This window comes from Rattus norvegicus, chromosome 20 (assembly GCF_021556685.1).
Source record: "Rattus norvegicus strain SHRSP/BbbUtx chromosome 20, alternate assembly SHRSP_T2T, whole genome shotgun sequence".
NCBI classification, from domain to species: Eukaryota; Metazoa; Chordata; class Mammalia; order Rodentia; family Muridae; genus Rattus; species Rattus norvegicus.
In genome coordinates, this window is record NC_141553.1 from 42,411,972 (window position 1) to 42,556,150 (window position 144,179).

Below are 144,179 nucleotides of genomic sequence, written 5' to 3' on the forward strand. Positions count from 1 at the left end.
AGCTCAGAATTGAATATCATGTTGTCACATTAACATAGAGAGTAATAATGAGAACTTTCCACTCAGCCTGGTACAGTATTTGCTGATAGAAAGGACATAGACCTAAACAGTGTCTCTATGATGCTTCTGCATCGTTGCTCTTTTGTTTTCTCAACTACTAATTTCCTGAAGCCTACATGTATAACTAATTTGTAGTAGTCCATTCATAGAAAATATACTACTGCACTTTGACCCCTTCTCTTTTTTTCTAGGTATTACTTGATAGCTACCTTCCCTTAAGATGAAAACAAACAAAAACAATAACAACAACAAAAACTGTGATCCAGTAGAAACCAATTTTTGTTAATTGGAAGAAGTCAGTGCTTTTTCACAAGTAAATTTAAATTGGTATGTGTCGACAAGTAGTTACTTACTTCGATGACTAACTTCTGAAGTATAAGCTTTATTATGTTTGGCTGTCATTTTAAATACAAAATACTGTCACTTCATGTCCAATTTGATGCATATTGGCAAATGCTTATGATTGTGTAATCACTACTACATTCAAAATAGAAAATACTAATTAATCACGATAATCTATCATGCCACTTTGTAATAACTTCAGCAAGAAAACTGTGCTATTAAAAGTTTCAAAAAGTTCATTAGTAATTTAAACCTAACTTTTCTTGAGTTATGAGTTATTTTCAGGCTATCCTAGAATATCGAATACCTAGTTAATTACTGGTGCTTAAATATATACCAAAATATTTTATATTTTATAATGAATCAATTCATTTATATAGCAATATATATGTATATATACATGTATATATATGTATATATATATATATATATATATATATATATATATATATATATATATATATATAGTATCTGGTCAATATTGAATACATTCCTGAACAATTTTTCCCTCTTGGGAATGAGTCATTTAATTATTTATATTTAAATAATTTTGTTTCCTCTACCTGTCAGACATATTTTAAGTACTAAGGCAATAAGGAATATCTTAAATTATCCATCAAAGTTGCAGCCAATGGGTTTTAAGAGTTGTTCAGAGTTTCCTCTCAAGGAGAAATAGTGAATGTTTAGAATACCAAGAATATAATCGCTTTTAAATGAAAATATCGGCGTGGAGCTATTCTTAACTTCTCACTGCTGCAGACATCATCAAGAATGTCAGAGTTATTAAATAGTCATCTCAATGTACTTACCTTTTCAAATTTATCTTTAATTTTTGCTCTAAAGAGCAGAACACCTATTTTTAATTCAACAAATAAGACTTCTTTAAAAAACACAGAAGTCTTTCAGTATTGGGTCAACTTACTGTACTTAGCTTTATTCAGTGTGTATAGCTTAATTACAGTTTTATTGTAATATGTGTTGTAGCCTGGTCTGACTGGTCATTTGTATTTTATGATACTTGACAGGGAAAACATTTTTTTGTGTGTGAATGTTCAACAACATTTTTCTCAATCTGTGCTTTTCTTCAAATTCTTTTCCCTAAGGATTAAAAACTACTTTTAGAGCATTTGTTAAATCAGCAAAGAGCTAGAAGTGTTGGATTTTCTTATACTCACTTTATCAGAAATGTCCATATTCTATCTATAGAGGATAGTTAAATGGTAGCAGGATTCTAGTTTAAAAATGTTTTCTCTTGTAATGCTTTAACTGCTGTTTCTTTATCCTGAACTCTGCTTTCCATGAGTATTTTATAAGCATTTACATTGTGTCCGTCCATTATAATAGTGACAATTGACATTTTCCTTTTTTTCTGGTATTTCTGTAACCTTATAAGATATAACTTGAATTTTGTTTACTGTGCTTGGGTAAATTGAAATTTCCAAACTATACACTTAAAACCTTTCAAAATTGTCAAATATATCTGAATTGATTGTTCAAAATACTTTTTGGTACCAAATTATTTTTCTAAAAATTAAAATTATTCATATGTCAGATGTGTTGATATAGTTGGTTTTACAGGAGACAAGAAAATTTTCTTCTTAATGCTCCCCTTTTTCAGTTTAGTAGAAGTGGATACAGACATTAGAAAAGTCTATGTGAAATCCAAGATATTTATATGGTAAAACTGTGAGAAAGCACAATCAGATCAGAAATACCTTACTTCTTTAGTAACACATCCACCTATACTAGAACATTAAGATTGTGTGACACATATAAAAATATTGACCATGATGAAGAAATATCTATATCTCTGTTGCCATGGTTTTCTTACTTAAGTGTATTATGTCATAATAGAGTGCCCAAATAATATAGCCACTACCTGTATATCCTTTTTCATATTTGCTTATCCATGGAATTCATGGCTATTTCTAGATTCTAACTATAATTAACTATTTATCAATGATTTAGGTGTTCATTAAGCTCTATTTTATACATTATTTTGTTTAAGTTGCTTTTTTATTACTATCCTAAAATCTTCTATAAGAGCAACTTAAAAGAAAGAGAGGGTTTATTTTGGCTTCCTGTTCTAGAGGGACACTATACAGTAGACATGGAAAATGTGCCTGCAGGCAGAAAGGACAAAGTGGCAGAAGCACATTGTGACCACAATCAGGATGTAAAGAGACAGCAGAAGTGGGGCCAAGCTTTAAAGCTGCAAGATCTCTCTGCAGTGACCTATATCTTCCAGGAGAGTCCATCTCTTAAAATTCCCACAAACTTTCTCCGAAACACTACCCCTGAGGTGTAAGTATTAACACATGATTGGAGGTAAGACAGTTTACATTAAAAGTGCAACATAATTGTCTTCTTTTGATAAGGTACCTTGTAGCCACAAATGCAACAGGACTGATTTTAAAATAAAATAATTACCACTCCTGGAACACCTGGTCTCTTTTCTAAAAGTAATAGATTTCTATTTTGACTTTACACCAAGAGTTAATAAAGATAGTCCATGAACTCAAGTTTTACCACAGGTATCTTTAGCATATTTTGATCTTTTGGCTCATAAATATTTTCTGAGTGGGCAGCAGGCATCATATCTTAATGTGTGAGAATTTTTGACTGTGGGACAGCAACCACACCCTATATTTCTATTAGAGGTGGGCTCTACAAGTTCCCTCTCCCCAGTGTAGGGCATTTCATCTAAGGTCCTGAGAGACTCTCACCATCCAGGTCTCTCGTACATTCTAGAGTGTTCTCCCACCTCTTCCCTCCCTCCCTAGGTTAGGGTTAGGGTTAGGGTTAGGGTTAGGGTTAGGGTTAGGGTTAGGGTTAGGGTTAGGGTTAGGGTTAGGGTTAGGGTTAGGGTTAGTTAGTTGCCTGTTTCTATTCTTTCTGCTGGCCCTCAAGGCTTCAGTCCTGTTTCCCCACCTAATACCTGATCATCTTCCCTTCTTCTACTCTCTTTCCTCTTTTACATCCAGGTTCTTCCCTCCCTCTCCCCTCCTGTGATTACTTTCTTCTCCCTCCTAACTGGGATTGAGACATCCTTACTTTGGCCCTTCCTCTTGCTAATCTTCTTGAGTTCTGTGGATTGTATCTTAGGCACATTCTGTACTCTTTTGGCTAATACCCACTTATTGGTGAGTACATACCATGAATGTCCTTTTGGGTCTGAGTTAACGCACTCAGGATGATTATTTTTTAGTTTCATCTATTTGTCTACAAAACTCATGAGGGATACAGAAAATGTGGTTCATTTTCAGTCCTTCTTAGAACGGGAAAGAAATACTCAAGGAAGGAAATACAGAGACAAAAAGTGCAGCAGAAACTGAAGAAAAGGCCATCTTATAGACTCCCCAACCTGGGGATCCACCCCATATACAGACACTAAACCCAGACATTATTGCGATGCCAAGAAGTACTTGCTGGCAGGAGCCTGATATAGCTGTCTCCTGAGAGACAGCTTTGCCAGAGCATAACAAAAAAAAGAGGCGAATGCTCACAGCCATCCATAGGACTGGCATGGGGTCCCCAATAGAGAAGTTAGAGAAAGAACTAAAAGAGTTGAAGGGGTTTGCAATGCATACGAAGAACCACAGTATCAATCAAGAAGAACTCTCAGAGCTCCCAGGGACGAAAAAAAACAACAAAAGAGTACACATGGATGGATCCATGGCTCCATTCACACATGTAGCAGAGGATGGCCTTTTTGGGCATCAGTGGGAGAAGAGGCCCTTGTTTCTGTGAATGCTTGATGCCCCCCTGTAAGGGAATGCCAGGGCAGGGAGGTGGGAGGGAGTGGGTGGGTGGGTGGGAAAGCACCCTCCTAGAAGCAGTGGCAGGGGGGATAGAATGGGGGGGTTCTGGAGAAGAAACCAGGAAAGGGATAACATTTGAAAAGTAAATAAAGAAAATATTCAATAAAAGGAAAAGAAGAACAAAAAGAAAGAACAAAAAGGAACATGGACATCATGATACTCTTTCTCTTTCCTTCCCTGTTTTTATTTCTTCCTCCTCTTCTTCCTTCTCCTTTTTCTCCTATCCCTCCTCCTCCTCTTCTTCATCCTCTTTTTTGTATCAAGTCATTACAAATAGCTCAAATAATTTCTCATAAAGATAGGAACAAAGTAAAGGGTTGTGTAATACTATATAATTTTGGAAATATAATCCTAGGAAAATGAGTGAGAAGAAAATTAGAGTATAAGAATGAATCAGGGTCCCTTTATAATTAGGCTATCACCTAGAATTATTTAAGTTTGTTTAATATTTTAGGCCACCTTATTTAAGGTTGAGACAAACTTTTGATAGACCATATAATGTCTACGTGTGATTGCACTTGTGGGCCATACATGTAAGGAGAGAATAGAGGATAAGCCCACTAAACTTCTATCTACAGGATCCTGTACCATTGTGCATTTTTTCCTATATAAGGTATTAAACTTTTGCATATGAAATTTCCTTAAATGAGTTTGTATGGCATCTCAGGTGTTTCTATCATTAAAAATTCTCTAAGTAGAGGAGACAGAGGTCCACTTTGGCATTAGATAGGGCCCCTTTAGGTACTGTCTGTGAGTTCTGTTGGAGCCCATATTGTAGTTTTTTTGACCAATACTGAAAAGATGAAGTGTAAAATAAGAAATGTCCTCTTTTAACAGTGAGGTATAAATAACTTACTCACAGAAAAAGTGGAGTAGGGGTGGACAGAAAAACCAAAATATCAGGGAGTTTGCTGTTGAATTGTGCCTTCTGGAACCAATCAGAAGATTCACCCATAAAGTGTTAACAACATGACTGCATAAACATAAGTTGAGCAAGGACACCAATACAGGAAAAGCAGGAATGAGAAAGAAAGGTAGTCCTTCCAAGGAAAGAGCACACAATTGCTTGTCCAGTGCCTAATGGTAAACCCAGGCAATATACATACAACTACCATTACAAAGATAGTGAGGATCTATAAGAAATATCATATGTGAATATACAAACAAATACAATTATGCATTCAATAACAATTATTGAAGAAAGACAGCTTGCAAGTCCACTAACAATGGAGGAGTGTTCCTCTTTCTCCACATCCTCACCAGCATCTTTTGACATCTGAGTTTCTGATCTTAGTCATTCTGACTGGTATGAGGTGAAATCTTGGGGTTGTTTTGATTTGCATTTCCCTGATGACTAAAGATGTTGAATATTTCTTTAGGTGCTTCTCAGCCATTTGATATTCCTCAGCTGAGCATTCTTTGCCTACCTCTGTACTTGCATTTTTAATGGGATTCATGGATTCTCTGGGATCTACATTCTTGAATTCTTTGTATATATTGGATATTAGCCATCTATCAGATGCACAATTGCTAAAGGTCTTTTCCCAATCTGTTGGTTGCTGGTTTGTCCTAAGGACAGTGTCCTTTGCCTTATAGAATCTTTGCAGTTTCATGAGGTCCCATTTGTCGATTCTTGTTCTTAGAGCATAAGCCATTGGTGTTTTGTTCAGGAAATGTTCCCTAGTGCCCATGTGTTCCAGGTTCTTCCCTATTTTTTCTTCTATTATTTTCAGTGTATCTGGTTTTATGTGGAGGTTTTGATCCACTTGGAGTTAAGCTATGTGGGGAGTGATAAAAACAGATCGATTTGCATTCTTCTACATGCTGACCTTCAGTTGAACTTGCACCACTTGTTGAAAATGCTATCTTTTTTCCATTGGGTGATTTTTAGCTCCTTTGTCAAAGATCAAGTGACCATAGGCGTGTGGGTTCATTTCTGGGTCTTCAATTCTATTCCACTGGTCTATCTGTCTGTCTCTGTACCAATACCATACAGTTTTTATCACTATTGCTCTGTACTACAGCTTGAGGTCAGGGTTGGTGATTCCTCCAGTTCTTTTACTGTTAAGGATAGTTTTCTCTATCCTGGGCTTTTTGATATTCCAAATGAATTTGCCAACTGTTCTTTCCAACTCTATGAAAAATTGAGTTGGAATTTTGGTGGGGATTACCTTGAATACAGATTGCTGTTGGCAAAATGGCCATTTTTCCTATATTAATCCTGCCAATCCTTGAGCATCGGAGGTCTTTCCATCTTCTGAGATCTTCAGTTTCTTTCTTCAGAGACTTGAAGTCCTTGTCCTACAGATCTTTTACTTGCTTGGTTAGAGTCACGCCGAGTTATTTTATATTATTAGTGAATATTGTCAATGGTGTCGTTTCTCCAATTTTTTTCACCCTGTTCATCGATTGAGTAAAGGAAAGCTACTGATTTTTTGAAGCAATTTAGTATCTAGCCATTTTTCTGAAGTTGTTTACCAAGTTTAGGGGTTCCCTGGTGGAACTTTCGGGGTCCCTTAAGTATATTATCATATCATCTGCAAATAGTGATATTTTGACTTCTTCATTTCCAGTTTGTATCCTTTGATCTCCATTTGCTGTCTAATTTTATAAGCTATTATCTCAAGTACTATTTTGAATAAATAGGGAGAGAGAGGGCAGCCTTGTGTAGTCCTGATTTTTATGGGATTGCTCTCCGTTTACTTTGATGTCGGATTAGATTTAGTTTAGATTTAGTTTGTTGCTGTATATTGCTTTTACTACGTTTAGGTATAGGCCTTGAATTCCTGATCTTTCCATGACTTTTATTATGAAGGATTGTTGACTTCTGTCAAATACTTACTCAGCATCTAAGATGATCATGTGTATTTTTTCTTTGAGTTTCTTTATATGGTAGATTACATTGATGAGTTTCTGTATATTAAATGATCCCTGCATCACTGGAAGGAAGCAAACTTGATCATGTTGGATAGCCATTTTGATGTGTTATTGGATTCAGTTTGCGAGAATTTTATTGAGTATTTTTGCATCAATATTCCTATGGGTAATTGGTCTGAAGTTCTCTTCTTGGTTGGGTCTTTGTGTGCTTTAGGTATAAGCATAATTAATAGAGGAAATTGGGTAGTGTTCCATTTGTCTCTATTTTATGGAATACTTTTGGCAGTATTGGTATGAGGTCTTCTATGAAGGTCTGATAGAATCCTCCAGATTTTCAACTTTTGTTGAGGCTTTGTAGTAGGATCTGATGAGTTTTGGGATTTTCTCTGTTTCTGTTGTTATGTCTCACTTTTAATTTTTGATTTTGTTAATTTGGATACACTCTTTGTGCCCTCTGATTAGTCTGACTAAGGGTTTATCTGTCTTGCTGATTTTCTCAAAGAACCATCTCCTGGTTTTATTGATTCTTCACATAGTACTTTTTGTTTCTACTTGATTTTAGACCTAAGTTTGATTATTTCCTGCCATTCACTCCTCTTTGGTGTATTTGCTTCTTTTTTATTTTAGAATGTTTAGGTGGGCTTTCAAGCACCTAGTGAATATTCCCATCCAGTTCCTTTGTTAGACACACAGAGCTATGAGTTTTCCTCTTAGCACTGCTTTCATTGTGTCCCATAAGTTTGGGTGTGTTGTGCCTTCATTTACATTAAATTCTAAAAAAATCTTTAATTTCTTTCTTTATTTTCTTCTTTACAAAGTAATCATTCCGTGGAACATTGTTCAGCTTCCATGTGTGTGTGGACTTTCTGCCTGAGTCCATGATGATCCGTTCGATGAATGGGATTATTCAATCTTCTTGTATCTGTTGAGACCTGTTTTGTGACTGATTATATGGCCAGTTTTGGAGAAGGTACAATGAGGTGATGAGAAGAAGATATATTCTTTTGTTTTAGGATGAAGTGTTTTATAGATATCTGTTAAATCCACTTCATTGATAACTTCTGTTAGTTTCTTTGTGTCTCTGTTTAGTTTCTGTTTCCATGATCTGCTCATTGTTGAGAGTAGGGTGTTGAGGTCTACCACTATTATTGTGTGAGGTGCAATGGGTGCTTTGAGCTTTAGTAAGGTTTCTTTAATGAACGTAGTTATTCTTGCACTTGGAGCATGGATATTCAGGATTAAGAGTCCATTTTAGTGGATTGTTCCTTTGATGAAAATGAAGTGTCCTTCCTTATATTTTTGATAACTTTTGGTTGAAAGTCGATTTTATCTGATTTATAATTGCTAATCCAGCTTGTTCCTTGGGGCGATTGCTTGGAAAATTGTTTTCCAGCCTTTTACTCTAAGGTAGTGTCTGTCTTTGTCACCACAGTATGTTTCTTGTATGCAGGAAAATGCTGGGTCCTCTTTCCATATCCAGTATGTTAGTTTATGTGTTTTGATTGGGGAATTGATTTCATTCATGTTAAGAAATTTTGAGGAGTAGTGATTGTTGTTCATTGTTGTTTTTGTTTATAGAGGTGGAATTATGTTTGCATGGCTGTCTTTTTTTTTATGTTAGCTGCAAGGAGATTACTTTCTTGCTTTTTCTAGGATGTAGTTTCCCTCTTGTATTGTAGATGTCCATCTATTATCCTTTGTAGAGCTGCATTTGTGAAAATATATTTTGTAAATTTGTTTTTGTCATTGAATATCTTGGTTTGTACATCTATGTTAACTGAGAGTTTTGTTGGATGTAGTAGCCTGGGCTGGCATTTCTCTTCTCTTAGGGTCTGAATGACATCTGCCCAGAATCTTCTGGCTTTCATAGTCTCTGGTAAGAAATCTGGAGTAATTCTGATAGGTCTGCCTTTATATGCTATTTGACTTTTTTTCCCTTACTGCTTTTAATATTCTTTCTTTGTTTTGTGTGTTTGCTGTTCTGACTATTATGTGACCTGTGGAATTTCTTTTCTGTTCCAATCTATTGGAGTTCTGTAGGCTTCTTGTATATTTATGGGCATCTCTTCCTTTAGGTTAGGAAAGTTTACTTCTATAATTTTGTTGAAGATATTTACTGGCCCTGAAGTTGGGAATCTTTGCTCTCTTCTATACTTATTATCCTTAGGTTTGATCTTCTCATTGTGTCCTCGATTTCCTGGATGCTTTGGGTTAGGAGTTTTTTTTTTTACCATTTTACATTTTCTTTGATGGTTGTGTTAATGTTTTCTATGGTATCTTCTGCCCCTGAGATTCTCTCTTCTGTCCCTTGTATTCTCTTAATAATGCTTGTATCTATGACTCCTGATTCTTTCTTAGATTTTCTATCTCCAGGGTTGTCTCCTTTTATGAATTCTTTATTGTTTCTATTTCCATTTTTTAGATCCCAGATGATTTTCTCAATTCCTTCACCTTTGTGGTTGTGTTTTGCTGTAATTCTTTAAGGGATTTTTGTGTTTCCTCCTTAATGGCTCACACTTGTTTACCTGTGTTGTCCTGTATTTCTTTAAAGGAGTTATTTATGTCCTTCTTAAAGTCCTCTATCCTCATCATGAGATGTGTTCTTTTAAATCCAAACTTTGCTTTTCAGGTGTGTTGGGATATTCATTATTTTCTTTGATGGAAGAACTGAATTCTGATGATGCCAAGTAGTCTTGGTTTCTGTTGCTTAAGTTCCTGCCCTTATCTTTTGCCATCTGTTTATCTCTGCTGTTAGCTGTTCCTGCTATCTCTGACAGTGGTTTGACCCTCCCGTACACCTGTGTGTCAGCACTCATGGAGACATGCTTTCTCCAAGCAGGTTATGGGTACAGAGAGCTTTGTCACGGGATCGGTTCTGGGCATTCTGTCCCTGACTGTTCCTAGGTTCCTATGTCCAGAGGGCTTCAGGTGGTTCCTCTTGGGCCAGGAACTAGAACACAAGTATTGGTCTTCCCTGTTTTCTCATGATTGTCTAGACTTCTGAGAGTCCTGCTCTCTCCCCATTGGGTATTGGTACAGAGGGCAGTGTGACCGTTCATGTCCGGGTATAGGCGGAAATTGAAAGCTATTTATTTATTTTTATACTCCATATTTTATTCACCTCCAAGTACACCCTCTCCCTGGACAGTTCCAAATCGGATACAGTCCCTGTCCTGTCCACTGTGTTCCCACAAGAATGTTCCCACCTCACCAGACCTCTGAACTTCTAGGGACTTCCAGTCTCTTGAAGGTTTGGTGCATCTTCTCTGACTGAACCCAGATCTAATCTGGTAGTCCTTTGCTGTACATGTCTTGAAGGCCTCACTGCAGATGGTATATGCTTACTGGTTGGTGATCCAGTATCTCAGAGATCAGGGTCCAGGTTTATTGAGACTGCTGGACCTCATACGGGTTTGCTTTCCTACTCAGCTTCCTCCAGTTATTCCCTTATTCAACCAGAGGGGTCAGCAGCTTTTGCTCATTGGCTGGGTGCACATAACTGCATCTGACTCTCTCAGTTGCTTGTTGGATCTTTTGGAGAGCAGTTATGATTGGTCCTTTTTGTGAATGCCCCATGGCCTCAGTAATGGTGTCAGGTGTTGGGGCCTCCCCTTGAGCTGGATCCCCCTTTGGGCCTGTCTCTAGACCTTCTTTTCCTCAGGCTCTCTCCATTTCCATCCCTGCATTTATTTCTGATAGGAAGAATTATGGGTCAGAGCTTTGACTGTGGGGTAGCAAGCCCTTCCTCACTTGATGTCCTGTCTTTCTATTGGAGATGGGCTCAACAAGTTCCCTCTCCCCACTGTAGGGCATTTCATCTAGGGTCCTTCCCTTTGAGTCCTGACAGTCTTTCAACTCTCAGGCCTCTGGTAAAATCTGCAGGGTCTCCCCATCTTCTACCTCTCAAGGTTGCCTGTTTCCATTCTTTCTGCTGGCGCTCATGGCTTCAGTCCTTTCCCTCCACCCAATACCAGATCATGTCCCCCTCTCTACCTATCCCTATCCCCTTTCCTTTTCCTGTTCCTCCCCTTGTGGATGCTTTCTTCTCCCTCCCATGTTAGACTGAGGCATCGTCACTTAGGCCCTTCAGCTTTTTGATCCTTTGAGTTCTATGAACTGTATCTTGGGTATTCTGTACTTTTTTTGCTGATAGCCACTTATCAGTGAGAACATACTGTACATGTCCTTTTGGATCCTCACTCAGTATAATATTTTCGGGTTCCATTCGTTTCCCTGAAAAACTTAGGATGACTTTGTTCTTAATAGCTGAGTAGTATTCCATTGTGTAAATGAGCCACATTTTCTGTATTCATTCCACTGTTGAAGGGCATCTGGGTTCTTTCCAGGTTCTGGCTATTGCAAATAAGGCTGCTATGAACATAATGGAACACGTGCCCCTGTGGCATGGTGGAGCATGTTTTGGGTATGTTCCCAAGAGTGGTATTGCTGTGTCTTTAGGTAGGTCTATTTCCAATTCCTGAGGGACCACTAAATTGATTTCCAGAGTTGTTGTGCCAGTTTGCAACCCACCAGCAATGAAGGAGTGTTCCTCTTTCTTCACATCCTTGCCAATATTTGTTGTCACCTGAAGTTTTGATCTTATCCATTCTCAGTGATGTAAGGTGAATCTCAGAGTCATTTTGATTTGTATTTCTCTGATCACTAAGAACTTTGAGAATTTCTTTATGTGCTTCTCAACCAATCCAGCTTCCTGCTTTCTTAACAGTCTGTCTTTTCCAGTCTGTTCTCAGAATATGCTCTCTAATCCAGGCAGCATTTCCTTTAATTGTTCTTAAGACCTCCATCATCTTTCCCAGGAACTCTTCCTGCTGTTTCCCTCCCTGCACAACAGCTCTTACTATTTTCTCCCTCTCCTGTTGTCCAGGTAAGACATCATACTCTACTGCCTTGTTTTTAATAATACCATCATAAAAATATCTGACTTAGAATGTGATTTCTAGTCAATGAAATACAGACATCTATAAAACTCAAATGAGTTTTTAAAAGGAAAATTAATTTCCTGTTCAGTCCTGCACACTGTGGTGTGTAACTTCACAAAGCTATAGCTTTTTGAGTAAAACTCCCTTATTCTGGACATCCTGAGTTCCCCATTTTCATCCCTAGCATTTTATGGAAAAGGATGGTTCTCAAACTGTAATTAATTTTTTTGCCCTCATGTAGAATTAGAAAAGTTAATATTTACTTTGACTGAAATTCTGAATTTTATAATAAACCATCTGCTTCTAGTTTTAAGTATCTTCTTTTGAACTTATTTAGGTGCATGTGGCTCTGTGTGCATATGTTCCATTTGTGTGACCATGGATACAAAGGCCAAAAAAGGGTACTGGATTCCTTGGAGCTGGAATTTCCATTAGTTGTGATGTGACCCATAAAGCTGTGACCTCAACTCAGAAATATCCCTAACCATTGAGATAGCTACCACTCTAGCCTCACAGTCACACTTTCAAATACATCATGACCTCTGTAATTTTACTACACACGCACGCACACACACATACACACACACACACACACACACACACACACACACACACACACACACACACGTCATATAACCACTATCTCTAATATATCATTATACCATTACTCTACTGGTTTATAGTACCTAACTTAAAATATAAATATTTTAATGTTTTAGGATTTATTAAATTGTTTGTCTGGGTGGGACTATGTCCACAGAAATCAGTATCCTAGGAAGCCAGAGGTATCAGATCCCTCATGAAATCAGAGTGACAGGTACTTGTGAGCCACCTGTTGTGGGCTGGGTATTGATCTCTGACCCTCAGCAAGAGCAGTGTACACTTGTATGCATTGAACCATCTTTGAACACATCCCTGCATCTCTCAGTTTTATAAGACATGTCCTTCTATCAGCCTTTGTAATTTGAGACCATTACTCCGCTACTGAATTGTTTTCAACAACTGTTATAAAAATATAAATTTAAATTTATTGTTATAGTTTCTGTTAAATATATCTTTTTTCATTTTGTTACTGAGATTAAGTCCTAACACATTTGACATATGATAAAGTTCAGACAATATTTTAAGTATCTGACTCAAAAGTAGGTTTAATCCAGGAGAAGAGTGACATTGATAAATTTCCTCCATTGCGTAAAGCAGAAATCTAGTGCTGGAATGTTAGATCAGAGGGTAAGCACACTTGTTGCACTTGTAGAAGAACTAGGTTCCATTCACTGTACCCAAATGACAGCTCATAGCCATCTGCAACTCTTGTCGCAGAGGATCTGACACTCTGTTTCAACTGATAGGTTCCATAAATGCTTGTGGTATACACCACACACACACACACACACACACACACACACACACACACACACACACACGCACACACACACACACTCACACTGGCAAAGCACTCTGTCAAATCATATATATATATATACATATATATATATATATATGGAATGGGATTTTTTTCCTACCACATCAATAGTTGTTGCTATGACTAATAAATGTCAGGTTTCCTATGTGAGAATAAGCAGTGATAAACAGACAATGTATGACATGAAGTAAAGGCAACAGCAGTGGTGGTACTGCTGTAGAAAACTGCATTAAAAAGTCCTGCAGGTGACCATGGTGACAGAAAATAAAGAGGTTATTCGCATAGCTTGAGGATCTGCTGTTAGAATAAAAATTCTTATTTTCACTTGTGAGCCTAGCCTTTAAAGGCTGAGCCATCTCTCCAGCCCTTGGCCCTGCCAAGGCTGGTCCTCCAGTGAAAGGGATTGTTGAGGGGAGGGTGGTAATGGGAGTGGGGAGGATGGGGAGGGGAATACCCATATAGAAGGGGAGGGGGAGGGGTTGGGGGATGTTGGCCTGGAAACCAGAAAAGGGAATAGCATTTGAAATGTAAATAAGAAATACCCAATTTAATAAAGATGGAGAAAAAATTTAAAAAATCTTATATTCTCAAAGCAATTTTATCTAAATTCATTTTTTTAAATATCTTAAGAATCACCTTATGGATATTCTCAGTATAAAATTCATGTTTGGTTTGTTTCCTTTGTTTTTATTTTAGCTTAGTCATTTGGATTTAAGACACCTCATATTATTGATATACAAGGTTCTAAATTATAAAGCACAATACTAGTTAATGTCTTATTTCCTGTCATGGAAAAGAAATTTCTTTGAATTTTGATATATCTTAGCTTCCAACTTGAATGTACAAAGCATTGTAAGGATATTTTATTTATTTACTTTGCCACTGACATTGATATAGAACCATGAGTACATTCAGAAAAGTCCAAGTAAAAGACATAAATGGGTTTCCTAATGATTAAAGCATTCATTATAAAGCTGGCTCTCTAGGAAAGAGAGAGAAAGAGAAAATTACACTTAAGCCTTCATACTTCCCAGAAACAAAGATCCTAAATCATGTTGCCTTGGCTTGACAGCAAATGCCAATATTGTTCAGAAGATGAGTTTGCTGAGGCGATAATAAATCTCTTTCCTTTAAGTAAAAACACTGTCCTTCATATAGTACTAGAAAACAAACACATATGTCCCCACACCCTTGCAGTAACCTGTGCTCAGGTCTGATGGAAACCACTGCTTGTAAATATTTTTAGAGGCTATCACTGAGCACGAACACAGAGTGTTCAATGTCTGCACATGTTCCTTTGAAGTTTGCAAAAATTAGGGCTCCCTTTCTGCCTACTTCATATGGCACAGACAAGAGGGATTAAGCTGCTCTTGGTGGGTGGTCTCTGTCTGTAAACATCCAGGAAGAAGCTCTTGTACACATGTTCCCTACACCCTGTCATCACTCATACTCAAATCAGAAGAAGGCTGTGCCAATTTTCCTGAATCAGATTCAGGAAAAGCTTTGCCTTTCTCATGGCTTCAGTCATTGGCATTCTTGACATCCCTGTGACCATGTCAACAGTACACATTCCCTCAGGACTTGATTTGTGCTTTGCATCAAACTATATTAAATACTACATATTTTTTGCATCTATGAGTTACTACTGGAAAGTTGCTTATTGTTTCTGGCCAGACTGATCGAAGAGTTATTGCTTTTGCTCATTTTGTGGTATTATAGCTTAATGTGGAACAGAATCTCTTTCAGTTTAAAATCTAGTTGGCTGTTCTGAGTGAGGCATCTGTTAAGTTAGGTGTCAGAAGTCACCATCTAAGTCTCCCTAAGATATGTTTACAGTTTTCCTTCTTCAGTTTTGAGAGGATCAACATTAGTGCAGACTTGAGAGCAGGACACTGCCCTTCACCAACTGCCGAATGACATTAGATTTTAAGTATGTTTCTTTTTAATTCAATGAGTCTTTATTAGTGACTTGAATCTATTCTATCTACAGAAGAGGATAATGGATGTTCAAGGACTACTCAGAGAACTACCAGAGTTGACACCAAACAATATTCGTTTTGGACCTAACAACCACAGTAACTAGAGTGCTGCTTTGTCCTTGTAGAACAAGGGAAGTTAGCTTGCAAGAGAAGGTTTAATGTGTGACCTACACACTAGTTCTCGTCTTCAGCTATAAAAAAAAGTCAAAATACCTGCCAGACGTTTTACCATATGCCAGTAATCACTGAGATTTCATTTTAAGTATTTTTTCTTGAATAACACTTGACAATCAGTTTTCTTCCCTTTTCACACATATCATATTACACTGAAACGAAGATGCTTGAGATGTATTCTTTATATTTAAAAGTCTTGCAGCCTTAGAAACTTGTTTACAATACAAATCACAAGAAATCAGTTATCATCTGTTTGTGCCAGGTACTCTGCCTGGAATTATCTACATGAAGCTTAATAAAAGGGTAGTGTATATAATCAGTAGACAATCTAATTACCTTTCTGTGAGTATGCTATTATTAACACCCTTAAGGCTAAAGATGACACCAAGTTTTGTAGGTAACCTTCACCATTATCACCTGCCCTTTAATTCATTAAATATGGAAAGGCTCTAGAATCATGTTATAGATATGTTATGTATATCTTCTGCATGGATACAGCTGAAATATGATAGAGCTAATTGTATAATTAATGTTTCATAAATGAACCAGAACAAATTAATTTTATAATAAGATATTAATTTTTAAGTTAATGGTCACATCTTATATTGAGAGTTACTGCTTTGTTTTTTCCTTCTCTTTTTATCCATTCAACTCTTTCTATGAAACTTCCTCAGAACTACTCCTTCACAAACCCCTAGCTTTTGAAATTATAATATGTAAATATATAAATGCAACAAGCTGAACCAATTTAGTGTTGTTCTTACATCTAGGTTTTGGGTTATGGAAGGGCTTTTGAATGAAGGGCTTTTGAATGATGTTCCTCTCTGTAATGGGAAAATCTATGCATAGTATTTTTTAGTTCTCTCAAAAGCGTTGAATTTAGATCTTAAATTTGGACTTTGACCTTGTTTTTTAAATAATGGAAACAAGAATAAAGCACACTGGTTTTGGTTAAACACTTTCTTTTATTTACCAAGGTTCTAAGAAATAGTACTCCTGTAACCCTAAATGTGATTAGGCAGGTTTTAATATATGTTTCCATTGACTTATGGACTGATATCTCTAATTTATTTAAATGGTACTTAGCATCCTTAGAGTAGTAGCTTCTTATTGTCCACAGAAAATACATCTAAAGGAACCCTAATGCTTTTCTGCCACCATAAAGAACAGTGGTTCCTATACAAATTACATTTTCTTGGTTTGTTTGTTGCTACTATTTTAAAAGATTTTATAGAATATATTTTCCCATTCCGAAATTCTCCCACATGCTTTTCTCTTCTGCAACCAATCAATTACATCCTTTCTCTCTTTCTTCCCCTCTCTCACTCTCCCTCCCCCATCTTCCCCTTCTCAAAACTCATCTCAAACAATGCAGCATAAAGATAAAAAATACTAAAGCACACAAAAAGCACAGAGATTTAACACATATAATATGATGAATATCTACATATCATGGGTGATATTGAAATAAAGTAGAGTCAAATGGAGAGTTCCAGATACATGAACACACACACAATCCTGATAACTCAGTGGGTTTCAAAACTGCCACCATCAACAAAATTGAAATGAAAATCATAATATAAATATATAGTGATTTTTACCTAAGATCTAGTGGTTTGTAAAAGTGTTCTCTATAAAACCTCTCCCGGTTTAAATAATATATCTAAAGTATTCCTACTTTATTGAACTATAACCTGTCAAGCATAAACACTTGAAAAATTATTGAGGACATGGGCTGGATGATGGCTCAAAGGTTAAGAGCTCTTCCAGAGGTCCTGAGTTTAATTCTCAGCAACCACATGGTAGCTCATAACAACGTATAATGAGATCTGGTGCCCTCTTTTGGCCTGCAATCATATATTGAGGTAGAATGATGCACACATAATAAATAAATCTTTAAAACATATTCAGAATTGAAGTCTCTCATTATTATTGTGGGGTTCAATATGTGTTTTGAGCTTTAGTAAAGTTTCTTTTATAAATGTGGATGCCCTTGCGTTTGGGACATTGATGTTCAGAAATGAAGCTTTCTCTTGGTGGATTTTCCCTCTGATGAATATGAAGTGTCCTTGCTCATCACACTTGATAACTTTTGGTTGAAAGTTTATTTTATTGGATTTTAGAATGGCAACTCCAGCTTTTTTCTTGGAACCATTTCCTTGGAAGACCTTTTTCCATCTTTTCCCCCTGAGATAGTGTTTGCCTTTGTTATTGAGGTGTGTTTCATGTATGCAGCAAAATGCAGGATCTTGTTTGCATATTGTTACTTTATGTCTTTTTATAGATGTGTTGAGTCCATTGATATGGAGAGATATTAAAGACATGACTTTTGGTTCCTGTTATGTTTGCTTTTGTAGATAGGTTTATGGGCTTGTGGTTCTCTCTTTTTGGCTTTGTTCTGAGATCCTTAATATCTTGTCTTTTCTTTGGTGTAAGTATATTCCTTGCATTGAAGTTTTCCTTCCAGGATCCTCTGTAGGGCTGGATTGGTAAATACGTACTGCTTGAATTTGGGTTTGTCCTGGAATGTTCTGGTTTCTCCATCTATGTTGATTGAGAATTTTGCTGGGTATAGTAATCTGGGCTGTCATTTATGTTCTCTTAGAATTTGCAGGACCTCTGAGCAGGCTCTTCTGGCTTTCATAGCACTGCATGTTCTCACTAATCAGTGGATATTAGCCAAAAAGAAAAACGAAAAGTAAAGAATTGCCAAGATTAGTCCACAGGACTCAAAAAGGTCAACAAGCTGAAGGACCCAAGTGAGAATGCCTCAGTCCCAGTTGGGAGGGAGAAGAAAGCAACCACAAGGGGAGAGGGAGGGAAGAAAAGGAAAGGGAAAGAGAATGGGGCGGGCTGAGGGGGAACATGATCTAATATTGAGTGGGGGGAAAGAATTGAAGGCCTGAGGGCCAGCAGAAAGAAAGAAGACTGGCAACCTTGGGAGGAAGGAGGTTGGGAGGACCCTCTAGAAGGTACATGAGACCTGGGAAATGAGAGATTCTCAGGGCTCAAAGGGGCTGGGAACCCTAGATGAAATGCCCTACAGTGGGGAGAGGGAGCTTGTTGAGCCCACCTCCAGCAGAAAGACAGGGAATCAAAGTGAGGGTTGCTACCACACGGTCAAAACTCTGACCCATAAATCCTCCTGTCTGAAAGAAATGCAGGAATGGAAATGGAGAAGAGCCTGAGGAAAAGCAGATCTAATGACAGGCCCAAAGCAGGATCCAGCTCAAAGGGAGGCCCCAAGACCTTGCACCATCACTGAGGCTATGGGGCATTCCCAAAAAGCGACCTATCATGACTGCCCTGCAAAAGAGCTAATGAACAGCTGAAATAGTCAGATGCAGATATGTGCATCCAACCAATGAGCAAAAGCTGGTAAACCCTCTGGCTGAATTAGGGAAAGGCTGAAGGAAGCTGATGAAGTGGGCAACCCTGTATGAGGACCAGCAGTCTCAATTAACCTGGCCCCGTGCGTTCTCTCAAACACTGGACCACCAACCAGGCAAAATACACCAGCTGACATGAGGCCCCCAACAAATATACAGCAGAGGACTGCCAGGACTCGGTTCAGTCACAGAAAATGCACCTAGCCCTCAAGAGAGTGGAGGCCCTAGGAAGTTTAGAGGTCTGGTGGGGTAGGTGGGATGGGGACATCCTTATGGAGATGAGGGGTGGGACAGGAGAGGAGGTATGGGATGTGGAACAATCAGAAGGTGGACTTGGAGGGGAATAAAATTTGGAGTGTAAAAATACAGAGGTGGACACCCACAGCCAACCATTGAACTGAGAGCAGGGTCCACACTGGAGGAGTTAGAGAAAGAACTGAAGGAGCACATGGGGTTTGCCACCCCAGGAGAACAATACCAACCAACCAGAGCTCCCAGGGAATAAACTATCATCCAAAGAGTACACATGGATAGACCCATGGCTCCAGCTACATATGTAGCAGAGGATGGCCTTGTTGGGCACCGATGGGAGAAGTCCTTGGTCCTGCGAAGGCTGGATGCCGTGGTATAGGGTAATGTCAGGGCGGGAGGCGGAAGGGGTAGGTGGATGGGTGAGGAACACCTTCATAGAAAAGGGGGAGGGAGGATGGGATAGGTTTATGAACAGGAAAGCGGGAAAGAGGTAACATTTGAAATGTAAATTTAAAAAAATCCAATAAAAAGAGTAAAAATATGGAGGGTAAAAATAAATAAATGAAACTTTAAAAGTCAATTAAAAATATTCAGAATTGACACTTCCCCAAGGTCATATGTCTCAATTAAATATATCGTTGGGTTACATGCAGTCTAAGTTTTTGAAATGAAAAACAAATACCCAGATGATCTCATACACACACACACACACACACACCACAGACACACACACACACACCACAGACACACACACACACACACACACGCAGACACACACACACACACACACAGATTTATTTCTAAGGACAGTAAAAAGCAAAAGCGTGGCGAAACAAACAAACAAAAGAAAAAGACATGTTTATGGGAAAGATACTTATAGGAGGAGGAATGATAGGCTAAGAAGGAGACTTTATGTGGCAAGCATCTCTCACTTAATGTACTTAATGCACTTATTAATGTAGATTGATTTAGCTGATAACTGATAAATTTGTATACACTTGCTATTCTCATAAACAAAATCAATAAAAGCTATTTTTAAATGTTAATTCTTACCAGAAGAAAAATTTCACCAAAACATGTAAGTTTTATATGCAAAGATTGAATTATATCGTGACTATGCAATGTATCTTATATTGAGAACTGTGATGAAACTTACCAATATAAAAATATATTCATATTCATCTTCTGGTAATAAACCCACAGTTTACTTATTTATTTAGGAACACGTTGCTGGTAAAGATTTCCTGAATCTCTTGATTAAAATGAAGGTTTCATCTAAGAATTTCATTGTTATTGTCCAATTATTTCAAGGCTGGGAGATACTAAACTACGAGGGTTTATAGAGTATTTTGCAAAGTACCCATAAAAGTATATTAAGAATACATTTTGGGGTTGGGGATTTAGCTCAGTGGCAGAGCGCTTGCCTAGGAGGCGCAAGGCCCTGGGTTCGGTCCCCAGCTCCGAAAAAAAAAAAAAAAGAACCAAAAAAAAAAAAAAAGAATGCATTTTAATTCTAATCACGAGAATACTGCAGTTAAAATATTTGGGGTAAACAAATTCTCTGATAGTCTGAATTAGCTTTAAATGTAACAGAATTCCAGAAGTTAGCCTTCCTTTTACAGTTGATTCTTGGGAGGACTACTATTGCTGAACTATGCTAAGAAATGTGCCACCATTGTAGCTAAAATCATGGAGGGAGATCAACATCCTTAGTGCCTTTCTGTGTTCCCCAAATTACCCTTTAAGAATTATCTGTTGGATATTTTACTCTTAATGCTGTAATGCATGTAAATTTTATTCACTCTGTTTTATAGACAGACCCACTCATTCATTCAGCAGATATGGGAATGCACATTATATGCCTCTATTATAAGAAATTAAAAATTAAAAATGTTATAAACATTAAACTTATATAACTATATTTGCTCAGTTGTCAAAATGTTTAAGTAAAACTCTTAGACAAAGATTACTTTTTTCACAGTTTCAGAACATATTAACTTAATACAAAAATAATACAAAAATTATTGACATAATGAAGAGACTGAAGATAAATGTTTATGGTTTAATAAGTGTTGGTATAGGTTACAAAAAACACACACATTACACAAAGTATTAATATTTTAATACTTTACTTTTTATAGTAGCAGCACAAAAATAAATCTCTCTACTTACATCTTGGCCAATTAGGACTCACAGAAAATATCTGGATGTTTGCTATTCAACTTTGTGCTATGTTTACAAATTCTGGGACACCAGCTATATGACTCCTGGGCATATACCCAAATGATGCTCCAAAATATTACAAGGACACATGCTCCATTAAGTTTATAAGTCCATAGCACCCTTATTTGTAATAGCCAGAAGCTGGAAAGAATTCAGATGTCCTTCAACAAAGGAATGGATACAGAAAATGTGGTACATCTACACAATGGAGTACTACTCAGCTATCAAAAACAATGACTTGATGAACTTCTTAGGAAATGGATGGAACTAGGAAATGTCATCTTATGCGAGGTAACCCAATCTCACACACACACACACACACACACACACACACACACACACACACACCACCACCACCACCACCAAAAACATTAACTGACAAGTAGATATTAGCCCACAAGCTGGGATTACCCAAGGTACAAACAACAGGCCACATGAAACTCAAGAAGGACAACCAAAGTTCAAAGGCTTCAGTCATTCTTAAAAGGGGAAATGAAAATATTCATAGGAGGAAATATGGAGACAAAGTTTGGAACAGAGACTGAAGGAATGACCATTCAGATCCTGCCCCACCTGGGGATCCAACCCATATATATACAACCACCAACCTAGACAATATTGATGAAACCAAGAAGTGCAAGCTGCCAGGAGCCTGATATAGCTGTCTCCTGAGAGGCTCAGCCAGAGCCTGACAAATACAGAGGTGAATGATAACAGCAAACCATTGAACTGAGAACAGGGTCCACATTGGAGGAGTTAAAGAAAGGATTGAAGGAGCTGAAGGGGCTTGCAACCCCATAAGAAGAACAATACCAACCAACCAGAGCTCCCAGGGACTAAACCACTACCCAAAGACTACACATGGACAGACCCCATGGCTCCAGCTGCATATGTAGCAGAGGATGGCCTTGTTGGGCACTAATGAGAGAATAAGCCCTTGTTCCTGCCAAGGCTGGACCCTTCAGTGTAGGGGAATATCAGAGGGATTGGAAGGGGGGTGGTTGGTGAAGGGGAACACCCTCATAGAAGGGAAAGGGGGATGGGATAGGGGGTTCACGGACAAGAAACAGGGAAAGGGAATAACATTTGTAATGTAAATTTAAAGTATCCAATTAAAAACAAACTGCAAACAAACAAACAAACAAACAAACAAAAAACAATAACAAATAACCCTGGGCTTGACCATGGGCTTTAACACTGTTCTCAGTGATGCAAAGGTCCTTCCACAAGGCCATACTTTCTAAGGGATGCACATTTTCCTGAAATAGCATCACCAACTGGGAGTCCGTCTTAAAGACATGAGTCTATGCTAGATATACATGTTCCAACCATAGGACCCAGACAACCTTGCTCTTACATGGTTTTCCCTAGTTCTTTGACCTTAAGATAATTTAAATAAACTTATTTTCCTTGAAATGAGACTTGTTATTAATTAAATGTGTGCACATTTTGTATTTGATATATTATATGGTTGCTTTCACAAGTGCTAAATTATCAGTCATTTCCTGGATGAACACATACTCTTATGTGTGTAAAAAATTTTAATATTATTTAAAAATTTTAAATAATTTTAATATTATTATGTAATACTTAAATCATTTGAATAAGACCAAGATATCTTACACACACACGCACACAATATATATATATATACATATATATATATTTCTACATGTGTATACATACAGTAACTTGAGTAAAGGGCTAAAATGCAAATTCCGAATGATCAGCTAGAAAACACACTCAGATTGATTTCTCAGTCACATGAAAGAATTAAGGCAAATATGACTTTGGCTTTATGGTGGCTTGTGGTTAGAAGTGAAAGCATCTTTCTTGTTGTTGCTATGACTTTCATTATTATTCTCCAACATGTCTGTTTCAGTATAGGAGAAGGAAGATGAGTGAAGAGCAACTAAAAAAACTCAGGTAGATGGACTACAAACTTTCACATCGCACTTGCTTGTCCAATTCATCAGCTAAATATTTAGTCATTTGGCATTTTCTTACAAGCAAGGATGATGAGGAAAGACTATTTTGATTAGCTTTGGTTTTTAAGAAAAGGTCTTACTGTGTATTCCTGCTGCCCTTGCTCATGGTGATCCTTACATCCCTAATTTCTGCAGATTAAGATTATGGAGAGGTGCTATTATGCCTAGCTTTAGAGAAGGGTCTTGACTTGGAGAGATTGCTCAGTGGTTGAGAAAATTTGCTGCTTTTCTAGATGACCAGAGTTAAATTCCTAATGCCCCAAATTGGGCGGATCTCATGCTCTTGTAGCTCTACCTCCAGAGATCCAATGCTTGTTCTGATATAAGCTCACCTGCATGATCAAGTGTGTGCAACACATGCATTCAGGTTTGTATACACAGACGACGACGACGACGACAACGACGACGACGACGACGACGACGATGATGGAGGAAACGTCTTAATTTTTAATTTTTGAAAACTAAAGAGATGTATCAAAGTGCTGTCTTCACATGTTACTTTAAAATTATCAGAAAAGAAAAGTATTTGTGTATATCTCATCCTAGACCAGTTACTTTATGACAGTTGGACAAACATACTTTTAGTGCTGAAAGAAAAGACTGAAAAGCCACCTAACTAACGATGCTCAATTACAAAACCGAAAATTACATTTGAATAAAGACTTTAGAATGGGAGGCTAAGGAATTCATTTTTATGAAACTTACATTTTAAATGTACTTTTTCTAGGATTAATTTGGGACCTTGTAATAATTCTTAATGTCTTCAAAATGAAGAATATGTGGTTTACATAAGAACACAAGTAATAATGGTCAACATATACTGGCAGTTTCCACGGATGAAAAATCCCTGGACATGTTTTATCACATTTGATGCTCATGAGGATAGCGTTAATTAAACACTTAATTCTTTGTACAGAGAAGACCCTCACCAATAGAGAAATCAAGTACGGGGTTGGGGATTTAGCTCAGTGGTAGAGTGTTTGCCTAGCAAGCGCAAGGCCCTGGGTTCGGTCCCCAGCTCCGGAAAAAAAAAAAAAAGAGAGAGAAATCAAATACATTGTTTGCATTCATGGGGACAAAAGAATGCTAAAACAGAAGTTGGACAGGAAAGATAAGCTTTGAAGTCCTGATTCCTGAAGACACAGGATGTATTCTAACATTCTATAATTCATTATCCCAGAAGGGGGTCAGCCTGCCTACAGTGCTCATTTAACTGTTTCCCCATATGTGCTCCAGTGGGTCCCATCTGGGTATTCTGACTTCTATTTGTTTCTTTCTAATCACATTTTCCATGTCGCCTTCTAGGATTGCTAGGGCAACTCCTTAAATACTGTTGGTCAGTCTCTAACTCTGAACTCTAAAGAAGGCCTCAGAAGCCATGTCTTCATCTCTGCCTCTTAACTGCATTTTTTTTCCTCCATGAAACACACTGTTTACAACCTGAAAACTTCACCTACTCAAACCTCAGCAAACATTTAGGCCAGAACCCTCGTGTTTGGCTTCTGACTCCCTCATATTCTTTCACTTGGCATTGCTATCATGCTGGCCACTGCTTTCCTGAACTATGACATGGTCCCACCACTCCAGGGTCTCTGCCCTTCTTTTGGCTTCTACGTTAAATACTTCTCCCACATCAACTAATTCATCCCTCCTTTCCTCAAGTGTGTGATGTGCAAACCGAGCTCTGTTCCTGGAATTACTAAAAAGTTTACCGAAATTTCAGAACCTCTTACACTTTCCCCAGATTTCTAAAAGTAATCTACATTAGGAAAACAAAAAACAAAGAACAAACAACAAAGATATGAATGACTAAAATACAAGCTGAAACTTAAAGAGGTAAATTCTCAAAACAGCCTGTATTGTGACGGCTTACAGGGAACCCATCTTTATATACAGATTTTTCTGAGATGAGGGTAGATCCTATAATAGCAAGGATATTAACTGTTGTTATACTGCCTCATTATCAATTACTGATAGCGCATCGTTTCCAGAATAGATCCTCAGAAAAGAATTACTGAACATCCCATCCCTATTTTATATATAATAAAAAAATTTATTAATTCAAACTTTCAGAATAGGCTAGGGAATATTACCCATATATAGGGAGAAATTTGGTAAATATCTTTTCCTTCAAGAAACAATATAATGCAACTGCTGCAACATATTAAAAGTGTGTAATATTTATACTCTTCCAAAGTCTACATAAAATGTCCATGCAAACTCTGACCATGCTAAAGTTTTCAGTTCACAAAGTTACACAATACATATGCGGTGGTTAGATGATTCTTATAAATGGGCCCCGACTTGTGCACTAAAAGCAAATGGTCTTTTAGATTTTGATGTTTCTCTGTGGTGTAGATATCAACCACTCTTCCTTTGGCCACATGATGGAAGATAAACTACTTTTATGTACATGTATTCGCATGTACGTAAGAGATTTATGCCAGTGTTTGGACGACTAATGTCCTACAAATGAAGACTAGCAGTTTAATATATCGAAGGTGTGCCATCTAAAACTTGTGTTGGCGTTTCTTCTTTTAGTAGCTAGTAATTTTTGGACAAATAAGCCAACATAAGCCTTTCACAAAGCCACATGTTGTCTTTGATTTTGCTATAGACAAATGTGTTGAGAATTTAAAAAACAAATATTTCATACTTATGTTCCAGTTGACTTGGTGTCTCAGTTTCTAACCATTCCCCTAGAAGAGTCATTTGAATCCTGACACTACCTGCTTCGCTAAAGCATAGCTGTCACTGTGCTTTTAAAGCTCAGGAATGAGAAGTCCTCAGGTTAGTGAGTGGAGCTGGTTACACACTGCAGTACACTGTTCCCAATGCTCTCATAGGCTACCTCCAGCTGACAGACCACTCAGTTCACCCAGGATGCAATGATGGTTCTTTTGAGAGAATCTAGGAGAGAGAGAAAATGAGTTTCTCATGATTGTAGCCTGGATATCAGCACCTATGATATCAGTGGAAGTAATGCACAGTTCTGGGTTCCTTACTGTTACATAAATTTGCTTCTCTTTCAAAACTGTTACCATATTTATGTCTGTTTTATGTAAAGGCAAAGTGAAATTGTCACCTACAATGGCTTTCACTGTGACCTCTAAGTTTTTACTTCCCAGAATATATAATGCATGTTTTATAAATAAAGTTAGGATTTCTCAGCTCTCCTATAGTTTGTTGTTTGTTTCATGATGTCATTTTACTCCCGCAAGCAGATGTCTTAATACTGCATTTGCAAGAAGCAAATATCATTTATTGTCATCCTTCGTTGATTGTATAATTTTTTTATTTACTTCAGCAATCCCCTCAAAAGCATTTAAATAAATGGTGTCTATTTCTGGGTGTTTACGTGACTACATTTGGAATTTACAAAAACCCCCAATACTGCTGTGTATAACTGTGAGGGATGTTTGTTTAATTGAATCATCTGAAATGAGAATATCTACTTCTAATCTGGGTCTTTGAGGTCAGAAGTTATTTTTAATCCATAAGTTTTGAGATGGGAAGACTCACCTAAGTCTGGGCAACTCATTCTGATTGAAACCTACATAAAGGATGTAGAAATGGAAAAAGAAAGGCTCTTTCTCTTGTCTGCTTACTCCTCCCCTACTGCATTCATTTCTTTACTGCATGGTCATTCTTTTACTAGATCACACCCTTCTCAGGATTCCATAAGTATCCTGTAGGCATTTGAAACATCATGAACTGAAAATTTCTGGACTTTCTGTATATAGGTAGCTATGTTTTGGATTAGCTGGAATATGGTCTGTAGGTAATATAATTAATACATAATAAAAACATTGTTATATAAGTATATAATGTGATATTAATATATGTATATCTACATATATATTTGTAGTATTTTATGTGTATATAAATATGCATATGTGTATACATGTGTATATACATATGTATATATTATTACTATCTCATATAATATCTAATCATATCTGATAACACATGTAGGTATATACATACATGCATACATACATACATACATGATAGACAGACAAGAGAACATCTCATATTTAAGGAATACCTAATACAAACTCACACACAAACACGCACACACACACACACACACACACACACACACACCCACAAAGAGAGAGAGAAATTAATTCTATAAATACTGTTACTTTAGAAATCTCTGATTACTTAAACTAATGATTTATCTGCAATTTCTAGGGGTTAACAACAGAGTGAATGTTATACATTATAATATTAAATTTAATGTTTCCATGCTTTGCCAATGCCACTTGTTGGTTTCCTTCACTGTGGCCTTTTAGGTCTTTCATTGTTCTGTGGTATATTTCATTTTTATGGCTTAGAATTAAGGTAATAAGGCTGATTCTAACACCATGCAGACTCATTTTGCTAAAATGAAGGGATTGCTATTTTGTTTGACATGTGTTCCTGCAACACAGAGATGATTTTAAGGACCTTCTGGTTCTTTCCAGGCGATAGGATGTGGAACCACAAGTCATGTTCAACCACTATGGTGAGTCACTTCAATCACTGGAGCACATCTATTGGACCATTCCTCTCTAGAAGACCTAAAATAAGATCTGTATTTTACTAGAAAATAGAAACATTCAATCTTACAAACAGGACATCCAAGAACGCATTACTTTAGGAGCAATGCCGTGCTCAGGTGTAATAAAATTGATGAGTCCATATAATAAAATTTATGGAAGCCGAGTGAATTCAATTTATTTGAATATGCTCAGTTATGTTTTTGTTTATTCCCATAGCAGATGTTTAATTTACAAACCAGGCAATTACGATGGCTCTTCCAAACAAATAAGAGCAGATTAGTCAAACGTTCACATCAATTTTTATGTTTATCATTAGTTTTATGAGGTGTCATGAATATTCAGTGGTAAGAAAAAAACTATCATTATGGTACCTGCAAAACCTCAAAATGATGGTTTGCATCTCTAAATGTTCTTTCTCCCTTTCTGATAAAGCTATTAATGTGTGTTGTCTCTTATTATGAGCTGAGCTTGTGGACTGCAATGGGGAAAGCACTCATTTTCTCTAGAGAGCTTGTGCATTCTAATCCAGTCACTGAGCTATTTCTGTAGCAGTATGTGACAGTGTATTGAAGATCATATTTTGATTTTCAGTGTGAAGATGAGAGCAGTTTTATGCATTTTGGAAAATTGCCATGCGGAGTTTTCCTTTGGTTTTATAAAATATTAATTTTACCGGAAAAAATGGTTTGTCATACATATTTTACTGCGATTTATCAGTTTTCTCTTCTTTGAAATACATTTTGCTATCCCAAAGGAAACTTTTACTTCCCCAAATAACAGACTTGCTGTGACTCATAATTGTGAACCTGTAGATAGGAAGTCTTAATATGAGGCCATTTATGAGGGAGGACGTCGCACAGCAGTCTTATTTTTCTTGTCTGTGCGTTAGCTGTCAGGATAAAAAGGCTGCAGTCCCATTATGAATCAGTGAAACTGCAGGACATTGTCCATAAACAAGAAAGACCTGTTTCCAACCTGGCTACTTTTCAATAGATTGTACATTGCCAGCTCTGTCCTAAAAGCAGTGAAAATGTCTTCAATATCCTAACCACATTCCCTCATGCATTTCCTCCATACACTCTAATGGCAGGTTTCTTGTCATTAATCAACTTTCAGACTGAAGAGATAGCTGGCAGACCAGTGTGTTTAAATAGCTATAGAGAGAATAACCCCAACAGAGTTATTTTCCATGTAAGTCATACTAAAACTTGAGGAGAGGCAACCTGATCTAAACCATGTTTCTGTTGTGAAAGTACTTTGGACTGGAACATTACATTTCTGTGGTGTTTTTTTCTCCCTAGCACACTTTTTGCAAAATAACTCAAATTATCTGTTTCGTTGATATTTGTTACAACATGAATCTCCCAAGAGCATTAACTTCAAAATAATTTATATGACTTTAGGGTGTCAAAACATATACCAATTCAATATACAGTAACCTTTTGTTATAGAATTTCTAAAATTGGCAGTTACTTTAAGTTCAAGATTTAACCCAAATTTACATTTCATACTATTTCTTTCTCTTGGCCAGTTTTTAGTTTGCATACATTTTTATTGAATCTGTTTGAAAATTAATCAATTTGTATCAATTTATTGGGAGACACTACATTTTTTACATAATATTTTCCTTTTAGAATCGACTTTACGTATAGTAATATCAATCTTACAGTGAGGGGTACAGAGAACAAAGACAAACATACTACTACAGTAAGGATATTCTAAGACAGTCCTCCATCTCACCTTACTATGCAGAAGTAAAACCAACTCTGATGAAGAAAAAGAAGACAAACAGGAAGATGGATGTATAGTGGGGCTGATAGATTATCAAATATAGAATTGCTGGTAACCAATTTCTGTTCGGAATCCTACAGACAAAAATAAGGCATATTAATACATTTTGGAAGATTTTACAAAAATATGAATGATCAACTGGAATTGACATTGAGCCTCAAAAGTGAAAGCTGGGAAGATTCTGGTAGCTTTCCACAGCATGTTTTTTATCAATAAATGTGTTTTATTGATAAAACACATTTCGTGTAAACTATAATACAGTATTCTTCAATCACTAAGTACAGAACAAGCAATGATTTCTTTTTATCCCTTTCCCCCTCCCTTTTCCCTTTTTTCCAGGTGAATGCTTTTTTTATTGGATATTTTTTCTTTACATTTCAAATATTATCCCCTTTCCTGGTTTCCCATTCAAAAACCCCTATACCATACCCCCTTCCCCTTCTTCTATGAGGGTGTTCACTCACCTCTTCCCACTCCCCTTCTTTACATTCCCCTAAACTGGAGGATCCAGCCTTGGCAGGACCAAAGGCTTCTTCTTCCATTAGTGCCCAACGAGGACAACCTCTGCTACATGTGCAGCTGGAGCCATAGGTCCCTCCATGTGTACTCTTTGGATGGTGGCTTAGTCCCTGGCAGCTCTGGTTGGTTGATATTGTTCTTCTTATGGGGATGCAAACCCCTTCAGCTCCTTCAATCTTTTCTTTAACTCCTCCAATGTGGATCCTGTTCTCAGTTCAGTGGTTGGTTGTGAACATTCGACTCCTTATGTGTCATGATCTGGCATGATCTGGCAGAGCCTCTCAGAAGACAGCTATATCCATGGGCATGGGAGATGTTTCCATCTTCTGAAATCTTCTTCAGTTTCTTTCTTCAGACACTTGAAGGTCTTGTCATATAGATCTTTAACTTGCTTGATTAGAGTCACACCAAGGTATTTTATATTATTTTGACTATTTTGAAGGGTGTTATTTCCCTAACTTTTCTAGTCCCTGATTTTAGTGGGATTCCTTCAAGTTTCTCTTCATTTAGCTTGATGTTGGCTACTGGTTTGCTTTATATTGATTTTATTATGTTTAGATATGGGGCATGAATTTCAGATCTGTCCAAGACTTTTAACATGAAGAGGTGTTGAATTGTTTCAAATGCTTTCTCAGGATCTAATGAGATGATCATGTGTTCTTTTGTGCTTTGAGCTTGGTTACATAGTGGATTGCATTGGGGTTGTCCATAGATTGAAAAATCCATTTATCACTGGGATGAAGCCTACTTGATCATGATGGATGATCTTTTTGATGTGTTCTTGCATTCAGTTTGCAAGAATTTTATTGAGTATTTATGCATCGATATTCATTAGAGAAATTGGTCTGAAGATTTCTTTCTTTGTTGAGTCTTTCTGTGGATTAGGTAGAAGCATAATTGTATCTTCATAGAAGGAGTTGGGAAATGTTTCTTCTGATTCTATTTTGTGGAATAGTTTGGACAGTATTGGTATTAGGTAATCTATGAAGGTCTGATGCAATTCAGCACTAAACCCATTTGGTCCTGGGCTTTTTGTGGTTGGGAGAATTTTAATAACTGCTTCTATTTCTTTAGGAGTTATGGAAATATATAGATGAGTTTTCTTATCCTGATTTAACTGTGGTACCTGGTATCTGGCTAGAAAATTGTCCATTTCATCAAGATTTTCCAGTTTTATGGAATATACGCTTTTGTAGTAAAATCTGATGATTCTTTGAATTTCCTCAACTTCTGTTGTTTTTGTCTCTCTTTGTTGTTACTACTCTCTCTGTCCCCTCTAGTTACTCTGGCTAAGGGTGTATCTATCCTGTTGCATTTCTCAAAGAACCAGCTCCTGGTTTTGTTGATTCTTTGTATAGTCCCTTTTGTTTCAGGGTTGATTTCAGTCCTGAGTTTGCTTATTTCCTGATATCTACTCCTCTTAGGTGTATTTGCTTCTTTTTGTTCTAGAACTTTCAGGTGTGCTGTCAAGCTGCTAATGTTTGCTCTCTCCAGTTTCTTTTGGGAGGCACTCAGAGCTACGAGTTTCCCTCTTAACACTGCTTTCATTGTGTCCCATAAGATTGGCTATATCATGCCTTCATTTTCATTAAATTCTAAAATGTCTTTAATTTCTATCCTTATTTCATCCTTAACCAAGTTATCTTTGAGTAGAATATTGTTGAACTTCCATGTGTATGTGGGCTTTCTGTCATTTTTGTTGTTATTGAAGACAAGCCTTAATCGGTGATGATCTGCTAGCATGCATGGGATTATTTCAATATTCTTATATCTGTTGAGGCCTCTTATATAACTCGTTATAGGGTTAATTTTGGAGAAAGTGCCATGAGGTGCTTAGAAGAAGATATACTCTTTTGTTTTAGGGTGAAATGTTCTATAAATATCTGTTAAATTAATTTGGTTCATGACTGCTATTAGTTTATTTATGTCTCTGTTTAATTTCTGTTTCCATGATCTGTCCACTGATGATAATGGAGTGTTGAGATCTCACAGTATTATTTTGTGAGGTGCAATGTGTGCTTTGAACTTTAGTAAGGTTTCTTTTATGGATGTTGGCATCTTTGCATTTGAAGCATAGATGTTCAGGATTGAGAGTTCATCTTGGTGGATTTGTCTTTGATGTGTATGAAGTGTCCTTCCTTATCTTTTTGTATAACTTTTGGATGAAAGTTCATTTTATTCAAAATTAGAGTGCCTATGCCAGCTTGTTCTTGGGACCACTTACTTGAAAAAAATTTTTTTCCTGCCTTTTACTCTGAGGTAGTGTCTGTCTTTGTCACTGAGGTTTGTTTCTTGTATGCAGCAAAATGTTGGGTCCTCTTTACGTATCTAGTCTTTTAGTCTCTGTCTTTTTATTGGGGAATTGAGTCCCCTGATGTTAAGAGATATTAAAGAATAGTGATTGCTGTTGCCTTTTATTTCTTTTGGTAGAAATAGAATTATGTTTATGTGGCTCTCTTCTTCTGGGCTCATTGCAAGAAAATTACTTTCTTGCTTTTGCTTGGTTTAGTTTTCCTCATGTTGAGTTTTCCACCTATTATCCTTTACAAGGCTGAATTTGTGGAAACATTGTGTAAATTGGATTTTGTCATGGAATATTTTGGTATCTCCATTATTTTTTTTTTTTTGGTTCTTTTTTTCGGAGCTGGGGACCGAACCCAGGGCCTTGCGCTTCCTAGGTAAGCACTCTACCACTGAGCTAAATCCCCAGCCCCTGTATCTCCATTATTTTTAATTGAGAATTTTGCTAGCTATTGTAGCCTGAACTGGCATTTATGTTTTCTTGGGGCCTGAATAACATCTGCCCAGTGTCTTCTGGCTTTCATAGGCTTTGGTGAGAAATTTGGCATAATTCTGGTAGGTCTGCCTTTCTATGCTACTTGACCTTTTCCCCTTACTGCTTTTAATATTCTTTCTTTGTTTCATGCATTTGGTGTTTTGACTCTTATGAGCCATGAGGAATTTCTTTTCTGGTTTCATCTATTTGGAGTTCTGTAGGCTTCTTGTGTGTTTATGGGCATCTCTTTCGTCAGTTTAGGAAAGTTTTTTGCTATAATTTTGTTGAAGATATTTACTGACCCTTCAAATTGGAAGTCTTCTCTCTCTTCTATACCAATTATCCTTAGGTTTGATCTTTCATTTTTTCCTGGATATCCTGAATGTTTTGGGCTAGGAGTTTTTTGTGTTTTACATTTTCTTTGATGTCTGTGTCAATTTTTTTCTGTGGTATCTATTGCCCCTGAGATTCTCTCTTGTGCTCTGTTCTTGATGCTTGTGTCTATGACTCTTGATCTCTTTCCTAGATTTTCTATCTCCAGGGTTGTCTCACTTTGTGATTTCTTTATTGCTTTTCTTCCCACTTTAAAATCCTGGATTGTTTTGTTCAATTTCTTCACCTGTTTTGCTGTGTTTTCCTGTAATTCTTTAAGGGATTTTTGTGCTTCCTCTCTAAGAGCTTCTATTTGTTTAACCTGCATTGTCCTGAATTTCTTTAAGGGAGTTATTTATGTCCTTCTTAAAGTCCTCTATCATCATCATGAGATGGGTTTTTAAATCCAAATATGGCTTTCTGGTGTGTTAGGATATCCAGAATTTGCTTTGGTGGGAAAACCGGACTCTAATGATTCCATGTAGACTTGATTTCTGTTGACTTGGTTCCTGAGCTTGCTTTTTGCCATCTGGTTATATATGGTATTAGCTTGTCTTGCAGTCTCTGGAAGTGGCTTGACCCTCCTGTAAGCCTGTGCATCAGCACTCCTGGAGACCAACTTTCTCCCAGTGGGATCTAGTTGCAGAGAGCTTTGGCACAGGGTCTGCTCTGTCACATGCAGAAACCGGAAGGGTCATGTCCCAGACTGCTCCTGGGTTCCTGTGTCCTGAGGTGTCCAGACAGGTTCCTCTTGGGCTAGGAATGTGGGCAGATGTAAGGGTTTCCCCTGTGTCCTCAGGATTGTCCACACATCTGCGATTCTCACTCTCTTTCCAGGGGACTTGGGTACAGAGTTGCTCTTTTATTTTTGTGACAGACTCTCCAATCATTAAATTCTGTTACAGATTCCAAAATGTGTGTGAATGTGACTGTGTGTGTGTATTACAGAATCTTAAGGAATGATTCTTCTATTAACAATTATTTTATTGCTGTAAATGAATCATAAGAGAGCTGTTTTCTCTTATTTGTCAGCACTCTGTAACATGCACCTTAGTGTATGACACTAAAACATTTAGGCAACTGAAGTCAAAGAACTATAGTACTTTTGTTGTTTCTATTCCAGGAGTGGATTACAATAGAGTGCTTGTGTAATAGGCTGTTTCACACTCCCCTGTATCCCAATCCTGATTGATTGCTTCTCAACACAGTCATTCTAATAAGATTCTTTTTTTATCACTTTTAATGTTTATTTTATTTATTTACATTTCAAATGTTGCCCCTTCCCAGTTTTCCATCCACAAGCCCTCTATCCCCTCCTGTCTCTCCCTGCCACTATGAGGGTGCTCCCCCACCTGCCTACCCACTTCTACCTCAGGGCCCTAGCATTTTCCTACTCTGCATCATCTAGTTTACACATGACCAAGGAACTCCCCTTCTGGTGATGCCTGATAAGGCAATCCTCTGTTACATATCCAGCTGGAGTCATGTGACCACCCATTTGTACTCTTTGGTTGGTAGTTTCATCCCTGGGAACATTGGGGGTTATTGTTGGTTGATATTGTTGTTCTTCCTGTGGGGTTGCATACCCTTTCAGCACCTATATTCCTTGACCTAAGGTCTCTATTGGGGTCTTTCACTCAGTCAGATGTTTAGCTGCATACATCTGCATCTTTTTGGTCAGGCTCCAAGGGCCTCTCCGGGTACAGCTATCACAGGCTTCTATCAGAAAGCACTTGCTGGCGTCAGCCATAATGTCTGGGTTTGGTGTGTGCAGATGGGATGGATCCCTACTTGGAGGAATCTCTGGATGACCTTTTTTTCAGTCTCTGCTCCACTCTTTGTCTCTGAATTTCCTTTTGACAGGAAGAATTCTGGATTAATATTTTTGTGGGTAGATGGCCTCATCCCTCAACTAGGAATGGTATTATCCACTTGATATGGTCTCTACAGGTTCTATCTCCCCTTTGTTGGGTATTTCAGCTAATGTCCTCCCTTTTGGGTCCTGGGAACCTCTTGGGTCCCTGGCATCTGGGACTTTCTAGTGACTTCCCCTATTTCCTCTTCTCTCACTGTTACACTGTTACTTGCAAATTCATGACCCTCTGTACTTCTCCCCCACATTCTTCCTTATCTGAAATCCCCCTTTCCCTTCCCCCTCCTCTCCCACCCAGATCCCTCCCTCCCTCTACTTACCTGAGATTATTTTCTTCCCCCTTCTGAGTAGGACTATAGCATCCACAACTTGGAGCGATCTTCTTTCTTCTTGGGTTTCATATGGTCCGTGAACTGTATTGTCGGTATTCTGCACTTCTTTTTGGCTAATACCTATTTATTAGTGAGTACATATGATGTGTGTTCTTTTCTGACTGTCTGGGTTACCTCACTCAGGATGCTTTTTTCTAGTTCTATCCATTTGCCTGTGAATATTATGAAGTCATTGCTTTTAATAGTTGAGTAGTACTCTATTGTGTAAATACACCACATTTTTTATATCCATTCCTCTGTCAAGGGGCATCTGGGTTGTTTCCAGCTTCTGGCTGTTATAAATAAGGCTGTTATGAACATAATGGAGTATGAGTCTTTGTTATATGTTGGAGCATTATTTGGGTATATGCCCAGGAGTGGCATAGCTGGGTCCTCAGGTCCATTCTCAACAATAAAAGAAAACTGGGGAAATGATCATCTCTGACCTCAAGCTATATTACAGAGCAATGGTGATAAAAACCACATGGTATTGATACAGAGACAGGCAGGTAGATCAGTGGAATAAAATTGAAGACTCAGAAATGAACCCATATACTTTTGGTTACTTGAACTTTGACAGGGGAGTCGAAACCAACCAGTGGGGGGGGGGGAGGAATCATTTTTAACAAATGGTGCTAGTTCAACTGGTGTTCAGCATGTAGGAGGATGCAAATTGATCCATTCTTATTTCCTTGTACAAACCTCAAGTACAAGTAGAATCAAGGACCTACACACAAAACCAGATATCTTGAATCTATTGGAGAAAGTGAGAAAGAAGTCCATTGCCACAGGGGAACATATCCAGAACAGAACACCAATCATTTATGCTCTAAGAGCAACAATTGATAAATGGGACTGCATAAAATTGAAAAGCTTTTGTAAGGTGAAAGACACTGTCAATAAGACAAAATGGCAATCCACAGGTTGGGAATAGATGTTTAGCAACCCTCGATCCGAGAGAGGGCAAATATCCAAAACATACAACAAACTCTAAAAGGTAGACTCCAGAGAACCAAATAACCAATATTTAAAATTCGGTGCGCAGCTAAACAGAAAATTCTCAACTGAGGAACCTCCAATGGCTGAGAAGCATTTAATAAATGTTCAACATTCTTAGTCATCAGGGAAATGCAAATCAAAACAACACTGAGATTCCACCTCACACCAGTAGGAATAGGTAAGATCAGAAACTCAGGTGACAACAGATGCTGGCAAGGATGTGGAGAAAGAGGAACACCCCTCCATTGTTGGTGAGATTTCAAACTGATGCAACTACTCTGGAAATCAGTCTGGCAGTTCCTCAGAAAATTGGAAATACTTCTAATGGGATTCTTAAAGACTTCCTTCCAGGAGAGTAGCTGCATGATACAAATAGAGCTATGTATTTATTGAACTATTAGTTATAAATACTTAAATATAAGTAGAAATAAAAGAATAAAACATACAGTCTGGGTACATACCTTCTTTAATAGCAATTCAAATAAGACAAACAGAAGTAAATTGCTAAAATAAAAGCATACATACCAAATAAGGGCCCAAGTCAACAGAGCAACATTGTAAATGATTTTCAATAAATGGTCAAATTGATGTAGTACCAGGCATTATAGACAGCTTCTACCAGGACATCACTTCAAATTAATACTTTTTTTTTTATTAACTTGAGTATTTCTTATATACATTTCAAGTGTTATTCCCTTTCCCGGTTTCCGGGCAAACATCCCCCTCCCCCCTCCCCTTCCTTATGGGTGCTCCCCTCCCAACCCTCCCCCCATTGCCGCCCTCCCCCCATAGTCTAGTTCACTGGGGGTTCAGTCTTAGCAGGACCCAGGGCTTCCCCTTCCACTGGTGCTCTTAGTAGGATATTCATTGCTACCTATGGGGTCAGAGTCCAGGGTCAGTCCATGTATAGTCTTTAGGTAGTGGCTTAGTCCCTGGAAGCTCTGGTTGCTTGGCATTGTTGTACTTTTGGGGTCTCGAGCCCCTTCAAGCTCTTCCAGTTCTTTCTCTGATTCCTTCAACGGGGGTCCTATTCTCAGTTCAGTGGTTTGCTGCTGGCATTTGCCTCTGTATTTGCTGTATTCTGGCTATGTCTCTCAGGAGCAATCTACATCCGGCTCCTGTCGGTCTGCACATCTTTGCTTCATTCATCTTGTCTAATTGGGTGGCTCTATATGTATGGGCCACATGTGGGGCAGGCTCTGAATGGGTGTTCCTTCAGTCTCTGTTTTAATCTTTGCCTCTCCCTTCCCTGCCAAGGGTATTCTTTTTCCTCATTTAAGGAAGGAGTGAAGCATTCACATTTTGATCATCCATCTTGAGTTTCGTTTGTTCTAGGGATCTAGGGTAATTCAAGCATTTGGGCTAATAGCCACTTATCAATGAGTGCATACCATGTATGTCTTTCTGTGATTGGGTTAGCTCACTCAGGATGATATTTTCCAGTTCCAACCATTTGCCTACGAATTTCATAAAGTCGTTGTTTTTGATAGCTGAGTAATATTCCATTGTGTAGATGTACCACTTTTTCTGTATCCATTCCTCTGTTGAAGGGCATCTGGGTTCTTTCCAGTTTCTGGCTATTATAAATAAGGCTGCGATGAACATAGTGGAGCACGTGTCTCTTTTATATGTTGAGGCATCTTTTTGGTATATGCCCAAGAGAGGTATAGCTGGATCCTCAGGCAGTTCAATGTCCAATTTTCTGAGGGACCTCCAGACTGATTTCCAGAATGGTTTTACCAGTCTGCAATCCCACCAACAATGGAGGAGTGTTCCTCTTTCTCCACATCCTCGCCAGAATCTGCTGTCACCTGAGTTTTTGATCTTAGCCATTCTCACTGGTGTGAGGTGAAATCTCAGGGTTGTTTGATTTGCATTTCCCTTATGACTAAAGATGTTGAACATTTCTTTAGGTGTTTCTCAGCCATTCCGCATTCCTCAGCTGTGAATTCTTTGTTTAGCTCTGAGCCCCATTTTTTAATAGGGTTATTTGTTTCCCTGCGGTCTAACTTCTTGAGTTCTTTGTATATTTTGGATATAAGGCCTCTATCTGTTGTAGGATTGGTAAAGATCTTTTCCCAATCTGTTGGTAGCCGTTTTGTCCTAACCACAGTGTCCTTTGCCTTACAGAAGCTTTGCAGTTTTATGGGATCCCATTTGTCGATTCTTGATCTTAGAGCATAAGCCATTGGTGTTTTTTTCAGGAAATTTTTTCCAGTGCCCATGTATTCCAGATGCTTCCCTAGTTTTTCTTCTATTAGTTTGAGTGTGTCTGGTTTAATGTAGAGGTCCTTGATCCACTTGGACTTAAGCTTTGTACAGGGTGATAAGGATGGATCGATCTGCATTCTTCTACATGTTGCCCTCCAGTTGAACCAGCACCATTTGCTGAAAATGCTATCTTTTTTCCATTGGATGGTTTTGGCTCCTTTGTCAAAAATCAAGTGACCATAGGTGTGTGGGTTCATTTCTGGGTCTTCAATTCTATTCCATTGGTCTATCTGTCTGTCTCTGTACCAATACCATGCAGTTTTTATCACTATTGCTCTGTAATACTGCTTGAGTTCAGGGATAGTGATTCCCCCTGAAGTCCTTTTATTGTTGAGGATAGCTTTAGCTATCCTGGGTTTTTTGTTATTCCAGATGAATTTGCAAATTGTTCTGTCTAACTCTTTGAAGAATTGGATTGTTATTTTGATGGGGATTGCATTGAATCTGTAGATTGCTTTTGGTAAAATGGCCATTTTTCCTATATTAATCCTGCCAATCCATGAGCATGGGAGATCTTTCCATCTTCTGAGGTCTTCTTCAATTTCTTTCCTCAGTGTCTTGAAGTTCTTATTGTACAGATCTTTTACTTGCTTGGTTAAAGTCACACCAAGGTACTTTATATTATATGGGTCTATTATGAAGGGTGTCGTTTCCCTAATTTCTTTCTCGGCTTGTTTCTCTTTTGTATAGAGGAAGGCAACTGATTTATTTGAGTTAACTTTATACCCAGCCACTTTGCTGAAGTTGTTTATCAGCTTTAGTAGTTCTCTGGTGGAACTTTTGGGATCACTTAAATATACAATCATGTCATCTGCAAATAGTGATATTTTGACCTCTTCTTTTCCGATCTGTATCCCCTTGATCTCCTTTTGTTGTCTGATTGCTCTGGCTAGAACTTCAAGAACTATATTGAGTAAGTAGGGAGAGATTGGGCAGCCTTGTCTAGTCCCTAATTTTAGTGGGATTGCTTCAAGTTTCTCTCCATTTAGTTTAATGTTAGCAACTGGTTTGCTGTATATGGCTTTTACTATGTTTAGGTATGGGCATTGAATTCCTATTCTTTCCAGGACTTTTATCATGAAGGGGTGTTGAATTTTGTCAAATGCTTTGTCAGCATCTAATGAAATGATCATGTGGTTCTGTTCTTTCAGTTTGTTTATATAATGGATCACGTTGATGGTTTTCCATATATTAAACCATCCCTGCATGCCTGGGATGAAGCCTACTTGATCATGGTGGATGATTGTTTTGATGTGCTCTTGAATTCAGTTTGCCAGAATTTTATTGAGTATTTTTGCGTCGATATTCATAAGGGAAATTGGTCTGAAGTTCTCTTTCTTTGTTCTGTCTTTGTTTGGTTTAGGTATAAGAGTAGTTGTGGCTTCGTAGAAGGAATTCGGTAGTGCTCCATCTGTTTCATTTTGTGGAATAGTTTGGATAATATTGGTATGAGGTCTTCTATGAAGGTTTGATAGAATTCTGCACTAAACCCGTCTGGACCTGGGCTCCCTTTGGTTGGGAGACCTTTAATGACTGCTTCTATTTCCTTAGGAGTTATGGGGTTGTTTAACTGGTTTATCTGTTCCTGATTTAACTTCGATACCTGGTATCTGTCTAGGAAATTGTCCATTTCCTGAAGATTTTCAAGTTTTGTTGAATATAGGTTTTTATAGTAAGATCTGATGATTTTTTGAATTTCCTCTGAATCTGTAGTTATGTCTCCCTTTTCATTTCTGATTTTTTAATTTGGACGTACTCTCTGTGTCCTATCGTTAGTCTGGCTAAGGGTTTATCTATCTTGTTGATTTTCTCAAAGAACCAACTTTTGGTTCTGTTGATTCTTTCTATGGTCCTTTTTGTTTCTACTTAGTTGATTTCAGCTCTGAGTTTGATTATTTTCTGCCTTCTACTCCTCCTGGGTGTATTTGCTTCTTTTTGTTCTAGAGCTTTTAGGTGTGCTGTCAAGCTGCTGACATATGCTCTTTCGTGTTTCTTTCTGCAGGCACTCAGCGCTATGAGTTTTCCTTTTAGCACAGCTTTCATTGTGTCCCATGAGTTTGGGTATGTTGTACCTTCATTTTCATTAGATTCTAAAAAGTTTTTAATTTCTTTCTTTATTTCTTCCTTGACCAGGTTATCATTGAGTAGAGCATTGTTCAATTTCCATGTATAAGTGGGCATTCTTCCCTTATTGTTATTGAAGACCAGTTTTAGGCCGTGGTGGTCCGATAGCACGCATGGGATTATTTCTATCTTTCTGTACCTGTTGAGGCCCGTTTTTTGACCAATTATATGGTCAGTTTTGGAGAAAGTACCATGAGGAGCTGAGAAGAAGGTATATCCTTTTGCTTTAGGATAGAATGTTCTATAAATATCCGTTAAGACCATTTGGCTCATGATTTCTCTTAGTCTGTCGACATCACTGTTTAATTTCTGTTTCCATGATCTGTCCATTGATGAGAGTGGGGTGTTGAAATCTCCCACTATTATTGTGTGAGGTACAATGTGTGTTTTAGCTTTAGTAAGGTTTCTTTTACGTAAGTAGGTGCCCTTGTATTTGGGGCATAGATATTTAGTATTGAGAGTTCATCTTGGTGGATTTTTCCTTTGATGAATATGAAGTGTCCTTCCTTATCTTTTTTGATGACTTTTAGTTGGAAATTGATTTTATTTGATATTAGAATGGCTACTCCAGCTTGCTTCTTCTGACCATTTGCTTGGAAAATTGTTTTCCAGCCGTTCACTCTGAGGTAGTGTCTGTCTTTGTCTCTGAGATGTGTTTCCTGTAGGCAGCAGAAAGCAGGGTCCTCGTTGCGTATTCAGTTTGTTAATCTATGTCTTTTTATTGGGGAGTTGAGGCCATTGATATTGAGAGATATTAAGGAATAGTGATTATTGCTTCCCGTTATATTCATATTTGGATGTGAGCTTATGTTTGTGTGCTTTCATTCTCTTTGTTTTGTTGCCAAGACGATTAGTTTCTTGCTTCTTCTAGGGTATAGCTTGCCTCCTTATGTTGGGCTTTACTATTTATTATCCTTTGTAGTGGTGGATTTGTAGAAAGATATTGTGTAAATTTGGTTTTGTCATGGAATATCTTGGTTTCTCCATCAATGTTAATTGAGAGTTTTGCTGGATACAGTAACCTGGGCTGGCATTTGTGTTCTCCTAGGGTCTGTATGACATCAGTCCAGGATCTTCTGGCCTTCATAGTTTCTGGCGAGAAGTCTGGTGTGATTCTGTTAGGTCTTCCTTTATATGTTACTTGACCTTTTTCCCTTACTGCTTTTAATAATCTTTCTTTATTTTGTGTGTTTGGTGTTTTGACAATTATGTGACGGGAGGTGTTTCTTTTCTGGTCCAATCTATTTGGAGTTCTGTAGGCTTCTTGTATGCCTAGGGGTATCTCTTTTTTTAGGTTAGGGAAGTTTTCTTCTATGATTTTGTTGAAGATATTTACTGGTCCTTTGAGCTGGGAGTCTTCACACTCTTCTATACCTATTATCCTTAGGTTTGATCTTCTCATTGAGTCCTGGATTTCCTGTATGTTTTGGACCAGTAGCTTTTTCTGCTTTACATTATCTTTGACAGTTGAGTCAATGATTTCTATGTAATCTTCTGCTCCTGAGATTCTCTCTTCTATCTCTTGTATTCTGTTGGTGAAGCTTGTATCTACAGCTCCTTGTCTCTTCTTTTGGTTTTCTATATAGGGTTGTTTCCATGTGTTCTTTCTTGATTGCTTCTATTTCCATTTTTAATTCCTTCAACTGTTTGATTGTGTTTTCCTGGAATTCTTTCAGGGATTTTTGTGTCTCCTCTCTATGGGCTTCTACTTGTTTATTTATGTTTTCCTGGAATTCTTTCAGGGATTTTTGTGTCTCCTCTCTATGGGCTTCTACTTGTTTATTTGTGTTTTCCTGGAATTCTTTCAGGGATTTTTGTGTCTCCTCTCTATGGGCTTCTACTTGTTTATTTATGTTTTCCTGGAATTCTTTCAGGGATTTTTGCGATTCCTCTCTGTAGGCTTCTACTTGTTCTCTAAGGGAGTTCTTCACATCTTTCTTGAAGTCCTCCAGCATCATGATCAAAAATGATTTTGAAACTAGATCTTTTTTTTTCTGGTGTGTTTGGATATTCCATGTTTGTTTTGATGGGAGAATTGGGCTCCGATTGTGCCATGTGGTCTTGGTTTCTGTTGCTTGGGTTCCTGCTCTTGCCTCTTGCCATCAGATTATCTCTAGTGTTACTTTGTTCTGCTATTTCTGACAGTGGCTAGACTGTCCCATAAGCCTGTGTGTCAGGAGTGCTGTACACCTGTTTTCCTCTCTTTCAGTCAGTTATGGGGACAGAGTGTTCTGCTTTCGGGCATGTAGTTTTTCCTCTCTACAGGTCTTCAGCTGTTCCTGTGGGCCTGTGTCTTGAGTTCACCAGGCAGCTTTCTTGCAGCAGAAAATTTGGTCTTACCTGTGGTCCTGAGGCTCAAGTTTGCTCGTGGGGTGCTGCCCACGGGCTCTCTGCAGCGGCAGCAACCAGGAAGACCTGTGCCGCCCCTTCCGGGAGCTTCAGTGCACCAGGGTTCCAGATGGTCTTTGGCTTTTTCCTCTGGCGTCCGAGATGTGTGTGCAGAGAGCAGTCTTTTCTGGTTTCCCAGGCTTGTCTGCCTCTCTGAAGGTTTAGCTCTCCCTCCCACGGGATTTGGGTGCAGAGAACTGTTTATCCGGTCTGTTTCCTTCAGGTTCTGGCGGTGTCTCAGGCAGGGGTCCTGCCGCTCCTGGGCCCTCCCCCACGGGAGCCCAGAGGCCTTATACAGTTTCCTCTTGGGCCAGGGATGTGGGCAGGGGTGAGCAGTGTTGGTGGTTTCTTCTGCTCTGCAGCCTCAGGAGTGCCCACCTGACCAGGAGGTGAGGTCTCTCTCTCTCACGGGGTCTGGGCTCAAATTAATACTTAATTAACACTTCTGTTTTCCCCAAATGTTTCCCGATATATTCTACTAGAGAGTGTACTATTGTCCTTTATGTCCTTTATTGTATTATTATGGTTATATAATTCCTTTCTTGTTTAGTTTACCTGATACAAACCCTAAGATTTGTATATATAATGGAAACTATGGAATATTTCCATTTATACATTGCATAGTGTTTAAATCAAGGCAGAGATATATTTTCTCAAACATTTGTCATTCAGAATAAAATCTCTATAAATTGTTTTTCTTGTTTTCTGTGGTTTGAGGTAAATTCAGTTTAGTCTGGTCACCATCAGGGACTAAGGAGGTGGCTCAGTTAATAAAGTGCTTTGTCACATAAGCATGATGAATGAAGTTTGGGTGATCAGCACTAATGTTACAAAGATTTTGTGCTGGTCTATGGCTCTATACTCAGTGCTAGCACATCAGAGGGAGATGTCTCCCCAGAGTCCATTGACAGCCAGTCCATGTGACTCAGTGAGCTTCAAGTTCAAGGACAAAGATACTGAAATTATTTCTGGCCTAAATACACAGATGCTCATATGCACAGCATATAAATACACAATTAAAAAATAAATGTAATCAGCTTACTGTGCATCTTAATGTCCATGGACTTTCTATCTGTCAAAGTATAACATAACAACATAGTCCACCTCTTGTCTTCTTTCCCTTCCTTCTACTTTTCCACTTCTAATAAATGTCATTCTTTCTTGAACTTCTACTAAGTCAGATGTTAGCTTTTACATGTGACTGAACTCTTGCCAGACTTGTCTTTGGGTGCCTGGCTAATTTCATTTAATTTTGTGATGAAATTATGAATTTCATAAATCCATTTATGGTATCACAAATGACAGGATTTTATTATTTTCATAGATAAACAATATTTTACTCTGTGTATTTCCTTCTGTTTTTCAGTATTATGGCTACTGGGAATCATGTTTCAATGACCAGAAACATGCTCAAGTTTCACAAAAAAAAATGTTTGAACTTCTGATAAATATTTTTAAATACAACATTAATGAGGGGAATCTCACTGTTTTAAGAAAGTGAGTTCCAAGGATTGAGGTGTTCAGTTTGTGACTCCAAAGTTAAAACGCAAAACGATTGTGCTCAAAGTCAATTTGCCTGGATAGTACTGCTTTATTAAGAACTCCTGGAATGTTAAACATGTTCCAAAATTCATCAGCCTCCAAATAAATTTGGCTACAACTTCTGAGGGAACCTTCAGTGACTGAGGACATCAATCAATATTTAATGATTAATTCTTAAATTCAGGAATGTTTGAAAATGTGCACGATGAGTTTTATGACAAAGACTTTTTCACATCTCAAATATATTTTACAGGGGAATGCTGGATCCTATATTTTCCATTACCTTCTTATAGCAATAAATCCTGCTGTAGATTTTTAGATAAAGTTTGATTTAAAAAGACTGAGAAAATAGTAGCACCCTACACAAAAAAATAATCAAGAAATTTTTATGAAGCCCATTGGTTTCTTCACTGATAACTTATTATTAGAAAGAGGTATACAGTGCTTTACTTTATCTACATGCTAATATTATGCCTCCTGGTCCATTTATCTACTACAGAGGAAATGCCTGCAGGCAGTTCCACAGGTGCCCTCTTTATAACCAAAGTCATTGTCATCAGTTTCACCTGTCCCCTCCTGGTCACCTCTGCAGTACTCAGGTATAGTTGTAGTATAGTTATAAGTACTTGGTTATAGTATCAAAGCCTAACACACTGCTTAATCTTTGACATCCTCTTGGATCCTGTCCTTAATGGCTAGTGATATTCACCCAGCCCCATGTGTGCCAAAACTCTCTTGAGGTTGACTTTTTTTTTGTGATGGACATTAATTAGTGAACATTTAATTTACTCACAGGAATTAATTGGGCATAAGCACTAGCTTTTTATATTTTTATTAAAAACAATTTTGAGCATTGCCTAAAAGATGTCTGTAATTATAAAGATAAGATTTACATTTCTTCTTGCAGAGAGAAAAAAGTCTGAAATTATTTATAATATGCATAATCTGCAGGTTTGCAAATTCTTCTGAAAATTGTGTTTGTCACAGGAATACTTTCTGCGAATAGCTCAAAAAATGACAAAGACTTTATATATGCACTGAAAATGCTTATCTAAAACTACTTTAGCTGTCCAAGAGCACTGTCAGTAATATTAGCAAAATATTACACCCAACACACTGTGAATCATAACCAGTAAAGCTTATGCTCATTACGTTCTTGATTAGGCAATGACATCCAAGAAAATTTGAGCACCGTGTGTGGGCATCCTTATCCAGTCTCATCCATGTCCTCATTTTATAAAAACACATTGCTTACTCTGAATCCCTCAGTAAGTCTCAAAGCAAAGACTAACATTGCTTTCTGAAAATGAGTATCTATTCAGCCATTAGACTACATTTTTCCAAAATCATGATGTTTTGTGTACTAGTTTTTTAAAGTATTAATCACACAAATCATTTCTTGAAATTACTTTCTTTCAACATGCAATATAGTAATTGTTTTAATTGGCTCTCTAGACAAAACAAACTAAAAGCAGCTAATTGAATAAGATCATCGTGCCATATAGGTCTTCTAATACATTTGGAATGGATTTAGTAATTCTTAATTGTCTAAAATTATTAACATAAATACCAACTGACGTTGTTATTAAAATTTTATGTAATTATCTATGTATTCGCCTTTCTGGTATCTTGACAACACTGATTATTGTGATGAAAAGCACAAAAGACAAAATTATCAAGTTGTTTTGTATTTGAACTTATAAAACCAAGATATAAGAGAATAAAATAAAGATTACTTATAACATTAGTTTAAAGTGGACATAGCATTATGCTAATTATTGATTTTCTCTGTGGATTCTTGTATAAAAAGTAGAAACATTGCAATACTATAGTGACATGGATAGTGGATTATTAAAAAAATGTTACGCAAAGAATAGTTATTGAACAAAATGATAACATGACTTTGTACTCCTAATCAGATGTAACTTTCTGACTAATTGGAAGACATATTAAGAAGAATAATGTTTATCCTCCTATAGATTTTATTTAGGGACATTTTCTCAAAAGAACAAATTCAGAAAAACATTGACTCATTTAATATTAAATTCCTATATTCTACTATATTACCTGGCCCACAATAGGCAGACTGTAAATACTAACTGAATAAATAAATGTGCTTACTGTTTATTGACACTGTATATATAAGGAACAATAAATTAAGAAATAATGTTGTTATGTTTTAGCACCTGAAGGATCAGAATAAAGGTCATTGCTATGTGGATATAGTTGCAATATGTAGATTATGAAATGTGTGAATTTGAAGAGTAAACTAGACGTTTTGGTAAAGACATGAACTTCAAGACCAATTTGTGTACAGTTACTAAGCATTTACTTGTAAAACATTGTTGACAATTACAAGGATTCCCCCATGGCAGGCTAGGCTCCTCTCTGACCACAGGAGGCCATGTAGCATCAGCTGTTCGCCCAGCAAGTGTGAATCAACAGTTTTTTCCCCAGGAGGCATGCACAACCGTGATGTTTTCTTTCTTAAGTGAGAACTCTAAAGTTGATCTGCATGAGGTAAAGCACTGTGCTCCTATTTTAAAAATCCTATATTCCGAAGTTCTGTGCCATTCAGGCTATAGATATCACCCCTACCACCATTGATGTCAGTTTTGGAGGATAAACAAGTTCATTACCAAAATGATTTTCATTTCTTCTAAGGGGAAGTAGGAAGACCATTTAGTTCTTATTTTCTTTTATTGCATTTATTTTCCTTTTTTATATATCATTTTATTTCTTTACATTATAAATGATATGGCCCTTCCAGGTTATACCTCCACAACCCCTGCATCCCATCCCCCCTACTCCCCATCCCCCCTTTGCCTTTATCACCTTGCTCCTCCACCCATTCACACACTCAGGCCTCACTGCTCTAGCATCTCCCTACACTGAGGCATCAAGTTTCCACAGGATCAAAGACCTCCCCACCCATTGAGGTCAGATAAGGCCATCCTCTGCTACATATGTATCTGAAACCAAGGACCCCTCCATGTATAGTCTTTGGTGAGTGGCTTAGTTCCTGGAAGTTCTGCGTGGTCCAGTTAGTTGATATTTTTCTTCCTATGGGGTTGCAATCCCCTTCAGCTATTTCAGACCTTCCACTTCCTCTTCCATTGGGGTCCCCAGGTTGACTGTGAATATCTGCATCTGTCTTGGTCTGGTGCTTGTAGAACCTCTCAGAGAACAACCGTATACCAGCTTCCTATCAGCAAGCACTTCTTGGCATCAGCAATAATGTGGATGTTTGGTGTCTGCAGATGGGATGGATCCCTAGGTGGGGCGGTCTCTGGATGACCTTTCCTTCAGTCTCTGCTCCATTCTTTGTCCCTGTCTTTACTTAGGACAGGAACATTTCTGAATTAAAAATTTGGAGATGCATGGGTGGCGCCATCCCTCAATTGGGTGCCATGCCTATCTGGTGGCGGTTGTCTCTACAGGTTGTATCTCTCCTTTGTTGGGTATTTCGGAAACATCACCATTTAATATAAATATTCAATGAGTGCTTAAAGATGAAGAAGTTTTTTTCAAGTTTCAAGCGTGTTGAAGAAAGGATGTAGAGAGCCATTCTGAGCTATACAGTCACAAAGGATGTGGGGAGCAGGTGTGGCAGCAGTCCCAAGATGGCGCCCGGGACTGCAGCTAAGTCTCATGACTAGCACCTGACTTCCTCACAAACCTGAAACTAGCCACGTCCATTGTGAGAGCTGTGTAGACACACCATGACACAAGATCAGGCCATGTGACATGGACTTATGAACTGAGACTACGCAGTCTGGACTGAGGAGGCGGAGTTGAGGGAGGACATAAGGGAGTGTGCTGGGGGCTGGGAGGATGAAGGGAAGAAAAGAGAGATTGCTGCTTGCATGCAGAAAGAGAGGTTCCTGAATAAACTGCTTTGAGAAGAACGTCATGGTGTCGCTCCTTTCTGCGGGATGGAGACAGAAGCAACAAAAGGACTTCAATTGTAGATCAACTTCTAACTGTAATATAACAGCTGCTGTTGACCATTTGGCTTGAGTGATTCCTGCTCCACAGGGCATAGAGATACCATAGACTTGGTCAATAGAAGGTATGGTTGAAGGCTGAAGAGTAAAAGAATTAGAAAGTGGGTTCAGGCCTGATCTTGGCCTGCGTTATGTGTATAACATCTCTTTCAGTCTCCCAGGATTCAGATTATACAGGGTCATGGGCTTCTTCTTTAGGGTGGGGTATTCTACTGCTTTCTAAAAAAATTGCTGCCTGAGTGACTATCCTTTGATAGTTTCAGTAGCACCACATACTACCTGTCTTAGTAGTTCCTTTTGTAGGAATAGGCAAGTCTTTGGTTTCTTTTAATGATAAACTGGTACCACGTAATGAAATTATCTAGCAGAGTTTGGTACATATTGCATTTAATTACATGTGACTGTAAGGGCAAAGTTTGGTGTAATGATTAATTTTGATTTGTAACTGAAGTGCATCTGGATACACAATTAAATATAAAGCCACTGGACATCCCTGTGAGGGAATTTTCATGTGTAGCATGAAATTTTCATGTGTAGCTCTGGAGCCCACAGGTGAAAAGATGTCTTGCTAAAGCAGACATGGGAATGATTTCCTGAAACAGAAATAGGTGGAAGGATGTTTTGATATAACACACATGTGAAGGGACCTGTGATGAAGGAGTATAAATATGCCTTCACAGAAACTGAACATTGGTTTGGTTTGCTCGGCCTTGCTCTTCTTCACTTAAAGACACACATGTATTGGTTTACAGCGTGGTTTACCTCTGCTTCTGGGAACAACGCTATTGAGAGAAACTAGACCAAGAACTGCTCTTGAGGTTCCTGAGGTAGCTTGCCTCTTCAGTGACCTCGTCTCAACCCAGTTGCTGAGCCTGGCAGTTCCTTTAGGATTGAACTACAGCTGCTGGTTCCTGCCTGGTATCTGTTTGCCAAAAGGACTGGACTGTAAGTGCCATTTTGTGCCTGGTGTCTGCCTGCCTAGAGGACTGGTTTGCAGCTGCTAAGTCATATTTGTTGCTTGCTACAAGACTGAACTGCTGTGAAAGAAGATCGAGTTTATCCCCAAAGAATTGTTGCTACTTCCCCATATCCCCAGAAGTTTTCTCTTCCACTATCTCTGATGGGTGGTGGGCTAGAGGAGAGGTTGAACCCTTATTAAAAGTAGGTTGCAAAACATTTATGCCTACACTGGAGTTTTAATCAACTTAAGGTAAGTGAATTTTCAAAAATCCAAAATCAAGTTGAACTGAAGGAGACAAATCTAATAGAAATCACGTTCAAGTTCATTTCAGACAGCTTTGATTATTTTTACAGCTGTCAGAGTGAGTTTTACTTACTAAAAGTTGATGTATCATTTCCTATCTTTCTCTTTGCTTTTACTTATAATGTAATTCAACATACACACATACACATAATAGAGAAATGATTATATTTTTGGAAAATAACCCAAAACCTACAATTAATATTATTGGTCTGAAAACAATTACTCAACTCGAGCAAGAATTGATTCGTATATGTTTGTAATTTATTTCCTATGGAGATAAATCAGGAATAAGTAAACTTTCAACGTGTTGCAATGCAATTCATTCATGAAATTAAAAGGAAAACTGCTTTAAATCTTTTTCAGTACATTTACTCTGCTAGTACATTGGTTATGTGGGATCAAGTAATTTATTTCTCTCGGATGAGATTGCCTCTTTACTTTCTATAAAGTTTGAAAGGTATTTTCTTTGCTCTACATAATTTCAAAATTTGGCTGATGGAAATAAGATAAAAAATGTGTTCCAGGACATTGCTTCAAAGAGTCGCATGCATGGATGTTTCCACAGATACATAAAATAAAATTAGTTCTCAAAATTTTTTGTCTGTGAGAGGTTGTATGAATGCGAAGCATGCCCATGCCTTGCACAGGAAAGGGCAGAAAGAAGGCTTGAGATTCCCTGAAGCAAGGTACAGGTGATTTTGAGCTGCCTGATTTGGTGTTAAGACCAAACCCAGTTTTGGTGCAAAAACAGCAAGAGTTTTTAAATGCTAATGCTTCTCTCTCTAGCAAAATGTTTATATGAACCCTTCATTCAGTTATTTGAGTAACTTCCAAAATTAAGATAGAGACAGTTAAGATAGAAGACTCTTGTGGAAATGACTCCATTAAAATAAACTTGCAATTATCAAGTGCTTTCCCTTCTTAACAAGGCTTTTGTTTTATGAACAAATATCAAACAAAACAAATATAAAGTATGAGACTTTGTACAATACAAAGAGATATATTTCCCCAAACTTCAAACATTATCAAAATATCTGTATACACATTGCTTGTTGGCAGTTAGAAAGGTAACAATATGAAATTTTTATTTTCTAAGTTATGGCAGTGTTATTTTTTGAAGTGTATCATATAGATAAGACTGAGTAGTAGATTATACTTTATTATGCTTATATGTCCTTCAGAATTTAATATTATGTAGAAGTATCACTGATATTAATGTCAGATAAAAAACCTTGTCTGTTTTAATGGAAAGGTAATTATGAACTTTACCAGAGGTGGCTTTTAATGGAAACACCCTAGTTCTCTGACCATTGACACATGTAAATATGGAAATACATATGCTCCTAGAAATAAGTATAATATTTGGTAATACCACTGTATGCAGTTCACCTTTTTTTATTTTCCAGATGAGAGTAACTGCTAATACAGATGACAAACATATAGACCCCGCCAATGTTTTTGGAAGGAAATAAACTCTTAAGGTGAATTCCCATGGTATTGATGACCTAGTCACTCCTTTCCTCAGTGCACATATATCCCTGCATTCAAGAAGCCCATTACCTGTTCTCTCTCTCTCTCTCTCTCTCTCTCTCTCTCTCTCTCTCTCTCTCTCTCTCTCTCTCTGCTGTGCTCTGGACTTTATATCATTACAGCTCAGAGCACAGCTTTGTCTTCCCATTAGAAATTATTCCTCTCACTGTACTTTTATCCTTGATTAATAAGTCAACAAATCCTATCATGCATGCTGAAACTGAGTTGAAAAATCAGAAAATCAAAGAAGAAGAGATGCTAAAATAAAGTTTCACTGAGGAACACCAAGCGTGCGCTCATTTTGTTATCTAACTAATCTTTGTAGCGTGGCTAAGGAGGAGTGAAAAAATCTCATGTATTATAGACGGAAAGAAAAATATAAAAATAAGAAGATATTAGCTAGGCATAATTTCCACACTGTCTACAACGTTTACATGTATAATGTAAATATTACACTTACATTGAACTGGTGAGACTATGAGGTAGATGGGGTCCTTGTCAAGAACTGTTTGAACAATTCTCTAGTTATTGACAAGGCAGGGCATCTCATTTTCTTTCAGAGCACTTGCTCTTCTTATAGAGGACCCAAGCCTTGTTCCTAGCATGCACATCAGGCAGCTCACAAATTCCAAACACGTAATATATCCAGGAGATATAACTTTTCTTTACTCTATGGGCACCTGAATGAAACCACAAACAGAAGGATGGGGGAGGGAGGCAGAGGGAGGAAGAGGGAGAGAGACTCATGTAGAAATAAAATAATAACAATTGAAATGTAAATAAGAAATACCCAAGTTAATAAGGATGAAAAAAAAAAGAAAGGGAGAGGATGGGCTGGAGAGATGGCTTAGTGGTTAAAAGCACTCACTGATCTTCCTAGAGGTCCTTAAAAAAAAATAAATCCATAAAAATATCTTCTTTTATGTGTATTTCTAATTTCTGTCTCTGACTTAGCCAAAGATTTTGGGGAATAAAAGTTCCCCCTTTCCTTGTTAAAGAGTGGCATTTTTTTTCCTTCTAAAAGCTACTGTTGTCTACATGTGGTCTGCAGATCCCTGAATTCTTAAGACCCATCTAAGAGTTCTAAAGGTTCAGAAATAATTGAATAACAGCATTGCTAACACATTGTCTTTTTCATTGTGTGGGTTGGTGGAAAATCTCATTGGCCGAGAATAGCACACCATGGCCCTTTTTATTCTGCATTGCTATACATTTGCAAAAAACACCACCAACAACAAAACCCAAACCATCGCACCTAAGAAAGTTCATGGTGCACTAGTAAATCTTGTTAAATAAATGTATCAAATATACACTCTTCACTTAACAAAATATTAAAAATTAGGAAAGCAAGCAAGTAATGTCTACATATAAGGTTATGATGGTTATCGCTGTGAAGTCTTTGGCATTGAAGGTGATGAACTTGTTACTCTTTTCTTGCATCATTCTTTCTACTTGAGAGAATATTAAACCAATTCTTCACTTCACAGATTTAGGCATTTTACTAAATTATTATTGTCTAACAATGAGAAGGAGAGAGAGAGAGAGACACATGTAGAAGTAAAATAAATTCATAAAAATATCTTTCTTTTATCTGCACTTCTAATTTCAATTCTAATAAAGGTAATTTCAACGAAAATATCTGAAAACATGTTACTAGTGATGATATTTATGACATAAAAGCAAATAAGAATTCTGAAACTTGTTTTATCCACTCATAGGTAGTGGCTTCTCCCATTAACTGAGAATAGATAGCAATATTAATTAACAATCAAAATTTTCAATATTATAAAATGGACAATTTGAATATCCTTGTGAGCAGTGTTTTTCAACCAGTGTTAAATATTTTTGAACATTGAAAGAATTCTTTCAAATCCCAAATAGATCTGTGAATTTCCTATATCAGCATAAAACCATTTAGTCATGCTCTCATTTTCTATAGCCTTGTTAAGTTTTAGTTTCAAAGAAGAATATTAACAGTTCTCTGAGAAACTTATTACATACGTACCTCTTCCAGTTATATAAGTATGTGTGGCTGGCTTGATTCACATGTTAAGGAAGATGATTTCATCATAGCGTGCCCCCAATAAGGGCTTTGATACTCAGTGTCTTTTCTATTAATTTTCAATAAGGAAAGTGCTCATTTTTTTCCAAAGATTATATATTAATATAGATCATTGCATAATATAAGCAATTAAATTTTACATAGTTCACAAAATAATTGTTTGGTTGCAATGTCTAATGTGATCATCATCAATGTACCGATTTATCTATCATTTGTCTTTCTGTTTATCTTTCCATCTATCATCCTCTATTGCTCTCTGCAAATATGATAGATGCTGTACAAGAAAAACCCTATAGACTATTAGATTCTTTATTCTTTTCCTTTTTGGCAGTGGGCAGGGATCCTATCTAGTATGTTGCATGAGACAGCAAAGGCTCAGTGATTGTGCTACATTCTCAGTTGTCTTTGTTAATTTTGTTTTTGTTGTAACAGACTCTCATTACAGTACCAGGCTGGTCACTAACAAAGTCCCCTCTAGTCTCAGAATCCTAAGAGGTCAAACTATGGACATGTACATGCTACCTTCATGTGAACATTCTCATACTATTTCCATCATCTTAAGGTGTCCTAACCAAAGGAACTTTAGCAACCTTTTCTCTCCTTCAGAGTAGAGCATGACCTTTGTAGGAGCAGAATGCCATGGTTGCTGCCCCTGGGATAAGGCTAACAGTTGTAGGCCTCCACAAGTGTTGACAGCTGCTGTGGACATAAGAACATATAATAATGTGTATATTTTCACGTTCCTCTGAGCAGTGTCTCCCCTGTTTATGTTAATGACTACGATAACCAGAAACATCATGAGTCTGGAAGGCAAAGGTGTGACAATGTCTCAGCAAAGTGATAAATGCTGGGATCTTCAGGACAGTCCTTAAGGCCGTGGAAAAGAACTCTAAAAACCATGAGTTTGAAAATATATACTTTCTTAACTGTGCAAACATAAAAGGATACAATATGAATTGGAGAAGGAGCATCACAGATCTAAAGGAACAGAGGTAAGTATAAGCCAGCTAGTCAGAAAGATACAGAAACAGGTAGATACAAATGCAGGCAAGGTCAGCCTGAGACACAGTGCATTTAGATCCAGTTATGGTCACAATGGTACTCTTAGGACAAGGTCCCCCTCAGCTAAGTTTACAAAAGCAGGACAGAGGACAGAGCTCTGAATTCTTTTGCAGTATCAAAAAAAATAAATAAAAGGAAAGAAGAAAAGAAAAAAAAGTACTTGTCTTTTATAATGGGTTCAGGTAATGAGGTGTTCATTTATAATACAATCAAAGGGGAATCTAGAATAAATAACTGAATTGATACGTAAATAAAATACTGTGGTTTTGGCCTACATGAGATGAGCTAGCAGAATGTTGTAACAGTTCTTTAGAATTTTTCTCTGGCAAGAGCTGAATACTCTGGAGATTTCTAGAGAGCAATAAATAAATAAATAAATAAATAAATAAATAAATAAACAAACAAACAAACAAACAAACAAACAAAAAACGGGTCTTCAAGAATTTTTCTAACCTGAGTTTTGATTTTATTTGGAAAATCCACGGAGTGCAAACACAGCTCTTTGAGAATTTTTTTCTAGCAGAATTTCTGACATTGGTCAGGGTCTGAAATCCTCAAAATTACTTACAAAGCTGATACAGCTCTTTGAGAAGGTTTTCTAGCAGCTATCCAGAGAAGACTGTCTGAATAGCAAACAGTACTGTTAGCATTTTTTTTCTAACTTTCTGGTTTTGATCAGAAAACCTAAGAATTACTTTAAGAATTTCTCCAACAGGATTTTGACTTGTCTTTTATAATGGGTTCTGATAATGAAATGTTCATTCATAGTATAATCAAAGGGGACTCTAGAATAAATAAGTGAACTGATACGTAAATAAAATACTGGACTTTTGGCCTGCAGGAGATGAACTAGCAGAAAGTTGTAGCGGTCCTTCAGAAAACCTATGAGCTATCCAGAGCTTTCAGAATTTTTGCAAGCAGAAAGCTAGCTGTCTCAGCAAGAGATTTTAGAATAGCAAAAAGAAAGCTGTCTGGAGCAGAGCAGAAAACACACAGAGAGAAAACTTGAAAGTCAGCCCAGCAAACATAGGATGCTAGCCTGAACCCACAATTTGACTTTGAGTCCTTTGTTTTCACCTCTTGCAAATATCCCTTCCTTCAGGAACCTTTTCCTAGCCAAGACTGGTCCTTGGAACTCTCCAAACGCTTCTATTTAACATAGTGATGAAATTTATCATATCATTTATTTTCAAAATACATGTCAGATTATTCTAACAATCACTCTACATTGATTGATTAAGTGGAAAATACCAGAAAAATTCAGATGGTTTAAATGGAATGCTATATTATTAATTTATTTGAAATCTTAAATGAATATGTTGACTTTAATATTAATTCAAGTTAATGGCAAATGTCTACTTTTGCAGTCATGTGATTTATTTAGCGCCCTTTGTGGTGTTTTTACAACATTACATTTCTGAGTGTGTTCTTATCTTATATATTAAGTCAAAATGAATTACCCAATTTCTTTGCTTATATTAATTTGCATATTATACCTGAAAACCTTAATTTTAAGTGTATAAGCAAATGGTAAAATAATTCACACAATTTAGGGTGCTTATATTTATGACCAAGTGTCTAGTACAAAATACTTAAATGAATCAAAATAATTTGAAGTTGAACAAAGTCGATACTTGGGCTCAGAGTTCAATGTAAACTGTAGATGACCCTGAGTTGGAGGAAGATGAGGAGAGAGGTAAGTGAACAGGATATAGGAAAATTATCACCCCATTGTTTTAATGACATTATTATACTATATATAGCATAGTATACTGAGTACTAAACAACACTGGCCTCCCAGGGTAAATAATATTCATATACACATACCATTATAAAAATATAGACACAAACACATGATTGCAAATTAAATGCAACTTTAAAATTTCACAAGGTGGATTTAATACATTCAGATGGATTGCTATTCTTGTAATGAAGTTTATTATTTGGCAATTATTTTAAATAAAAATATTTATTTTGATTGCTACTCAATCTGTGCATTTTATGTACATGAAAATGCACACAGTACAATGTATATGACAAGTAGAGGAATTTTAATCTAGTTACACAGCAGTTTTGTCAAAGGATCACATCCAAAGACCTAGGTCTATGTTATCCATCTGGATTATAGACATGCCCTTAGTGCATGACTTTAATCCCCAACAACATGGTTAAAGTTAGTTTGTGGAAGGAAGCAGCCATGTTTGAATGTGATGTCTAATTGAGGGGCAGACGAAGTGATGAAACGGAGAATAATTTGAAAGAATGAGTCAGGAAGAACTTACCCAACATTCATAGAAACAGGTAGACAAGGAACTATTTAAGAAAAGCACAAGGAAAGGGTCAGTTTAATTGAGTGGTGTTGAGTTTAGTGCAGTCAGTTGTGAATCAGTACAGTGAGTGTCCTGTAGGGGAGATAGGTTTCTGCAGAGTCAGTTGAAGTCAGAAAGTAAGAAGGAGCCAGATGATTGGAACAGATTGCCAGAGCTGGTTTGAAGGCAAGCAATGGGAGTCAGTGAGAAGCTGAAAGAAGCCAGATTGAATCAGGCATCTTGGAGAGAAGTTTGAGTCAGAACAGTTGCATTGAAGCAGACAGCTAGAGTTCAGTAAGAACTGGAAAGAACAATCTTATTCAGCACCAAAACAGAGACAATTACATCAGGCAAATAAAAGTTACATTTACAGTGTCCTAGTTAATTTTTATTTGCTGTAATATACACCATGACTTAAAGCAAGTTGTGGAAGAAAGGAGCTACTTATAAAATATGATCCAGTACTAACACGAAGCCAATGTAGGAATTTGAAACAGAAACCATGGATGAATGAGATGGCTTAGTGTCTTGGTTACCTACATTATATTTTGTATGACTAATATACATCCACTTAGGAATGGCATGCCCTATGGTGATCTGGTCCCTGCTATATTAATTAGCAGTTAGGATAATGTCCTACAAACATGCCCAAAGGGTAATATGACAAAGGTGATTGATCAGTTGAGGGAAACACTGCCCGTTTAACAACATTCTATGTCATTCTAACCAATTGAAATGATTTTATTTTTTTATTTTTATTTTTTCATCTTTATTAACTTGGGTATTTCTTATTTACATTTCGATTGTTATTCCCTTTCCTGGTCTCCGGGCCAACATCCCCCTAACTTCTCCATCTCCCATTCTCTATGGGTGTTCCCCTCCCCATTCTTCCTCCCATCACCCCCCCCCCAACAATCACGTTCGCTGCGGTTCAGTCTTGGCAGGACCAAGGGCTTCCCCTTCCACTGGTGCTCTTACTAGGCTATTCATTGCTACCTACGAGGTTGGAGCCCAGGGTCAGTCCATGTATAGTCTTTGGGTAGTGGCTTAGTCCCTGGAAGCTTTTGTTGCTTGGCATTGTTGTTCATAAGGAGTCTCAAGTCCCTTCAAGCTCTTTCAATCCTTTCTAAGATTTCTTCAACAGGGATCCCATTCTCAGTTCAGTGGTTTAATGATGGCATTCGCCAATGTATTTGCCATATTCTGGCTGTGTCTCTCAGGAGAGAGCTACATCTGGTTCCTATCAGCCTGCACTTCTTTGCTTCACCCATCTTATCTAGTTTGGTGGCTCTATATGTATGGGCCACATGTGAGGCAGGCTCTGAATGGTGTTCCTTCTTGGACACACAAACATATGATCATTTAGCTATATCTATTCATTTCTGTTATTGTGTCTGATTTATGTCAATAACAATATAAAACACAATCTAACTTTTAGATTCTCAAAAGTATGACAAGCTTCTTGCTCCAACACTTGTTGGTTCTGTGGCTCCATTTTGCTTGATGAGGCAAAATTATAGCCATTATATGAATCCTATGATTGGCTTAACCCTTGTTGGGAATTAGAAGGGCATTGTTTGTCCTATAACTCTATCATGGACAAATCACCTAAACATTTGTTTTCTTTATCTCCTGTATGCTAGGGAAAAAATTAACATAGGTAGCAAATGAAAGATCTTTCTTCTGTATTTCTACTGAAATGAATATGTTGTGAGATGAATTGATATAAAAATTTGTAGTGGTAGAGGGGACGCCTCTTGAGAATGTAGCACATAATCAAACTTCTTTAATTAAGCTGACTTTTAAATTTGAAGACAAAAGTTCTTGTGGATCATTTGTAATTTTTGATCTCAAAGAATTAATATCACCAGAGACTATTAACTTCTGCCTTACTACTCACTTATTCACTGGGTGATATTTTATGATGCTCCAAACCAGCCCAATTAAGAAAATTCTGGGTGTTTTATAATTAAAACAAAAATCTGTAACAATATTGGTGTGATAGAAATCTTATTTCTCTATGAAAATCTGGCCCAGACCATATGTTTTCAAACTGAAATAACAGTTTCACTGGGATACTAACATCTGAATTTTCTCATACTTTTCTCATACAGTACTTCATAAACAGCAACTGATATTCATCAAAAAGGAAACTCTAATGGAGCAATGCACTACAACTGATAAGCAAATAAAAAAAACTTGAATTTTTCTGCAGAAAATCCTATCTTGGTTTAAGTCTCAGGAGGTCATATCTCGTGGGTACATAGATAAGTGTGAAATATGTCATGAGATACTAATGTAAATTACTATTTACCTTAGCCTGAACTTTTAAAAAAATTAATCAATAGAGCTTAAACTAATTCATGATTTGGGGACATTCCAATCATTTCCACAGAGTTATCTGAACCACTGTCCCCATTGTTTTTAGTTTGTGGATTGTACACTTCTGTTACTTTTAAAGATGTTGCATTTCTCAGCATATTTGTTTCTTGAATTTGCAATTATGTTACTGAAGTAATGGCAGCCATTTTCAGAATAAGCACAATGCATTCATTAAATATCTTCATTGGGTTCACAAAAAAGTCTCATATGGATATAATTTCATTAGCTGATCAATATCAAAATTGCATAAAATGACTGGAATATTCATAAAATAAAGGAAAACACTGCTTATCAAGCAGAAAAAGGGAATATTTCTTAATAATTTAGGACAAGTTGGACAAAAATCTATATTCTATTAAAATCTTTATTCTTTGGTTCTTTTTATCTTTCATAGTCTTAATTTCCCATGATTAATACTGTACAGAAAATGTAGAACTTTAACGTTTTAAGCTACAAATACACAGACAAGAAATAATCTTTAAATAAATTGTGACGCCCTTTAAATAATGCTGACTCCATTTTGAAATGGATTGTTGGGCTCATGCTATTTTTCATCATTTATTACTCTCTATAATTATATATTTATAATATTATTTATATGCATACTTGTGTATATTTCTGTCTGAGTTTGCCAAGCATATTACTGGTGCCCGAGAAGTTCAGAAGAGAGTGTAGCATCTCCTGATGATGGAGGTACAGGTGTTTCTGTGCTCCTTGATGTGAATTTTGGGTCTGAACATGGTCTTGTGAAAGCAGCAAGTGTTCCTAACTGGTGAGCCAATTGCCCAATATTTGCAATATGTTTATTTACTATTAATTTATTTACCCTCACCATTGATATCATCAATGCATGAACATGCACACTTGTAGAATTTTCAGAAAGTATAAATTCCTTTCTTGCCAGTTTCAACTTTGTTTCCTTACCTCTATGCCTTCCTAATTCAGAATTCGTATCTTCTGTTCCTTCTAGAGTTACTCATTTTAGCAAAACCCACAGTAAGGCAGAGGGACTGATCACCATGGATGATATCATTAGGACAGGCTCTGTCATGAGTGTTCTCACAGAAGATATGTTGTCTATTGTGATGTAAAAAAAAGGCATAAAAATGAAATATATATATATTTCTTTCACATGGAAAAATCCAAATTTTACTCTTCACATGTTACTTTTCATTTTTATAAGGCTTTTTGAAATAATTAAATAATTAAAATATAATTATTTTAGATTATTTCCTTTTTTTATCCTACCTAGTAATAGTCGTAACATTACTTAAATCCAGATGTTAAATATAGTTTTATTTCTAGCCATGTGAACCATGATGATTTCTGTGATACTGAATCCTATATAGATCAAATAATGTGCCATTTATTGTTCTTGTAAAGTCCATGACCTATGAGTATTGGTGAGTGAGCTCTTTTGATGTATTTGTCAGATCCCCAAGTGCTTCCCGTGCATTAATATATTCAATCCTCAGATCATCCCTATTCTTACACCATCCACACAATACAGGAAAGAAATGGAAATGAGGGCGACATTATTTGGCCCTTACAAATCATTGTTGCAATTATAAAATGGGACAATTTTGAACAGAGGATGTAAATTGCCCTAAAAGTGGAAATATTAATGAAGGTTATTAGATACAAATGATTTTTAAAATATTTATGATTCTAAAATATCAATCAGAATTTTCTAAGAAATCACTGGAAAATTAGAGTACCAACAATTTAGATTTTAATAAATTGGAAAGAATAAAAAAATAAAGCACAAATAATACATGATCATGTATGATTCTTTGTTCCACACAAATTTGTTCAAATAAAGGTGAGACTATCTTTTTAATTAATTTTATCTTGAATAATTTCAAAATGATATTTAAATATAATTCAAAAGAAGAAAAAATTGAAAAACATGAGATGAACTATCACCTGAGCGTACTTTTCTGAATTTTCACGGAGGATGATGTTCTTGATTGTCTTTAAATTATACATACATACATACACACACACACACACACACACACACACACACACACACACACACACACATATATATATATATATATTCCGTAATAATTTTTGATAAAGTAATAATTCTAAAATGCAAGTAACTCCCATTTTGAAACTCAGAAAAAGAAGTGGAAAAGATGTTTAAATGCTTCAAAATTCCTTATAAGTAATTTTCTTCTCATTCCTACTTTTTCTCTGTGGTTTTGTACCTAGGTTTTGAGACAAGCTCAGCTCAGCTTTATTGGCATAAAAGAGATGCTGTGCAGAGTCATGTGACTTCAGTGTTCTGGATCAGCAGGGTTGATTTCAACTGTTTGCTGCTATGATGCTGAAAATTTCCCCGTTAAACTGAGCCTGCCTTTGTCTCAGAGGCTGATCACCTGTGTGTCTTCTGTTTTACAGTTGATTCTTAGCTGAAGATGAAATAATAATAAAAAAGTACTCTTTCAGTAAGCCCAGAGAATTCCAAGAATAAATGGGCTGTGCTGAAGAGATGGCTTACAGGTTACTAGCAAGGACAGCTCTTGCCGGGAAATGGAGTTTAGTTTCTAGCGTCCACTATTTTTAAAATATAATTTATTTTTTTTTTATTTTTACAAACCCAATTGTTGCTCCTCCATCCCAGATCCCTTTCACAGGCTCCCTTCCCCATCTTCTTTACCTTTCACCTCAGAGAGGGTGGAGCCCCCTGGGTATTTGACCACACCCTTGCATCAAGTCTTCGGAGATAGGCGCATCCTCTCCAACTGAGCCCAGACAAAGCAGCCCTGTTGGCAAAAGGATTCCATGGACTGGCAACGGCTTTAGGTACAGCTCCTGCTGCAGTTGTTGGGGGATCCATATGGAAACTGGGCTGTAATTCTATTACTCAGAACTTCACAAAAATCCAGTTACTGGGGATCTGATGGCATCTTTACCCCCATAGTTTACTTTACTGCACACACACACACACACACACACACACACACACACACACACATATACACACACGCACGCACATACCTGTAAATATGTAATGGATGGTACTAGAAAATAGTCTGAGTGAGGTAACCCAGACCCAAAAGGACATACATGGTATGTACTCACTGCCAAATGAATGTTGGCCCCAAAGCCCAGAATACCCACTATACAACTCATGGACCATATGAAGCTTAACAATAAGAAAGGATATTTCAAACCCATTGAGAAGTGGGAACAAAATAATCACTGGAGGCAGAGGGTGGGAGGGAGTTGGGTGGGAAAGTGGAGAGTAGGGAAAGAAAGGGGCACAGGACCAGGTAAAGGAAGAGACAAGAGAAATCCAGAGGATGAGGAGAAAGAATAGAAATAAGTAGCAGTGGAGGGGTGGGGAATACTTGGGGGAACCAGCAGAAAGTCCTAGAAGCCTGGGATACTAGAGGCTTCCAGGACCTAATGGGGATGACATTCGCCTAAATACCCAACAGCCAGCAGGGAGATAGACAAGACTACTAGTAGAGGGACACTCCTCCCTCCTACCTCCCCAGCATCTCCAATTCTATAAGCCAGAATTTTCCCCATCTAAAGGAAATGAAAGAACAAAATGCATCAGAGACTATCCATCCAGAGGCCATCCAGAGGCCACCCTGCTGTGAGATCAATTCCATCTCACCCCAACACTATTGCTGTTACCAAGATGTGCTTGTAGACAGGAGCCTGGTATGGCTGTCTTCTGAGAGGCTCTATCAGAACCTAAGACAAATGCAGATACTTACAGCCAACTGGACCCCAAATGGAAGAGTTAGGGGAAAGGCTGAAGAAACTGAAAGAGATTGCAACCTCATAGGAAGAACAGAATCCCTCTGAGCTCCCAGGGATTAAACCACCAAGCAAAGAATATACATGGGCCTGTCCATGACTCCTGCTACATATGTAGCACAGGATTGCTTATCTGGCATCAGTGGGAGGGGAGATGCTTGGTCCTGTGAAGGCTTGATGCCCCAGAGAAGCAGGATGCTAGAGGGGTGAGGCTAAAGTGTAGGGGTTGTGGGAGTAACCTCGAGGCAAAGGTGAGGGGAATAGGATGGGGTCTTGGAGAGACTGGAAAGTGGAACATTTGAAATGTAAACAAATAAAATGATTAATAAATTAAAAATAAATAAATAAAGTACCTTAATCATTATTATGGCAAGAAAGACAGATAGAAAGAAAGAGAGGAAGGAAGGAAGGAAGGAAGGAAGGAAGGAAGGAAGGAAGGAAGGAAGGAAGGAAGGAAGAAATAGAGAAGAAAGAAAATGTTGAGGATCCTGCATTATTTTTTAAATTAATGCTATTAAAATATAATTTAATATTGTAAGTACATAAGTGGTTATACTGTGTTACAAACATAGCTATTGTTAAATTTTCAATGTAATATAATTCATTGTATTTTTCTCTATTACTATTTATTATTTTTATATTTATAATATTAATTTATGCAAACATGTGAATCTCTGTGTGTGCTGCTTATATTTTACAGTCTATTCTACTGTTATACATGATATCAGACTTTTTCATTTGGTTATTCAAGGTTTATATAGATGTGAGTTCATAGAAAAGACTTCAATACCCAATCAAAAAATAATTATGTTCATTAAATATGATTTTACAAACAAAAACTTATTAAGTCTAATAATTTACAATATTCTGTCTTAGGTACTGAAATGGGTGAGAAGTCCACAAAGGCAGATTATGTCTAATGTTCTTTTGTGCCAGCTTTTTAAACTTAATATTACCCTACAGATATAGTGCATCTATATATTTTTTTTAAAATTCTGACTCAAATGAAACTTGAAGAGTGGGCACAGCAGAGAAAGAGCAGAGACATCCAACATTAGAGTTGAACTCTGCATCATTCTTCACTCATAACATGGAATTCTTTCACCTAATTGTTCTAGTCATTCAGGATACTAAGTAGCTTCCAGAACTCCTGCTGAGCAGAGATATAGCTATTAAACTTCTTTGAATTTGTCATTGCAGGGTATTTATCTGGAAGGTGGATGGTTTAGACTGTCCAGTATTTGGTTGTGAATACTTACTGAGAAAAACAACAACTTTGTATACCTTCTAATGGAGTGTCTTCTCCACCTGTATATCTCTACAAATTACTATACATTCAACATAAGTGTGCTATTTAGTTAAAAAATTAATGTTGAAGATATTTTATTTTATTATTTCTTCAATCTTAAGATACTTAACATTTTTGTCATCTGTAAAATTACTGTAACGTATGCACTTTGTTAAAAATAATTCTATGATTGTTAACAAAAATAGATTTCATCATAAATTATTAATTTTCAAAAAGTTATTACTTGTGTCATATTCTGTACTGTGAAAATAGGTTGAAAGATTATTCCTCTGCAGTGGGCACTTTTCTAGTTAATGGATGTTTTCAACAGTTATAGCAGACAGAAAGCAAAATACTGTCTTAGCTTTTAGTTACTATTACCAAAACTTCTGTCCTTAGTAAATCATTCAATATTCAAAAGATTTTGACTGTTTTGCATATTGCATTTGCAGGTTTTCTCTCCAAAATAGATTCAGAAAAATTCCATCAGTTTCTATCAATTCGTGTTTTGGATTAAACCACCTAGCTTTACACCAGCACTTTCTACCGAACTCAAAAGCCCTTTGTGGAGAACAGATTTGAGCAGTTCAGAGAAAGAGCTCCACTGTTCAATCAAATGTGTGATTCAAATGAAATCATTTAATGTGAGGAGTGGCAGGAACAGACAAGTTCAACAGGTAAATGTGGGCTGTCACAATCATTAGATATTTGTTTCATAAAGGATGGGAATCTAATAAACTGTGTCCCAATGAAACTATTCAGGTCTCATATCTGCTACCTCTATTATAGTCCCATCCCCCACCTACTTGGAAGATGGCAGACGTCCAAACATTTGATTATATTGACAATTCTTCTGGTGCTTTGTGTAGTTTATAAGAATGATTTCTGATCTTTAAATTGAATCATTTGACTTGCTTACTTAGGTTATTGGTAACTGTCATAAACCTTCTTTGACTGCTCATATTTTTGGGTGCTATCACGTGTGACAAAACTATGATTACAGTGAATGGAATGAAATTGACTAATGCAATGCATTGTCGTTCCTAGAGGAAAATTTCAATAAAGACCAACAAAGTAATGTCACCAGGCACTAACATATAAACAGAAGTTGATAGACAAGCAACAAATGAAAATGCCTATCTTTATACCTATTTTCTGAATTTGATCTTAGACAAGCATGTAAACATTATAAATAACATATTTAGTATACTTCCTTTTGTCTGAGAAAAGGGTAAAACTGGTAAGAGTCTTAAAAAGTAATGTTGGCCTATCATGTGCTACATTAAAAAAAGAATGCTAGTTTTGTGAATCCCATCAGTTTTTCTTTTTCTTCTCATAGATGAAATTATTCTCTTCAGATCTAAATAACAAATGTTCCATTTTAATTTTTAATAACACTTACAGCAGAAAATAGACTTCTGAAGCACTTCTATTCTTCTCATCTTTCTGGAGTGGAGTGGCTACGGTGATCTCTTTGTAGATACAATAAGGAAGAAAAAAAACAATTTGTATTATATTTTCCCCTTTAACTACTACCTACAGTTATTTTCCATATCACTATCTACACAGCTTTTGTTTTATCACATTTACTCTTTCAAAAGAGAAAAATAATAAAAACAGATTAAAGATAAAAACCCATAAATCAAGAGTACCAAACCAACCAACCTAACAACCAAACAAACAAACAAACCAAAGGTGGAGAAAAAGAAACGTCCATTTTGGATTGGCCATCCACTCCTGTGCATGGCATGCCCTGGAGTGTGATTGATATTTGAAAGAACTGATTTTCCATTTCCTAGCGGATGTAAATTCCAAATACCTCTTGGCTAGGGGTATGAGTCTGTGTATGTTTCATCTTCTTAATGCCGAGAGTGTTTTCTTTCTTTTCTGGTTTGAATTTGTCCAGTTATGTAGGGCAGAACATTTTATAAGGAAGGAAACTATATTAATATTGTATAGTTCTCCTTGTTCAAATTAGTGTGTGTGTGTGTGTGTGTGTGTGTGTGTGTGTGTGTGTGTGTGTGTGTGTGTATCTCTGGTTATTCTGGTACTAATTCTAGAGATCAGGCTAGCCTTGAATTCATAGAGATGAGAGTGGTTCTGCTCACTGATTTCTGAGATTAAAGACATGCACCACCACTCCATATCCATATCCCCCCCTTCTCTCTCTCTCTCTCTCTCTCTCTCTCTCTATATATATATATATATATATATGTATATATTACACACACACACACACACACACACACACACACACACACACACAGAGCTCATCAGAATGTCAGAGAACAACTTGTAGAATTTTGTCCTTTCTTTCTACCTTGTTGGTTGAGGTGTCTGTCTAACTCAGATCATCAAGTCATCAAGTTTGATAAGGACATTGGACATTGTTCTTCTGAGTCATCATGTTGGCCCCACAATTCATAATTTTTTTGTTGCTGTTTGATTTTTTTTAAGGAACGTATAAAACATCCAACAGTGTGTATATTCAAATAATCTTTGTGATACTAGTAAGCTTTGGTGTATCTGGAGAGCATTCAAAATCTGCATGTTTGCCTTACTTCCTAGCTATTACAGTATAAACGAGAATCCATCAGAGCCTCCCACGGTCCAGTTCCTTATGTACTGGTACCACATTACTTAACTGAATATAGCTAATTCCTTTAAAGTTAGGATGTTTGATTAGTTTTTGACTGATGCTGAAATTAAATGTAAGTTTTGCTGTTGTTTAGTTGATCTAATATTTCACCCTGCTTACATTTGTTGCAATGAGAGAAAAAAAGATTTTGGGAAAGACTGACAAGATAGATTATTTTGATGGTGCACTGGTAGTACCTGCCTTTGAGCTTTGGATTCTAAGTATAGCTGAATAACAGAAAGCTAAATTGAGATATTTATGTTCCATGCAGTTCTCAGCTCATTTACTGCCATGAAGTCTTCACTGACTTCAACTGTATACGTGGCCATATCTGTGTTCTTCATAAATGAATCTAGAAGATGAAAATGTAAGGGGATTACTTTCTCAGAAATATAATAGACAGTATGGATTTATTGATGTAATCCAAATGAAAATTAAATATTCATTTTTCCCTTTTCCTTTGTAAACAACTACCTGAGTCTCTGTTGAATTGGAATGTATAGAAAAATAGTTGCATGTTTCTCTAAGAAAAATGAACAAGATAGCTTGTTCTTTTCTTCCTTTTATGTTTTATCACAATTAGAACTTTAGCAACAATCAAGAATATTAGAAAGATTTCAGTGACTTATTAAATTGGTATAACAAGATGAGTTTACTGTTTGAAAATATCAAAGGGCACAATATCAGATCTTTTCTATTTTGTGCAATTTCACTGCAATTTTCCTGTTGTTTTTCTGATTTTCACTGTCAAAGTACAGTGCTTCTTCAGATTTACTTCTTAATAAACTTCTAAATAAAATGATTCCTAACATATCTCACTTTTCTTTCATGGAGAAATTTTATACACACTCGTGATTGGGAATTGAATGAAGTTGGGACCTTCCAAGGTCAGCTGTAAACATTATTACCCACATCAAAATGATTAACTATTTCATAAAAGCACTGTGCCTCAAAATTACATTAACAACAAAGTTAGGATTTAGTCTCTTCTTTTAAACATAGCTTTAAACTTAACCAATTGCTATAAAATCACTGCTGAAATATGAAGATTTGAAACAGGTTTTACAACTAGGCAACTAAGAGGCAAATGCTCCCTCATTTACCAGGCCAGTATGCTTTAGTAATCTCAGAATTCTTCACTTTTATTTTCATAAAAAATAAAGACTGAGGGAGGGAGAAAAGGGATCCTGAGTGATGTTATGTTTGGCATCTGCCTTTTCCATTCAAGAAAGTGTAATTTACTCCTGAAAGGAAAAAGATTTCATGCCTGAGGCTTGGCATAAATCAGGTTGAAATGCTAGAGCAGAGACTATAATTTTATAAACTATCACATTGTGGAAAATGGAGTTAAGTTGTAATCTATGGTGTAGTTACCATTCCTCTAAGGAATAATTGAGTAATGGCCAGCAGCCTTTAAGAGCTCTGGGTGTTGTGATCTTTTGGCACCTCCAGACAATGACTAGGCTTCTTCAAGTAAATGATTTGGGGTTTCATAAATCTTTTACCCTGAAAAAGTCAATAGGTGGGATCAGCAAATATACGCGATTCTCTTTTGCAACATGTTCAGAATTTTAACTTAAAAATGATATCTTTGGACAGAAGATCCTGACCCCTGTGGTTGAATTAGGGAAAAACTGGAAGAAGCTGAGGCGACCCCGTAGGAGGACCAGCAGTCTCAACTAACCTGAACACCCCCTCTCCCCCGGCATCTCTCAGACACTGGGCTATCAACCAGGCAGCCTACACCAGCTGATATGAAGCCCCCAACACATTTACAGCAGAGAACTGCTGGGTCTGGACTCAGTCAGAAAAGATGAACTTAACCCTCAAGAGACTGGAGGCCCCAGGGAGTGGGGACCTTAGGTTGTTTTGGGGAGTGGGTCACCTCGTGGAGACTGGGTGGGACTTAGGGGAAGGAGGAGGTACAAGATATGGAACAGTCAGAAGGTGGACTGGGAAGGGGAGAAAATCTGGACTGTAAAAAGATCAAATAAAATTTTAAAAAATGCTGTCTTTTCTCAGCAAACTTATTTTAAGTTTTAGAAACTGTAGGATGCTTCATAAAATAACTTGAATATTTTAAAATGTAACATTTTCATTGTGAGTTTCTGGTAAGAAATTAATATTAATGAATTGGGCATGTTCGTAAAATTTTGTAGCATTTCGGTTTTGTCCAAGTGCCTGCTGCCTCTCATTTGAAGAGATTTCATAAGGTGAATTAGCAGCCCTATCATAAAGTGGCCAGTGGAAGAGAATAAGGACACATCGGTCTTTTAGGCCTATCCATCTCATGGTGCATTCAGGGCATTGTAATTTTCTTTTTAACCAGAACAGCAGAGGATAGTTTGATTATACTACCTAACTCAAATATAAAATTATCTTCATTCATCTTTTTATCTATTTGTCCATTGAAATTACTTATATTATTATATGCACATAATATATGATGACTATATTGAAATTTCGATATTATAAAAATTTGACAACTAAGCACTGAGTATCGAATTTTAAATATATGTTTTAGTGTTTTGAACAAACTATTTCACACTTTAGGGAATTGTAATATTTTTAAAATTTTGGCATGATTATAATACTACAATTTCGATAAGATATTTTAATTGTGTACTATGAGTACATTTATTTTAGGAGACCAAACTAGTTAGATATATTAATATTGTAATTAATTATTAGTCACTAAGGATTTGTAAGCAATATAATATAAATAAGTATCATTGATTAAACCCATATCATGTACAAAGGAAATTGGTTAAAGAGTAAAAAGGACTGTTGAAAATGCTATATACTATTCTGCTAAAATAATGGTTTTACATACTTCATACATAAAAATGTCTATATTCACTTCCATGTTATCCTATCTATAATCTATCATCAATCATTTATCTATCATCTATTATCTATCTTCTATCTACTTGGCTTCCTACCTTTTCACCTATTTACCTATTCAATTAATCTATGAGTATATTTGTTGAATAAATTTGTAGAAGTCAAAATGCTTGATTAAAACCATTATTTAAGTATTTATAGATATCACCATAATTTTTAAATATTTGATGTTTCATGTGCTGAAGAATATTTGCTTTAGTTGCTTATAAATAAAAAGATCAAAAAAGTAAAAGCTAGATGGTATAAACAAGATAACAACCAAAAGCACATATGAATCCTTCATGAAATGTGTTATTTTTCATTTTGTTTATTAACTTGAGTATTTCTTATTTACATTTCGAATGTTATTCCCTTTCCCGGTTTCTGGGCAAACATCCCCCTAATCCCTCCCCCTCCCCCTCGCCCTCCCCCTCTATATGGGTGTTCCCCTCCCCATCCTCACCCCATTACCGCCCTCCCCCCAACAATTACGTTCACTTGGGGTTCAGTCTTGGCAGAACCAAGGGCTTCCCCTTCCACTGGTGCTCTTACTGGGCCATTCATTGCTACCTATGAGGTCAGAGTCCAGGGTCAGTCCATGTATAGTCTTTAGGTAGTGGCTTAGTCCCTGGAAACTCTGGTTGCTTGGCATTGTTGTTCATATGGGATCTCGAACCCCTTCAAGCTCTTTCAGTCCTTTCTCTGATTCCTTCAACAGGGGTCCCGTTCTCAGTTCAGTGGTTTGCTGCTGGCATTCGCCTCTGTATTTGCTGTATTCTGGCTGTGTCTCTCAGGAGCGATCTACATCCGGCTCCTGTTGGTCTGCATTTCTTTGCTTCATCCATCTTGTCTAATTGGGTGGCTGTATATGTATGGGCCACATGTGGGACAGGTCCTGAATGGGTGTTCCTTCTGCCTCTGTTTTAATCTTTGCCTCCCTATGAAAGGAAAATTATACAGATTTAAGGTTTAAAAATATGAAGTTAAAAGAGTATGTTTCAACTCAGGACTAAACACTGTGAAAAGCAAGTCTAGGCAGCCCCGCCCTGCCGCTAGAACTAACAGACCATAAAAGGAAAGGAATGCAGAACAAACCAGGAGTACCGGACCTGACTCACAGGCCACCTGGCAGGAAGAGATAAGCCCCCAGCCCCCGACATCCAGGACGCCCCAAACCTGCCAATGTGTGTAGCTATACCTTATTACCTCATCATGTGAAATAGCCAATCATATGTGAACATGTCTATGTACCTCGTTTGAATCCACCAATCCCCGTAACTATGCATCTGCTTCTGTACGCCCGCTTCTGCTTCCCCAATCCCTATAAAAGCCCCATGCTGGAGCTGCTGGGCGCGCAAGTCCTCTGAAGAGACTGTGTGCCCACAGGTACCTGTGTTTTCCAATAAACCCTCTTGCTGATTGCATCCTAGTGGACTCGGCTCGGTCATTGGGCGCTTGGGACTCCTCCTGAGGGAAAGGTCCTCTCCGGGGGTCTTTCACCTACTCCCTGCCAAGGGTATTCTTGTTCCTCTTTTAAAAAAGGAGTGAAGCATTCACATTTTGATCATCTGTCTTGAGTTTCATGTGTTCTGTGCATCTAGGGAAATTCAAGCATTTCGGCTAATAGCCACTTATCAATGAGTGCATACCATGTGTGTTCTGTGATTGGGTTACCTCACTCAGGATGATATTTTCCAGTTCCATCCATTTGGCTATGAATTTCATAAAGTCATTGTTTTTGATAGCAGAGTAATATTCCATTGTGTAGATGTACAACATTTTCTGTATCCATTCCTCTGTTGAAGGGCATCTGGGTTCTTTCCATTTTCTGGCTATTAAAAATAAGGCTGCTATGAACATAGTGGAGCACGTGTCTTTTTTATATGTTGGGGCATCTTTTGGGTATATGCCTAAGAGAGGTATAGCTGGGTCCTCAGGTAGTTCAATGCCCAATTTTCTGAGGAACCTCCAGACTGATTTCCAGAATGGTTGTATCAGTCTGCAATCCCACCAACAATGGAGGAATGTTCCTCTTTCTCCACATCCTCACCAGCATTTGCTGTCACCTGAGTTTTTGATCCTAGCCATTCTCACTGGTGTGAGGTGAAATCTCAGGGTTGTTTTGATTTGCATTTCCCTTAGGAATGAAGATGTTAAACATTTCTTTAGGTGTTTCTCAGCCATTCGACATTCCTCAGCTGTGAATTCTTTGTTTAGCTCTGAACTCCATTTTTTAAAAGGGTTATTTGAGTCCCTGCTATCTAACTTCTTAAGTTCTTTTTATATTTTGGATATTAGCCCTCTATCTGTTGTAGGATAGGTAAAGATCATTTCCCAATCTGTTGGTTGCCATTTTGTCCTAACTACAGTGTCCTTTGACTTACAGAAGCTTTGCAGTTTTATGAGATCCCATTTGTCGATTCTTGATCTTACAGCATAAGCCATTGGTGTTTTGTTCAGGAAATTTTCTCCAGTGGCCATGCGTTCGAGTTGCTTCCCCACTTTTTCTTCTATTGGTTTGAATGTATCTGGTTTGATGTGGAGGTCCTTGATCCACTTGGACTTAAACTCTGTACAGGGTGATAAGCATGGATCGATCTTCATTCTTCTACATGTTGACCTCCAGTAGAACCAGAACCATTTGCTGAAAACGCTATCTTTTTTCCATTGGATGGTTTTGGCTCCTTTGTCAAAAATCAAGTGCCCATAGGTGTGTGGGTTCATTTCTGGGTCTTCAATTCTGTTCCACTGGTCTATCTGTCTGTCTCTGTACCAATACCATGCAGTTTTTATCACTATTGCTCTGTAATAATGCTTGAGTTCAGGGATAGTGATTCCCCCTGAAGTCCTTTTATTGTTGAGGATAGTTTTAGTCATCCTGGGTTTTTTGTTATTCCAGATGAATTTGCAAATTGTTCTGTCTAACTCTTTGAAGAATTGGATTGGTATTTTGATGGGGATTGCATTGAATCTGTAGATCACTTTTGGTAAAATGGCCATTTTTACTATATTAATCCTGCCAATCCATGAGCGTGGGAGATCTTTCCATCTTCTGAGGTCTTCTTCAATTTCTTTCTTCAGAGTCTTGAAGTTCTTATTGTATTGCTTGGTAAAGTCACTCCGAGGTACTTTATATTATTTGGGACTATTATGAAGGGTGTCGTTCCCCTAATTTCTTTCTCGGCTTGTTTCTCTTTTGTGTAGAGGAAGGTTACTGATTTATTTGAGTTAATTTTATACCCAGCCACTTTGCTCAAGTTGTTTATCAGCTTTACTAGTTCTCTGGTGGAACTTTTGGGATCACTTAAATCTACTATCATATCATCTGCAAATAGTGATATTTTGACTTCTTCTTTTCCAGTCTGTATCCCCTTGATCTCCTTTTGTTATCTAATTGCTCTGGCTAGAACTTCAAGAATTATATTGGACAAGTAGGGAGAGAGTTGGCAGCCTTGTCTGTTCCCTGATTTTAGTGGGATTGCTTCAAGTTTTTCTCCATTTAGTTTAATGATAGCGACTGGTTTGCTATATATGGCTTTTACTATGTTTAGGAATGGGCCTTGAATTCCTATTCTTTCCAAGACTTTTATCATGAAGGGGTGTTAAATTTTGTCAAATGCTTTCTCAGCATCTAATGAAATGATCATGTGGTTTTTGTTCTTTCAGTTTTTTTTTTTATATAATGGATCACATTGATGGTTTTCCTTATATTAAACCATTCCTGCATGCCTGGGAGGAAGCCTACTTGATCATGGTGGATGATTGTTTTGATGTGTTCTTGGATTCGGTTTGCCAGAATTTTATTGAGTATTCTTGCGCCAATATTCATAAGGGAAATTGGTCTGAATTTCTCTTTCTTTGTTGGGTCTTTGTATGATTTAGGTATAAGAGTAATTGTGACTTCATAGAAGGAATTCGGTAGTGCTCCATCTGTTCCAATTTTGTGGAATAGTTTGGATAGTATTGGTATGAGGTCTTCTATGAAGGTCTGATAGAATTCTGCACTAAACCCGTCTAGACCTGGGCTCTTTTTGGTTGGGAGACCTTTAATGACTGCTTCTATTTCGTTAGAAATTATCGAGTTGTTTAAATACTTTATGTGTTCCTGATTTAGCTTTGGTATGTGGTATCTGTCTAGGAAATTGTCCATTTCCTCCAGATTTTCCAGTTTTGTTGAATATAGGCTTTTATAGTAAGATCTGATGATTTTTTTAATATCCTCTGTTTCTGTAGTTATGTCTCCCTTTTCATTTCTCATTTTGTTAACTTGGACACACTCTCTGTGTCCTTTCGTTAGTCTGGCTAAGGGTTTATCTATCTTGTTGATTTTCTCAAAGAACCAACTTTTGGTTCTGTTGATTTCTCTATGGTCCTTTTTGTTTCTACTTGGTTGATTTCAGCTCTGAGTTTGATTATTTGCTGCCCTCTATTCCTCCTGGGTGTATTTACTTCTTTTTGTTCTAGAGATTTTAGGTATGCTGTCAAGCTGCTGACATATGCTCTCTTCTGTTTCTTTCTGCAGGCACTCAGCGCTATGAGATTTTCCTCTTAGCACAGCTTTCATTGTGTCCCATAAGTTTGGGTATGTTGTACCTTCATTTTCATTAAATTCTAAGAAGTCTTTAATTTCTTTCTTTATTTCTTCCTTGACCAGGTTATCATTGAGTAGAGCATTGTTCAATTTCCACGTATATGTGGGCATTCTTCCCTTATTGTTATTGAAGACCAGTTTTACGCCGTGGTGGTCTGATAGCACGCATGGGATTATTTCTATCTTTCTGTACCTGTTGAGGCCTGTTTTTTGACCAATTATATGGTCAGTTTTGGAGAAAGTCCCATGAGTTGCTGAGAAGAATGTATATCCTTTTGCTTTAGGATAGAATGTTCTATAAATACCTGTTAAGTCCATTTGGTTTATGACTTCTCTTAGTCTGTCTACTTCTCTGTTTAATTTCTGTTTCCATGACCTGTCCATTGATGAGAGTGGGGTGTTGAAATCTCCTACTATTATTGTGTGAGGAGAAATGTGTGTTTTGAGCTTTAGTAAGGTTTCTTTTACGTATGTAGGTGCCCTTATATTTGGGGCATAGATATTTAGAATTGAGAGTTCATCTTGGTGGATTTTTCCTTTGATGAATATGAAGTGTCCTTCCTTATCTTTTTTGATGACTTTTAGTTGAAAATTGATTTTATTTGATATTAGAATGGCTACTCCAGCTTGCTTCTTCCGACCATTTGCTTGGAAAATTGTTTTCCAGCCTTTTACTCTGAGGTAGTGTCTGTCTTTGTCTCTGAGGTGTGTTTCCTGTAGGCAGCAGAATGCAGGGTCCTCATTGCGTATCCAGTTTGTTAATCTATGTCTTTTTATTGGGGAGTTGAGGCCATTGATGTTGAGAGATATTAAGGAATAGTGTTTACTGCTTACTGTTACATTCATACTTGGATGTGAGGCTGTTTGTGTGCTTTTCTTCTCCTTGTTTTGTTGCCAAGATGTTTAGTTTCTTACTTTTTCTAGGGTGTAGCTTGCCTCCTTATGTTGGGCTTTACCATTTATTATCCTTTGTAGTGCTGAATTTGTAGAAAGATATTGTGTAAATTTGGTTTTGTCATGGAATATCTTGGTTTCTCCATCTATGTTAATTGAGAGTTTTGCTGGATACAGTAACCTGGGCTGGCATTTGTGTTCTCTTAGGGTCTGTATGACATCTCTCCAGGATCTCATGGCTTTCATAGTTTCTGGCGAGAAGTCTGCTGTGATTCTGATAGGTCTGCCTTTATATGTTACTTGACCTTTTTCCCTTACTGCCGCGCCCAACCTCGACCAGCAAGGAAGACAGGACCACAGGAGATCTTCTTCAAGCAGTTTTATTCAGGAACCTTGATTCAATCTTCTGTCCTCTCTTTCTCTTCTGGCTCTCTCTCCCCGAGAACACCCTGCACCACACTTAAATAGCTAGCACTGGCCAGTCCTAGCAAACCATGTGGGTCATGTAGATAGGCTGTCACTATGTGGAAGCTAGCGGGCCAGGCAGACATAGCCAAATAAGGACTTGTTTACTGCAAAAAGCACTCACCATTGGGAGGGTGGAAGGAGGAAACCAGCACCATCTTTGAGGCGAGTCACGTCGCAGCTCTCTACACCTTACTGCTTTTAATATTCTTTCTTTATTTTTGTGCATTTGGTGTTTTGAATATTATGTGACGGGAGGAGTTTGTTTTCTGGTCCAATCTATTTGGAGTTCTGTAGGCTTCTTGTATGCTTATGGGCATCTCTTTCTTTAGGTTAGGGAAGTTTTCTTCTATGATTTTGTTGAAGATATTTACTTGTCCTTTGAGTTGGGGGTCTTCACGCTCTTCTATACCTATTATCCTTAGGTTTGATCTTCTCATTGAGTCCTGGATTTCCTGTATGTTTTGAACAAGTAGCTTTTTCCATTTACATTATCTTTGACATTTGTGTTGATGATTTCTATGGAATCTTCTGCTCCTGAGATTCTCTCTTCTATCTCTTGTATTATGATGGTGATGCTTGTATCTATGGCTCCTTGTCTCTTCCTTTGGTTGTCTATATCCAGGGTTGTTTCCCTGTGTTCTTTCTTGATTGCTTCTATTTCCATTTTTAATTCCTTCACTTGTTTGATTGTGTTTTCATGGAATTCTTTCAGGGATTTTTTGTGATTCCTCTCTATAGGCTTCTACTTGTTTATTTATGTTTTCCTGCATTTCTCTAAGGGAGTTCTCCATTTATTTCTTGAACTCCTCCAGCATCATGATCAAATATGATTTTAAATCTAGATCTTGCTTTTCTGGTATGTTTGAATATTCAGTGTTTGCTTTGGTGGGAGAATTGGAGTCCGATGATGCCATGTAGTCTTGGTTTCTGTTGCTTGGGTTCCTGCGTTTGCCTCTCGCCATCAGATTATCTCTGGTGTTACTTTGTTCTGCTATTTCTGATAGTGGCTAGACTGTCCTATAAGCCTGTGTGACAGGAGTGTTGTAAACCTTTTTTCCTGTTTTCTTTCAGCCAGTTATGGGAACAGAGTGTTCTGCTTTCAGGCGTGTAGTTTTTCCTGTCTACAGGTCTTCAGCTGTTCCTGTGTCCCTGAAGAGTTCCTGTGCGTTCCTGTGAATCAGAAATGTGGGCTGAGTGTAGTCTCTTCTGGCTTCCTAGGCTTGTCTGCCTCTCTGAAGGTTTAACTCTCCCTCTCATGGTATTTGGGTGCAGAGAGCTGTTAATCCAGTCCCTTTAGGTTCCGGTGGTATCTCAGGCGCAGGGGTGTCTGCAGCTCCAGTGCACCTATCTACCATTTCCCAGAGGCCATATACAGTTTCCTCTTGGGCCAGGGATGTGGGCAGGGGTGGGCAGTATTGGTGGTCTCTCCCACTCTGCAGTCTCAGGAGTGCCCACCTGTCCGGGTGGTGAGCTCTTTCTCCCACGGGGTTCGGGAGCATTGAGCTGCGGGCAGGGCTCAGCTAAGTTTGGAATCCAGCTAAAAACCCAAAGTGTCCAGTCCTAGAGGAATTTTGCCTTTGTGTGTCCTGAGACCACCAGTCAGGTCGTTTGGAGCAGAAAGGTTGGTCTTACCTGTGGTCTCGAGGCTCAAGTTTGCTCGTGGGGTGTTGCTTATGAGCTCTCCGCTAGGGCAGCAACCAGGAGGGCCTGTGTCGCCCTTTCCAGGAGCCCCGTGAACCATTTTTTTTTTCTTCTTCTTTTTTTCCGGAGCTGGGGACAGAACCCAGGACCTTGCGCTTGCTAGGCAAGTGCTCTACTACTGAGCTAAATCCCCAACTCCGTTATTTTTCTATTTAACTCTTCAGAATAAAAGAATCTTAAGGTAGTATGGTTTTCTTATTTGTATACTCAATGTTTCCGTATGCACACTGTAAATGTTTACACCTGTTGAATGTAAATTCTCAGACTTTTGAATATATAAAATATGTACTTATTTGTATGATAAAGATGGTTCAAAGTGTCTCAAAATTCCAAGGCTTATTTCTCAACTAAAATGTTTAATAAACCTTATAATTTGATAATATTACATCTTATGAAATGTTCACATATATTTTAATATTTGTGATTGTAACTGTCTTAGGGTTTTAGTGCTATGAACAGACACTATGTCCAAGGCAACTGTCTTAATGACAGCATTTAATTGAACAAGTTGGCTTACTTGTTCAGAGGCTGGGTGTTGTGATCTTTTGGCACCTCCAGACAATGACTAGGCTTCTTCAAGTAAATGATTTGGGGTTTCATAAATCATCAAACAAAACATAGCCATAGATAGGCAGGCATGGGTCTGGAGGAGTTAAGAGTTCCACTTCTTGTTCTGAGGCACTGGGAGAAGAATGGCTTCTAGGCATCTAGTATGAGATTCTTAAAACCTACACCCACAGTGACACACTTCCTCCAGCAAGGCCATGCCTACTCCAACAAGGCAATTCCTCCAAACAGTGCCACTCCCAGAGCCTAGCATATTCAAACCAACACAGTAACCTTAGTCATTAGGCAAATGAATGCATTCAAAACAACCCGAGATTCCACCTCACACCAGTGAGAATGATTATGATCAAAAACGCAGGTGACAGCAGATGTTGGCGAAGATGTGGAGAAAGAGGAACACTCCTCCATTGCTGGTGGGACCACAAGCTGGCAAACCTACTTTGGAAATCAGTCTGGCAGTTCCTGAGAAAATTAGAAATTGTTCTACCCAAAGACCCAGCTATACCGTACCTGGGCATATACCCCCCAAAAATGCCTCAATGTATGACACGGACACATCTTTCACTATGTTTATAACATACTTATTTATAATGGCTACAAGTTGGAAAGAACTCAGATGTCCCTCAGGAGAAAAATGGATAAAGAGAATGTGGTACATTTACACAATGGGGTACTTCTCAGCAATTAAAAATAATGTCTTCATGAAATTTGCAAGCAAGTGGATGGTACTAGAAAATAGCATCCTGAGTGAGTCACCCAGAAACAAAAGAAAACACATGGTACTCACTGATAAGTGGATATTAGCCTAAAATCTCACAATGCCCATAGTACAACTCACAGACCATATGGAACTTAAAAGGAAGGAAAACCAGGGTGTGGATGAATCAGTTCTGCATTGAGGGGGGAACAGGATGATCATGGGAGGTGGAGGGAGAGGGGGATGACTTTAATTGAAATGACAAAGAAGGGGGAGATGTAACCTGTCGAGACCATCTCTAGGAGACAGGCATGACCCCCAGGAACCTGGTTGGCCATTCCCTGGGAGGTCCAGCCAGCAACCGAGAAAGACAGATGTGGATACTTATAGCTAACCATAAGATTGAGCTCAGGGAACCTCATGGGGGAGCTGGCGGAAGGACTAGAGGAGCTGAGGGGGATCACCACCTCACTGGAAGAACAACCTAGTCTGGCCTGACCACATAGTTCTCCCAGAGTCTAGAGCACAAACCAAGGAGTGTACCTGGAGGGATCAATGGATACATATATAGCATATATACATATATGGCCTTGCCTGACAGTAATAGGAAGGGAGGCCTTTTCCAGGAGGTTTGATGCCCCAGCCTAGGAGGATGCTGGAGCAGTGGGGCAGAAAAGAGTGGGTGGGTGGGTGAGCACCCTCATACAGGTAAAGGGGAGGGGAGATGGCAGATATGGGTTGGGGGCTGTTGGATGGGTAACCTGGAAACTGTATACCATTTGAGATATAAATAAATGGAATGATTAATTAAAATAACAAAAAGCAAAAAAAATTCTATAAATTTGATTTATTTATTGTGGTGTTCATGTAGGTCTGATAAGAATTGGTATGATGACTGTCTCCAACTCTATTGCCTGTCTTTGGCTTCTTTTTCCCTTCCTGGGCTACCTTATCTGGTGTCAGTGGGAAAGGATGTTCTGAGTCCTGATGCAACTTAATGCGCCAAGACAGATTGGTACTTGGGGGAAGTGGGGAGGTTTCCTTGAGGTGAAGGGGAATAGAAAATGGAAAAAGAAGGGTGGTATGGTGGGACTGGGAGAATAGGAAGGAGGGAGGGCTGCTATGAGGATGTGAAGTGAGTAAATAAATTAATAATAAAAAAGAAAGTTTCATCTTTTGACAGTCAGAATGGCTAAATCAGCATGACAACTGATAACAAATGCTGGAGAGGATGTGAGGAAAAAGGAACCTTCATTGACTGCTGATATATTTGAAAACTGCTTAAGCTATTCTGAAAATCACTGGATGGAATCTTCAAAATGCCCACAATAAATCTACACTACAACCCTATTTCTGCCTTCATCAGCATGTGCCAAAGGACTTGACTTGGAAACATAATTACTCGCTCAACCATGTTCATTTCTGCTTTATTCACAATATCTGAGAAATTGAAACATTATAGAGGCCCTTCAACTGACAAATGGTTAATAAAAATGTGCCTGTATACTATGGAATACTATTAAATGAAATCATGAAGTTTGTAGGTAAATGGATAAAACTAGAATATAACATATTGAGTAATGTAACCCAGGTCCATAAAGACAAATGTCACATATTCTCTCATCTGAAGTTCCTAGCTTCAAACCTTCAAATATGTCTATATAACCAGGCATACTTCAGAAACAAGGAAAGTAAAACTGGACCACTGAGGAAGAAACAACATAGACAATAATCTGAGTGGTCTGAAGATGTAAATGGGAAATTGGGGAGGTTAATTAGAGCAAGGGATATTAAGTAACACTAAAAATTGTCACAGGGAATCATATTATCTTCTATTAATACATGTAAATATATACTTAAATGAAAATTTCCCAGTAACTACATTTTAAGCTTATTAGCATAGGTTGTCATATTAGTGAGCATGTGCAGACATGTGGGGAAGTGAGAAATGTCCTCAGTTAAAGCAAAAGGGGAGAAGAAACTATTCCATAATCATATAGAATTTGGTTTGCTTGGGTGCCTTTGTGTCCACATGCATGTGTATACAGGGCATATGTGTGTGCATAGGCCACAAGCCAGCATTAGTATTTATCACTCCCCATATTACATATTTAGACATGGTCTCTCACTGAATGTGGAGCTAACCAGTATAGTTAGACTGGCTGCTCAGGGAGGTTATCCATCTGTTGTACTTTCCTCTGTCTCTTGTGCTCTAGGGTTTCACATACTCATTCCCACTCTTGGCTTGTACTTAGATGCAAGGAATCCAAATTAATGTCTTAATGCTTAAACAATAAACACTGACCCATCTCCCTAACTCCCTATTTAACTACTTTCGTTTATTTTCTATCCTGTGCCATTTTAACATCCAGCTTCCTTTCTCTAATGTGTTTGTCGCAACAGAACAGACATAATAATTACTCAGTCCATGAGGATGCTTTGCGAAACTCTCAGCATTTCACTGTCTAAAGAAAAAAAAACTTGAGAAAATGCATTGTTCTACCTAGTTATTCTTCACATACAGCATATAACATGCATTTAGATAAAACATATCAAGGATTGAAGATTAACTATGGACTAAAAGATTCACAAAGTGGAAATGGGATTAAAGCACTTGTGTTTTTCATCTTCTTTAGACTCAAACAAGCTCCTCTCTGCTGACATTTAATGAGAAATAAGCCATAGACCGAAAGACCATGTGCTCTCAATTGTTCATGAAATAGCTAATCTCATAGAAGTTGAAAGTAGAAAGGTGGCAGTCTCTGGATGACCTTTCCTTCAGTCTCTGTTCCAGACTTTGTCCCCTTATTTCCTCCCCTGAGTATTTTGTTCTCCCTTTAAGAAGGACTGAAGCATCCATACTTTGGTCTTTCTTCTTCTTGAGCTTCATGTGGTCTATGAACTGTATCTTGGGTTTTCTGGACTTTTGGGCTATTATCCACTTATCAGTGAGTACATACCATGTGTGTCCTTCTGTGACTGGGTTACCTCACTCAGGATGATATTTTCTAGTTCCATCCATTTGCCTAAGATTTCATGAAGTCATTGTTTTTAATAGCTGACTTGTACTACATTGTGTAAAGGTACCATATTTTCTGTATCCATTCCTCTGTGGAAGGGCATCTGTGTTCTTTCAGTTTCTGTCTATTATAAATAAGGCTTCTATGAACATAGTGGAACATGTGTCCTTGTTACATGTTGGAGCATCTTTGGGGTATATGCCCCAGTGTGGTATGGTTGGGTTGTCAGGTAGTACTATGTCCAATTTTCTGAGGAACCACTGGATTGATTTCCAGCGTGTTTGACTGCCCCTCCTAGGGATTCATCCCACATACAGACACCAAACCCAGACACTGTTGCAGATGCCAAAAAGTACTTGTTGGCAGGAGCCTGATATAGTTGTCTCCTGAGAGACTCTGCATGGGGCATGGGATCCGCAATGAAAGAGTTAGAGAAAGGACTAGAGAATCTGAAGGTGTTTGCAACCCCATAGGAAGAACAGCAATATCAGTCAACCAGATACCCCAGAGTTCCCAGAGACTAAACCTCCAACCAAAATCTCTGAACCTGTAAGGAGCCCCAATTAAATGTTGATCTTGTAAGAAAATAAACAGGAACACATGGAGCCACCCATGGCTCCAGCCATATATGTAGCAGAGGATGGACTTGTTGGCCATCAGTGGGAGGTGAGCCCTTGGTCCTGTGAAAGCTAGATATCCCCGATTAAGGGAAGGTCAAGACAGGAAGGCAGGAGTTGGTGGGTGGGTGAGGGAGAACTCTCATAGAAGCAGGGGGAGATGGGATGGGATGGGGGTTCTGGTAGGGAAACAATGAAAGAGGATAACATTCAAAATAGAAATAAATAAAATATCCAATAAAAAAAGAAAGTAGAAGTGTGATAATGATAGCTGGGGAGTGCTGGAGAAGAACAAAGAGGGAAGAAGTGTAGGGAAAGGTACCAATGTGTCATGATTATCAGAGAGGAGAGTATTCCAAGTGATTTTGTACAGCAAAATAACTACAGATAACAGCTGCTAGCTGGATTTATAATTTTAATGTTTTCACAGTTAATATATTGTAGGAGTTTTGCAGAGATATACATTTATGGTGGTGTAAGCACTACATAGCAAATATGTCCTTATACCAAAATATCAAAGAACACCGTACTAATACTTATTAATTTTTATATTGTATCGTGTGTGTGTGTGTGTGTGTGTGTGTGTGTGTGTGTGTGTGTGTTTAATGGAATGAAACACTGTGTGAATTTCTGAGGAGATGTGCATATGCTTTTACTTTAAGGAATAACAGTAACATTCAACTAAGGACAAAACATAAAAAGGGATTAATATACAAAAATAGCATGGTAAAACTGAAAACAAGTATTCTTATTGAAAAAAATCCAATATTCTTTGAATAAATAATCAGACTCATCCTGTTCAGTTATGTTATATGAAAAACAGTACATTGTAGATGCAAATTTCTCATGAAGGGGATAGGAAATAGCGGAGAAGCTCAGGTAGATTTCAAAGAGCAAGGGTAAAAATTTTGGGTGGGAGTAGGTGCTTGACATTCACTATCTTCAGTGATGAGATGATTTCATCACCAGGTACCCATAACAATACTAAAGCATCTGAAAATATTAAACATAAAATCTACAACAGATAAAGTAAAAAGAAAGGAGCCAGTGTTTTGTATATTAAAATTGCCAAATCTATGTTTAAAAATATGGCAAGTGTTTAAAGTTCCACCCATTTTAATTTAAGAAATCAGGTGACGCAAACATCCAGTAATAACAAAACAAGGACCTCGGCTTCTGCCTTTTGCTTTTTCTTTCCTTTCAATGAAGAAGCATGTTTTGACTGTTAAAAAATACATTATCATTTGTTGTATGCTGGTGTTAACATTATGTTGACATAGATTATAAATTGGGTTAATGTTGAATTAATTATCCTTACTCCATGTGACAACTTTTACCTTAATAAAATATAGGTAGTTAGAAATGTATTTTTTCATTTATTTAAAAGTTAAACTTAAAGAAAATGGCTCATTATCTACATTGTTAGTAATCTAGCTACTTTGTTACGTAATAAAATAGGAAATTACCATTTCCTATAACTTTTATGCCTAACTGTAATAAATGGACTAACATAGAGAAATAATGCATTCAAATTTCTGAATTAACACAACAGAAATAATGCATTTAAATTAAAGTACAGCATGTCATTTACTGTTTTCACTTCTACAATTTTCAATATTTTACCTGCAATAAACATCTAAGTATTTGAAATTCTTCAAAATTCAGTGAATATAAATTGGCTTTCCACAATATAGTACACTATTTTAGTGGCCTGAGTTTGTCAGAAAAATATAGCCCCTGACTACCTAATGTTACGTGATTTAGCTATACATAAAATGGCCAAAAGCACTTTCTCAGAAAGCAAGTGTGTCAGTTAAGTATGTATGCAGACTTGGGAAGTAAATACCTCAATCAACTAACTGCTTTTAGAAGGCCAGCTACAGGACATTTTCTTGATTTACATTTGATAGAGGAGAATGCAGCCCTTTTTGGGTAGTAACATTCCTGGGCAAGTTGGCCTAGGCTACATATGAAAGGTAGTAGAATATTACATGGAATTAAGCCTCTGTGGACATTGCTTCATTCCCTACCTTTGCATTCTTTAGTTAATCCAATGCCTTAATAAACAAGAAACTATAGCTTATAAGCCCAAAAAACCCTTCCTCTTAGTTGCTTTCAGTTATTATTTTATAACAGCAATAAAAAAAAGAAAAAAGAAAAGAAAGAAAAACAGGAACTGAACCACTCCCACAGCAATCTGTATCCAAATCCTGTGGGGAAGAGAGCTGTACTCACAGAAGAGACAACTACTTCTGACCACATTCCTGACCAAAGAGGAACCTGCCTAGTGCCCTCTGTGCCCTCTGGGCACAGCAACCTAGCAGCACTCAGGGGCAGGACCCTTCAAGTTTCTACCTGGGCCAAATGCTGAAAGCCAGTCCCCAGGAGTGCTGACACAACTGAGAGCAGAGGTAAGACCAACTGTTCTCAAGAGACCTGCCTATTGGCCTGAGGACACATATAGGCAGGAGCAATCGAGATGAGGACACTTCCAGTTTCTGTGTGCATTCAGAGCTGAACCATATCACACCTCTCTGTACCCAAAACCCATGAAGGAGAGAGCTGTACTCTCAGAAGTGTGGACAATCATGAGAGCTCAAAGGAGACTGCCACTTCTGCACACATTCCTGGCCCAAGAGGAACCTGCCTAGTGCCCTCTGGATACAGGAACCTAGGAGCAGTCAGGAGCAGGACACTTTCAGATTCTGCCTGAGCTGAGAGCTGAAAGCCAGTTCCCAGGAGCACTGACACATTGAGAGTAGAAGTAAGACAAACTCTTCTGATACAAGCAACTGGCTTAGAACCCAAAGGACATACAAACACAGAAGTAGCTCTCTGTTCCCAGATCCGGCTAAAAGAAAACAGATCTACAGGAGTGCTGACATACATGCTTACAGAAGGGTCAAACCACTTCAAAGACAGCAAGACGAGGTAACACCAGAAACAACATGATGGCAAGAGGCAAGCATGGGAATCTAAGCAATAGAAACCAAGAGGCCAGTTCTCCCACCAAAGAAAGTAGTGGATATTCCAACACACCAGAAAATCAAGGTTTGGATTTGAAATCTCAACTCATGAGGACTTTAAGAAGGGCATAAATAACTCCCTTGAGAAATACAGGAGTACACAGGTAAACAAGTAAAAGCACTAAAATAGGAAACACAAAAATCCCTTAAAGAATTACAGGAAAACACAACCAAACAGGTAAAGGAATTGAACAAAACCATCTAGGATTTTAAAATGGAAATAGAAACAATAAAGAAATCACAAAGGAAGACAACCCTGGCGATAGAAAACCTAGGAAAGGGATCAGAAGTCTGTTGCTGCAAAATTATATAAAAAAATGGTGCTGTCTTTTATCCCACACTAGATCGAGCACTATAGTGCCCCAAGATATCTGACATATATCTTCATCTCAGTCAGCAAAGTTTCTCACCTGCTTTGCTCTATCTCATATCACACTGGAGATGACTTCACTCTGAGCCTGGCAACAATCTCTCTACCCATCTAGTTCCCAAGGCAGGTTGGCACCATGCCAAACATACATGTCTCCAGCCACCATATACACTCTTGAACTTAAATCACCACATAAAAGAGCACACAACATAATAACCTCTCATCCAATTGGTAATATAAAATTTGCTCATCTAGACATACAAAGCCCTGTACACTTATCGATTAAGAATATTAATAACTGACGTCTGGAACCCTGGTGCATGGAAGCTCCCGGAAAGGGCAGCGCAGATCTTCCTGGTTGCTGGCTCCGTGGAGAGCTCATAGGCAGCACCCCACGAGCAAACTTGAGCCTCGGGACCACAGGTAAGAACAAATTTTCTGCTGCAAGTGACCTGCCTGGTGAAATCAAGACACAGGCCCACAGGAACAGCTGAAGACCTGTAGAGAGGAAAAACTACACGTCCGAAAGCAGAACACTCTGTCCCCATAACTGGCTGAAAGAAAACAGGAAAACAGGTCTACAGCACTCCTGACACACAGGCTTATAGGACAGTCTAGCCACTGTCAGAAATAGCAGAACAAAGTAACACTAGAGATAATCTGATGGCAAGAGGCAAGCACAGGAACCCAAGCAACAGAAAACAAGACTACATGGCATCATAGGAGCCCAATTCTCCAACCAAAGCAAACACGGAATATTCAAACACACCAGAAAAGCAAGATCTAGTTTCAAAATCATATTTGATCATGATGCTGGAGGACTTCAAGAAAGACATGAAGAACTCCCTTAGAGAACAAGTAGAAGCCTACAGACAGGAATTGCAAAAATCCCTGAAAGAATTCCAGGAAAACATAAATAAACAAGTAGAAGCACATAGAGAGGAGTCACAACAATCCCTGAAAGAATTCCAGGAAAACATAAATAAACATGTAGAAGCCCATAGAGAGGAGTCACAAAAATCCCTGAAAGAATTCCAGGAAAACATAAATAAACAAGTAGAAGCCCATAGAGAGGAGTCACAAAAATCCCTGGAAGAATTCCAGGAAAACACAATCAAACAGTTTAAGGAATTAAAAATGGAAATAGAAGCAATCAAGAAAGAACACATGGAAAAAACCCTGGATATAGAAAACAAAAAGAAGAGATAAGGAGCTGTAGATATGAGCTTCACCAACAGAATACAAGAGATGGAAGAGAGAATCTCAGGAGCAGAAGATTCCTTAGAAATCATTGACTCAACTGTCAAAGATAATGTAAAGCAGAAAAAGCTACTGGTCCAAAACATACAGGAAATCCAGGACTCAATGAGAAGATCAAACCTAAGGATAATAGGTATAGAAGAGAGTGAAGACTCCCAGCTCAAAGGACCAGTAAATATCTTCAACAAAATCATAGAAGAAAACTTCCCTAACCTAAAAAAAGAGATACCCATAGGCATACAAGAAACCTACAGAACTCCAAATAGATTGGACCAGAAAAGAAACACCTCCCGTCACATAATTGTCAAAACACCAAATGCACAAAATAAAGAAAGAATATTAAAAGCAGTAAGGGAAAAAGGTCAAGTAACATATAAAGGCAGACCTATCAGAATCACACCAGACTTCTCGCCAGAAACTGTGAAAGCCAGAAGATCCTGGACAGATGTCATACAGACCCTAAAAGAACACAAATGCCAGCCCAGGTTACTGTATCCTGCAAAACTCTCAATTAACACAGATGGAGAAACCAAGATATTCCATGACAAAACCAAATTTACACAATATCTTTCTACAAATGCAGCACTACAAAGGATAATAAATGGTAAAGCCCAATATAAGGAGGCAAGCTATACCCTAGAAGAAGCAAGAAACTAATCGTCTTGGCAACAAAATGAAGAGAAGAAAAGCACACAAACATAACCTCATATCCAAATATGAATATAACAGGAAGCAATAATCACTATTCCTTAATATCTCTCAACATCAATGGCCTCAAATCCCCAATAAAAAGACATAGATTAACAAACTGGATACGCAACGAAGACCATGGAGCAGCTCTCTGCTCCCAGACCCGGTGAGAGAGAGACCCAACCGACTGGTCAGGTGGGCACTCCTGAGGCTGCAGAGCGGAAGAGACCACCAACACTGCTCACCCCTGCCCACATCCCTGACCCAAGAGGAAACTGTATAAGGCCTCTGGGCTCCCGTGGGAGAGGGCCCAGGAGCGGCAGGACCACTGCCTGAGACACCGCCAGAACCTGAAGGAAACAGACCAGATAAACAGTTCTCTGCACCCAAATCCCGTCGGAGGGAGAGCTAAACCTTCAGAGAGGCAGACAAGCCTGGGAAACCAGAAGAGACTGCTCCCTGCACACACATCTTGGACGCCAGAGGAAAAAGCCAAAGACCATCTGGAACCCTGGTGCACTGAAGCTCCCGGAAGGGGCGGCACAGGTCTTCCTGGTTGCTGCCGCTGCAGAGAGCCCCTGGGCAGCACCCCACGAGCGAACTTGAGCCTCAGGACCACAGGTAAGACCAAATTTTCTGCTGCAAGAAAGCTGCCTGGTGAACTCAAGACACAGGCCCACAGGAACAGCTGAAGACCTGTAGAGAGGAAAAACTACACGCCCGAAAGCAGAACACTCTGTCCCCATAACTGACTGAAAGAGAGGAAAACAGGTCTACAGCACTCCTGACACACAGGCTTATAGGACAGTCTAGCCACTGTCAGAAATAGTAGAACAAAGTAACACTAGAGATAATCTGATGGCGAGAGGCAAGCGCAGGAACCCAAGCAACAGAAACCAAGACTACATGGCACCATCGGAGCCCAATTCTCCCATCAAAACAAACATGGAATATCCAAACACACCAGAAAAGCAAGATCTAGTTTCAAAATCATTTTTGATCATGATGCTGGAGGACTTCAAGAAAGACGTGAAGAACTCCCTTAGAGAACAAGTAGAAGCCTACAGAGAGGAATCGCAAAAATGCCTGAAAGAATTCCAGGAAAATATAAATAAACAAGCAGAAGCCCATAGAGAGGAGACACAAAAATCCCTGAAAGAATTCCAGGAAAACACAATCAAACAGTTTAAGGAATTGAAGATGGAAATAGAAGCAATCAAGAAAGAACACAGGGAAACAGCCCTGGATATAGAAAACCAAAAGAAGAGACAAGGAGCTGTAGATACAAGCTTCACCAACAGAATACAAGAGATGGAAGAGAGAATCTCAGGAGCAGAAGATTCCTTAGAAATCATTGACTCAACTGTCAAAGATAATGTAAAGCAGAAAAAGCTACTGGTCCAAAACATACAGGAAATCCAGGACTCAATGAGAAGATCAAACCTAAGGATAATAGGTATAGAAGAGAGTGAAGACTCCCAGCTCAAAGGACCAGTAAATATCTTCAACAAAATCATAGAAGAAAACTTCCCTAACCTAAAAAAAGAGATACCCATAGGCATACAAGAAGCCTACAGAACTCCAAATAGATTGGACCAGAAAAGAAACACCTCCCGTCACAGAATTGTCAAAACACCAAACGCACAAAATAAAGAAAGAATATTAAAAGCAGTAAGGGAAAAAGGTCAAGTAACATATAAAGGCAGACCTATCAGAATCACACCAGACTTCTCGCCAGAAACTATGAAAGCCAGAAGATCCTGGACTGATGTCATACAGACACTAAGAGAACACAAATGTCAGCCCAGGTTACTGTATCCTGCAAAACTCTCAATTAACATTGATGGAGAAACCAAGATATTCCATGACAAAACCAAATTTACACAATATCTTTCTACAAATCCAGCACTACAAAGGATAATAAATGGTAAAGCCCAACATAAGGAGGCAAGCTATACCCTAGAAGAAGCAAGAAACTAATCGTCTTGGCAACGAAACAAAGAGAATGAAAGCACACAAACATAACCTTACATCCAAATATGAATATAACGGGAAGCAATAATCACTATTCCTTAATATCTCTCAGTATCAATGGCCTCAACTCCCCAATAAAAAGACATAGATTAACAAACTGGATACGCAACGAGGACCCTGCATTCTGCTGCCTACAGTAAACACACCTCAGAGACAAAGACAGACACTACCTCAGAGTGAAAGGCTGGAAAACAACTTTCCAAGCAAATGGTCAGAAGAAGCAAGGTGGAGTAGCCATTCTAATATCAAATAAAATCAATTTCCAACTAAAAGTCATCAAAAAAGATAAGGAAGGACACTTCATATTCATCAAAGGAAAAATCCACCAAGATGAACTCTCAATCCTAAGTATCTATGCCCCAAATACAAGGGCACCTACATACGTAAAAGAAACCTTACTAAAGATCAAAACACACATTGCACCTCACACAATAATAGTGGGAGATTTCAACACCCCACTCTCATCAATGGACAAATCATGGAAACAGAAATTAAACAGAGATGTCGACAGACTAAGAGAAGTCATGAGCCAAATGGACTTAACGGATATTTATAGAACATTCTATCCTAAAGCAAAAGGATATACCTTCTTCTCAGCTCCTCATGGCACTTTCTCCAAAATTGACCATATAATTGGTCAAAAAACGGGCCTCAAAAGGTACAGAAAGATAGAAATAATCCCATGTGTGCTATCGGACCACCATGGCCTAAAACTGGTCTTCAATAACAATAAGGGAAGAATGCCCATATATACGTGGAAATTGAACAATGCTCTACTCAATGATAACATGGTCAAGGAAGAAATAAAGAAAGAAATTAAAAACTATTTAGAATTTAATGAAAATGAAGGTACAACATACCCAAACTTATGGGACACAATGAAAGCTGTGCTAAGAGGAAAACTCATAGCGCTGAGTGCCTGCAGAAAGAAACAGGAAAGAGCATATGTCAGCAGCTTGACAGCACACCTAAAAGCTCTAGAACAAAAAGAAGCAAATACACCCAGGAGGAGTAGAAGGCAGGAAATAATCAAACTCAGAGCTGAAATCAACCAAGTAGAAACAAAAAGGACCATAAAAAGAATCAACAGAACCAAAAGCTGGTTCTTTGAGAAAATCAACAAGATAGATAAACCCTTAGCCAGACTAACGAGAGGACACAGAGAGTGCGTCCAAATTAACAAAATCAGAAATGAAAAGGGAGACATAACTACAGATTCAGAGGAAATTCAAAAAATCATCAGATCTTACTATAAAAACCTATATTCAACAAAACTTGAAAATCTTCAGGAAATGGACAATTTCCTAGACAGATACCAGGTATCGAAGTTAAATCAGGAACAGATAAACCAGTTAAACAACCCCATAACTCCTAAGGAAATAGAAGCAGTCATTAAAGGTCTCCCAACCAAAAAGAGCCCAGGTCCAGACGGGTTTAGTGCAGAATTCTATCAGACCTTCATAGAAGACCTCATACCAATATTATCCAAACTATTCCACAAAATTGAAACACATGGAGCCCTACCGAATTCCTTCTACGAAGCCACAATTACTCTTATACCTAAACCACACAAAGACACAACAAAGAAAGAGAACTTCAGACCAATTTCCCTTATGAATATCGATGCAAAAATACTCAATAAAATTCTGGCAAACCGAATCCAAGAGCACATCAAAACAATCATCCACCATGATCAAGTAGGCTTCATCCCAGGCATGCAGGGATGGTTTAATATACGAAAAACCATCAACGTGATCCATTATATAAACAAACTGAAAAAACAGAACCACATGATCATTTCATTAGATGCTGAGAAAGCATTTGACAAAATTCAACACCCCTTCATGATAAAAGTCCTGGAAAGAATAGGAATTCAAGGCCCATACCTAAACATAGTAAAAGCCATATACAGCAAACCAGTTGCTAACATTAAACTAAATGGAGAGAAACTTGAAGCAATCCCACTAAAATCCGGGACTAGAAAAGGCTGCCCACTCTCTCCCTACTTATTCAATATAGTTCTTGAAGTTCTAGCCAGAGCAATCAGACAACAAAAGGAGATCAAGGGGATACAGATCGGAAAAGAAGAGGTCAAAATATCACTATTTGCAGATGACATGATAGTATATTTAAGTGATCCCAAAAGTTCCACCAGAGAACTACTAAAGCAGATAAACAACTTCAGCAAAGTGGCTGGGTATAAAATTAACTCAAATAAATCAGTTGCCTTCCTCTATACAAAAGAAAAACAAGCCGAGAAAGAAATTAGGGAAACGACACCCTTCATAATAGACCCAAATAATATAAAGTACCTCGGTGTGACTTTAACCAAGCAAGTAAAAGATCTGTACAATAAGAACTTCAAGACACTGAGGAAAGAAATTGAAGAAGACCTCAGAAGATGGAAAGATCTCCCATGCTCATGGATTGGCAGGATTAATATCATAAAAAAGGCCATTTTACCAAAAGCAATCTACAGATTCAATGCAATCCCCATCAAAATACCAATCCAATTCTTCAAAGAGTTAGACAGAACAATTTGCAAATTCATCTGGAATAACAAAAAACCTAGGATAGCTAAAGCTATCCTCAACAATAAAAGGACTTCAGGGGGAATCACTATCCCTGAACTCAAGCAGTATTACAGAGCAATAGTGATAAAAACTGCATGGTATTGGTACAGAGACAGACAGATAGACCAATGGAATAGAATTGAAGACTCAGAAATGAACGCACACACCTATGGTCACGTGATTTTTGACAAAGGAGCCAAAACCATCCAATGGAAAAAAGATAGCATTTTCAGCAAATGGTGCTGGTTCAACTGGAGGGCAACATGTAGAAGAATGCAGATCAATCCATGCTTATCACCCTGTAGAAAGCTTAAGACCAAGTGGATCAAGGACCTCCACATCAAACCAGACACACTCAAACTAAGAAGAAAAACTAGGGAAGCATCTGGAACACATGGGCACTGGAAAAAATTTCCTGAACAAATCACCAATGGCTTACGCTCTAAGATCAAGAATCGACAAATGGGATCTCATAAAACTGCAAAGCTTCTGTAAGGCAAAGGACACTGTGGTTAGGACAAAACGGCAACCAACAGATTGGGAAAAGATCTTTACCAATCCTACAACAGATAGAGGCCTTATATCCAAAATATACAAAGAACTCAAGAAGTTAGACCGCAGGGAAACAAATAACCCTGTTAAAAAATGGGGTTCAGAGCTAAACAAAGAATTCACAGCTGAGGAATGCTGAATGGCTGAGAAACACCTAAAGAAATGTTCAACATCTTTAGTCATAAGGGAAATGCAAATCAAAACAACCCTGAGATTTCACCTCACACCAGTGAGAATGGCTAAGATCAAAAACTCAGGTGACAGCAGATGCTGTCGAGGATGCGGAGAAAGAGGAACACTCCTCCATTGTTGGTGGGATTGCAGACTGGTACAACCATTCTGGAAATCAGTCTGGAGGTTCCTCAGAAAATTGGACATTGAACTGCCTGAGGATCCAGCTATACCTCTCTTGGGCATATACCCAAAAGATTCCTCAACATACAAAAGAGACACATGCTCCACTATGTTCATCGCAGCCTTATTTATAATAGCCAGAAACTGGAAAGAACCCAGATGCCCTTCAACAGAGGAATGGATTCAGAAAATGTGGTACATCTACACAATGGAATATTACTCAGCTATCAAAATCAAAGAGTTTATGAAATTCGTAGGCAAATGGTTGGAACTGGAAAATATCATCCTGAGTGAGCTAACCCATTCACAGAAAGACATACATGGTATGCACTCATTGATAAGTGGCTATTAGCCCAAATGCTTGAATTACCCTAGATCCCTAGAACAAACGAAACTCAAGACGGATGATCAAAATGTGAATGCTTCACTCCTTCTTTAAATGAGGAAAAAGAATACCCTTGGCAGGGAAGGGAGAGGCAAACATTAAAACAGAGACTGAAGGAACACCCATTCTGAGCCTGCCCCACATATGACCCATACATATACAGCCACCCAATTAGAGAAGATGGACGAAGCAAAGAAGTGCAGGCCTACAGGAACCGGATGTAGATCGCTCCTGAGAGACACAGCCAGAATACAGTTAATACAGAGGCGAATGCCAGCAGCAAACCACTGAACTGAGAATAGGCCCCCGTTGAAGGAATCAGAGAAAGAACTGGAAGAGCTTGAAGGGGCTCGAGACCCCAAAAGTACAACAATGTCAAGCAACCAGAGCTTCCAGGGACTAAGCCACTACCTAACGACTATACATGGACTGACCCTGGACTCTGACCCCATAGGTAGCAATGAATATCCTACTAATAGCACCAGTGGAAGGGGAAGCCCTGGGTCCTGCTAAGACTGAACCCCCAGTGAACTAGACTATGGGGGGAGGGCGGCAATGGGGGGAGGGTTGGGAAGGGAACACCCATAAGGAAAGGGAGGGGGGAGGGGGATGTTTGCCCGGAAACCGGGAAAGGGAATAACACTTGAAATGTATATAAGAAATACTCAAGTTAATAAAAAAAAAAAAAAGAATACCCTGCATTCTGCTGCCTACAGGAAACACACCTCAGAGACAAAGACAGACACTACCTCAGAGTGAAAGCCTGGAAAACAACTTTCCAAGCAAATGGTCGGAAGAAGCAAGCTGGAGTAGCCATTCTAATATCAAATAAAATCAATTTTCAACTAAAAGTCATCAAAAAAGATAAGGAAGGACACTTCATATTCGTCAAAGGAAAAATCCACCAAGATGAACTCTCAATCCGAAATATCTATGCCCCAAATAAAAGGGCACCTACATACATAAAAGAAACCTGGAGCAATCCCACTAAAATCAGGGACTAGACAAAGCCGCCCACTCTCTCCCTACTTATTCAATATAGTTCTTGAAGTTCTAGCCAGAGCAATCAGACAACAAAAGGAGATCAAGGGGATACAGATAGGAAAAGAAGACGTCAAAATATCACTATTTGCAGATGATATGATAGTGATTTAAGTGATCCCAAAAGTTCCACCAGAGAACTACTAAAGCTGATAAACAACTTCAGCAAAGTGGCTGGGTATAAAATTAACTCAAATAAATCAGAAGCCTTCCTCTACACAAAAGAGAAACAAGCCGAGAAAGAAATTAGGGAAACGACACCCTTCATAATAGAGACAAATAATATAAAGTACCTCGGTGTGACTTTAACCAAGCAAGTAAAAGATTTGTACAATAAGAACTTTAAGACTCTGAAGAAAGAAATTGAAGAAGACCTCAGAAGATGGAAAGATCTCCCATGCTCATGGATTGGCAGGATTAATATCGTAAAAATGGCCATTTTACCAAAAGCGATCTACAGATTCAATGCAATCCCCATCAAAATACCAATCCAATTCTTCAAAGAGCTAGACAGAACAATTTGCAAATTCATCTGGAATAACAAAAAACCCAGGATAGCTAAAAGTATCCTCAACAATAAAAGGACTTCAGGGGGAATCACTATCCCTGAACTCAAGCAGTATTACAGAGCAATAGTGATAAAAACTGCATGGTATTGGTACAGAGACAGACAGATTGACCAATGGAACAGAATTGAAGACCCAGAAATGAACCCACACACCTATGGTCACTTGATTTTTGACAAAGGAACCAAAACCATCAAATGGAAAGAAGACAGCATTTTCAGCAAATGGTGCTGGTTCAACTGGAGGTCAACATGTAGAAGAATGCAGATCGATCCATGCTTATCACCCTGTACAAAGCTTAGGTCCAAGTGGATCAAGGACCTCCTCATCAAACCAGATACTCTCAAACTAATAGAAAAAAAACTAGGGAAGCATCTGGAACACATGGGCACTAGAAAAAATTTCCTGAACAAAACACCAATGGCTTATGCTCTAAGATCAAGAATCGATAAATCTCATAAAACTGCAAAGCTTCTGTAAGGCAAAGGACACTTTGGTTAGGACAAAATGGCAACCAACAGATTGGGAAAAGATCTTTATCAATCCTACAACAGATAGAGGCCTTATATCCAAAATATACAAAGAACTCAAGAAGTTAGACCGCAGGGAGAAAAATAACCCTATTAAAAAATGGGGTTCAGAGCTAAACAAAGAATTCACAACTGAGGAATGCTGAATGCTGAGAAACACCTAAAGAAATGTTCAACATCTTTAGTCCTAAGGGAAATGCAAATCAAAACAACCCTGAGATTTCACCTCACACCAGTGAGAATGGCTAAGATCAAAAACTCAGGTGACAGCAGATGCTGTCGAGGATGCGGAGAAAGAGGAACACTCCTCCATTGTTGGTGGGATTGCAGACTGGTACAACCATTCTGGAAATCAGTTTGGAGGTTCCTCAGAAAATTAGACATTGAACTGCCTGAAGATCCAGCTATACCTCTCTTGGGCATATACCCACAAGTTGCCCCAGCATATAGAAAATACACGTGCTCCACTATGTTCATCGCAGCCTTATTTATAATACCCAGAAGCTGGAAAGAACCCAGATGCCCTTCAACAGAGGAATGGATACAGAAAATGTGGTACATCTACACAATGGTAAATTACTCAGCCTTCAAAAACAATGACTTTATGAAATTCGTAGGCAAATGGTTGGAACTGGAAAATATCATCCTAAGTGAGGTAACCCAATCACAGAAAAACACACATGGTATGTACTCATTGATAAGTGGCTATTAGCCCAAATGCTTGAATTACCCTAGATGCCTAGAACAAATGAAACTCAAGATGGATGATCAAAATGTGAATGCTTCACTCCTTCTTTAAAAGGGGAATAAGAATACCCGTGGCAGGCAATAGAGAGGCAAAGATTAAAACAGACAGAGAAGGAACACCCATTCAGAGCCTGCCCCACATGTGGCCCACACATATACAGCCACCCAATTAGACAAGATAAATGAAGCAAAGGAGTGCAGGCCGACAGGAGCCGGATGTAGGTAGCTCCTGAGAGATACAGCCAGAATACAGTTAATACAGAGGCGAATGCCAGCAGCAAACCCCTGAACTGAGAATAGGACCCCCATTGAAGGAATCAGAGAAAGAACTGGAAGAGCTTGAAGGGGCTCGAGACCCCATATGTACAACAATGCCAAGCAACCAGAGCTTCCAGGGACTAAACCACTACCTAAAGTTTATACATGGACTGACCCTGGAGTCTGACCTCGTAGGTAGCTATGAATATCCTAGTAAGGGCACCAGTGGAAGGGGAAGCCTTGGGTCCTGCTAAGACAGAACCCCCAGTGAACTAGATTGTTGGGGGGAGGGCGGCAATGGGGGGAGGATGGGGAGGGGAACACCCATAAAGAAGGGGAGGGGAGGGATTAGGGGGATGTTTGCCTGGAAACCGGGAAAGGGAATAACACTCGAAATGTATATAAGAAATACCCAAGTTAATAAAAAAAAGCATAAAAAAGAATATTCATATCAACTAGCCAATGTGCAGAAAGAATCTTATCATCCACCTCCATGTTCTCTCAGCTGCTTCTCCCTCCTCTTGTTCCAGTCCCTAATCTTTCAAACTTTGCTCACAACCATCCTTCTTTCCCATCCAATCATAGGCCTCATTCTATCTTGTACATGCCTTCACCTGTATAACATCATCCCACAGGAGTCATAGACACAAGCATCATTAACAGAATACAAAAGATAGAAGAGAGAATCTCAGGGACAGTAGATATCATAGAAAATATTGACAAAATCATCAAAGAACATGTAAAACCCAAAAAATGCCTAACCCAAAACATCCAGAAAATGTAGCGCACAACGAGAATATCAAACCTCAGGATAATAGGTGTAGAAGAGAGGGAAGAATCCAAACTTAAAGGACCAGTAAATATCTACTACAAAATTATAGAAGAAAGCGTCTGTAACCTAAAGAAAGAGATGCCCAAAAACACACAAGACACCTACAGAACTCCAAATAGATTGGACCAGAAAAGAAAATCCTCTTGTTATATAATAGTCAAAACACCAAGCATCAAAACAAAGAAAGAATATTAAAAGCAGTAAGGAAAAAAGGTCAAGTGACATATAAAGGCAAACCTATCAGAATTATACCAAACATCTCACTAGAGACTATGAAAGCCAGAAGATCCTGGGCATATGTCAAACAGACCCTAAGAGAACACAAAGATCAGACCAGGTTATTATATCCAGCAAAACTCTCAATAAACATAAATGGAGAAGCCAAGATATTCCAAGACAAAACAAAATTTATACAACAACTTTCTACAAATCCAGTGGATAATAGATGGAAAACTCCAAACCAGGGAGGGAAAGTACACCCTTGAAAAAGCAAGAACGTAATCATCATACAATGAAACCAAAATAAGAGAGCAACACAAACATAATTCCACCTCTAACAACAAACATACCTGGAAACAACAATCACATTCCTTAATATCTCTTACTATTAGTGAACTCATTTCCCCAAACAAAAAGACAAAGACTAAAATGCTGGATATATAAAGAGGACCAAGCATTTTGTTGCATACAGGAAACACATCCCAGTGACAAAAACAGACACTACTCAGAGTAAAAGGTTGGAAAACAATTTGCCAAGCACATGGTCACAAGAAACAAGTTGGAGTAAACTATCAAGTAAAATTAACATTCATCCAGAAGTTATCAGAAAACATAAGGAGGGACACTTCATATTCATCAAAGGAAAAGTCTAGCAAGAAGAATTCTCAATTTTGAATATCTATACTGCAAAGGCAAGGGCACCATTATTCATAAAATAAACCATTTAAAGCTTAAAGCACACATTTCACCTCACACAGTAATAGTGGGAGATCTCAGCACCCCATTCTCATCAATGGACAAATCATGGAAACAGAAACTAAACAGAGACATAGATAAACTAACAGCAGATATGAACCAAATTAATTGAAGAGATATTTATAGAACATTTTATCCTAAAACTAAAGAATCTACCATCTTCTCAGCATCTCATGGTACCCTCTCTAAAAATGACCATATAATCAATCACAAAATGCCTTAGCAGTTGCAAGAATATTGAAATGATACCATGCATTCAATCAGATAACCATGGACTAAGGCTGGTCTTCAATAACAACAAAAACAAGAGAAACCCCACATAAACATGGAAGTTGAACAATTCTCTACTCAATGATAACTTGGTCAATGAATAAAGAAATTAAAGATTTTATACAATTTAATGAAAATGAAGGCATAACATACCCAAAATCATGAGGCACAATGAAAGCACTGCTATGAGGAAAATTCATAGCTCTGGGTGCTTCCAATAAGAGTCTGGAGAGAGCAAGCACTAGCAGCTTGACAGCACACCCTAAAGCTCAAGAACAAAAAGAAGCAAGTACGTCCAAGAGAAGTAGGAGACAGGAAATAATCAAACTCAGGGCTGACATCAACCAAGTAAAAATAAAAAGAACTGTACAAAAAATCAACAAACTAGGAGCTGTTTCTTTGAGAAAACCAGCAGATAGAAAAACTGTTAGCCAGACTAACCAGAGGGCACAGAGAGTGAAACCAAATTAACGAAATAAAAAAACAAAAAGGGAGACATAACAACAGAATTTGTGGACATTCAAAAGATGACCAGACCCTACTACAAAATCTAGAAATTCTGGGCAAATGGACAATTTTCTAGACAGATACAAGGTAACAAAGTTAAATCAGGATCAGATAAACGCTCTAAACAGTTCCATAACTCCTAAAGAAATGGAAGCAGTTATTACAAGTCTCACAAACAACAAAAGCCCAGGACTGTATAGGTTTATTACAGAATTCTATCAGACCTTCATAGAGGACCTCATTCCAATACTGTCCAAACTATTCTAAAAAATAGAAAGGGAAGGAGCACTACCCAATTCCTTCTATGAAGCCACAATTACTCTTATAACTAAACCACACAAAGACCCAACAAAGAGAACTTCAGACCAATTTCCATTATGAAGTCCACACAAAAATACTCAAAAAAAAAACCTCTCACAAACTAAATCTAAGAACACATCAAAAGGATCATTTATCATGAACAAGTAGACTTCATCCCACGGATGCAGGAATGGTTCAATATATGGAAATCCATCAATGCAATACACCATATAAACAAATGCAAAGAAAAAACACACAGTAACATCTCATTAGATGCTGAGAAAGCATTTGACAAAATTCAACACCCCTTCATGGAAAAGTCTTGGAAAGATCAGAAATTCAAGGCCCATACCTAAACATAGAAAAGACAATATACAGCAAATCAGTAGCCAACATCAAACTAAATGGAGCGAAATTGAAGCAATCCCAGTAAAATCAGGGACTAGAAAAGGTTCCCCACTCTCTGACTACTTATTCAATGTAGTACTTGAAGTCCTAACCAGAGCAATCAGATAAGAAAAGGAGGTCAAAGTGATATAAATTGGAAAGGAAGAAGTCAAAATATCACTATTTGCAGATGACATGGTAGTATACATAAGTGACCTCAAAAGTTCCACCAGGGAGTTCCTGATACTAAGCCTGATAAACAATTTCAGTATAGTATAAAATTAACTCAAAGATATCAGTAGCCTTCCTCTACTCAAAGAATAAACAGGCTGAGAAAGAAATTAGAGAAATGACACCCTTCACAATAGTCACAAATAACATAAAATACCCCAGGGTGACTAACCAAGCAACTGGCAGAAGTGTATGACAAGAACTTCAAGTCTCTGAAGAAGGAAAATGAAGATCTCAGAAGATGGAAAGACCACCCATGCTCATGGATTGGCAGGATTAATATAGTAAAAATGGCCATTTTGCCAAAAGCAATCTATAGGTTCAATGCAATCCCCATCAAAATTCCAACTCAGTTCTTCATAGAGTTAGAGAGAGCAATTTGCAAATTCATTTCCTACCCTCAACAATAAAAGAAATTCTAGGGGAAACACCATCCCCGATCTCAAGCAGTATTACAGAGCAATAGTGATACAAACTGTATGGTATTAGTATAGAGAAAGGCAGGTAGATCAACGGAATAGAATTGAAGACACAGAAATGAACCTGCATACCTATGGTCACTTGATCTTTAACAAAGGAGCTAAAACCATCCAGTGGAAAAAAGAGCATTTTCCTCAAATGATACTTTTTCAACTGGAGGTCATCATGTAGAAGAATGCAAATTGATCAATTCTTATCAACCTGTACAAGATTTAAGTCCAAGTGGATCAAAGACTTCCACATAAAACCAGATACACTCAAACTAATAAAAGAAAAAGTGCGAAAGAACCTCGAAAACATGGGCACTGGGGGAAATTTCCTGAACAAAATACCAATGGCTTATGTTCTAAGATCTATTAATTAAAAATGGGATCTTTATACTGCAAAGTTTCTGTAAGGCCAAGGACATTGTCATTAAGATAGAATGACAATCAAGAGATTGGGAAAAGATCTTTAACAATCCTACATCTGAGAGATGGCTAATATCCAATATATACAAAGAACTCAAGAAGCTGAACGCCAAAGAACCAAATAACCCAATTAAAAATGGGATACAGAGCTGAACAAAAATTCTCAGCTGAGGAATATCAAATGGCTGGGAAGCACCTAAAGAAACGTTCAACATCCTTTGACATCAGGGAAATGCAAATCAAAACAACTCTGAGATTCTACCTCACTCCGGTCAGAATGGCTAAGATCAAAAATTAAGTGACGAAAGACGCTGGTGAGGATGTAGAGAAAGAGGAACACTCCTCCCTTGATGGTGAGATTGCAAGTTGGTACAACCACTCTGGAAATCAGTCTGGAGGGTCTTCAGAAAACTGGACATTGTATTACCTGGGGACCCAGCTATACTAGTCCTGAGCATTTACTCAAATGATGCTCCAGCATACAACAAAGACACAAGCTCCACTATGTTCTTAGCAGCCTTATTTATAATATCTAGAAGGTGGAGTGAACCAGATGCCCTTCAACAGAGGAATGGATATAGAAAATGTGGTACATCTACACAATTTAGTACTACACAGCTATCAAAAACAATGACTTAAGGAAATTCTTAGGCAAATAGATGGAACTAGAAAATATCATCCTGAGTGAGGTAACCCAGTCATCAAAAAACTCAGATTGTATGTACTCAGTCATAAGTGTATATTAGCCCCAAAACACAGAATACCCAAGATACAATTCACAGAGCACAAGAAGCTCAAGAAAAAGAACAAGAAAAGTGTGGCTGCTTCAGTTCTTCTTAAAAGGGGGAACAAAAGTATTCATAGGAGAGGATATGGAGACAAAGTTTGGAGCAGAGAATGAATGAAGGAATGGCCTTTCAGCGTCTTACCCCCTTGTGGAATATATATACCAAAACTAGACAATATCAATGAACCATGCTGACAGGGGCCTGATGCAGCTGTCTCCTGAGAGGCTCAGACAGAGGCAGATGCTAGCAGCAAACCATTGAACTGGGAATGGGGTCCTCGGAGGAATCAGAGAAAGGATTGAAGGAGTTGAAGGGGTTTGCAACCTCATAAGAACAACAATACCAACCAACCAGAGCCCCCCCACACCCCCGGGACTAAACCTCTACTCAAAGTACACGTGGACAGACCCATTTCTCCAGCTCTATAGCAGAGGATGTATAGCAGAGGATGGCCTTGTGTGGCACCAATGGGAGGAGAAGCCCTTGGTCCTGACATGGCTGGACCCCCCAATGATAGCAAAAATTAGGGTGGGGAGGCAGGTAGCAGGGTGGTTGGGGAGCAGGAACACCCTTATTGAGGAAGGGGAGAGGGATGGGATAAGGGGCTTACGGCCTGGAAACCAGGAAAGGGTATAACATTTTAAATGTAAATAAAAAATACCCAATAAAAAATAGAAACCCACCTAGAATAACAATTGATTCTCTCATGGACCTCACCATATTTCTTGCAGTTTTGTGGGATTAAGGTAGAGGAACTTGACGCTTTAAACTAGTAAAACCATTGAGTTGTCAGAGTTTAAGAACTGTTAAGTGACCCTTGAAGATAATGCCTAGAGAAATGTGAACAATGGAGGCCTTGCATATGAAATTTTAGAATGAACTTGATTCCATTAACAACTGTATCAAGGGTGTTATGTGATATTTGACTTAATGAATTGTGGGTTGTTGCTAGACAGCCAAAAAATATCAGTGCTCTCTAATTGCTATTGCCCACCATAATTGAAATGAAATCTGGAATTTATTCAGTATCATCACACAGAAGCCTGAGGCTAACTCAACATGGTAACGGTTTATTCAGTGGCACCATCAGTACCTATGCAAAGCAACTCAAGCTTAGACTCTGTGGATTCTCTATGATAAGAGATCAGGAGAGAGTACTGGTGAAGTTACACGGTAAAGAGACCATGAGACTGAAGGGTTAGAAAGAATAGACCTTGAACCATGGTCAATATACATGGTTATTACAGAGAAGAAGCCTCAGTTTTAGTGGAGTCCCAAAGATATTGGAGCGTCTACTAGCATGGGATAACTGCCGAGGACAGCAGCAGATCCAGAGTAGAGGTGGCTTGAGCCTAGGAGCGAAGGTATGTGATGCCCATAGGGAAACTAGAGAAGTCAAATTGCCAGAGCCCTTTGGAGCCAGGAGAGTATGAATGAATTTCAGATGCCAGAAAAATCAGGAACAGCGTTCTCTTTACACTGATGTGTGTTGCTTTTGCTTCTGTCTGACTGTGCCCACATTCTTCCCTCTTGGAATAAGAAACAGTTGTGGTGGGAGGAGCTTGTTTGGTTGCTTGGCTTTGTTCCGTTTTGCAGGCACTCACAGTTAAGATATAGTGAATTACTTTTAAAAGACATCGGATTTTAAAAGGTGGTATTTTAAAATGTATAATGTTTAAAGTTATAATTGGGTTTTTATTCTAATGGACTATGTGATTTTTATAGGCGGTGAAACTGGATGTCACACAGTGATGTGGATGTGGTCAAGTTGACAAGAGGTACACTTGTCAAGGCTAATCTTGGTAATCAAGTGGACATAGGGAAAAAGAAATCTCAGAAGAAAATTGTCTCAGTCATCTTGGTTTGTGGGCAGGATACTGTGACATTTTGTTGTTTTTCTTCTCTGTCTTTCTCTTTCTGTTGTTTTTGCTGCTGCTTTCTCTATTTTATTCTATTAATGTTTTCTTTGAAACTTTTTTGTTCAAAAAGTAATTTTGATGCACTATATTCTTATCAAAGTTTTTCTTCCCTCAAATCCTCCCCACCCATCTCCCTGCACAACTCCGCACCATTTCTCTATTTCTTCCTCTCTCTTTGAAAACAATTGCAAAAAGAATTAACACACACATACACACCATAAAAATCACAAAATAAGAAACCATGATACATAAGCAAAAATCTATTGAGACCAAAACAAATGCTCAAGAGATGAGAACAAAATGTTTACAAAAATAGCATTGAATTTGTTTTGAGTTGCGTTATTCTGACAACTAAGAAAATTGAACATTTTATAAGTGTGTCTCAGCCATTAGAGATTTGTATATTTTTAGCTCTGTATCCCATTTTTAAATCAGGTTATTTGGTTAGTTAGTATTTGATATTTTAATTAATTTATACATTTTGGATTTCGACCTCTATCAGATATAAGGGTGAAAAGGAACTTTTCTCAATATGTAGGCTGCCATTTTGTTCAATTGACAGTGTCCTTGCATTACAAAAGCTTTTTATTTTCATGAGACCCCATTTACTAGTTTTCATCCTAGTGCCTGAGCTGTTGGTGTTCTGCTCAGGGAATTGTCTCTTGTAACAATGCGTTCAAGAGTATTTCCCACTTTCTCTTCTACTAGATTTAGTGTATCCAGATTTCTGTTGATGTTCTTGATCAACTTGGATTTGAGTTTTGTGCAGGGTGATAGATATGGTTGTAATTGCATTCTTCTATGTTCAGACACCTATTTAGCCCAGTATCGTTTGTCGAATATGCTTTCCTCATTTCATTGTATGGTTTTAAGTTCTTTGTCAAAAATTAGGTGTTCTTAGGTGTGCAGGTTTACTTCTGGGTCTTTGATTTGATTGCAGATAAACCTGTTTGTTTTTATGTCATTACAGTGATTTTCTTTTTACAATACCATTGTTTTGTAAGACAGATTGAAATCAGGAATGGTGATACCGCCAGTTCTTCCATTGTTTAGAATTGTTTTAGCTGTCATGTTTTTGTTTTTTATTTTGTTTTTCAATATGAAGTTGAGAATTGCTCTTTCAAGGAATAAAGAGTTATGTTGGAATTTTGGTGGTAATTGCATTGACTGCAGATTGCTGTTGGTATTACCGCCATTTTTAATATGTTAATCCTATGGATCTTTGGGCATGGAAGCTCATTCTAACTTCTGGTACTTTTTTTTTTGCTTTATTTCATTAAAGACTAGAAGTTCTTTGCATACATGTTTTACACTTGCTTGGTTTGAGTTATACCAATATACTTTGTATTATTTGTAGCTATTGTGAAGGGTCTTGTTTCCTTAACTTCTTTCTTGGCCAATTTATCACATGTATAACGGAGGAACAGTGATTTTTTGAGGTAATTTTGTAACCAGCTTCTTTGAAGATGTTCATCAACAGAATGTTCAGGGTCACACAGACACACACACAGACACACACACACACACACACACACACACACAATCGCAATCACAACATCTGCAAATAGAGATACTTTGACTTTTTCCTTTCCAATTCTATTCTCTTGGTCTCTTTTAGCTATTTTAATGCTCTAGCTAGGACTTCACTTACTATACTGAATAGCTGTGAAGAGAATGGACAGCCTTGTCTTGTCCCTGATATTAATGGAATTGCTCTACATTTCTCTCCATTTAATTTGATGTAGGATGAAATTTAAAGGCATTTTTGATGTGTTGGTTTTTTATTTTAGGGACAATAAGAGGTTTTTAATTATTTGTTAGTCATTTTATTTTATTTTTTGTTTTGAGACCTCTCTGATCAGACCCTAAGCTTGTATTTTTAAATATATCATTTGTGTGGCTACACATGTGTATGTGTTTTTCTTTATTTTGAAGGCTTTTTTATACTAATTCTTGTCCATATATATAGCTGAAAAAGACTTTATTCAATTCCATGCTCTTCTTTCTCATTTGATTGTTTCTTTAGCTGTGCAGACAAGTTTTTGTTTCATTTTTTTCCAAGGTAACGCCTGTCAATTGTTGGCCTTAATTCTTGGGATAATTGATCCTATTCAGGCAGTCTTTTGATGTAAAATATTTATGTTCAATATTGCCTACGGTTTCTTCTTTATAATGTACAGTATTGACCATGTTTTCCTTTGGGTGTTTCTCTGCTATTAGCATTTTCCCAAAAAGCTATATATTATCTATTAAACATCTATCACAAGAAACATGATTTTCTGTTGTTGGTTTGTGCTCATCAGTAAAATAACAAAACATAAGGGCTATTACTTTTGCCCTTCTTCATGTCCTAGAGGTAGAAGATAACTCCCTATTCCTAGAGATACACTACACCTCTGGCATAGACCACAGAGGGCTTGAGGTAGTTCATTTTTTAATAAATTCATGGTACCAGCAAGGATCACAAAAGAGGGAAGCAACCAATACAACCATAACTGGCCTAGTAGCATAAGTCTAACAGTACAACAGTGGCACAAATAACTTATTGGTAGCAAACAGCTCTCTACTTGAACTTGAGACCTATTTGGGCAGAGGAAAAGCATGTACAAGAAACCTAGGAGCATATGTACCAGAGGCTGACATCTGCATCAATGGGAAGGGAGGCTATTGGTCCTGTGAAGGGGTTGGAGGGCAGCACCCTCCTAGAAGCAGGGGGAGGGGAATGGGATAGTAGAATATGGAGGTTTGCAGAGGGAAAACTGGCAAAAGGAATAAAATTTGAACTATAAAGAAATAAAATAACAAATAAAAAGAGAAACCTATCCAATTACCTGTGATTTGTAAAGTGATGTATATTGGAGGATATGCTACAATCACTACTTCACTAAACAATTATAACCCCCAATAAAGGAATGCCCAAAGTTGGAGAAATAGTCTTTCCCAGCAAAAAGGTCACCAATTATTTAAGTCATTGGTGAATTCCTATCTTGAAAAACCTTAGCAATAAGTGTGTTAACGTAAATATGGGACAATCCATGTAGAGAAAATGATGAGTGTCAATGGAGAAACTGATTAATTTACCCTCAATCTGAAAGTTATCCTTTTCTTCACCACTGCTATTATTTACTAAAGAGTGATATGATTTAATTATCAAAAGGACAAAGTCATCATAAATTATTTTACCTTCATGTTTGCATAGTAATGTTTTATTTTCTCTTGAAAATATGATTATAAACTTTACAAAAATTGAAGAGTAAATTACATTGAGTGTTTTCATGATGTATTTATCAAATAGATAGGAATAATTATTTTTATGTATCTGCAACATAAAAGAAAGCATTAAATGTTCATCTAACTTTTATTTAATAGAATCATATTTTTAATATGTGCAACAGTTAAATTTTACTTTTATCAGGAGAGAAATTTCATTTGTTCCATCTGTTTGCTAATTTTACCTCACCAAATTAGAATTACATCTTGCTTACACAATTATCATGTGATATTCCTCTATGGAACAGAAATCCATTCTTAGACTCTTCAGGGGAAAGTGGTAATTTTACTCTGTGGCAAAACAGCCACAAGAATGGTCTGTGATTTTCATTTTCAAGTAAAATTGTTCTTGAAACAACAACAAAAAAAAAAACTAAGAAGGAGAATCAAGTTTTGTTTCAAATTGCATTACGGCCTGTATTAGGGTATGGTTGGCTGCTCAGCGATGTGAACCTCCTGTGCTCTGCCAGCGGAAACAATCCTAGATATGGGATTTTCAAGCTTATAAAGGTAACTCAATTGCTTGGGAGGCATTTTCCTGTGTGGTTTTTCAAAGTATTCTGAGAAGAAGAAATGCAATATTGGAGATTAGCCTTTAAAATAAACCAAGATGCTGTGTTGAGTATTTTGAAATTCTTTACTTCTGAATAAAGGAGGAAACAACAGAGATTTGGAAACAGAGATGAGGTAGAAATGAAAAGACAGAAACAATTTGAGTGAGTATAAATCTGTTTCTGTAGGCTCTCACCTTCGACGATTTTCTTCTCTGTGAATGATTATAACATTTCGGATACAAGAGTCTTAATAAGTTGCTAATGAAAGTGTATCCATAATTTTAACACTGTGCTTAGAAAAATACTCCCACTTTCAGTTGTCACTTGGGGAAATGGAGTCAAGAATCACATACCGATGTTTTAAATCCCAGGATTCCTAATGATGATTTAAAAAAAAAAGAGCTTTGGAAACAAAGTCACAATTGCTCTTAAAAACAAACCCTGAACTATTTCCAAGTACACTTTTTATGGAATACATATGCTAAATTTCTCATGCATTTTATAGTATAAAATATGATTTTTAATCCAGACCAATTGTACAGGATTTATCGGCTGGTACTGACATTTCCTAGCTTATTTTCTTATTTTATTATAAGACTCCCTATAACAATTCTGGTAGGCTATTCTCTAGATTAAACACATTTTAAGAGGGGCTATGGAGATAGCTTAGCAGATAAGAGCACATGCTGGTACTCCAGAAGACCCAGGTTAGATACCTGTAACTGAAGTTCTAGTGAATCAGATGCTCTTTTGGTCTCTAAGGGTACTATGCACACAAGTGCATGAATGGGTGTAGAAAACCACAAGAAAAATATGCTGTTTTCCTTTTTTTCTTAAACACCTTCTTTTATTTGTGTGTGCGCGCATTGAGACTGGTATTGTGTACAATGTGTCTATGTGTCTAAGCCTGTAGAGGTCATAAGAAGTTGCCAGATCTCCATGGAGCTCTAGTAACAGGTGGTTGTTAACACCCCAATGTGGATGCTGGAAATTATATTCAGATACCCTGAATGAACAATATACTCTGAGTCAACATTTCAGACAGAGATTTGTGTCTTAAAGGCACTACATTGGGGATCTTTTCCCAGGCCTATTATCAGTTATTGGTACTCACTAAGAAATTTCCTCTCTTACTATCATTTTTGTTGACTTGTTTGAGCACAACATTGTCATGTCTGTTCAGTATTATACCACAGAGATGGCTCTGAGTAAACACACAGTCGAATTTTTAAGTCCTTTAGAAACCACCATATATGATATGGCTGTGTAGCTTAGATATGGTTCTGTTGTGAATCCTAACAGTGGGAACTGGTGCTGTCTCAGACTCTTTTGTCTGTTCTTAGGACTCCTTTCCTCCTATTAAGTTGCCTTGTACAGCTTTGCTATGACAATTTGTGCCTCGTCTTATTGGAACTTGTTACTCTGCATTTTGTTGGTATTACTGGGAGCCTTCTGCTTTCTGAAGGGAAACAAAAGAGGAGAGGATCTTGGAAAAGGGGAAGTGGAGGAGAACTGGGAGGAGTATGAGAGAAGACTGTGTGTGTGTGTGTGTGTGTGTGTGTGTGTGTGTGTGCGCGCGCATGTGTGCATGTGCATGTATGTGTGTTTGTGTGTATGTGTGTGTATATATACACAAATATGCATACATTTATATTTATATAAACATATGTAGATGTACAAAAAAAGGCAAATCATATTTTCAAAATATTCTCATCTATTGAAATAAAATGAGAATTGTTTTCTGAAGAAAGACACCAGTAATTTCCTCACATCATTTTAGGATCCTGGTTATACCTCCACAACTGTAAAATAGATGATGTAACTGCTCCTTGTTCAGTGTTGTGAAGAAATTCTATTTTAGTTCCATTACTAAGGGGGTATTTCCATGTGTCATCAGGATGGGGAACTAAAGCCACCTCACAGCAGGCATCTGACAAGAGCCGGATATCAATCAAGTGTGACATGATTCACGAGATGGAAAGTGACACTTGTGACAGTTCCACAGCACCTGCACTCCAGCTCAAAAGACAGAACCTTGGTTCTGCAAGTAAGGAACGATGGAGTCCATTTTGTAGAATACTGACAAATGCACGGTATAATAACTGTGATAAAACAGTGTTCAAAATATTATGGAAACCTAACATTGTACATATAAAATAAGGGGAATATCCAAACTAAGCTCAGAAGATGGTGGTGGCGGGTATTTGAAAGCTATGGGAATGGTTCACTGACAACAAATGGAAAGCGTGGTGAGGACTTCTGTGGGGTATATGAGAATATTAAATGTGGATTAAATTCGTATTCACATAATAACCCCTCAGGCTGGAAAAATGAATGTTGTTTTCACTGATTCTGTTAATGTTCTCATCTAGCAGCAGGCAGTTGCTTGCTTACCTTCTACATATTACATGGGCTGACATAGAATGTTCATTATGTTTATGTCCTAGAGTACGCAGGCTCAGATACGATGATACTTACACCAGGTCTGCACAGAGGACTGCAAAGATGCTAGAGCTCTTGTGAAATACAAATCACCCAGTGGTGGATAAAAAATTCAAATAATATAATTCCATCATGTATATTTGAACAGGGAAATCTAGGGGGTAACATACTTACAGAAATAAAAAACAAAGCCATTAGTACAGTGATCTCTCCTCCCAGAGAGTCTATGTCTCATAAAATTTTTCTTCAGTCATTCATTATTGAATGTTTTGATCTTTACCATATATTCAAGTATTATCACTGAAACAGCCTAGGAAGGGATCTTAGATCCTTCTAATTTTGAATCTGGCCATAGACCTCAGTTGAGTTCCAGTCCCTCAGTAGGTTTCACAAATGAGTGTTGGACACAAAACAACACATTTGCTGTCATCCATATAAGGCGATGCTCAATACTGTTAGTTTTACACTAGCGTCTGGAAAGTCTGTGGACAGGATTCTAGCAACAGAGAACCAGGTAAAGGATGCCAGTTTGCATAGACTTAGTCATGGAAAATGGGTACCTTCTCTACTCAGTCTCAGTTTCTTAGATTGTCAACTACTCATCTTATTAGTTTTGAAATGAGATAGCAAGGAAGTTAGTAAGTTTCTTCCTATGAATCTATTCTTTAATGGATAGACTACGTAGATCTAGAGGATATAAAAATAAGTGATATCACTTTTGAAAAGGAAGTTCTAAAAAGTGAATATAGCAATGACACTGATTATCTGAATCCAAATTACTATATTCTCATGTGCCCTTCTGCACAGAAAGCAAGTTTTCATGCTCCTGAGCATGTGTACTTCCAGAACATCCAAAAAGTCAAAACACCTTGAAGACTGTTGGTGCCAATATATGTGCTTCTTTGTGAACACATGTGTGTATGTATTATGTGGTAAGAAATATGATATCCTCTGCTCAGTGGTATGATCCTCTGGCCCCCATGAGACTTGGGTGTTTCTGCTGTTATTTCATAACACTAATAATTAAAAGCCATGTTAATGTTTGAATATTTTATTCTCAGATAATAAAAATATTATGTTCTTATCTTCTAAACATTAAAAAACATTAAACCTCCAATGTAGTAATATTTTGCTATCAACTTAAGGAAGGTAAATGTATCCAGTATATAGATCTAATTTAATTTTTATTCAAATAATTTTGAATTGAAATTGTAATAATTTAAATCCATAAATTGTTTAGACATTTTATGATAATGTCTTTTATTCATAGAGCCCATGTTTATTTTTCTTTGAAATAAAACATATATTAATATTTAACAAAAATTTTATCCTTGGTGCATGGAGTAGTTAGGATTTCTTACCAGGCTAGGCCCTAGAGGAGGATACGGTTTCTCACTAGGCTACATCCTAGAGGAGAACACACAAAGCATGGGTGTGAGTAGGTGGTGCAGGCAACACATCTGATGCTTTCTTTTCTGTTGCTAAGTTTCCTGGTTGCTCTGGCCTCTTTGCACTGACTTCATCTTCTTTTTAAATAGCTTTTTCCCTTTTCTCATCTCTGCATGCTTCTTGTCGCCAGTTCACTTCTCCTGTTTCTTAGCTACAACCCTCTCACCAATGAGTAAGAGTGAGACTACCAGTACACTGTGGAGGAGTTGCTGTGGTCTAGGGATGGAAACAGGGATGTTCAAGGTCCTGAGCATAAATGAGAACCATCCAACTCCTCCTAGAAGATGCACAGGCTTTTTCTTTACAACAACTTTATTACGATATCATTCACAAATAAAGTTGGATGTGTCTATATGCAAAATCTTAACAAAATATTGAGATGTGTTTATAACATGTAAAGTGCTTACCATAGTAAAGTCATCACCGACTAATTTTAATTTACTCTCCAGAGCATACAGAACACAATTGTGTGTATTATATATATATATATATATATATATATATATATATATGCAATACAACTCTAAATTACATAGACCTCCAGCATGTATCCTTCCTATATCTGAAAATGTATATGCCTTGATTGATATCCTCTCCTTTACCATGCTCGGCGATTTTAGCCATATACTATTTATCATTCTTCTTTCTGCTACATCTAACCTGGATCATATAGTGTCTGGTTGTGTCCAGTTCATTTCACTCAGCAGAATGTTCCTCAGCTAATCCATAGTGTCATAGCAGCAGGGTTTTCTATTTATGACTAAAAAAATGTTCCATGCCAGGTACATACCACATTTTCTTCATCCATCATCTACCAAGAGCGATTTAGGTTGCTTTCATGTCCTGACAGTGATTAATGATATTTTAATGGACATGGAACTCACATATCTCTTTTAGACACTGAATTTATTTCATTTGCATATATTTTTAAATGAAACTGGGTCTAAATTCTAGCATTGTTTTAATTTAGGGAAGGGTGAAGATTCACACTGTGTATTCCCATTAACAGGTATACTCTTTCTCCACATCTTTGCCAACATGCATCTTTCTTTTTGACGATGTTCATCCTAACACACAGAGTGAAAACTTTAAGTAAGAAAATGAACAGTGAAAGGCCAACAGTATGAAATCCTAGAAGAAAGAGAAAATAATTCTCTTACGTCCCACATGCTAAGCGAGATCACGTGGTACCTCTCTCTATGCCTGATATATTTTAATTAATGGTAGGTTATTAAATTCTACCTATTTTGCTGTAAATTGGCATTCTATGAATTCATATGACTTATGTCAGTCACATTATATGTGGTGAACACATAGAACATTTCCAGCCCTTTCTTGTTTACTTCTTTGGGAGGTTCCTCCACCATATTGAAATTTTTTGTTTGTTTAATTTTGAGAAGCACCTCCAAACTGGGTTCAATTATAGAAGTACTAATTTCCACTTCCACCCACAATGTCACAAAGTGTCCATTTCCCCATTGTGTGGCTTTTCTGTCCTTGAGTTGTTTTCTTTGGTGACAGCAATTCTAACACGGAAGATTAGAAAACTTTATTAACTCTCTTAATATCACTTAACAAATAGAACTTTAAATCACAAATGACTTTTGGAGATTATAATGTGCACAAAATGAAATTAAATGGTTTTCTATAGCTATAAACTTAAGTTGGCATGGAATCAGTTTTTTCCCTTATGTTTTCACTGTATTATCTAAATTTAAAATGTATGTATGTATGTATGTATGTATGTATGTATGTTTACATGTATGTATATGAATGTATGTATGTATGTGTATTGCCCAGGCTTTTAAGGTGGCTTAAGAGGAAAATGTTCTTACTGCTAAGCCTGATGACTCAAAATTTATTGCTAATATCAAATGGTAGGAGAAAACTAAATCTCCTGAAGATTTCCTCTGAGTTCTATACAAATATAGCAGGAGTATATGTGTATATGCACATGCTATGAGCATGCATGCTCACAATCAAATTAAGCAAATTAAATTATACTGTTAAATGTGTCTATGGTTACCATATTTGCAGCAAATTGAATCTTGGGTTCATTTGGTGGCAAAGAGAGTATAATAGGATCTCTGATGTAACATAATTTTATTAAAGTAGTCCACATATTGGACCTTGATATTTTCAATTTTAAATGAAAATCTTCTGGATTGGAGATCTTTAAGAGGTTAATAAACTCCAGCATACAGTATTTTTTTTAATGAGCAACATTGTCTTTTAGTAGTATATTTATGAAATTGACATAAAAGACACAAAGTTCAGCATATTCTAATTAAAAGAATCATAAAAAGAATATGATTTGAGAGGCAATAGAAATATTTTTTACCAAATAAAGGAAGAACTAGGTAATCCTTTTTAATGTAAGTTCAATGAATAGATTTAGAGACACATTAACACAAAATATAGAATTAATGGCCTTGATAACTCAATGATGTAATTTAACAGAGTATTTTGAAATTACCAATTCATACTATATGGCAGAAAGAAGTTTTGCTTCTTTAAAATGTGGTATAATAGTCTACATTATTAACTTTAACCAGAGGTTTATACATTTAATATTGAAAAAGGTTAATATGACTATGTTAGTATATTCTATACTAATTTAACATAGTATTCTCTTTCTTCAATATCAACTTGATTATTAGAAATTGTGCCAACACAGTGTTTTTCTATCCTTTTATAGTGTAAAGCATAATCTAATTAGATGCCGTTTTTATCTGTAAATATTTGTTGCCTAGAGTAAATTTCCATCAAGAAAACAGATTTAAAATAGAATAACCTATGAGAAAAATGCTAATGAATATTTTGTCATTAATATAAATCAATATTTATTAATTATTTATATTTGAGAATAAAATATTTTTCACCTTATAAAATATGAATAAATAAGCAGGTATCATGTATATGTGGACATATCACAATATCACAGGTTAGTAAACATTGACTGACCAATTCTTCCTCATGGCTGTATAATTTTGTTTGTTATTGCTGAAGTTTAGTGTTCAATACAAAGTCATTCAAAACTCGTTGCTGAATGTGAATATAAATTAGTTAAGGGAAGCCTTTTAAGGTTGTTCTTGAAATGATATGTACATAGTATGTAAGCCTCTTAAAAGCAATGGAGACATTTGAAATTGGACTAAATGCATTGTGAACTGTTGTAAGCCAGAATTTTGTGGAGACCAGAGAGTAGAATGTGCTATTTGAAAGATATGTCTCCAATAGGCTCAGACATTTGAATACTTGGTCCGTAATTGTAGGCACTAAGGGAACAAATTTAGGAGGTATGGCCTCAATGGCAAAGTATGTCATCGAGGGAAGGATTGGATAGCTTAAGGCCTCCGCTTTCTTGCAGGCTTTTCTCTCTGCCTTGTGGTGTAGTCTAAATATGTGAGCTCTCCACTTCTCCAGACACCGTGCTTCTACTATTTCATCACGAACCCTTGGAACCATAAATCAAATAAAAACATCTTTTCCTTTAAGAGAAAAAAAAGGGATGGAAGCTACATGAGACATTCCCCATATAACAATGGAAGGTAACAAAAATTATGTATATTTTAAGTTGATCAACTCTGATTTTGAAACATGGGTATATTAAATAATTCATCCCTGAGTGGCTCACAAATAAAGGGGAGTGTTTGTGAACTACTTTACCCCCCACAGCAGACATTACTTTTGGTTATCACTAGTGGAGAGGGGAAATCTACTGACAATTAGAGAATAGAGAATTGGCTAACCCTCTTTGAATGTACAGCTCAACACACTACAGCACATCTCTATCTGGCCCAGAATGTCAATAATATAACTATTAAGAAAGTGGTTTAATAAAATAGATCAATAACTGTTTCAAACATAGCCCAAACTCAGAATTCCGTCTCAGTCTCTGTCTCTCTGTCTCTATGTCTCTCTCTTCCCCTTCTCATTATCCCACATTCTTTCTCTGATCTTTCACTAATGGAGTATTTGTTGACGATCAATGGTACTTTATAATTAGACTTGAAATCTGTGAAAGAGACATAAACTACAAAATAATGTTTATACATTGCCCTAACAAGATAAAATCCATGTTCTCCAGAAATGTGAGTTAAAGAATCTTCAAACCATCTTAAGGATGAGTTCAGGATGCAAAGATGAAATAACTTAAGACTATCAGAAATCAGAGGTCACAAACAAGGAAAACAATAGCCAGAATAAAGAGACCTTGCATTTGTGTAGATCTTTCACATTTAAGTCATCCATTCTTACATTCAAATATTCTTTATGAGAAAGTTTCTGGAATTCACTTGTATCATTTTGTCTGCATCTTTCATTGACAGCTCAAAGTAAGAAAGTTATACTTTACTTCTACTTAGGATTCTCTGTGAACTTTTTCTTCAGTTTATTTAAATGATACTATCATTATAAAATGTGTTAAGCAAGTGACATCCATATAGCAGTTTGAAAGAAATTACAAAAATAAATCATGATGATTTTGGTCATCATTTTAAAGAACTTATTTTACTCATTTAAATTCTACCCATAATCTTTTCCTTTGTACTTAATTGTTCCCTATATAAAATTTCTCTTAACACTGACTTCCATTCATTTACTGAATTAATTAATTGAAGACAAGGGAATACAAAAATGAGAGAGAATCTCATTACTGGATTAATTAAACTAGGAAGTAGAGTTGTGAAATAATGAAACAGTGAAATGTGTTTCCACAATCAATTGATCATTTTGTACAATTCTCTCCTCATATGATCTCATTCATTTTGTTAACCATTTTATTTACTTTTTCTAGGTATTATTTTGACCACTTCACTGTTTCTGGTTTGATTCAAACACAAAAAGCTATGTTTTATGTCTTCTACTGTAGGCACAGTTACACTTATTCTCTCTTTCTTTTTATCTGGGCTCTATAGGTTTTCATATAATTTTGAGTAGATTTACATATGAGTAAAATATGGAAATTTGAGAGAAAATGTAATATTTAAAACCCACATTTTGAGCATGCATTAAAATCCAATGTCTGATCCCAAGAGACTTCTTCAAAAGGGTTCAGGTGTGAGAGCATAGGTAAAATGTATCAAGAAATATCAGGGAAATTTTTCACACTAAAAGTAACTAGCTAGCATTCAATTCATTGTCACAGAGCCTTCCTATTGTTCCACACAAGAAGATTTAAAATTCATTTGTATGTAATATTCTCTAACTTTAACATGTTTACAAATTTGAAATGTCTGTAGGCCTTGCAACTAACATCTAGACCAGGTAAGATTTGTAGACTTCCACCTTCCAAGCAATGATCTAAGCAGATTTATAAAACTTATACACTAATTAGTTTGTGTAAACCAGAGTTGTAGAGGTGTCCTCAGGTTCTAATTCAAGCCTTTAAGAAATAACTAAATACCATTTATCTTTACATAAATTAACTTAATTCAATTCAAACTACAATATTCTGGCAAAATTCCTAGAGTTTAACTGGAAACACTTTAAAACACTTAGCTATCACTTTTTTACATGATTATTCTTTCTGCACATCAAACATTTTAGAAACACTAAATGCTATTCTTCATTGTTTCATAAAATATGTTTTTAAAAATATTTCATGTCTCAGCATTTACTTGAACTATGATAGTATTATTAGTAGTATTATCTTCTTTAGAATTCTCCATAGAAACAGAAATAACAGAAAAAATAAATGAGGGATGATAGACAGACAGATGTTCTATTCCTAAAATGCATCACACATATAACCAAAAAAAATGTTTCATTGAAAAAACTGTAATAATTCAGATTTATTTCAGTAAGAAAACTGATAAACAGAATACAAATCTGTCTTAATTGAGCATCTACTATTGCACAGCAATGTTTCAACAGTAATTATTTATAGTTCCACAACATATACTACTTCTAACATCTTTACATGGGATGTATATCTATTATAAGTCATTAGAAAATTACACAAACATACACACACACACATGCACACACACACAAATACACACACACACCTGGGATGCACACACAGACAACACACATGTAATGTTTACACACATATATATACACACACATATATACAAAACTCACACACATAGGCACAAACACATATACAGTCTACACAAAACATACTAGGATATCTTTAGCATATCCTAGAGCAAAGATCATTTTATTTTCACATATCAAAAATTTATTGTTTTAAACTATTTCAAGGGGAACTGTTTGCATCAGCAGTGGACAGTTGGTATTGATATTTCTTGGTGAATCTACTCTGTATCCGTGTCAATATGTTATCACAGAATAGGAATTTAATATAAGATTGACCTTACCTCCAACTCTGAAACCATCCACTTTGTTTCAACAGATTACAGTAAAGAAATTAATCAAAAGTCTAGGAAAATAAATTGGCTATTGAACTTTCTTCACCCAATTAGCTCTAGAAATAAACATGAGAAGCATCATGAGACTGTAGATAAATATTCAATATACCTGTTTTCCTTGGCTAACTTATTCTCTCCAGGACCAGTGTCTTTAACTTTTCCAGGAACACTTATATTAACTGTGAGTTATAGGGGAAATCATAGGAGCAAAAGTGAAATAGACACATAGATTAATTAATAGTTGTGACCTTTCCCTTGATAATCAATTTTGAAATCAACTCTCCATGTAACCTAGCATTTTTTACATGATTCACTCAAAATTGTACATATATTGATTTATTAATGTAGAAATCTTAATTTCCACATTTTTGTTATTTTACTCATTTGTACAACCCCAATCACTTGCCTGTCTTCCAATTCAGTATCCTATTTGGCCAAAAAATTAAATTTTACTAGTCTTTCATTCACCAGTTAGATACTCGTGGCTGACCCCTCATTGCTCTTATTTTAGCCACCTAAGTAAATCCAAGTTTGCTCTTCTTGGCTTTCTAGACAATGTCACAAAGCACTGATGATGAGTCCAACCGGAATGCTTAAATTCAATTTTATTTAAGCTATTAACTAGGATGCAGTCATATTTTCTCATGCTGTTAAAAATCAGTTGCCAAGGATCATTGCAATATTCTTTAGGAAGAAATGGTCTACTTCACCTAAATGTAGGCAACTTCTCTATTAACAACCAATTCACCACTGTTTCACTCTCTTAAACAAGGTGAAAAGTACACTGACTCGTTAAAATTAACTCAGCACCATTTTGCTATAACCTTTTCACTGGAAAAAATTTTCCATGTCTTTGGTATGGTAAATAATCCAGGAATGCTATTATTAGAACTTATCTGTTCCAATTTTATTTATTATAAAGAAAATAATTCTCAAAATTAGGAGAAAACACTTAAAATGAATTTTTAAAAATCAACTTCATTCTCACATGCATGGAAGAGCAATAGGACCTGAGATCCAAGGTTGTCCCCAGCCTCACGATAATTGTCAGGGAAGATGACTCTTATTTTTGCATGTACCAACTTGTAGTCGAGCTAAAGACTTCTAAAGATATTGTACTCTAGACCTTTGGCACTGGGGACTACTGAAACTGAAGGGTTAAAGTACTTCCAGTCATCCTGTCCTGGCAAAACAGAATCAGAGTGCAAAGTGTTTGCCTCTGCACTACCACTTCTCAAGATGTTGCCTTTCTAACGCTTTCTGTGCCAATTCTATAAAGTACTATGGACAATGAGGGATAAAACTCTATAAGTAAGGCCGTCTGGGGATTCACTTTACACCAAAGAGGATGATTGTAGTTTGTTTTCTTTGTTTAAAAACCAATATCCTTTCCTTCAATCTTCCCAGTGGATAAGTTTACGTAATATTTTTGCCACATTAACTTTTCTAAGAAATCAAATGTAAATCTGGGCTAGTACATTCTTTTTTTAACTTTGTAATGACAGTAACGTCTTTTCTTCACTGACAAACAGCATTTTGTCTCTTCTATGGAGCTCAATATTTTGACTCTTCACAAAAATGTGTCTCGACAATTCTCCTTATTGCTTCTCCTTCTGTTGTAATTATAACACTATAATTGTATCTTTGTATATCTGCATCCATTAGGTTGTGCAGAACTCAAAATAAAAAGAAAATCACCTTCCAAAACAATGGCACCATTTCCCTATTTGGCTGTTTAATTTTTGTCCCAGAATCAGATTTCTGATATAATACGTAGTAGCTTCTTCTACTAGTGCTGTGATAAAATGCAACTTAAGGGACAAGGGTGCTTATTTCCACTCAGAGTTTAAGGCTTTATCTGTCTAGACAGGGAAATCAAGTCACATTAGCCTGAAGTATCAGGTTACATTATGTCTACAGGAAAAAGGCAGCAATTCCTACATGCATGCTAATGCTCAGTCAGCTTTCTGCATTTACACAATATGAAATGTTATTTCTTAGGGAATAATGCCTCCAACCATGGGCAGGTCTTCTTCAACTAATGTAATGAAGATGATTGCCCACAGAAATCAATAAAAAAACAATGTGCAAAATCTCTCATTGAGACCCCCTTCCCTGGGAATTTCAGAGCCTGTCAAATTAACAATATAGACAACACACAGTGACACATCAATTTAGTCCAATCCTTTTTCTAGTCATTCCATTAAAAATGTTTGTGTTCATAATTATCATCAGTGTTGCTGATAGGGTTTCTATATGTTGGGGGTTGGACTTGTGCACTGTATGTTCAGATGTTGTTTTCTATGCCCAGATATCTGAATATAGTATGGATACATTATTGAACTCTATCCTGTATCAGTGTTGTATGAAGAATGCACTACAATTGTCTTTGATTTGTTAATAAAGAGCCCATGGTTGGGCAGATGAGATAGGAAAGCTGGACTTCCAGTTTCACACAGGATTGCCAGGAAGAGAAAGAAAAACCATGAGGGAAGGAGGAGTGAACAGACCATGTGGTGGGGCCAGGAGTATTTAACATTAGATCACAGTGAGTTACCATGTGGACCTATATGGACCAGAAAGAATCAGGGCAAGACCAGATTAGAAAGTAATAGGGCATTACCCCATTACTCTGGGTATAATCAGCATCAGAAATTTAGAATAGCTCACAATATACCCAATTTAGTCTTGCATCATATTAACAAAATATTGGTCTCTGTGTCTTTTACTCGGGAACTAAAACCACCTGGAAAGGGTGTAGTAATGATGTGCAGTAGTTTGGGAGCAAAATGGGCACAAATAATCACGCAAAGAAAAGCATTTGCATAGATTTTCAATATTTACTTATTTCATGCATAGTTTTATAACTCTGACCTCTTATCATCCGAGATGTTAGAACGTTCTTTTTCTCCATAACTTGCCATAACTTCCTTATGATATTCTTTACTGTTTTCTTTTCTGCTTTGATTCAATATATATGATTTATTTGTAATATTATTATCCTAGATCTCTCTCTACTATTGCTGTTTTTTCATCATGGGTAATATCTTATTCACGAGAAGAAGTCCAATTATATTTGGATATATGAATTTCTTAATTGCATAAATTAATATGATTCAAAAAATGGACACAGGGTTGGGGGTTAAAATTTAGATGGTTAAAGAAAATTTTGTAAAGTTTTATCAGTTCAGTGTACAAGTTTTATGTCCTCATTTTGCTTAAGAAGTCATGCCAGTACTAAGTTTGAAAATGTCAGGAAACAAATATTATACACAGTTTTATGCTGAAAAACAACTTCATTTAATCAGTTTGCTCTTATATTTGTATTCTTTACATTTTTTGTAATTACAAGAATATAATTTCTGATCTCTACTTAACAAATGGAGTGAGAACATTTCATAGAAGTTCCTGTTTTTTTGATTCTCTGTCCTTTACCATAGGTTAATTCTCATTCATTGTTCCTTTGGACAAATTATATCACTAACATATAATTTTGTACATATTACATATATATCATTAAAACTAGTTTACTGTATATTATATATTTTGCGTTTTAGAAGTGTATAAATTTACTCTATGTAATTAGCTTTACAATGGAAATAGTTCTCAAGCATATTGTTTACACACTTTTTTGGTAAGAAATTAGAGATTTTTAACTACTGTTGTGAATTACACTTTTTTAATCTTTAAATCTCTTCTAAACTCTGCTGTCCACTTTATAATACAATTCCCTTTAATTACATCACTAAAATATTCAAAAATGTGCTTTAATAGATTTGTAATAAAAGCTTCACCTTTTCAAAGTATTGCAATTTAACAATTTAAGACATATCTTTTTCAGTCTGATTGTTTTAGTTAGCTTTCTTATATGATAGCTGGTTTAGTTGTACAGGACAGAATTTTAAACTGTCACTTACTTGACATTTTATCTTTGGAATTTAAGTGAGACATAATATTTTTATTACTAAATCATAATATATTCTATATTGTCTTATGTAAAACATACGTTTTGAATCTTAAACTCTTTTTTGAAACCTCAACCCCTCTGTCTGTCTCTCTGTCTCTCTGCCTCGCTGTCTCGCTGACTCTCTGTCTCTGTCCCTGCCTCTTTCTCTCTCTCCCTCCCTCCTCTCTCTCTCTCTCTCTCTCTCTCTCTCTCTCTCTCTCTCTCTCTCTCTCTCTCTCTCTGACAGACACACACACACACACAGAGGCATATATATTACATGATATAATAGATTGTAATAAAATTCCAGAATTTCTCTTATTCTTTTCCTAACTCTTAACTCATACCTTTACTTGCTCTTTTTCAAATTTTGGTCTCAGTTTATATTGTTAGTGCACACATATACCTAAATATAATTTAATCAGTCTATATAATGTTAAATGTATGTACGCTTTCAGAAATGACCATTTGGCATCAGATAACCCATTGTTGTGTGCTTCACTAAGGCTGATTATTTCTCCTATTCTTAGCATTTCTGAGTTGCCTGTAGTAATTTGTGCAGGTGTCTTCCTTCTTCCTTGGCTACTGTTGTTGTCCTCCTTGAAATTTTATGGGTAAATTTTCTGATGTACCTGAGAGACACAATCTCATAGCTATATGTGATCTTCTACCTCATAAAATCTTTTGCTCCTCTTCTCAAACATTCCTAATAAATTTAAGTGTTTTGAAGATGGATTCCAAAACTCTACATTTAGATTGGTGGTCTTACTTTCTGTAATGATGTCCTACTGTTGCAAAGGGAAGTTTTCTTGAGGAGACATGAAAATTATATTATATAATTTATATATATATTTATATATAAAATATATATTATATAAGAACAAAATTTTGGATTGTTATTAGGGAGTATGATGATTTAGTAAGGCAGGGTAATAGGTTCTCCCGTAGTACACATGACTTTACTAGCACTGAGTATTTAGCTGAAATTTCAGCACAAGCATGATTTCTTTTCTGTTAAGTGAGTTTTATGTTCTATTAGACAAAGATATGCATTACTTCAAAGGAGACCTGCTACAATGGCATTCTTAGAGTTATAACGACGTGTTGCTCAGTAATATGTTTCATGGGCTTCATAACTGGGCAGGACTACTGGATGACTCCCTCTAGAATCATGGATAACACTTATTTGCTGATTTTCCTGTAAGCTTTACAGCAGGCAGGGAAACAAATGATCAGGGTAAGGTAAGAATGAAATCAGATCAACTTGATTTTATTGCAACCAGTGCAGGAGGAAGACTTCTAGAGCATGAACTAGATCATGTTCCTTCAGCCATGCTTAAGCCCAGCACAATTTGGACAAAAAGATTCATATAACAATTAACTCAATCCCAAGCACACAACAATTTACAACATGTTTACATTGAAATTCTTTACAAAGTTCATCTGGATCCTCTCACAAGAATAAGTACAGTTGACTCAAAGTTAGGGTCTAGGGAGATTGATTGGAGTAAATATAATCTCTGTGAAGGTAAAGATTGTTCTGGATCGAAGTTCCATTGCCAGTAACAAACTAGTCATGGTATCAATATCTATATCTATATCCATATCTTTATCTATCACCTATCTATCCAAAATTTGGGAGTGACATTAGGTGCATCAGAAGTTTAAAGGGACCTTTGGCTACATGGTGAATTCAAGGTAATTCTGGGCTAGAGATTATTGCCTTAAAAAACACACTAACAGAAGGGGGTTGTGCTACTTAGATGTGATTCTTTGTTATTTAGGAATCTTATCCATGGTCATGGAAAAAATGTTCAACAGTACCCAAGTCCCATGGGGCAGACAGTTGGACTCTCAGAAATGAGGACAATATTGAGATCTTAGGGAAGACAACTACTTCTCACATTCCTGGCCCAAGAGGAACCTGACTAGAGACCTCTGGACACAGGAAGGTAGGAATAGACAGGAAAAGATACATCCCTTCTCTGCCTGTGCCCAGAGCAGAAAGCCAGTCGCCAGGAGCACTGTCACATTTGAGAGCAGAGGTAAGACCAACTGTTCTGCTCTGATAAGCCCGTCAGGTGCCCAAAGGACACACAAACACAAGAGCAGTCTGGGACAGGAGTTTTCAGGTTTTTGCCTGTGCCCAGATCAGACCCAGTCCCACAGCTCTCCGTCCCCCCATCACACTGGGAGAAAAGGCTGGACACCCGAATATAGGGGACTGTCAGGGTAAGGAGTCTTGAAGGGGTTTTTGGGGAGGGGGAACAACCTTATAGAAGAAGGTGAGGGGCATACAATAGGGGACTTATGGGCAGGAATCCAAGAAAGGGAATAACATTTGAAATGTAAATTTAATATTCATATAAAAAGAATAAAATTTAAAAAATTGTCATAGACAATACAATTCTACAACTTCCTGTAGGAATTATACAAAGACAAAGCGGGGGGTGGGGTGGGGAATGCAACAACCAGGAACTAAAACATCAACATTTGAAAAAAAAAGGGAAAGAAAAACTCCACAATTTATTTTTTTACTGTGTTACAAAAATACATATTAGTCACGTCCTAACGCGTGCAAAAGAAATGGTCTCAATGTAAACCCAGATACTCTGAATCTAAGAAGAGAAATTAGAAAAGAGCCTTGAACTCATTGTTACTTGTGGAAATTCCCTAAACAGAACTCCAATGGCTCAGGCTCTGAGGCCAAGAATTGATAAATGTGACCTCATAAAACTGGAAAGTTGTTCTATTGACTGGCACCCTACAGATTGGGAATAATCTTCACTAACCCCACATCAGGTTATAGGGCTAATATCCAAAATATATATAAAAAAACTCAAGAGGCTAACTACCAAAACAAACAAACAAACAACCCAATTAAAAAATGGAGTATGGAACTAGAAGAGAATTCACAACAGAGGAATCTCAAAGGTCTAAGAAGCACTTTAAAAAAAGTTCAACGTTCTTAGTGATCAGGAAAATGCAAATTAAATGACCCTGAGATTCCACCTCACACCAATCAGAATAACTAAGATCAAAACCTCAGATGACAGCACATGCTGTAAAGGATGTGGAGAAAGAGCAACAGTCCTTCATTGCTGATGGAATTGCACTCTGGAAATCAATTTGGAGGTTCCTTAGAATATTGGAAATCGATTTACCTGAGATTGAACTATATCACTTTTGGCCGTATACTCAAAAGATGCCCCACCGTACACCAGGGGCACATGTTCCAGTGTGTTCATATTGGCCAGAAGCTGGAAACAACCCATAAATCCCACAATAGAAGAATGGATACAGAAAATGTATCGAATACTACTTATCTATTAAGAATAAGGACAGCATGCGTTTTGCAGGTAAATTGATGAAACTAGAAAATATCACCCTGAGTGAGGAAACTCAGAGCCAAATAGATTTGTATGGTATGCTCTCATAATAAGTGGATATTCGCCAAAAAAAGTACAGAATACTCAGGTTACAACTTAGAGGAATCAATAAGTTAACAAGCAGAAGGACCCAAGGAATCCTCCCACTTGGAGGGAGGAGAAAGCAATCATGTGGAGCAGAGGGTGAGAGGGACCTGGGTGGGAAAGGGGACAGTAAGGGTAAGGGAGGAGCATGATCATGTATTATGCATAGAAACAGGACTGAAACTTTGAGGGACAGCAGAAAGAATGGAAACAGGCAATCTCAGAAGTTAGGAGGTAAAGGGTCCCTCCCTCTAGAATATACCATAGACCTGGGAGGTAAGAGACTCTCAGGACTCAAATGAAAGGGACCTAGGATGGAGTGCTCCATAGTGAGGAGTTCTATATTGTAGAGTCCACCTCCAGTGGAGGCATAGGACATCAAGTGGAAGGATGGAATTGCCATTCCAGAGCCAAAAGCTCTCACCCAGAATTGTTCCTGTCTGAAGGAACTGCAGGGACAAAAAGGGAGAAGATCCTGAGGGAAAGGAGGTCCAGTGGCTGGCCCAGTTGGGATCCAACTCGAGGGGAGACCCGGTGCTCTGACACTCTTACTGATGCTGTTGTGCGTTTGTGACAGGAGCCTAACATCCAAGCCCTCTTCAAGGACTAACAAGTAGCTGTGTCAGATGCAGATATTAGCACCCAAACAATGGACAGAAGCCTGGGATCACTGTGGTTGAATTGAAAAAAAAAAGCTGGAAGAAGCTGAGGAGGAGGGCAGCCCCATGGGACAACCTGCAATCTCTAATGACCTGGGCCTCAGAGATCTTTCTCAAGCTGAACCACCACCTAGGGAGCATACACCAGCTTATATGAGGCTCCAGACACATATGCAGCAGAGTATTACCTGGTCTGGCCTCAGTGAGGGAAGATGCACCTAAGTCTTGAGAGACTTGAGGCCCCAGGGAGAGAGAGGTCTGATGGGGTGGGGGTAGGGTACCCTGTGGTTGAATTAGGAAAAAGCTGAAGGAAGCTGAGGAGGAGGGCAACCCTATAGGAGGACCAGCAGTCTCAATTGACCTGAACCCTCAGATCTCTCAGACACCGGATCATCAACCAGCTGACATGAGGTCTCTAACACATATACAGCAGAGGACTTCCTGGTCTGCGTTCAGTTAGAGAAGTTGCACCTAACCCTCAAGAGCCTGGGGGCCCCAGGAAGTTTAGAGATGTGGTGGGGTGGGTGGGGTGAGGACATCCTAGTGGGGGCTGTGGATGGGGTTCAGGGGAGGATGTTTGGGATGTGGAACAGTGTGTGGGTGGACCGGAAGGGGAATGAAATCTGGTGTGTAAAATTGAATAAATAAATTACTTAATTATAAAAAGGAAAAAAGAAATAGGGACTCACCATCCTGTCACTAGGGCAACCAAGTACAGCAGCAATAGGCTGCATGTTTAAGAAATCTCTTGGACAGTGGTGTGAACAACTAAAAAGAGGACATCTCATGTTAAGTAATCTTTGGTATTGGAGGGAATATCATCAGCTCAGATGAAAATTGTTTAAACTATATTATGTATGTTTATAAATATAATTACATGAACTATAGTTATTTTTTAAAGTTAGATAAATAATAATATAGATACTTACAGAATTTTTAGGTATTTTTACTTTTATTTTATCCTTCTTTCCTTTTTGTCCTTTATTTGTCACCTTTCCTTCTAATGAGCCTCCCATTTCTCATTTCCTCTATCTGAGCAATGAATTTTTTTCTGCAATTCCCCTTTATCTTCCTCTTTGTTTCTGTATCTATTCTCCTGTTCTCTTCATAAAGCCCTAATTCCTCTTTTCCAGATCATATGTACCTCACTATTTCCCCCTTCTATCCATCCTCAATCCCCCTAGCCCATCAATGGATCCATTTACTTATCTGATTTCTGCAGTTATCTTTGCTGTGTACCCACATCTGGAGATTTGAAGGGAAGAGACTCCAATGAGAAAGCAAATAAATATTTGTCTTCTGACTGTGGATAACCACTCCCAATATGGTCTTCTTGAGTTCCATCAGTTTGCTGGCATAAGTTCATACTTTTCTTATTGATAGCTAAATATTCTGTACTACACATGCACTATGTGATGAACTATCTGTTCATCAGTTGTAGGTCATTTAAATTCTTCCCATTTCCTACAGAGCAGTGAACATGGCTGACCAAATGTCTGTGGAGTGAGGTGTTAAGTTCTTTGGCCATATACCAAGAAATGCAAAATTTTATATATCATATTGCATACTTTTCTATTTAGCTTTTTGAGAATACTTTGTGGAATTTCTATACTGGTGGTAGCCTTTTTCTTTCCATAAAATGTGAGGGCTCCCTTTCTCTTCCATCCCCTCGAGCATTTGTTGTTTGTTTTCCTGACATTTGCTATTCTAATTGGAGTAGGATGAAATCTCAAAGTTGTTTTGATTCGTGTTTTGGCAATTGCTAACAACAACTAAAAATGTTAAAATCAATTATGAAACTTATCTAAAACTTATTTTCATAATACCTAAGAAAAGATATTTTGCTAATCTCCATTTAGCTTTAAAATCAAAAGAGAAAATATATCTTTTGATAAATTTATTTCTTAATCATCCCAAGACTTAAAATGAAAAATATTGGAGTAAATTTTCGTACATGATAATTTAAGATGTTTGCTTATTAATGTATTATAGTTTGGACTTGGTTAACAGATATTGGAATATATGTTACTCTAGATTCTTTATTCTCTATAGAATTCAAGTTTTAAATTAAGATACAAATATTTACACAAACATTTACTACTTATAAATAAGATATACATGCAATAGCTTTAGGACTTCTATAAGGGGAAGGAATATTTAACATAAAAGAATAAACCAAAATTAAAAAGTGACAAATTTACCCCCTTGTCAGATAATCAAGATAAACTAACTCGAAACATTCCATCAAAATCACAGATACATCTTAAGTAAAAATCATAATGATTGGCACATCAGCCATTCAACAATTGAACATAGTGAAATATCAAATAACAAGAACTGATAATCTATAAGAGATACATGTGTGTGCATATAGAAAGACAAATTTATGACCCAGGAGGATGGGATATTGAACACATAACTAATACATAGAAAAAGATACCCTGATGGCCAGTGCAAGTTATACTGCTGGCAATAAGGGAAGCATAAATTAAAGTTACAATGGGAAATCATTATATAAATTACTTTAACAAATGTTCAAATCTCTGTGAGTAATAAATTTGTGAAAGATTTAGAGTCTTGTGGACATCCTAATAAAACTTGGTATAAAAGTTCAAATAGATTGTGTCATGTCTGGGTTAATTTTCTTTTTATTTTTTATTCGATATTTTTATTTACATTTTAAATGTTATTCCCTTTCCCAGTTTCCCATCCATAAGCTCCCTTTCCCATCCTCATCCCCTTCTCCCATAAGGGTGTTCTCTCTCCCTAACCACTGCCCTCCGTGCCTCCCTGCCCTGACATTGTCCTATAGTGGAGGCTCCAGACTTGGCAGGAACAAGGGCTTCTCCTCCCATTGGTGCCCAACAAGGCTATTCTCTGCTACATAAGCAGTGGAGCCATGGGTCTGTCCATTTATAGTCTTTGGGTAGTTGTTTAGTATCTGGGAGCTCTGGTTTGTTGGTATTGTTCTTCTTTTGGGGTTCTAAACCCCTTCCACTCCTTCAATTCTTTCTCTGTCTTCCAATGGGGAACCCAATCCTCAGTTCAGCGCTTTTCTGCCCTGTGTCAGGTTTCTTATTGGTCCATATAGTGACCCACTGCACAATCTCTACTGGCAAGACAAGAATGCATTTCCCCAGTTCTGAGCATCCAGTAGATCATTGGTGACTTATGAAATTAGCATATTTTGCAAAAACAAATAAAAATGAATGTTTAAAAGTTTATATGCATTTTATGCTTTTCAAATATTCCACTCACCTCCTCCTTCAGAAAGTTTCCTCAGGTATCTTAAGGTAATAATTTCTTTCCTGTGAGTTAACACACTTCAGTGTGAGGAGAGCAGTGGAGGCTGAACTAATGCCTAACGGCAGTATCAAGAAATTTCTCAATGTCATGACACTGTTGTCTCTAAACCATTGTTTGAGACTGTTTCTTCAGATTAAAGGGTTTAACATCTTTTTAAATTTTAGCAGATTTTAAGGAGAAAAAATGCTTGTAATGGTAATTTAGTCCATGTGCTTGATCTAAGAACTTATCACCCCACATTCTAGGCTTTTACTTTTTGTCTTGTTAAAAGTCATGATTTAGTAAGTGTTTGGGCTTTTTCTAATCACGTATTATCTTCAGATATCTGCTTTTGCCTGGTTCTGTTTCTTCAAAGGAGAAAAATGGTTTCTCCCAACAGCAACTACAGTTTGAGGAATATGAAGATCAGCATCCCCATGAGATGACCTTGTGTGCACGAGATCAAGAATTCCCCCTCAATATCTTACTTTAGGAAACTTCAGGGGGCACCTCTGAATGGTTGTACTGACCTGTTGTCGTATAGTATGTGATTGTACTTAACTGAGTAATTATTTGAGCTTTTATTTTAATCTGTACATCTTTATCCACATGTACCTTTATATTCCATGCTTATAGTTTTGTCTTAGTTGGGATTTCATTGTTATAAAGAACACCACAACCAAGGCAACTCATATAAAAGAAAGCAATTAATTTAGGTTGGCTTACAGTTTCAGAGGTTCGGTCTATTATCATCATGGCAGAAAGCAAGATAGTGTGCAGGAGAGATGGTGCTAGAAGAGTTGAGGTATCGAAAGGCAGCCAGGAAGACTGTTTTATGCAGCCAGAAGGAGGATCTCTTAGGCAGTGCATGAAGCTTGAGCACTAGGAACCTTCAAAGCCTGCCTACACAGTGATACATTTCCTCCAACAAGGCCACACCTCCTAATAGTGCCACTTCCTGTGGGCTAAGCATATTCAAACCACCACGAGCTTCTAAAATTAGGCTTTCATGCCTATTTAAGAAGCATACTAAAATAACTAGTGGGGATTATTGGAACATTTTTCTAGGTAAAACTAGTTTAATGAAAGATACACATGTTAGAAAATAATGAAATGCTATAAAAAAGATAAAAAGTCAATATAATAACATATATTTAACTTCATGCTTCATGGCTCTATATATTATTATAGACATGAAAAATTGAAACATACAGTTTGCCAGGATTAGTTTATGTGTAGAGAGCATGTTCATAAAAGATATCAAAGTAATATTAGCCTCATTCAAACTTTTCCCTTCATTTTTAACTCTTTCTACATTCACAAACAACTTAGCTATGCAAAAGCAAACAACAATGGTGGTCTTCTTGTATTAACAGCTATATGTATATATATATACATATATATGTATATATCATATATATGAGATATGGGATGCTTACAGAAAATTAAACTAAATAATTTATTTAGTGATTTTTTAAAATAAAAATGTATGGGGTGAAAATGGTATTACTACAGAAAGGTATTACCTGCAGGAATTTGTGGAAATGTAGATGTCATGTTAAAAAATGAATATATGGCATTATATGCCTCATTTGGATTTTTCCCTTCTTTTCTGATAATTCCTTCCTACATTCATAAGCAAGAAATCAGAGCTAGAAGAGGCACACAGCATGCATGTCTGTCCGGCCATCTTTTGTTTCTTCATTGTGCTAGTGGTCTTTGTTCTCCTGCTGCTTTTTATGCACATGCTCAGTGTTGCCAAGAGCCTAATCCTCATCATACTTGATTCTCATCTCAAGACATCCATGTATTTCTCCTTACTACATCACTCAGTGTTAAAATTTTCATTCAAAACTCTATCACCAAAGTTCTTATTGGTTGATTTTCCATAGTCCTTTTGAGGAAACTGATTTTTGTCTTATGGCTGCCATGTTCCAGGATGCTATTACCAATTAGCATGGCTCTACACAGTACTACATGGCCATCAGGAGCAACAGAACTTTAAAGTAGCTAGCCTTCAACTTATATCTTCCCTTCTCTCTCTAACAGTGTACTTCTTGATGTTGACAAGACATCTACTCAATAAAGATATTCTTTTCACCCTCAAAAAGAATTAAATTCATCAATAGCACTGCAGTTAAGGAGTTCACTAAATTATGAATTACTTGTTTATATTATTTTTATGCCATATTAAAATACTTACTGTGTATAACCATCTGGCAAACATATTATAAACAACAAATTTGATAGAAATATATAAAGAATACATTTTCAATTCTATTTTTTAATTATTAATTCTCACAAAAATTCATAATCTCAAGGATTAAGGGACTCAATCAGTAAATTTGCTTAGTAATAAAATTAATATTTTACTACTTCATCACATTGAAATGACACTTCATATGAGTGAAAATCAAAATTATAAATCTCATTTAAATATTGCCATTACAACTAAAATTACCAAATTGCAATTTAATCATGAAAATAATAAAAAATGAAAACTTTGAGCTTTAATATTCCATGCCTTGTTTTTGATAACCTACCATAAAGAGAACAGTTGTTGTGATAAATCTTTATTTAAAACAATGTATGGCCAACTTTGCTTGCAAATAGTTTTACTAATAGAGATAACCTGGAACAAAGACTAGTAACCTCTTTCCTTAGACACATTCAGCCAATTCCCTATATAACAGAAGCTACAGACATTTTAAAATAGGCTGAGGAATACTGAATCTTCCACAGATATCCAAAATGAATATTATTTCTCATTTATAGTTTCTTATGATAAACTGTGTATTCACTTTTAATTATATTGTTGTGATTTCCTAACTTTGGCTAACAAAATTGGGGAGACAATTTTCTAGTAAAATATATCGAAATAGCTCCTTAGAGAAGCAATTTTAAGACTGGAAAACAGGCAACTTTTCAGTTTCTGCCATATTAGTGATCTCTCATAGAATCACCTGTGGAGTGAAACAGATTAAACAGTAATTCTCTGGCTCATACTCAGAACATATTAACACATTTGAAAATATTGTCATATGATGTTTTCTCAACTTGAAGGAAGACAGATTCATCTTGGATAAAGAATCAAAGTTGAAAAAAATCCCTCCATAATATTGCCTGTAGCAAAGTTCGTGGGTGCATTTTCTTAGTATCTGATACGGTATGATCAAGTATAGTGGGAGAGCATCAACACTGAGGAAAATATTCCTTTGTTGTATAATAAAGTAGGATAAGCAAGACATGATGTGCAAGACAGTAAGAATGGGCTCTTCTTCGGTTCTTCCCTCTAAGCTTCTGCGTTGAGTTCCTGTGTTGGCTTTCCCTGGTAATGGTCAAGCTAGATATGACATTTGCTCCCTAAGTTGGTTTTGATCATGGTCCTTTATCATAGCAATAGAAATCAAAGTCATACAATTTCATGCTTTTGGTTTCTGCTGCTGTGTTGTATCCTTCTAGTTCTGCATCTCTGCTCTATTCAAGACAACGTTCTTCAATACCATCAGACTAATCATATAGTATCATGTATCTACATGAATACAGTCTAATCCTAATACTCTGAAGAGCCTCCTAGTTCTTCAGACCACATAGATATCTCTATGTTCTATGAAGAACTTTTATATGATAGAAAAATTGGAACATCGCTGCAATTTTCTTTCTTCTTGGCATCAAAATAAATATAATTTCAAGTTGTTTCATCGCATATAAATGAAAATGAATTTTATCTGTTTTCTGTGGATATAGGAAGAAGCTAGATTTTCTTCAAAAATGACTCACTGAGATAAGTAGAACGCACATGAAATAACAATAATAGAAATATGTACACTATAAATGGGCACAGTCTCTTCCTTGCTTCAGTTCTTTTACCTTTTCTTTGATGCTATGTATATTCCCTCAAGCCATATTGTATAATGCTGTACTTTGTAAATTAGAATCAGCATTACCTCCCAAGGAAGACTTCCCATCATATCCTGACACCTAACAATAGTTCCTGACTCATTCTCATCCTATACTTACCTTAGTAGTTTATGTAGAAGCCCATGCTTTCAATGAGGCTTTCTGTAAACTTGGTTGGGAAAATTCTGAGCTAAAACAGTTTAGTTCTATTCTAGATATTATTTTTCCACACTCATATCACCGGCAACAAATAAAACAGAACAAATGCAAAGGGTCATTTTTATATAAGTTCACTCACTGTTCTAATAGTCTCATGTTTACTAGTATGTGTAATATGAACATATCACATGTACAGGTAAGAATTACAGTTGAAACTGTGTCTCATATGATGTCGAACATGTCAAAGAATTATGACCTTTTTTTTTCACAATTCCTTACCTAATCGTGATGGCAGTGAAGTAGGACTTGTGGCTTTTGCATTTATCTATCGCATAGCAGCTGAAATGCTATTAGTGGGAATAAATGATTCATATACAAATGGCTGGGATGAGCTCTATACATTGAATCAGAAACCTCATGAGATATTTGTTTGACTGATAATCTGGATATGTCAATATTTACCACACAAGGATTACACTAGGTACTTAACATGGATTTTCTATAAGCCACCAACATCCTACACAGTGCTATCATGATCAATAATTCGTCACTGACTGAATCTCAGGGAAAAAGTTGCTAAAGGCCACATTTTAACAGCAAGATTTACCTCAAAGTTTGATTTTCTTGAATCTTTTAGTTTATATCACTTCTACTGTAGTGTATACTCTTTAATGAAATATTCAGATAAAGTTTATATTCAGTAAAGTGATTGTGGGCACATGTTATGTGTATATTAACATATACATTATCCAAAGACATAATATGTTATTCTTATGATCTGTATATATAATAGGATTTTTTATAAATTTAATAAACATAAGGCTTTTGGAATCATAGGTGAAATTATATAAAAATGAACCTATGCCTTTACTGTCTACTTAGGAGCCTCTTCTCGCTCTCTTTTTAAAAATTTTTTACTTTATATCCAACTCATTTCATCCCCTCCTAGTCCTCCTCCCACAATCCTCCCTCCACCCCTTCCCTATGTCATCTGAGAGGGTTTGGCCTTCCCGGAATGTCCCCTCAAGCTGGCACATCAAGTCTCTGCAGGGCTATGTGCATGCTCTCCAACTGAGGCCAGACAAGGCAAGTTAACTAGAAGAACGTGTCCCAAAGACAGGCAACAGCTTTTGGACTAGAACTCTGCTCCAGTTGTTCGAGTCCCACAGGGAAGTTAAGCTACATATCTGCTATGTATGTGCAGGGAGGCGATGTATGCTCTTTGGCTTGCAGTATAGTCTAGGAGGCCCTTTTTAATCTCAGTTGGCAACATCGACCAAAAACATCTCTCTACATTCAGCTTTTCAAGAAGGTAGAATTTTATATCTGTAATGGAGATCAACTCAATTTTTATAGATGTACTTTTATTAATCAAATAACAAGCATCATCCCTTCCTCACTGCTTATAGTATGAGTTTTATCATTGGGATGGACACAACGATTTGAATAGCTCACATAATATGTGACACCATTGGATGGTGAGACACTGAAGGGAATGCACTGTCACTCTGTTTAATACATGATTGATATTCTTTCTGAAGTAGCATCTATAGCTACATTAATATAAACAGAGAATGAACTTTAAGTAAAATACAGATAAGGTAAGGCTAAAAATTCACTGAGATCTTAAAATGCTCAAAATTCATAAAAGCACATTGTATACTTTCCATTTTCATTTCATACTTTTATATTTCAAAGACTAAAATCTTGTTTTATTTCCTCCTTGTTTTTCATTGTCTGTGAAATATGAAATCTTAAAGACAGAGGGGACAGATGAGAGGGCAAACCAAAGTGGAAGGAGAGAGATTATTTAAGGAACCATTGGAGTTGTCTAATAAACATGACCCATTGCTGTTGTCAGTGAGAATTCAATGATCATTAGCATCACCATTTCAAAAGAAAAATTACTGCAACTCTATCCATCAAATCAATATCTGCACAAAAGACAGAAACTATCACAGATTGCAATCAGCAAGTTGTTCAATAGAGTGTCTGAAGTTTTCAAGCCACATTAATCAGATCCTTGTTTTACTGATATTAATGAAACATATTCACAAATTATATTGAATATTCACCTTTGTTATTTCAGAGATATTTTTAGAAACCCCCAGTCATAAAATATTATTTATAATAATAAAAGCTGAGGAGAAAGAGTGGGAGATAATATTTACATAGCTCCTGTGCAATATTTATTATATAAAAGTTGATGATGTATATTCATAATGTATAAAGCTACAGGAAATTTTATATTATTGTGATAAAAATGATACAGTAAGTATTATTATGTCATCATGGATAATTTTCTCCCTCCCAATGCGTATACTTGTATTCTAGCATTATTTCTTTCATTTCAATGACTGAGTGCAATTAATATACACAAAGAAGAATCTTCAGTATTCTTACATGTTCCGTTTCCATCAAGTTTCAAAAATGTATTCAGAATGTGCTTACAGAACTTGTCTGGTCAAGAGAGCTAATCTGACCTTAATTCCCTGCCTAGTCTGAATTATGATATGAACATTGAAACCCCAGCACCTTTCTTTATATGTTCAGTACAAATTCTGCCTTTTGTTTCAGCTGAATTAACATTTGCAAAGGGCTAGTTACATTCTTGTTGAGCACAAGCATAGATATAGAAAAAAACATCTAAAAAAGAAGTTGCAGCCTTCAAATGATTTATAAATACCCAATAAGATTATATACCAGCACTAAAGTACTAAAAGGGATGACACAAGATACTGTGTATTAGCAAACATTTGTACACAAGGTAGACTATGACTATGTGTTGAGTATAGTTATGTAGAAATAATTGAACCATTATATTAAACAGTATCCTTGGTATTCAGCACTTTAGAAAAAAAGATTCAAGCATAGATTTTTTGTTTCTTCTTCCAAGTTTCTACACAACTTCTCAAAATAGTGACTCTAACTGGGTATGATATATTCAAACACTTAAGTCTGGATATCTGGAGAGGAGGGCAATTGTATGTTGAAACTACAGTACTTGGCCTCTGACTCTTAACAGTCATATATTGGAATTGAATGACTCTTGGGATTTGCGAAGTTGGATTAATTCATTTTTCATTATGAGATGGACATGACCGCATAAGGAGGTCATGATACCTTAAGGCAGTGGAGCCCAGTTGGAAGATGAGGGTTGCCAGAGGCTGGGTTTCTTAGTTCTAACATGGCCTTGGTTCCACACCAATTGTTTCTTGGTCTGTGGGATGAAAGAAAGCATTCCCATGCCATGTGATGACATTCACAGTGACCATGAACCATATCATACCTTCTGTCTGATTGTGGAATGTTTCCTCTCAAATTATCAGTCAGAGTATTGTTGTTTCCCCTGATAGTCCTTTTTTCAGATGCTGCATTAGAGAGACCAAAATAGTCATGAAAGTATGATGATTTAGAATCCCCAAAGCAAGATGGTCATCATGTCCACAGAGTTACAAAGAACTTGTCAACACAATTGTTTTAAGTAGGAGCTTAGATTCAACATGTGTGGGATAGCAAAGCTAGGGACAGTAGCACTGACAAATAAAGCCATTATGTGACAAAAAGCCCACCCTACCTAGCTTACTCTCATCTTTCATCTGAGCCTCTACTAGATCATATAATAGAAGGATGACAGCACAGAAGTAATGGTGCAGAATGCTGCCTCTATTGGGATTCATGATTTATCAACTGTTCCCACATGATGCCCTTTTGCTAACCCATGTGCTTCCCTTTGATGGATTTGAATTGTTACAAAACAGCTGTTTTCCCAGAGTCATTGTATCCTTTTTTGGGGTACTCAGTGTCTGTAACTAGTGGTCTGAATATTCTCTAATATCTCTGCTTTATGTAAATGTAGTTAAAAGAATGGCACTGGATATAGTGCCCTGGCAAGAAATTCTTATAAAAATTGTTCTGTATTAGGAAAAGGATCATAAATCCAAGGAAATGTAGTTCAAAGTGACTGCAAAGATGTTTAGGGTTTGTTTGAACAGAGTAAACTGAAGGTATAAAATGATTTTCAAGTTTGGCTGGAGAGTATGTTAAAGCATTAACTAACAGAGAAGATGCTACACAGTCAGCTGTTGTGCAGGGAAAATTAACTTGGGTTCAATGTATTTTAAGTGCATTTTTAATTAGCATGGAAAATTTGTTCTCCTTTCTCAGTTCTAGGAAATATGACAACTGCATAAAACTGCTTGAAGTAATAACCACATTACAGACATTAAACACTTTCATAGCTTCAAAGTTTTCCACACGCTACCCTTTAGAGTGAAGCAAATACTCCCTACTCCAATCCTCTGAAAAGAACAAATGGCATGATTAAGGAGTGATTCTAAGAAAGAGTCTTGCACATAGTTCATGATGCCCTCAAACGTATGATCATCCTGCCTCAGTTTCCCAAATCCTCGGTTTCAGGTATAAGCAACCATGCTTGATTTCAGACCTTTGCTCTTACTACAATGTCACATAAATTTAATCATTCATTACATATCCATTTTAAGATATTCCAGGGTTTTGTCTGTATTATATCGTGTGTTTGTTCTATTATATATACTCTGTTTAAATTTATACATTTATTTGTATATTGTTTATTTGAGGCAGTGACTCTTGTAACTCATGCTGACACTTTGCTCAGCATGTAACTAAGAATGACCTTGAATTCCTGCCTCTACAGCCTGAGTTCTGTGATCACAGATATATGTCATCATACTCAGCTTTTAAACTATATTCTAAGATAATTTAATGTAGTACATTTTATGCACCACCAAAATCTCCCACTGTAAGTACTCTGGAAGCAGCTGATTCAAGAGAAAGGGCCAGTAGTAAATCAGTCCTGGCAGAAACAGCAGCCAGTGATTTGTAATAGATTTACATAGTTATTCAACTGTTGTTACAATTCAAATTGTGGAATTTTTTGTCACCTCCAAAAGTTCCTTCAGTGCTATTTGCAGACAAACTCTTCTATCAAGTACTTACACAAGACAAACATTTTTCTTATTTATTTCTGTAAATCAACCATTATGGACATTTTATATAAATAATGACATGCTATGCAGTATTTTGTGTCTGTTCTCTCTCTCTCTCTCTCTCTCTCTCTCTCTCTCTCTCTCTCTCTCTCTCTCTCTCATTTATCCTATCTTTGCAGAACAATTATAATTTAGGTACTATCTATTATAAAGTATAGTATATTATTCGTTATCATAAATAAGATTTATTCCATATATTTGTCTGTTGTTGACATAGCATTTGTCTATGTCTCTTTTTTTTTCTTTTTTTTTCGGAGCTGAGGACAGAACCCAGGGCCTTGAGCTTGCTAGGCAAGCACTCTACCACTGAGCTAAATCCCCAACCCCTTGTCTATGTCTTTATCTGTAAATAATTAACTATGAACAATTGCAAACACAAGTTTGTGCTTATTTCTTTTGGGTAATTTTTATGAAATAATTTTGACTTATATAGTAAGGTGATGTCTATCACTCTAAGAGACTAAAGTTAGATAATTTAAATGTTACATAGTATGTATGTGAACTAAAGTATCCTGTGCTGTGATATTATTATGTACAATTTTAACATGTTTTTTGTCAATTAAATTATATTTTATTTTAAGTAAAATTAAGAAAAAAAGTAACTTTTATTGTGCACATTCCTTTAAATTTCAATTTAAATTTTTAGGTGTTTAGTAAAAGGTAGTCTGTCTTTACTCACACAGGAAAATAGCATTCTGGTACATGTCTGCTTTTCAGCCTTTTTTTAAATCACCCTTATTAATTAGCAGAAATTTTTAAGCACTTCTTTAAGTCAGATAGATTGGCCATAGTTACTCTTGATTTCTTTTTCATTTATAAATGTTATTTTTATTTTATTTTATTTTTCCTGAAGGACACAGCCAATGGATGTAGAATTCTGCATTTCTTTAAATTCTGTTCTTTGAAATGGTAGTCCTTTGTTTCCTGACCACGCCCCCCGTTTATTTGATTGTTTTTCTTTTTTATTGAATATTTTATATATTTACATTTCAAATATTATCCCCTTTTCTGGTTCCCCCCATCCGTTTGCCTCTCTCCTTCCTTCTACAAGGATGCTCCACCTCCCACCCACCCACCCATTCCCATCTCTACACCCTGGCATTCCTCTACACTGGGGAAATAAGCAGGACTAAGGGCTGCTCCTCCTATTGATGCCAGACAATGTGAATAGTATATGACATTGTCTGGTTGCTTCAATTTGTATATATTTTTTTAAACATTTATTTATTTATTATGTATACATCATACAGCTTTCTGCCTGCATGTACACCTGCAGGCCAGAAGAGGGCATCAGACCTGATTATACATGGTTGTGACCCACCATGTGGTTGCTGGGAATTGAACTCAGGACCTCTGGAAGAGCAGACAGTGCTCTTAACCTCTGAGCCATCTCTCCAGCCCCTTCAATTTGTATCTTTATCTTTGGTGTTTGGTCCTTTTATTCAGTGATCATAATTTTTCTTGAGTTGACCCATTAGCAGTGTACGTAAAGTTGCATGTTATCTTTTATTAAAACAAAGAAGTCTGACTTACTTTTTTCAAATAATTTTCTGTACCAGTCTTTATCAAATCTCATGGGTCATATTAGATCTTCTAATTAGAATTTTCTTTTATTCAGGAGCACATAAATTTAATATTAATAATATCATGTACTACGAACTGAAGGGGATCCAAAGGAAAACACAAGATTATAAAATATCCAAAATGGCCTCTGAAATAAATTACTCTAAGGAATAACAAGTGCGATAAAGTAAGTGATTAAAAAGTGTCAAAGATGAGTACACTCTGGCTATAGCTTGTACTTGTCTCCTCTTATACCAGGCAACACTGACCTAGAGTCAAGTGTCTCATTCAGCTAGATATTTTATTTCTTACCTATAAGACTATTAGTAAGAAAATGAATCACTGGTTCAAAAAAAAAAAAAAAACGAAACGAAACGAAACAACAACAAAAAAAATGCAACAAACTACACAAAATAACTGGAATATTTCCACTGAGTATTTATATATTTTGAAATCACAATGTACTTTATTCATCAAGGATATACTGTTTTGATGACATTTTACCTTTCAAAAGTGTATTAGCAGTTAGTGGTTGGGAATTATACTCACCGATGGACGACTCCCCAATCTAGCATGGGGAACGTTAATTTTCACTCAATTGGCTGCCAACGTTTATATGTGATGGATTTAATTGCTAAGATTTGCTTCTTTCACAATAAGGGTTTGAGTGCCTAAACATCAAGAAAAAGTACTTCTAAGTCCAAATGTTGAGAATTTTGGAATTGCTACTTCCTCCTGACTTTTCTGTTACTGTGTCCTCTTCAGGGAATTTTGAGCTGCCCATAGCTACACAAGACCACAGAGTTATAACTCTGAAACAGATTAAGGCTTTGGGATAGATGACAAACAAAAGAGACCTTTGTGATATGCAGAGAATATGGTCATATAAGTGGAAAAAATAAATAAATCTATCTACTGTTTCCGTGTGTTGATTAAGCCAAGTTGTAGATCATTCCATAGATTTACCATGTCAAAAGCTATATCTTTGCTCTTGGTAAGATAGGAATAAAACAGACATTTGTTTTGAAACCTAAACATTTTAATGTTTATCCAGTCGTAATGTTGATCCAGTCGTAAGTAAACCTCAGGATTCTTCATGCATATCAAAACGGCCATTTTGGCAAAGAGCATTTAAACTGGAATCACTGTATACAGAAAGTGAGACTACATTTGTGGTCTATCATGCACTTTACAGAAAACATAAACACATATCTATACATACATCAAATTCATAATCATTTCACAGAATTTTATCAGAACCTAGACTCTCACAGCATGAGACTACATATCCAGAACACAATATGGAAAGAGAAAAATTACACGAAATTTAAAGGAAAATGGAAACAAATTATAAAATAAATTCTCAAAGACAAGGAAAGCAGCGTTTACTATCCTACATCATATGGAAGGTAAATGGAAATATTTGTTTCAACAAAAGAGAGAAAGAAAGACACAAAATACAGCATGTAGCAAGTGCAGAACTGCATAAATAAAAATGTCAAGATTGTATAAGGGTGATATTAAGTATGCGGAAAGAGGGAGAAGGAATGAGAGAACAGAGAAGATGAGGAAGGCAAGACAGAGTAGAGGGGAGCAAGCAGCCCCTTTATAGTTGTTTTATAGCTGTTGCCAGGTAAATGTGGGGCAGAGCCTAGACAAAATGCTCACAATAATTTCATGTACTTCTCAATACGGTGCTCCACAAAGTGAGAAAATTAATCCATCAGTAATGGGGGCCTGAACTTATCACCTGTGTATCCTTATAACAAAGGCTGACTCCTGGCATGAAAAGGACATTTTGCATTTTCTGATTCAATAGTTGAATATTTGAATTAAAAAGTAAAATATTAACTGGACAAATGAATCTCACGCATGAAAAATATTATGTATTAATTTATTACTTTAATTCTTGTCTATCTATGAGTGGAAAACCTACATATCCAAATTATTATTGGGGTGCTGGCAGGCATGGAACAGCTGATAGGAATTACCAAGATATCTCCCTACATTTCTTCTCATAGCATACTATAGGGTTCACATAGCCTATAACCTTGAGGAATACAATTATAAAATGAGGAGAGAGTATAGAAAGAATAGTTACTAGTTAAGAGCCCTTTGTATTTTTTAAGAGAACCTGATTTGATATTCAGAACATGCATGTGGTTCACGAGTTCCTTTGTAACTTCAGTTCCAGAGAATCCAATAGCCTTCTCTGGCTTGCATAGACAATGTATACATGCAACACACAGACTTACATGCAGCCAAAGCACCCAGACATATAAAATAACAATACATAAATCTTAAAAGCAAGTTTTAAACTCAAAATGGCTAGACACAATTCATTGTTTAGCATTTATTCTCTAATGTCACTTAAGCTATTTGTCATAATATCCTATAATGTGCTGATAATGAAAGGTCTACGGTAAGAACAGTTTGAAAGCTAAAATATGCAATTGAGCTGAGAAATATTGATTAAATATTTACAGAAGGCAAATAGAAGAGAGTTAGATAAACACTCTGGGTAATAAACAGCAAAGTATTTATAAGCATAGGTTACACCTGGTATTTAAGATTGAAGGAAAGAGGCCAAGGCATGGTTCAGTGCCTAAAAGTTTTGGTGTGGATCCATGACAATCTGAGAACACAGGGTCTCAAGGACCTCTTTAAAAATCTGATGATTTGATAAATCTCTAGTCTCGCTGTTTCTCTCAAAAGATGGGAGGCAGGAGGAAGATACTTTCTCCCTTGAAGATCAGTGAACACTTAGCCTGGTGTGTGGAATGACAAACAACAAGAGATGTGTTTCAAAAGGGCTGAAAAGTGGGGATGTGTGATGGTGTTCTGTGACTTCCATATATGTATACTATAGTGCAAAAGGAGCCTAACACATATGCTAACACACATGTACACATAAACCATACAAATACACATGCATTATTCTAAAACAGACAATGAATTACTCAACAAAATAACAGTGAAAGGGAGAACCTATTCCTTTTCTAGATATTTTTTTTATATCACAATGACATTCTTGGTGAAAATTAACACATGACAAGTCCATCTGCAATTTTTATTCTTTTATCCTGAATATTTGATATCATGTATCTACCATGTCAGGAAAGCCATTCATTTCAGAAATTCTTTTCTAGCTACTCAGAAAGGTTTACCATTGGTAATCCAGGAGGTATGTGGGAGAAATGACTTCTGATGGCCAGAAACTCCATGTGCCTGAGTGTTATTATAATTATTTTTCAAGAGGAACTCCCTCTACAACATTCTAACTATCTTTCTCCTTCTCACAGCCCTTTACCTCACCAGCCTTTAAATTTTAGTGCAAGCTCACATGATTGCGTGGCTGAATGACAAGGACCACTTAAGTGACTTTTGCTTGCTACTTGTTCTTATTAGTGCTCAATAGAGTGAATATATCCATCATAATACAATTTAATGTTTGGAGACTCATATTATTTGACATAACAGAAATTACAGCCTTTCTCTGACTGAGAAAAAGTTGTGATTCTAGATGACTTTTATTTTCTTTTACTATTTTTACTTTAAGTTCCTCATATTCTCTTCCCCTAACACTTGAAATTGTTAAGGAAAGAGCTCATTTTATGTTCCTACAATGTATCATTACTGTTTATGTCAATATAAAGCTTAAAAAAATAAAAGCATCCCACAATATTTTATTCATTTACCTTGCCTTTAATTTAATTAGTAAGGAACTTATCACAATTGTGTTACAAATATAATTATTGTTTTTTTGCTAAATGAGACACAGGT